Below are 105,730 nucleotides of genomic sequence, written 5' to 3' on the forward strand. Positions count from 1 at the left end.
TCTCCTGCTCTGTTTTCTCCTGCCTGATTACCTATTGCCGACCTGTTTCTGGACCCGTTTCTGCCCTGCTCTTCTGTCCCGGCCAGCGACCTATTTTGGCCCTGTTTCCTGCCTGATACTTGTTGCCGACCTTTTTTCTGGACTCGATTACCACCCTTGCTCCCCCGTCCCGGTTACCGACCAGCTTTCCTGCCACCCGCGACTATCCCCGTGTTCCTGCCATTTGCTGCCCGTCTCAGACGGTCGTCGAATCGTGGAAGCAAGCACTGCTCTCTTTTTTTCAATAAAACTGAGTTAAACGAACGCTATTGGGTGCTGTCCCCATCTCTGGCTTATGACAATATGTGATTCCTGTCTAAACCAATCAGATTCATTTCCTGCGTTCATATATACCAATCACATGTGTAGTATCCTTCTTGTGTTTTCCAATAAACGAGGCTTCTGAAAGAGGAGTGTGTTTCTCCTTGATCCGATCCTGGAAGCACGCGCCTCTGATGGAAGGGCTATCAAAAACCTAAATTTCCGACTCAGAGTGTGTTTTTTTCTTCTTCTTTCTCGAGTTTTTGTCATGATTACTGATGCGGGGCACCTGAGGCTGCCCCGTTGGTGCCAACAGCCACGGACCCTGATTGGCTGTTGAACTCTTTTCAACCTCCCATCTTCCTGAAAGCACTCGTCAGATCGTCTGCGAACCTATGCTCCCAGCTAGGCAAGCTTTTGTGATTCTTCGACTCTATCCTGCCCTGTTTTCTGTCTGTTCCTCCTTGATCCGACCCTGGAAGCACGCGCCTCTGATGGAAGGGGCTATCAAAAACCCAAATTTCCGACTCAAAGTGTGTTCTTTTCTTTTTTCTACTACAATCTTGACCTTGATAGAATGTATTTACAATTTTGTCTTTCAACGATGACAGGTGAGGCACAGCCTACCCCTGCCTCCCCTGACCGATACTCACCGTTTTATCGGAATCTGTAATGAAATGAAATGATCTGCATTTATATAGCGCTTTTCAAGTCAATGACTTCCCAAAGCGCTTTACAATGTGCTCCACATTTCCCAATAGCGGCCTTGCAGCCATGTAAGGCGCTAACCTGCTTATTGGGGGTATTAGGGGTTCAGTGTCTTACCCAAGGACACTTCGACATGTAACACGGAATTTGAACTGCGATCTTCTGATCCCAAGACGAGCGCTCTACCTCCTGAGCCACTGCCGCTGTACTCGCGAAGCCCGCCCGTGAAGTGTGAAAAGTAATGGCCGAACTTAAATCTCTCCGACAGACGGACGGTCGGACGTCCGCCGGGATCAAGCGGATGAAAAAGTGCAAAGAATTCGAAACGGGAAGCGCTGTCGTCCCCGCCAAGACTCTAATTGGACGATGAGAGGCGTCCGAGAGGCCCCGGAGAAGCGGCAGCCTTTCGATTTTCCCTCGCATCCCCGCTTGTTGTCGAGAGGAGGCGGAGGAGGCGGAGCAGGCGTCACCGCGGTTACGGTTGCCGCCGGTGACAGGACGGCATCTGCTCTTGCTCTCTCTTCTCCTGTTCTTTGCGCTTGTCTCTCGCCCTCTTCCCGCAAACTCCTGGGAAATCATCAGCATGTTTACTCCTCGCTCCCGCCTTTCTGTCCCGTATACCCCCCCCCCTCAAAGCACCAGTGACACCCCCTCACTCATCCCTCCTGGATATTTGTGTTTTGCAGAGATGTGTCGCTCGCGAATGAAATGGCTCTATGAGATGGGGTTCCGCCAAACTGTCCTACAACCAATGTTCCCTGTAATTTTCCACGGGTCTGAGCGTTCACATAAAGTCGGTGAGCAACGCTTGAAACAACAGTGAGCAACCATAATCCCAAGTGTGGCAAGATAATTCATTATCAAACATGTCCAAAACTTGACATCAAGTTACACTTTGCTGAGTGTCCGGCAATGCAAAATGAGTTTTCTCTTTTGAATGAATTGACTCATGTACGATGGCCTACAAACGTCGTTTGTTTTTACAATTCTTTCACAAGATATCCATTTCTTTTTATTTCCTGATATATTTTGTCGCATAATATTACATTTTGGGGGGCTTATTTAGTCGTTTGTAAGATACAGAACTGCACTTAATCACATTTTTTAGTGGAAGTACAATGTTGGCAACAAGATTCACTTGATATCATTGGAAATTATTTGAATGCAACACAAACCTTTTCTTCTTTTTTCCGTGTTTTTTTTTCTACTTTTTTAAAAATTCCTTTAAAAAAAAATCTCATTTTTTTCCGAGCGGTTCCTTTTTTCTTTTTGTTCTCTATTTACTTTTTTCCTACATTTCTTTATTTTCATTTTTTCTGGCTTTTTTTCTGAATTTTTCCTTCTTTTTTCTCTTCCTTTTGTTTCTTTTTTTCCCAGCTTTTCACTACTTTTTCATTTTTGGTATTTTTTTCTTTTTTATTCTATTCCCCCCTTCCTTTAAGTCATTTTGTGCATAATTTTACATAATAATTGGTCATGTTGGGATTAAAGAAGCAAAAACAACCCGAAGAGGCATTAAGGACCCGAAAGAGCCGGTTCCTTTTAGTGAGCCGAGCCAAAGAAGCCGGTTCCCCGACAAACTCTACTAACTTGACTCAACTTCGTTCTCCTTCGACTCGACTTCAAAATACTACATTTAGGACACAACGTCAGGGGAACCTGTGTATTTTTACCTTCATGCACTGTACCTTTGACTTAATTTGCTTCTTAATTAGCCATTTTGAGCCCTGATTTTTGTGCGCTGGCTCGATTTTCTTGTGCGCTGAGAATGTGCGAGCAGTGCGCGATTGCACACGCGCGCAGCTTAGAGGGAACACCTCCGACAACCTAGAGCCGTCCTACCCTGGGCTGACCTGACAGCGGCCATTTTGCTTTCTTAATTATCAAGTCAAACCAGAAAACGCTGCAAACAGAACTTTTATTTGTGATATAAAACGAGGTGTGACATGCATGTATACGCTCCATGATTGCCATAGTCAACATGCCAGAAACGCTCACAATTGAAGCAAAATAATATATTAAGTCTGTTAGGAATTAAATACATTACAAATGTAGCATTTACCAAATTGTTCGAATGAGTTATCTGACTCCGTTAACCAAACATAGCCTACATTCACCTAACAATGCATGCTAGTTTTTTAGGAAAAGACCCACACGGGGGCAGATTTAATTTCCTAAATAATAAACTAAGTGAATTCCATCGAATTAGCCGAATTAGTGTCGCTCTTCGTCGAGCCTCTCTCTCGATTGTCCCTCTCGATCCTCGATCTTCTGAAGTTCTTCCTCTGCCCAACGCCTTTCTCCCAAGATGGCGTGTCAACTCCTCCCATGGGCGTGTCAGGAAAAAAAAACCCACGTGGGCTCCACGGCTCCTCAATGTCTGAAGAAACTCAAAAAAACACCAAGCGTTTATCAAAACAATGCCTGACGTCCTTCGTCAGCGCCCTGTTATCAAAATTCCCCAGCCAAAGCACTCCGCACTTGGAACGGCGCAACCAGAAGTCCACTCAGTGAAAATCTTCATTGCACTCGATAAATGTAACTTGTATTATAAAATCCTGTATAGTAAAATGTATAAAATCCTTCAAGTCCCTGTTTTAAGCACTAAATTGATATTTGGTTTTGTAGTATTACTGTAGTTGTATTTTTTAGTGTTTTTGTAGAATTCCTGAAGTAGGATTTTTGTGGTATTTCTTCAGTATTTTTGTAGTAATACTGTGGTTATATTTTTATAGTATTTTTTGAAATATCAATTTTGTAGTATTTCTGTAGTATTGTTGTATTTTTTATAGTATATCTGTAATATTGCTGTAGTATTTATCCAGTCAGATTTTTGTAGTTTTTTCCTGTGGTATTTTTGTAGTATTACCGTAGTTTAATTTTTGTAGTATTCATCCAATCATATTTTTATAGTATTTTGTTTTAAATTTTTATTTTAGTATTTCTGTAGTATTATGGAAAGAAATCCCCCAGAAAAAGTGTTGACAAGTCGGGCTATTGCTATGTCTACATTAGATTACATTACAGATGGATGATCAAAAGCTGATAGAAGCAGACGTCATTGGATCAGTTTTTCAAAAACCGCAGGCGAAAAGGTAAATTAATATTTTTATCATTTCCTTTTTTCTTTGCTTTTTTTACAATATGTGCCTCTCATTTTATGTTTATGTTGCTGTCATTTAATTTTCAGATGTATTTGTTTCATGTTCTAATGCTCTTTTATGATTTATTAAAAAAATATATACTGTTATATTACTGTAATTTTGCGGGGCTGTAACCGATAAGCGCATTTACATTCAAAAGGCGTCTCTACTTATGAAATGCTCAGGTTATGAAGCTACTCCCAGAACGAATTGAATTTGTGAGTAGAAGTGCTACTGTACTCATGAAAAGAGCCACATCCGGCTCGCGAACCATATGTTCCCGACCCTTGTTTTTTTTTGGTACAATCCAAAGATCCTTTTGAGAGCCGAAAGAGCAGACTCTTTTAAGTGAGCCGAGCCGAAAGAGCTTATCAAAAGCCGGCAAAAGCAGACATCATTGGATCAGTTTTTCAAGAAACAACACGCAAAAAGGTAAATAGTTTTATAATTTCCTTTATTCTTTGTTTTTTTACATTTTGTGCCTTTCATTTGATGTTTATCAAGAGGTATTCAAATTTCAAGATATTTTTGTTTCATGTTCTCATGCTCTTTTATGATTTCTTAAAAAAATATACTGTACTTTTCCAGGGAAAAGATGAGCACATTTACATTCAAAAGGCGTCTCTACTTATGAAATTTTCCGGTTATGAAGCTACTCCCAGAACGGATTGAATTTGTAGAGGTACTACTGTATTCATGAAAAGAGCCACATCCGGCTCGCGAACCATATGTTCACGACCCTTGTTTTTGTTCGGTACAATCCAAAGATCCGTTTTAGAGCCGAAAGAGCCGACTCTTTTAAGTGAGCTGGCCGAAAGAGCTTCTTAAATTACGCCAAAAGCAGACGTCATTGGATCAGTTTTTCAAGAAACAAAACGCAAAAAGGTAAATAGTTTTATAATTTCCTTTATTCTTTGTTTTTTTACATTAGGTGCCTCTCATTTTGTGTTTATTAAGCGGTATTCAAATTTTAAGATGCATTTGTTTCATGTCATGCTCTTTTATGATTTATTAAAAAAAACAAAAACGCACTTTTCCAGGGCTGGCACGGATAAGCGCATTTACATTCAAAAGGCGCCTCTACTTATGAAATTTTCGGGTTAGGAAGCTACTCATGAAGAGAGACACATCCGGATCGCGAACCATACGTTACTGATCCTTGTATTAAATCAACAAAAACAATCTAAAGATCCGTTTGAGAGCCAAAAGAGTTGACTCTTTTTAGTGAGCCGAGCCGAAAGAGCCGGTCCTCTTAAAAAGACCCAGAATTACTATCACTACAAAGCATCAGTGACACCCCCCACCCTTCCCTCAAGGATATTTGTGTTTTGTGCTCCATGATGCTGGTTGTTAGCCTGATGGACAGCTACGACGCTCGAGCTTGTAAATGCGCGTAGGGGGGATGATAAGGGGGTGCGCCCACCACTGCCTGGCCAATTGGCGGTGAAGTGTTTGGGGGTGCGAAATGTGTGTGTAAAGGGCAGGCAATTGGCGGTGAGGGATTGGGAGGGGGATCCGGGCCTTGAGAGGCCGATCAATGCGATGTTCACCTGCCGTCCACCTCCCCAATTTAAACAGAAAGGAGCGCTAACGATTTCCCGGACCGCCCCACCGGTACCCGCCGCCCTCGCACCCCCAGCCGCCCACTGATGACACAAAATGTAGAAAAATTAGTTCTCGGTGAAGCAAAAGCGTAGAGAATTACCGGGCTAATGGCGCGTCGTTAAGACGGTATAAGTAGGGTTGGGTAGGGTTACTTTAACTGGATTACTTTCAATGACTTTTGGATGACTCCAATACCAAATATGCTAATAAAAGACAAAAGAAACTAAATATGAATCCAATGACTCACAACACGTGGTAAGCTTTCTCTCCTGGCTTTGATCTCTTTCATCTCCGGCAAAATTAACATAAAATCAGGGTTGGGTAGGGTTACTTTAACATGATTACTTTCAATTACTTTTGGATTACTCCAATACCAAATATGCTAATAAAAGACAAAAGAAACTAAATATGAATAAAATGACTCACAACACGTGGTAAGCTTTCTCTCCTGGCTTTGATCTCTTTCATCTCCGGCAAAACTAACATAAAATCAGGGTTGGGTAGGGTTACTTTAACATGATTACTTTCAATTACTTTTGGATGACTCCAATAGCAAATATGCTAATAAAAGACAAAAGAAACTAAATATGAATAAAATTAATCACAACACGTGGTAAGCTTTCTCTCCTGGCTTTGATCTCTTTGATCTCCGGCAAAACGAACATCAAATGCGACAGAAACAAAATGAAAATAAATCCAAACAGCTTGCCAACATCATTTATGCCGTTCCATGTATTCCATTACTCCCCAAGCCTGCACAAAATTTTGTAATTTTATTCATCTCATCTCATTAACTGCACCGCTTATCCTCAGTAGGGTCGCGGGGGTGCTGGAGCCCATCCCAGCAATCATCGGGCAGTGGGCAGGGGACACCTGAACTGGTTGCCAGCCAATAATTTTATTCATATTTAGTTTATTTTGTCTTTTATTAGCATATTTGGTATTGAGTAATCCAAAAGTAATTGAAAGTAATCCAGTTAAAGTAACCCTACCCAACCCTGGATGCACGTTGCGTGAGGAATGCACACGCAAATAGACGGGCGCTGCAATTAGCGGTACGTTAGCATGTTAAACTAGCCCCTAACAGAGAAAAGGAGGGAAGTAGTGTACTGTGTGAAAGCTAACATTGCTGCTTTTTTTTAGCATCTCCTGATAATGATATAGCCAGTAGTACCATACCTGTCAACCTGTACGTTTTTGCCGTACAAAGTACGTTTATTATGCATTTTAAGACGTGTACAACGTACAAGAAAATCTGTACGAAAAACGCAAATTTGTCAATGATTGGTACAATCCGGTGTACACCGGCTATGACGAAACGACAAATCAATGAAGTCAAACGAGTTCGCCGCGGTAGCCTCTATCTCGGTATCGTTTTTTTTCGTTGCAAACGAAGCGAGCGGTTTGATGCTACTGTGCGCATGCGTCTGCCGCCTCGGATTTTATGTGGTAGTTATGTATAGAATAGAATAGAATATGCGTGGGGGGTGCTGAGGGACAAACAGAGTTGGTGGATACAACCGGAATGTTTGATGTTTGATCTCGCATTACACATAGTCCAGTAGTCCGGTGAAGCGTGCGTCCTGCTAGTTGTAATGCGGCGTCGGGAAAGCCAAGACTCCGTGATGACAAAAATACTCCAATTCCGGACGTTGTTGGTGGCGATCCGCAGCTCAAATTCACTCATTATGGACGATGGATCTGGCGTTGGTTGAACATGTAGTGAAAGGAAGTCCGTCTCTTTTTAGAAAACCGTCTTTTTCGGCTCAACTCATTAAAGAGAGCCGGCTCTCAAACGGCTCACTTGCTTTGATGCATTATATTACGAATTATGATGTTGTATAAAGAAGTTAAGAAAAAAAGGAAGTACAAAATGAAAAATGAAAAAAGAGATATATTACCAACAAAAACGAGAGAGGAAGGGCTGTGCCCACGATCCGGTGTTCGCTGGGTGCGGGAGGCAAGTCGCTCTCGTAATCGGGTTGGGACCCAAATACGGAATTGGATCTTCTGTAGCGAGCGATGGCTGTGTCAGGGCCGGAAAGTCGGTAGCCAGGAGGGGGATCCAGGCCTTGAGAGGCCTGGATCAATGCGATCCTGGAGGGAAGGGTGTGGGGGTGTCACCAATGCTTTGTAGCGATAGGGAGAGCAAGACATGGTCGGGGTCGGAAACGAGTTGTAAGCCGTGACAGGAGAGCAGACGTGGTCGGGATCAAAAACGGGTCGTAAGTCGGGACGGGAGAGCAGATGTGGTCGGGATCAAAACAGGTCGTAGCGGGTGACAAACAAGAGCCAAAAACGGGACAGGCGTGAGTCGGGGTCAAAAAAGGCTTGCCTAGTATACACGGAGATTCGCAGACGGACTGACAACAAGGGATTGATAGGACTGGGTTCAAATACTGACAGGGAGCCAATCAGAACCCGCGGGCACAGCTGAGTCTCATCAGTAATCATGACAGTGCGGGGATTAAAACAAAATATTTTACCCCGTCCAATTAATCGACAAAATAATCAACCGAAAAATCGTATATTAAAATAGGTGTTTGTTCCGGTTCATTCACTTAAACTATCCGCTAGCTTACCCAGACCTACCGATTTCCATAAGCAACAAGATAACTGACAAAAGCGTAGCGGAGTGTAAAATCACGAAAAATTAGACCCCTGCACAGCAAGCAGCTCGCAAATTAGCTGGCACGTTTGTTAAAACGCCATTACAGCGCGTGCCGCGTGAGGGATGCGCACATAAACGCGAACGGACGGCTGCCCAATTAGCGGTAAATTAGCCGCTAATGAAGCTGCTAATGTAGCTGCTAATGGCGCATGTTGGGGCCGGATTGTAAACGCGTGAGTACTGAATATCAACATTCGCATTGGATTTTAATGATTCTGGATACACTGACACGGTTGGTTACACAATTGAAGCGCGTAAGTCCGAGCTAGGTGTGCTAACGGCCGGTGTGGGACGCGTTACTGTAACAAGTAATTGGTTACAGTAACTAGTTACTTGATTTACAAAGTAATCCTGTATTCCCCCAACATTGCTGACAGCCACAAGTAGCGAATTACTGTACTCTAAAAAGTGTGTATAGTGACAAATTATCCTGTATACTCACATTAAAACTGACCCCCTGAAACTGCTTAAAACTAGCTAAATAATAAAAGGGATAGAATAAAACATATACACCGACCTGTAGAAAGAGTGAAGCCTTCAAACAGCCGAGACACTCCATACCCATTTTGTGTTTTGTCTTCAGAACAACTTGAGGATTTCCTTCTCTCTTTCCGAGTAATTTCCAAAACTTTTTCTTTTTTTTTCTCTGGGCATTTTGTAAAGTAAAATTGATTTCACAGCCAAAAGTAGTGCATTACTCTAAAAAGAATGTGTAGCGACAAATTATCCTGTATACTCACATTTAAACTGACCCCCTAAAACTGCTTAAAACTAGCTAAATGATAAAAGGGATAGAATAAAACATATGCACCAACCTGTAGAAAGGGTGAAGCCTTCAAACAGCCGAGACACTCCATACCCATTATGTGTTTTGTCTTCAGAACAACTTGAGGATTTCCTTCTCTCTTTCCGAGTAATTTCCAAGACCTTTTCTTTTTTTTCTCTGGGCATTTTGTAAAGTAAAATAAATTTTACAGCTGAAAGTTGTGCTATATTCTCAAAAGTGTGTATAGTGACAAATTATCCTGTATACTCACATTAAAACTGACCCCCTAGAACTGCTTAAAATTAGCCAAATAATAAAAGAAATAGAAGAAAACATACACCAACGTGTGGAAAGAGTGAAGACTTCAAACAGCCGAGACACTCCATACCCATTTTGTGTTTTGTCTTCAGAACAACTTGAGGATTTCCTTCTCTCTTTCCGAGTAATTTCCAAAACGTTTTCTTTTTTTTTCTCTGGGCATTTTGTAAAGTAAAATTGATTTCACAGCCAAAAGTAGTGCATTACTCTAAAAAGAATGTGTAGCGACAAATTATCCTGTATACTCACATTAAAACTGACCCCCTAGAACTGCTTAAAATTAGCCGAATAATAAAAGAAATAGAAGAAAACATACACCAACGTGTGGAAAGAGTGAAGACTTCAAACAGCCGAGACACTCCATACCCATTTTGTGTCTTGTCTTCAAACCACTCGAAGATTTTCTTCTCCATTTTTTTTCTCCAGGCATTGTGTACAGCAAAATTAATTTTACAGCCGAAAGTACTGCTTTACTCTAAAAAGTGTGTATAGTGACACATTATTCTGTATACTCACATTGAAACAAACCCACTAAAACTGCTTAAAACTAGCCACATCATAAAAGAAATAGAAGAAAACGTATACAAAGAGTGAAGCCTTCAAACAGCCGAGACACTCCATACCCATTTTGTGTTTTGTCTCAAAACCACTTAAAGATTCCACTCTCTATTTCTGAGTAATTCCAAGACCTTTTCTTTTTTTTCCTCCTGGCATTGTTTAAAGCAAAATTAATTTTACAGCCAAAAGTAGTGCATTACTCTAAAAAATACTGCTTAAAACTAGCCAAATAATAAAAGAAATATAGGAAAACATATACACCAACGTGTGAAAAGAGTGAAGTCTCCAAACAGCCGAGACACTCCATACCCATTTTGTGTTTTGTCTCAAAACCACTTGAAGATTTCCTTCTCTATTTCTGAGTAATTAAATTATTTCTTCAAACACTGGTCAAGGTTCAGAGTAGTGTTTGAGAACAAGTCACGGCATTTAGCTGGACTAATAATTAACATTCCAGTTTTTTTCAGGGTTGAGGTGCAAAAAATGAAGTGACACCCATTTTTTATCTCAGTGAAGCAGGCTTCCAAATTTCCACGACTTAATAGAGCAATTTCCTCCATCGGCAAACACAATTGGGTGTCATCTGCATAACAACGAAAATGAATATTATATTTGCGAAAAGCATATACCGTAAATTCCGGACTATAGAGCGCACCTGATTATTAGCCGCACCCACCACATTTTAAGAGGAAAACCGATTTTGTCCATACAAAAGCCGCACCTGTATACAAGCCGCATGCGCCCACATTTAAAAATTTAACACAAACACAAAATTAACCCAAACCCGACTTCAAGTCCCGCGATTGAAACTAAATGTCCTTCATTAAAGTACACAGTCCAAAAATCACAGCCGGCAAAATGAACAGAAAATGATACCGGTACTTAAGGTTTGATGCAGACCTGCAGAGTCTAGGTCCCGTTGAAAGCAATCCAAAGAAAAAAGTGTATATTGCAGTAGCTCAGGACGTAGAGCGCTCGTCTTGGGATCAAGAGATCGCAGTTCGAATTCCGGCTCCTCCGTGTTACATGTCGAAGTGTCCTTGGGTAAGACACTGAACCCCTAAAGCCCCCAATAAGCAGGTTAGCGCCTTACATGGCTGCACGGCCGCTATTGGGAAATGTGAAGCACACTGTAAAGCACTTTGGGAAGTCTTGACTTGAAAAGCGCTATATAAATGCAGATCATTTCTTTCATTTCATTTCATTTCAAAGGTAAGGGTGGGAAAAATATATCAGATAAACACATTTACTTACGCAACTCCTTTTTCTTTAACCAACTTTTTACCCCCTCTTCTTTCCTTGTCTGTCCCTCACCTTGAGCGGTCCCCACTTCAACTCGGCACCCCGCGTTTGTTCCGCCCCTCCTTTTTCATTCACCCGTGCAAAACATATCAGAATAAGTGTCTAAAATAAATACAAATAAATAACTTACAAAAATAAACAGTTGCAAATACATATTATACTTGGGTTACACATATTTACAAAGAAAGTCGGTACACCGAGAGAGTTTTCAAAGCTTTAATAATAATAAGATAGTTTTGACAGGGCAGTTAATGGTAGCAACACACGAGCGCCGCTAGCGGCCGTTAGAAAAATTACATAAATTGGCCGCATCACTGGATAAGCCGCAGGGTTGAAAGTTAGGGAAAAAAGTAGCGGCTTATAGTCCAGAATTTACGGTAAATGCTGAAAAGAAGGGGGCCGAGTAATGAGCCCTGTGGGACGCCACAGGTAACACTCCAAGGCTTATACTGTATCTAACGCAACGCGTCCTATCTGAGAGATCTGAACCATGAGAGGACAGTTCCTGAGAGTGTCATTCTACATAAGAGCCACCGCATCGATGTTCTACGTTTTTTAGTCTCCAAATCAGCGTCTGTCAGGCCGTTTCTCGCGAGGTGAAGAAAAGCGGGGAAGATAGAGGAAAGTAAGAAAAAGCGCCGGGGGAGTCAGCCCCGAGCACAGGAAGTTGTCGAGGTTTTTTGGCAGATGCGCTAACAAAGACGGCGAGGAAGAAACAAGAAAGGGCTGAGGGATGGCGAGGATTTTAAATGGTCCGCGGGGAGGAAGAGGGGGATGAGGAGGGGAAAGAGAAGAACGGTGAGGAGAGTGGGCAAGGGGAAGAAGGTGGAGGAGCAGGGGTGTCAAATATAAGGCCCGCCGGCAGTTTTTAATTCGCTCAGAGAAGAGCAGGAGAAAAAGAGAGACAAATGACAGTTTGAAGTATGTCCACTTGGTGTCGCCAAAGCCAGGCCTGTAGGTGTGCTGTTTTACTTTCTTTCTCTCACTATTTTTTCTCTATATCCCTTTCTCTGTCTCTCTCCCTCTCTCTGTCATTTCTCTCTCTTTTCTCTTTCTTCCCCTCTCTTTCTCTATCTCTTACTTTCTAACTTTCTCTTTCTTTCTTTTTTCTTTCTTTCTCTCTTTCTTTCTGTCACTAGTTCTTCCTCTCATTCTCTTTAATTTCACTCGTTCTTTCTCCTTTTCTATTTTTCTGCCTCTCACTTTTCTTACTCTTTTACTTTCTTTTTAATTTTTCTGTCTTCCCTCTGTTTTCTATCTCTCTTCTGTTTCTTTTCCCCTAGATTTCTCTACCATTTTTTCTCACTTAAAATCCTTATCCTTCTTTCTGTCTCTTTCTTTCACTCACGCTCTCTTTCTCGCTGTCATTTTTTAAAACATTTATTTCTCTCTATCTCTTTCTTTCTCTCTTTCTCTTACTCTCTGTCTTTCTTTATTTCTCTGTCTCTCTCCCTCTCTCGACCTTTTCTCTCTATCTTTTCTCCTTCTTTCCCTGTCTCTTTCTCTCTTTGTTTCAGTCTCTGTCTTTCTTCTTTCTCCCTGTCTTTCTCTCCCTTTCTGTCTTTCTATTTCTCCCACTCTTTCTAATCTATTTTATTGCTCTTTCTCTCCCCATTTTTTCTTTCTTTCCTACTCTTTCTCTACACCATTCTCTCCTCTGTCACTCTTTCTCTCTTTTATTTTATTTTTCCGTTATTTCACTAATTCTCTCTAATTCTGTTTTTCTTTTTCCACTCCTTCTTTCAATCTTTTTTTCTGTCTTTTCTCTTTTTCCTTATCTCTTTCTCTTTCTCCTATTCTCTCTTTCTTTATCCATCTCTCTGTCTTTCTCATTTTTTTCTCTTTCTCTTTTTTCTGCCTTTCTAAGCCTCTCTCTTTCTATCCCTCTCACTCGTTGTATTCTATCTTCTCCCTCCCCCCACCTATTTCGTTTTCTTTCTCTTTAATTCTACTGGACTCAAATGAGTTTGGCACCCCTGTTATAGAGAAAAAAGGAAGTAAAAAAAAAAAAACGAAGCAATAGGAAAAGCAAAAAGAAGAAAAAGCATGTGTATGAAGTGGAAGAAGATAGAAAAAAGAAGACAAAAAAAGACAGGTAAAAAAGAGAGAAGAAGAAGAAAGAAGAGCGAGAGGAGGAAGCCAAGGATAAAGGTTTCTTCTTCTCCTCCTTGTCAGGATCAATGGCCGCAAAGCGAAAGAAGAAGAGAGCCGGTGAGAGGATGGCAGGACTCATTACACACACAAACGCACAAACGACAAGAAAAGGTCAACAACAACACATCGTCTACACAACATGCTGCCGCCGCCAAATGCTAACGGCTAACCCCGTGAACCGCTAACGTTACCGGGGTACAAATACCCAAGGCGACATCTTGGGATTCACTCAGCAAACCCGTGGCCCGAGGGCCAAATCTGGCCCGCCGGATCCTTTTATACACGATACAATAATGAGAAAAGCACAAGATAAAAAGGACCATGGCGTCAGACTAGGAATTGCAGTTTGAAACATGTCCGCTGGATGTCGCCAAAGCCAGATGCCACTCCCAAACCAACCGGTGTCGCTCTATAATAATAATAATAATAATAATAATAATTTCCTTGTATTGTCATTCTGTGTAACAATGTACACAGAACGAAATGTCGATTGCACCTGACCCGTTGTCGCGAGCCGATGCAGCCGCAGCCAACAGAGGGCGCCGCCGACCACTTTTTAAGTCTTAGGAATGACTCGGCCGGGGCGCGAACCACCGACCTCCCAGTCTCAAAGCGGGCGCCTTACCATCTAGGCTACTGAGCTGGTATCATTAATCAACCAGAGAACAATGAGGAAACCCATCCCGTTGTTATTTCACAGCGCTTTTCTAGCTTTTATTTTAAGGCCATATGAAAAATACTTGATTAACCCTCGTGGCTTGCGTTTGCTTTTGTGACGCAAAGTCAACTTAAAGTTTAATAACTATGTCATGATTGCCGATTGAGAGCACCTGCGACTGTTTAAGCCTGGACAGCTGATTGGCCGATGCTCTCTTTTTAAACCCTCGGCTTCCAAGAGGAAGCCGTCAGATCGTTATGCGAACTGTTGCCACCAGCTCAGTAAGCCTTTTCGTCCAACTCTGTTCCTGCCCTGTTTTTCTCTGCCTGATCTTTGTTGCCAACCTGTTTCAGGACCTGACTTCGCCCCGTTCTGCCTGCCTGTTACCTGACCTGTTTTGCCCCGTTACCTGCCTGCCTCCTGTTACCGACCTCGTTTCCGAACTTTGCTCTCCAGTTGACTTCCAACCACTCAAAATTTTCAGTGGCATCAGATTTATCCATACATGTATCGTTTTTAATTTATTTATTCCCCCTGTCCCATAGGCCAGTACAAGTCCTAAAAGTAAAAATAAAAAATAAAAAATGTATGTACATATACTGTCATGGTTGCCATGGCGCCCAATTGGCCGCGCCCGTGTGTGTCACGGTTGCCGTGGTGCCCAATTGGCCCCGCCCGTGTGGCGCCAGCTGCGGCTCGTTGAGAGATTGGCTTTCTGTATACATTAAGCTCAGTGCTCTTTTGCCTCCTTTGTCAGCCCGTCAAACGAAATTCTGCCCCACAAGACGTGGGTTCTGACTCGGTCCTGTTTTCCTGTTGGTATTTCCAGCCCGGTATTGTTCCCGTTTATTTTTGTCCTGTATAATTTCGGCTTCCAGTTTTGTTTCCATGTGTTTTTGTCCTGTTTGTTATTTTCTCCTGTTTTTGTTCCCATCTAGTTTCTCCGCAGTAACTGATCCAAGCTAAATTTAACTTGCTTTCATGCAAGCAACTTGAGGCTAAATTTAGCCAAGATAATAAACGTCTCAATATTTTGTTGGGTTGTAAAGTGTACACCCTTTTCACCTTTTTAACCACAGACCCATTTTCATGCCTGCAATATGCTAAATATTACCTTATAACAGGGGTCTCAAACGCGGTACCCGTGAGCACCAGGGTGCCCCCTAAGGACAGTGCTGGGTCATTGTAATTTTTAAGTAAAATTCTTTTTTATCGGTTGACTGAGTCTATTTAACCCTCGTTTTAATAATTAACCAGGTAATAACATGGTAATAACACAGTAATAACATGATACACAAATATTGAAAATTCTTTTTAGCAATTAAGACAATAGAATGAGAATCTATTCATGTATTAAACACATTCATTTTTTTAATCTCGTTATTCATATAATTTACTGAAATTGATATAATTTCCTTTTTTAATTTAAACTAAATTTCAATTGATGGGTTCTATAAAGCAAATGAGCAAAAAATACACATATATTTTTTACCTAGCCAGATAGGCTACCTAAAAAATACATATATATGTTTTAGCTAGCCAGATAGGCTACTCTTTAAGCTTTGTAGCTAGCTATCTTTCTACATTTGTAACTATTTAGCAAGCTATCTAGCAAGCTTTTTACGTTTTTGCAAGTTATCCAGCTAACATTTCATCTTTGTTTTGCTAGTTATCAGGCTACATTTTTTGCTTCCTTTCTAGCTAGCTTTTTTTAAGCCTTCCATCCAGCTATTTCGTTGGCTTTTTACTCTTTTAGCAAGCTATCTAGCTTCCCTTTTAGTGTTTTACCTGTTTACTTTTTGAGCTAATTATCAAGCTAACCTTTAGCTTTTTAGCAAGTCATCTAGCTAAGTTGTTATTTTAGATACTCAAACTGGGTGCCCTTTGCGCTAATTAGGAACAAAAAAGTGAAAAAGGTTGGAGATTCCTACCTTGTAATATTTCGCGGTATAAAACAGCTGTTGCTATGATTAAAATGCTACTTTCGCGTTGTGACTTTTCGCACGTCAGCCGTAGGAAAGTTGCAGTTTTCTCGATTTGCGTACTCGTTGACATTTAAGTCGCGTCCGTGTATTTTCTTGTTTTCTCCTGAGCTTTTCCGTTTGTTTTCCTGACCTTTTGTCTTCCTCGCTAACGTGCGCTAGCGGGCTAGCGTCTTGTCTGTCGGCCGCCAAAACAAATGTGCTCATTAGCGCCTTCTGGTGTCACGTCGCCTGTCAGCCTTTTCTCCCCCCCTTCCGCCGAAACGCTTCCCTTTTGCGCCAAAAACCTTTACGCCGCCCCTGCCGTCGTTAGCACGTTAGCGAAGGCCGCTAACACCGACTGTCAATTAGAGCCGAGGCGTTTTTTATTGTCCGAACATGCGGTCGATCTTGTCTGTTCGGCCGACAAACTAATCGTTCGAAACGGCGTTTAAAAATAAATGTGAAAGTGGACTGATTCAAATGTACGCAGGGTTGGGGAGGATTACTTTAACTGGATTACTTTTGGATGACTCCAATACCAAATATGATAATAAAAGACAAAAGAAACTAAATACGAATAAAACGTACGAATAAAATGATGATTCACAACACGTGGTAAGCTTTCTCTCCTGGCTTTGATCTCTTTGATCTCCGGCAAAACTAACATCAAATGCGACAGAAACAAAATGAAAATCAATCCATCATTTTTGCCGTTCCGTGTATTCCGTTACTGCCCAAAATTTAGTAATTTTATTCATATTTAGTTTCTTTTGTCTTTTATTAGCATATTTGGTATTGGAGTAATCCAAAGGTAATTGAAAGTAATCATGTTAAAGTAACCCTACCCAACCCTGATTTTATGTTAGTTTTGCCGGAGATCAAAGAGATCAAAGCCAGGAGAGAAAGCTTACCACGTGTTGTGAGTCATCATTTTATTCATATTTTGTTTCTTTTGTTTTTTATGAGCATATTTGGCATTGGAGTAATCCAAAAGTCATTGAAAGTAATCCAGTTAAAGTAACCCTACCCAACCCTGATTTTATGTTAGTTTTGCCGGAGATCAAAGAGACCAAAGCCAGGAGAGAAAGCTTATCACGTGTTGTGAGTCATCATTTTATTCATATTTAGTTTTTTGTCTTTTATTAGCATATTTTGGTATTGGAGTAATCCAAAAGTCATTGAAAGTAATCCAGTTAATCCAGTGGGCTACATGCGGCCTGACAGGCTTTTTAATCCCTTTAAACCAGGGGTGTCAAACTCATTTTAACTCGGTGGCCACAGGATAGATTCTGTCGGGGGCCGGACTAGTAGATTAAAGAGAAAGAAAAAGAGATAAAGAAATAAGAGAAAGAGGGAGGGAAAAGGAGAGAGGGTGGGACAAAGACAGAAAGAGAGAGAGGGAGAGAGTGTGAGAAACAAAAGTTAAAAAGTGAGAGAGGGGGAAAAGAAAGGGAGAGGAGAAATAGAATACAAAGAGAAATAGAAAGACAGAAGGAGAGAAAAGAGAAGAGAAAGCACGAAGGGTAGGAAGAGAGAAAGAGAAAAGGAAAAAAGGAAGTTAAAGCAAAAGAGGTTAAAAGACAAAGAGAGAGAAAGAGACAAAGAGCAACAAAGGAAGAGAAAAAGAGAGACACAGAGTGAAAGAGACAGAGACAGAGTGGGAGAAAAGGGGTGAGAGCAAGAGAGAGAGAGAGAGAGAAATAAATACAAGTACATTGTCTTTATTCGAGGCACCTGGCTTTGGCAACATCAAGTTGACATATTTCAACCTGCAGCTTGTTTTTCTCTTGCGCTTCTCTGAGTGTTGTCTCGCGGGCCGCATTCAATCCCTTAGCGGGCCTGATCTGGCCCGCGGGCCGCCTGATGAAACACCTGTGCTTTAAACGATACTGTTCAAAGTATAATGAAAATATATAATAGAAAATAAAATACTACTGATTTGAAACATGTATGTTTTTTTGTCCCTATTGTCCCTTTGTGTGTCTACTACAAAAATTCTACTACAGAAATATTACAAAGATACTAAAAAATTAAACATCAAATTTTGTGCCAAATTATTTTGCTTTCATTTCGAGAAAAATAGAGTAATACTATAATACATAAATATTATATATGTATGTATTTATTAAAATACAGAAATACTACTACAAACATACTGAAAATGTAGTATTCGTGGCAGTTTTGTCCCTTAGTGAGTCCACTACAAAAATTCTGCTACAGAAATACTACAAAAATACTACAAGATTACTACAAAAGTAACTATCAAATGTAATGCTTTAAACTACAATACAGTACTGCAGATATACAACAACAAAAATGCCACATCAGTAACACTATAACACAGGAATACTATTAGAAAAATACTACAAAATATAAATATTAAAATTAATGCTTAAAAACAAGGAATTAATATACTATTTTTCTTTCATTCTGAAAAGGAAAAAAATTATTATTATTATTTTTCGTTCATTGCGGAAAGAAAAAACCCCACAACGGAAATACTACATAAATACAACTATGGTAATACCATTATAAAAAAATACTACTACAGAAATACTAGAATATACCACTAAAGAAATTCTACAAAAATATATCTACAGTAATACATTTTTAGAGAAATACTACAAAAGTACTACTATAAAAATACTACAATATACTACAAGATTACTACAAAAGTATCTATCAAATGTAGCGCTTTAAACTAGAATACTGCAGAAATACAACAAAAATTCCACTACAGTCACACTATAATACAGGAATATTATTACAAAAATACTACAAAATACTCCAAAAAATAAATATTAAAATGAATGCTTAAAAACAAGGAATTAATATACTATTTTTCTTTCATTCTGAAAAGGAAAAAAAACACAGCAGAAATACTACATAAATACAACTACAGTAATAGTATAATACAAAAATACTACTACAGAAATACTAGAAAATACCACTAAAAAAATACTACAAAAATATATCTACAGTAATACATTTAGAGAAATATTACAAAAGTACTACTATAAAAATACTACAAGATTACTACAAAAGTAACTATCAAATGTAGTGCTCAAAACTAAAATACTGCAGAAAGACCACAAAGAATGCCACTACAGTAATACTATAATACAGGAATACTATTACGACAATACTACAAAAAAATATTCAAAAAATTAAATATTAAAATTAGTGCTTAAAAACAAGGACTTAATGTATTATTTTTCTTTCATTCTGAAAAACCACAGCAGGAAAATATGCATAAGTACAGCAAAACTATAATACACAAATATGAGCAATACTATAATACACAAATATGACTACAGGAATACTACAAGATAACGACAAAAGTAACCATCAAATATAGTGCTCAAAACTAAAATACTGTAGAACATACTGTACTACAGAAAATGCCACTACAGTAGCACTGTAATATAGGAATACTATTACAAAAATACTACAAAATACTCAAAAAATTAAACATTAAAACTAATGCTTAAAAACATAAAAGTTTCATGATATGGAATATAATGGTCATTAAAACTGAAATATATAAATATACTTAAAGGGACAGTGTGTATTAGTTAGCATCTCTTAGCAAAAAAAAAATACTTTATTAAAAAAAAAATCATATAACTGCACGATTTTTTCTAAATACTCGTAGGTCGAGAAATTCATATTACATGAGCCTCACCTCAAGAAATCAGTTGTGTTTCTCGGCCATCTTGTTGCTGTGGATACCAGAAAAAAACATCCACAAAAAAAATCACGAAAGTCGGTGCAAAAAAAAAAAGAAAAAATATGCAGTTTAGTCACTCAGAATCTCCGTAGTTTGTGTTCTTCTTTGTGGGTTGCACCACAAAACACAGTGACCTCTAGTGGTCAAATAACACACACTAACCCTTGAAAATAAGAAACAAAAAGACTCGTTCCAAACGGTTTTTAATGATAAAAAGATGTATTTATTTTTTTTAAACATGTGCAAACAACGAAGCCATATTTGGCACCTATCTTTTCTTGTAAACAACCGCAGTAAAATAGAAAACTGTGAAAAGAATGATGGGATATGAAAAACAATGATATATTGATGACATCGTTTCCACGGTTATGATAGTGGTTAGAAAAGGAGCACAGTGAAGCAGGAATCGTAACATAATATTTTGCATGGTTTCATGTAAACAAACTCAACAATATGATATGTAGAGCGCTCGTCTTGGGATCAAGAGGTCACAGGTTCGATTCCCGGCTCATCCTGTTATATGTCGAAGTGTCCCTGGGCAAGACACTGAATCCCTAATGCCCCCGATAAGCAGGTAGCTGCCTTGCATGGCTGACACTGCTATTGGTGTGTGAGTGTGTGTGTGAATGGGTAAGTGTGAAGCACATTGTAAAGCGCTTTGGGAGGTCTTCGTTGACTTGAAAAGCGCTACATAAATGTAGACCATTTACATATATTATTTTTGTAATTGACTTTTGTGTCTCTACAGTTTGCATAGGTTTGGCTTTCGTTTTCAAAAGAGAACTTTGTGAATGCATAGCAAGACAGCACAGAGTCATCATCTCGCTGTAGCAGAAAAGGTTTCCGTATGTAACTTTGATCACATTTATTCATCGGACACAATCAAAAATATACAGACGCTGCCCTACTTATGAACAAGATAGGTTCCGGACGATAAAATTTCCTAAAATAATATGCTCTATAAAGATAAAGTTGAGTTTAACTTACTCTTGGAAGATAAGCTTCAAGAGGTCCTCCTCCGTGGTAGAGAGTGGACGAAAAAAAAGCGATCCAACCTTTTTCTCAACCGCATCAAGCTTTCTTATTCCACTTTCGTCTCTCCTTTACACTTTACACCACCCATATTGAATGGATGCACGAGATATTGAACAATAAAAATGTCAAAGTTCTTAGCACGCTAGCGATACAGTATAGAATGTTTACACACGAATTAGGAAGACGAAGCGGATTTCTTCTTTGGGGTGGATGCTGGGTGACCTCTCACAGCGCCACACCCTGGTAGCAGGGGAAAATAGCACCGCAGTAATGTCCTGTACTCGGAAAAAGGTGCACACAATACAAAATTTAACTTACAGCAATGTGCGAATATTTTTCGACATCCCGAATTTTTTTTTTGTATCTATCGTTTTTCAGAAGTCGAATGGTCGTAAGTAGGGGAGCGTCTGTATTCGTAATTTATGCATGAATGCAGCGTTTCTCAACCGGTTAGGATACATAGGTGGGTGGTCAACCTGTGGGTCGCAGGCATTTGCCTGGGTACAAAATTGCTGGGAAAATAATCACACAAAGAATGGTAAGAGACAGAATGAGCACGCCAGAGAAGGCCATAATTGCATAATGGAAATTTCAGTTGGGTTTTATGTAACGATGTCATGATTACCGAGGTGAATCACCTGTGCCCGCTCCTTTGGCGCCAACTGTCTCGGACTCTGATTGGCTCCCTGTCCCTCTATAAACCCACTCCTATCTGTCCCCGTTTGTCAGTCCGTCTGGGAACCTCAGTTAACACTAGGCAAGCCTTTTTTGACCCTGACTCCTGTTTTTTGCTCCTGTCTGTCCCTCGGCTTCGACCCGTTTTTGATCCTGACCACGTCTACTCTCTTTTCCTGGCTTACGACTCTCTTCCGACCATAAATGATTGTTTTTAAACACTTTATAGATCAAATATGAGTGAGCTGTATGCTACTGCTAGCATCTTCTCTCCTTCTCATGTACAAATAAATGTTTACATTTGGCACAATTACTTTGGAATGTTCCAATATTTATTTCTATTATTTTTATTGTAAGTTAAAAAAAATATTTAAGATGTTACTATGTCAACAAGATGAGTTGGAAGACTAAACTTTTGCTAGTAGGCTAGCTTGCTACCAAGGGAATTCGTTGATTTGGCACATTTAAGTGACAAAAAATGCAAGGCTTGGTGAACTGCTACAAAAGGAAGATATATTTTAGCATTCATTTTAAAGGGACAGTGTATTTCATTTAGCGCCACCCAGTGGTAAAAAATGATTTTCATATCAATTGTTAAATACATGAACTAACATATAAACAAGCCTTTTTTAAAATACTTGTAGGTGGATTTTTGTTTATTTTGAATGAGATGAGGCTCTCCGAGAGGGGGCTGACATGATTGGCCGCCATTTTGCTAAGGAAACCTCCAAAAATCAGAAACCTGTCTGTTTTTTTCTTTATCTTTCTTTTTTTCTGGCCTCTTTTTCCATTTTCTTCTTTTTTTGCTTTTATTATTTTGTCCAGGTTTTAATTGACCCTTTTCCTTTCCTTTTTATTCCATTTTTTCTAAATATCTCTCCTTTTTCTTTTCTCTTCTCTAAATTTCATGTTTCTCTTCTACTTTTTACTGTTTCCTTTCCTATTTTAGTCTTCCTTTTTTTTTCTTTATTTTCCAATAATGAGAAGAAAAATTTGAATTTGATCACTTCTTACCTATACTATAGTTGTTGTTCCTTCTTGCGCTTTGTGGCACTTGTTTTTAGTTGCACGACACAATGCATTGACATCTAGTGGTCAAATATTACACACTGTCCCTTTAACGATCATTCAGCGTTCTAAAATATTTTAATTTCCTCCTACAATTTCTGCATTTTACTTTTTCATTTTATCATGCTACGTTATATTGTTGAACAGTATAATAAAAGGCGATATGTTATGTTAAAATAGGATTTCCAATTCGAAAACAATTGTTAGCATGTTGCTACTGGCCTGCTAACAAGCAAATAATAAGCCTTTAGCATTCACCGAAGAATATTTTCACGCTCTACCAGCCGTCCACCTCAACGATAAACGGTTCGGTGACGGCGATACGTCCGCTGTTGACGACGAGGCACTCGGCATACGGCAGGTTCCTGTCGTTGGTGTCTTGGAGCTCGATGGTGTGCACCACAGACTGTCAAATGACAGCGTGGCGCTTTTAAAATCCAGATTATTATCGCTATGATATAGACTCTTTGCACGTGACCTCACGCAACACTCTCAGGAATATGAGCACCATGACGGACGGCAAAGGCACCTGATAGACGGCAGTTGAATATAGTATAGAATAGAATAGAATATGCCTTTATTGTCATTGTTACAACATGGGATATATTATAACAACGAAATTGGACGACTCCAGTTCCACATTTTACAGTGAGGATAATGAAACCAAGAGATAAAGGAACAAAGAACATGTTTTAACTGTCTTTGTTGTCTTTGTTGTAAATAGGCTCTGCTTCCTCCGGAGGGGGGGTGATGAGGGGGGTGAGGGACAAACAGAAATGGTGGATCGAACTGGATGTTTGATCTTACAGGGCACACAGTCCAGTGTATTTTCCCGAATTGCTCAGTCCACGTATTGAATGGATTTGGGGAGTACAGTCCATAAACATGCCCGATTAAAGTCGCCGGCGACGATAAAAGCTCCATTGGGGTGTGCAAGCTGCTGTTTATTGATAGCAGCGGGCAGGAGATTTAGCGCTATGCTAACGTTAGCATAAGCAGCAAGCACAATGACCACAGTTAGCTCTCCTGGTAGATAGGTGGATTGGCCGGTCCAAATTGTCCCTAGGTGTGAATGACCGAGCGAGTTGTATGTCCCTGTGTGCCCTGCGATTGGTTGGCAACCAGTTCAGGGTGTCCCCTGCCCACTGCCCGATGATTGCTGGAATGGGCTCCAGCACCCCCGCGACCCTACTGAGTATAAGCGGTGCAGCTGATGAAATGAGATAAGTTTGCCCGCGTCCCTGCGTCCTAGGCGCATCATTTTTGCTGGGGACTCATCGTCTCAAATCAACGTGCATCCCTGGGACGCAACTATTTTGACACAAAATTGTCATTATTACCCGATTACATTTTTTTAAACAAAGATTTACCGCACTCCAAACTTTTCGTCAGGCAGATCCGGCAGATGTTGTTTTGGTCTCGCGGTTCGAGTTTTCGTCCGCACGCCGATCTCGAGTTGTGTGGTGAAAAGTCCGTCTCTTTTTAGAGAACCGGCATTTTCGGCTCAACTCATTCAAGTCAGCCGGCTTTTAATCGGCTCACTTGCTTTGATGCATTATATTACGAATTATTATGTTGTATAAAGAAGTTAAGAAAAAAAGGAAGTATAAAAGGAGAAAATGAAAAAAAGACAGGTTTGTGATTATCCCTTTAATCGGTATATTACCAACAATAATTTGATGCAGAAAATGAATGAATAATTTGATGATTAAAACTGAATGAATATATAGATTTTTATTATATATTTGACACCGATTTACAATTTGAACCTCGATAACACTAAATTTTGGGGACCCATAGATCTCTGTTGGGACCCATAGATTTTTGAGCAGACGTGAGGCAGACTGGACGATTTGGTTAGACCTATGAATATGTCAGGAGGAAGAAGGTACGGGTCGGTAGCTAGCCCTGCAATCCTCCGTTTCTCTACGTACTGCTCTTTGTGGTTCCCGACAAGATGACCCAATGGTATTAAATAGTATACTGTAGCTGTTTTTGTCTACCGTTTACTGGCCTCACCCACGAGAGTACTGTTTACTAGGGTTTACTGCCGTCCGTCATGGTGTCGGCACATTCCGTCACCCGGTTTTGGTCACGTCTGTGCAAAGGGTCTATACGCAGCATGGCTTTTTTGAATCTACTTACCATGCCGTCCAAAACTTTTCCAAAAACGACGTGTTTCCCATCAAGCCAGGGCGCTCTGGTTGCCAAGATGAAGAACTGCGAGCCATTGGTGTCAGGGCCGGCATTAGCCATGCTCACCTATAACAAAGAAGCAGACAAATATTCTCCTAAATCAAACTTGTTTTAAAAATTGTGCCTGGTAGTCTTTTGGGGGCTCTAAAAATGATTCAGGGATGTAAGATTTGATTACAAAGCTAAAATTTATGTTTTTTCCGTTCAATATTTTTTAGTTTAACATGTTTACCCGAATATGGGAAATTTGTTTTAAGATTTCATATCTATTTTTGAAAGGAGCTAAAAGTTCTTTAAACTTCAATAGACACAAATGTGTTTTTTTTTGTTTTGTATCTTTCGTTTTTGTCGTGATCGCTAACTCGAGTCACTTGGAGCAATCACGTGGACGCCCTCTGATTGGCTAATTTTCCCTTAAGCACGCTACGCCCAGACCTCTCGGTCTGAGGATTACGTTTGTACCCTGTATGACTCTCCTGATTACCTGTTCCGTCTTGATCTGTTTACCTGATTCTGCCTGCCTCCGATCCGACCTGCTTCCGTCCCACGCTACGATCTTCTCTCCAGTCCCGGTAAACTTGACCTGCTAGACTTCCGCACTCCATTTGGCTACGTGTTCCGAAGGTACCTTCCCGGCTCCGCTGCTGACGTCCGACAGCCATCGCGTCTCCCGCTAGCCCTGTACGCTTCCCTAAATAAAGAACTGTAACGAACGCTCTGGGGTTTCCTGTTCTGTTCTTTCTGACAGTTTTGCCTTAAAGCGGGTCCTTGACTTATTTGTCGATTAAGGTAAAATACCATCGGATGTGTAAAGCAAATAAGCCTAGCGCAAAAATGACTTCCACCTTCTTTGTTTCAAATACCTCACTTTGGAATGGATGGAACGACTGTGTCCTCTTTTGTACAGTTCCGGGACGTACCATAATGAAATCTGATAACGTGAATTTTGAATGTAATTAAAACATCCAAGGCAACGTATTAATAAAATAATGTTCTCACCGTACGTAATTATGTGGATTGGAGCGACATTCTCAAGTACAGAACATTACGCTAATTTCTCACTTCTTTGCCTTTCTAGGAAGTTTAGCAACTTCAAACACCGTCATCTGATCCTGGTGGTCTCAGATATCTGAGACCACGCCCAAAGAGGCATGATCTGGTCAAGCGTCCCATATAAAATGAGTAGCTGATCAATAGCTCGTCCCCTTTTCTCCTATCTGACTGAGCATTCTACCTGAAATGTTCTTTTTGTGCTAGTAAGTTCCAGACTTTCCGCGGTCGAAAACTCTGTGTTAATAAATTGTGTGTTGATTTCAATCGGCCTGGTTCATTAAATCAATATTCTTGGGATAAGTAATTCATATCAGAACTCGAACTCCATTAATTACATAGTTTAAGTTGATCAGTGTAGGGAATTCTAGCATCCATAAGTTTGTTACTAAGAAGATTTAATGGGAGGCCAGTTCCTTGTTTGGACTCACTGTTGTTATCGCTATTGGCCAATCATATTGGTGTTCTTTGATCCCACAGCCTTTATGGCTGATCTGTTTTTGTAACTTTAAAGAATTAAGGGAAGATAAAGGGGAAGGGAAAATAAGGATCTGCTTCTGACTACCCCTTTTCGAACATGTTTTGTGACATTATTTTGTTGTTGACTCATTGAGCTTGCTCTGTCCACTCCACGCATCGGCCCGGTATTGCAGTACCTCCGGGAACGGTGCTTTCGCAATGATCGCAACAAGGCTTTAGGGCTAGGACCCTAGCTTAGCCTTTTGGTTGAGAGTAAGTGTCCCGGCTCCTAGGCTTTGTAGCGTATAATGAACTGACCGATAACGGATAATGGATAATGAATAACGAAGATAGAACAATAACCCTTAAAAAACCCAAACCCCCCCCCCTGTTTTTATTTTAATGTTCGAAATAAAATTTTCATTCATTCATTCATTCAATAAAAAGGGGTGGCTCGGAGGAAAGTTTTATGAAGGGATGCAATTTTTCTTATCTGGGGACTCTCCTCCTGGTCCTCCTTCCTAGCCAAAAATCCGTTGAGGTCTTCTGGCCTTATTTTGAGTGTCTACTAAAGTTTTTACTTAACACAAATCTTAAATTAAAGCTATTACATATCCAGTAATACATACCCATCCCGCTGAGATGTGCTTTAGTTTGAAGTTCTCGTCAGCAAACGTTGTTCCGTAGATGCTGTGACCTAAAACACCACAAGCATATAGCTTAGCATTAGCATCACACTGCCACTTAGTTGATATCTGACGACTCTTTTTCCATTATCAAAAGTGTAGCGTAGCTTGTGTTTACAATGTAAATATGAACTCATGTAGAACTTGCATGTAAACATGAGTTAGCATGTAGCCCATAAACATGAGTTAGCACGTAGCCCGTAAACATGAGTTAGCATGTAGCTTACTTTTTAACATAGTGCTTTTACCTCCAGTTCCGTCTCCGGCTGTAAAGTCTCCTCCTTGGATCATGAAGTCTTTGATGACACGGTGGAACTTTGTACCTTTGTACCCGTAGCCTTTCTACCAAAATAATAAAGAGAATAAAGGGACAGTGTGTAATATTCAGTACCTCCTAGTGGTATAAAAAAACTTTTATTCAGGAAAAAAAAAAGAAAAAAAAACATTGTTTTGAATACTAGGCAAAAATACCTGATCTATTATACTAATTTATAAAAAAAATCATAGGTTGAAAATGTTGTATTTCTTTTACATAGTGGAATCCCTACCTAAGGTCGCCGCCATATTTGTCTGGCAACTTGCTGCAACGCTGTGCTCATTTGCACTGATTTTTGTTCATATTAGACAATACAGTGTCTTATAGTGGGTTAATATTACACACTGGGGCTTTAAGCTTTACCAAAATCAATGAAATTGGGTCCAGGGTCTTACCTCTCCAGTTGCCAAGGCAACAAAGTTATTGACAGTGAGCGGGACCACCTCCCCGAAGAGGCCTATGACGATGCGGCCCACTTCGTGACCGGCTATCGTGATGTCGAAAAATACCTGCGTACAAACGCACACACTGGTTCTCAAGCAAAGGAACACTACAGTGAAAATATATAATCTTGTTTTTTTATGTTTGAGAGAAAAAAAATATTATGTTTGTGCAATGCTTGCTCAGTCGAAAAACATTCGCTGACCACAATTGCGAAACATTGGATGCAACGGGAATCGAACCTGGGTTGCGGGGTAGAGAGTGTTGAATCTTTATCACTAGAGCGCCACTGATATAGATGGCACGCGAAAAAGCATTGGATTTGATCTCATTATCACACTATTTTTATTCACGGTACCAGAGACAAATGTTAAAATAATAGAACAGATAGTCGTCCTGCAAAGCAGAAAGAGGGAAACTATTTGGTGAAGAAAGATGAGTAAGACATTAAATAAATAGATTAAAAAGTTTGTAAATTTAATGTTGGTATCGTGTTCATAGTTTACGTTGTCAACCAGCTCAGTAGCCTAGATGGTAGTGTGCCCGCTTTGAGACTGGGAGGTCGCTGGTTCGCGCCTCGGCCGAGTCATACCTAATTGGTAAAATGGCGGCGCCCTCTGTTGGCTGCGGCTGCATCGGCTCGCTACAACGGGTCAGGTGTATCAACATTTCGTTCTGTGTACATTGTTACAAAGAATGACAATACAAAGGAAATTATTATTATTATTATTATTATTAACAAGTGATTTTAAACAAGCACATATTCAACAACGTTTGTCACTTACAATGCTTAGTTTGAGCTATGAAAAAGCGACAACATTTATACCGATTTCTAGTAAAAAATTAGGTGTGCATGTGATACTTGAATAAACACGGTATGATGTTTTATTTATTTATTTATGTATATACATTATTTATTTATTTTTTCAATCATATCCAGCACGTAAGTCATACTTGCTAGATTATAAATATGTCACTGAGCATGTTGTCATTATCGCATTATCGAGTTTTTCCCCACTTACGACCATTCGACTTACGAAAAACGGTAGATACGATCATTTTTTTCGGGATGTCGAAAAATATCCGGACATTGCTCTAAGTTAGATTTTGTATTGTGTGCACCTTTTTCCGAGTACAGGACAGTACTGTAGTGCTTCTTTCTGCCTCTACCTGCATGTGGCGCTGTGAGCGGTCACCAAGCATCCACCCCGAAGAGGAAATCCGCTTCCTCTTCCTACTTTGTGTGTAAACATTCTATACTGTATCTCCAGCCCGCTAAGAACTTAGACATTTTTATTGTTTAATATCTCATGCATCCATTCAATATGGTTAGTGTCAAGAAGAGGCGAATAAGAAAGCGTGATGCGGTTGAGAAAATGGTTGGAATGCTTTTTTTGGCCACTTTCTACCACGGAGGAGGAAGTAGCATCACTAGTAACTCTTGAAGCCCATCTTCCAAAAGTAAGTTAAACTTTACTTTATTTATCTTTATAGAGCATATTATTTTATGAAATGTTTATTTTTAGTGCAAAACAATACGTTACTTATACAAGCCTTAAACATACTTATATAAACCGTAAACATATAAAATATAGCACTGAAGCAACTTACAAATTCAACTTACGATCTTGTTCATAAGTATTAGTATTACTGTTTAATCAGCAGCACATCATATTCGTCCACATAATCTAATGAAGCATTTATTTGCTGTATTCATAAGAATGTATCCTTTTATAGCAGTGCATATATTAGCCTTATCTTATACAACCTTGACAATACAGCTGTGTGCGGTTTTAATCTCCCTACATCATACCTGTCAAGCTGTACATTTTAGCCGTACAAAGTAGGTTTATTATGCATTTTAAGACGTGTACCACGTACAAGAAAATCTGCACGGAAAAACGCATATTTGTCAATCATGGGTACCATACGGTATACACCGACTATCACCAAACGGCAAATCAATGAAGTCAAACGAGTTCGCCACGGTAGCCTCTATCTTGGTATCGTTTTTTTTCGTTGCAAACGAAGCGAGCGGTTTGATGTTACTGTGCGCATGCATCTGCCGCCTCGGATTTCATGTGGTATTTATGTAGTGAAAGGAAGTCCGTCTCTTTTTAGAGAACCGGCTTTTTCGGCTCAACTCATTAAAGAGAGCCGGCTCGCAAACGGCTCAGTTGCTTTGATGCATTATATTACGAATTATTATGTTGTATAAAGAAGTTAGGAAAAAAGGAAATATAAAAGGAGAAAATGAAAAAAAAAAGACAGGTTTGTAGTTATCCCTTTAATCAGTATATTACCAACAATAATTGAATGCAGAAAATGAATTAATAATTTGAAAAAGAAAATGTATTATTCTTACTTACTTCATTTTTACTTCACCTCTTGCACATCTGTTCTCCTCTGCACTATCATACTGCAGTGTTATTGTTATTGTATAATGACTTGTTTACCTGACTGCCCATTTTGCACATCTGGTTAGCTGCTCCTCTTGCACTCTTTGCACTACTGTATAATACTATACATAGCTATAAATTATTTAGCATATTATCAGTACTTCAATACTCTAACTCAGTACAACATTTTATTTATATCTGTACATTCAAGAAAACTGTGCGGGTCAGATGTATCGACATTTCGTTCTGTATACACGTGTACAAAAATGACAATAAAGTATATCTGAATCTGAAATCTTTGAACTTTTTTTTAAATAAACCTCATTCATGTTGAGCAACTCGGAATCTCACAACAAAATGTTAATTAAAAATATATATGTGATATAACGAAACACATGTACAATATACCGTATTTTCCGCACTATAAGGCGCACCTAAAAGTCTTAATTTTTTTCAAAAGCTGACCATGCGCCTTATAACACAGTGCGCCTTATATATGGCTCAATATTAAATTCGCAAGGTCTCGCAACTTACTCAACAGCCGCCGACTCGATTTTACCCCGAACGTGGAGTAGTCCGCGGTGTATGCTGGGATTTATATACCGGCGTTTCATTAGCTAACCAATGTGTCAATCATCATTTGAATCGATCACTATTGGCTGAAGTTATTCGGAGCCTCGGATTGGCTAGATGGCCAAAACAAACCCTGCAATCGGCCGAGTTTAGCAATGGCGTAGAAAGTCCGCGGTGTATGCTGGGACTTTTATACCGGCGTTTCATTGGCTAACCAATGTGTCAATCATCCGTTAAATCGATCGCTATTGGCTGAAGTTATTCGGAGCCTCGGATTGGCTAAAGGGCCAAAACAAACCCTGTAATTGGCCGAAAAAGATGTGTCAATCATCCGTTAAATCGATCGCTATTGGCTGAAGTTATTCGGAGCCTCGGATTGGCTAGATGGCCAAAACAAACCCTGCAATCGGCCGAGTTTAGCAATGGCGTAGCAAGCTTGCTAAAGTACGCCATAAAGAAACATGTTTCATTAGTCTGTATTTGTAAATATTCTACTCTCCTGGATTTACTTCACTCACGGTTGTAAGAAGACCATGATTGCGTATCATTATTGAACGTGAGAACTTAGGTGAGTTATGCGGCTTTATATTTTCCCGGTATCTTGTTTTAGAACGATCCTGATGTTGCTGTGATGAGTTGAGTGAATTAAACTCAATTCCAAGTGTTTATTGTCGTATGCACAGTAAAGTTGTGAGCGAAAAAGAAAATAGAAACATAGAAACGTTTGGCATTTCTTGAATCCCAAGACTTCAACCTTCCGAATGATATTTGAAATGACGCATTTAAGTGACATCGTACGGACACCGCATCCGAATGTGTCTACGACACGTATTTGCTTCTTTGCAAGCTTTGGGAATGTTAAGGGGGTAATCAGTTTGACTGAATCATCTGACTGTTTTGTCGACGTTCCCATTGTAGCGCCTTATAGTCCGGTGCGCCTTATCTATGGAAGATATAGGACCAAAAACTATTTTTTGGGGGTGCGCCCTATATTGCGGAAAATACGGTAACATGTTAAACTACATAAATAAACACGTTTAAAAAAAATATTATTTTGTTTTTTTAAGGGAAAATACAACAATTTGTAAGGGAATGGAGCCCTGGAGCGCGACAGGTATGTTAATTACAAGGAGTCTCAAAGGGCTGCACGGACTGTATTCCAAAATTAATATCTATTTTCTTGTGACGTAAGCAGCACCCTAGATAACGGTTGTTATCGCGATAACAAGTCATTACAAGAGAAGGCGGGAAAGCCCGCAGGCACACGTGTGCAGCTGTGCGCGTGCACGAGATATGAAAAACACGCGCGCGCACGTACCGAGCAGGCTTAACCCAAATGCTAACAGCGGCACCGCGATGCTAACACGTACCTTCTCGGTCACTTTGGGTCCCCCGACGGCGCTGCTCGAAGCCGCAGCCGAGTGGAGGCATGCGGCTTCTAGCAGCAGTAGCAAGGCGGGTAGCATCAGCATCGAGCGAGGCTCCATTTGGTTCCGCGGAGGAGGAATCACTGCTGCGGCGCTCAGCTGTGAGGGAGACTGGGGAAGAGAGCGTCATCCGCGGACACGTCATCACAGAGATCCCCCCCCCCCTCGTTACCAGTGAAATGGAAGTGCCGCCCACTTAAGGTAAATAGAAAGTTGACACTAAGGTGGAAAGTGAAACGTTTATTGACTTCAAAACGATTAAAAATGACTGAAATATATTTAATATAAACCCCTCAGTGTTACTTCAGCGTTGTTTCATGCAGACAACGTAAACAGCACACGTATAAGTACGAAGTTAGTCAGTCGTCCATCTTTTAGCTTAGCATTAGCATTAGCCTTACAATTAGGATGAAATTAGGGCTTTTTAGTATTCGAGTCAAGTCATTTTTATTTGTATAGCCATTAATAGCAAAGAGTCTCAAAGGGCTGCACAGGTTATTACACAGACTATTTTTCAGACTATTATTACATCATCCCCTGATCTGGAACCAACATGAGGGCAAGGAAAAACTCAAAAAACCTCAACGAAAATGAAGAAACCTTGAGAAGGGACCGCAGATGTGGCATGCCCCTTTCAGGATTACCAGACAGCAAAGGATGTTGCAATCACAAATAATACAGAGATATTGTCCACGAAAAGTATAGGTTATTCATATGCTATAGAGTAGAAGTGTGTTTTAAGCTTAGATTTAAACATTTAAATTCATTATTAAATTAAACGTCTGGCTAGCTGTAGTGACAATTAAGTTTGCCCAATGTATCTAATAAGAAATTGTGTTGTCCTTAAAATGAAACTAATAGTCTCTCTATTAAGCATTGTGTTAACAATGCCCAACTGAGTTTAAAGAGCCTCTATATTTTTTGCCCCGAAGGCGCCCATCTGCTTTTATGTTGCTTTTGGCAATCCTACCCGGGACACGCAACACATTAAGAAGAGGGAAAAGGGTGAAGAGTGATGTCATGCTCCTCCCGGTGGGTTTTTGTAAGTGTAGCATGAAAATGGTGAAAGTAAGAAAAGGACTGTTTAAAATACAATCCAAACGCCAACCCTTACCCCCAAAAGGATAAAAGAAGAAGAGTTGATTCATTAAGAAATGCACATACTTGCACGCACCACCAGTAATGGTTATACAAATAAACATGACTTGACTCCTATCCGGGACACGCAACACATTCAGAAGAGGGACGATGTCGGTACCCATTTACACAAGTCCAAATATTCATAATGAATCGAAATGTATTTGCACTTTTCAGGCAAAATTTTTGAGACTCAAGGTTTTGGATAAAAACATTAAATGTACATTGAGAAAATCAAATACTCCCCTTTTCCCCCTCCCAACAACCCTGAATGCTAAATACACAGACAAAACAAATGTAATACGGTAACTCATTGATGTTTTTGTCCCTGTTTTGGCCTACGGTATGAGGGTTCAGATTGCACACGTTTTGAAAAATCCATCATTGACCCATCAGTAGCCTAGATGGTAGTGTGCCCGCTTTGAGACTGGGAGGTCGCTGGTTCGCGCCTCGGCCGAGTCATACCTAATTGGTAAAATGGCGGCGCCCTCTGTTGGCTGCGGCTGCATCGGCTCGCTACAACGGGTCAGGTGTATCGACATTTCGTTCTGTGTACATTGTTACAAAGAATGACAATACAAAGGAAATTATTAATTATTATTATAAACAAATATGGCTGGAGCTGCAAAAGATTTAAAAGCCTTGTATAAATAATTTTTCAAATAAAAAGATAAGGGGGATTCATGATGCTGTCCCCCGCTGTTAAACTTTGTCTTTTAATATTTTGTATTTGTTCAAAATGTTTTTTAACTCATTGGAAAATTTAAGGAATGCTTTTTCTCCTATAAAAAAACCATCAAAAAGAACATATATTTTCCTCCATCTTTTCAAACATTACTGAAAAAGCTCTAGGGTAGTAAGGCAGAGCTAAAAAGACACACTTGGCTCTAGAGCCACATGTTGCTGAACTATGTCGTAAAGGTCCCAGAAATATCAATATGTTTTTTTTTTCAATTCCCAAAATAAAGCAAAAACTGAGTTTGGCTGAAACCATTACTCTTTTTAAATAATACATTTAAATGATACCCTCCAAAAAGAAGTCAATATATATACATAGTATACATCCATCCATTATCTACATTGCTTATCCTCAGTAGGGTCACGGGGGTGCTGGAGCCCATCCCAGCTATCTTCGGGCAGTGGGCAGGGGACACCCTCAACTGGTTGCTAGCCGGTCGCAGGGCACACAGGGACAGACAATTCGCTCGCTCATTCACACCTAGGGACAATTTGGACCGGCCAATTAACCTGACATGCATGTTTTTGGAATGTGGGAGGAAACCCGAGTCCTCGGAGGAAACCAGCGCAAACACGGGGAGTATATGCAAACTCCACACTGGAAGGTTCGATCTCATGACCTCAGAACTGTGCCACTGCCCCGCCGTGCTGCCCCATATATATATATATATAGATATCTATATATAGATATCTATATATATATATATATATATATATATATATATATATATATATATATATATATCATCTCATTAGCTGCACCGCTTATCCTCAGTAGGGTCGCGGGGGTGCTGGAGCCCATCCCAGCAATTTTTTTTTGAAAGGTCGGGTATAAGCTGACCCGTATTACGATTTTTTTTTTTATGTGTATGAAATGCATAAATTGTGACATTTGTGTATTGGTCAATACATCCGCAAAGTGTTTAATTTAGATTCAACACAAACATCAATCGTTTACTATCAAAGACCCCCCAAAAATATGCAAATATTTAGATGCTGAATTTCCGAGGATTTGGTTGATTTTGATTATAAAAGCCTTTAAAATGATGATTCATTTTTAGAAATAATTTATTTTTTATCATCGATTAGTTCTTTATTCATCGATTAGTTGTTGCACCTCGAGTTGAGACATTCCTACACACTACGGTTAATCTGGTTTTCTTGCAGCTAACCATAAATTAGCATTAACATTAATTATGTCATAAGAAATGGACACCCTTACATGGTTGTCATAAATATTTATTATAGAGTTCATCAGGGAGGGAGTAAATGAATGTGTGAGTGCACGACTTGTGTAAATATTGTTAAGCCTCTTTGAGAATTGTTTTTATATAAATCTAATCAAAATGTAATCTGATCTATTTATTTAAACCTATTTTTAAAAATATATATTTTAAAATCTAATCTAAATCTAAATATCTCCTCTAAATCTAAATATCTAATCTAAATCTGATTTAATCTAATCTAAGTCTAGTCAAATCTTAATTCTTATCTAATCTTAATCTAGTCCAAATCTAAATATGAATTCTAATCTAATCTTAATTATAATCTTAATTCTAATCTGTCTTTGGAATGTGGGTGAAAACCGGAGTGCCCGGAGGAAACCCACACAAGCACGGGGAGAACATGCAAACTCCACACGGGAAGGTTCGATCTCATGACCTGTGCCGCACACGTGCTAACAACTGTGTCGCAGTGCTGCCCCCTATTCCATTTAATGTAATCTAAATTCAAACTACTTTATAAATCCCAAATTGTGTGTGTGTATGTGGCTTATAAATTTCGAAATGGCCGAACCGATTTTCATGTAAATTTACACGGTAGTACTTTTTTAGGCCTCTGTGAGTGTCTTCAGCTAGGTTTCGTGTCAAGACAGCTCCACTAAATACCAACAAATCCTATAAACATCTGCTTTTTTTACTCTATAGCATATGAATAACCTCTACATTTCGTGGACAATATCTCTGTATTATTTGTGATTGCAACATCCTTTGCTGTCTGGTCATCCTGAAAGGGGGATGCCACATGTGCGGTCCCTTCTCAAGGTTTCTTCATTTTCCTCATGTTGAGGTTTTTGAGTTTTTCCTTGCCATCATGATGGTTCCAGATCAGGGGATGATGTAATAATAGTCTGAAAAATAGTCTGTGTAATAACCTGTGCAGCCCTTTGAGACTTTTTGTAATTAAGGGCTATACAGTGGAACCTCGGTTCTCGACCATAATCCGTTCCAGAACCCTGTTTGAAAACCGATTTGTTCAATCACCGAAAATTGTTTTTTCCATTAAAAGTGATGTAAATCATTTTTAATCCGTTCCAACACCCTGAATGTTTACCATGAACGTAAACATGAAGCTAACCCAGGCTAATCGTACGTTCGCGTTAGCGTAATCTTCCGTACGAAAGATACGCTAACATGAACGTGTAAAAATAAAAAAATCTGGTCGTTAACACGTCATTTAGCACCCGGGTCTCCACAACAAGTGGCTAGCGCTTCATTGGAAATGGGGCTCCGTTACAACACCCTGAATGTTTTACGTAAACAAAGCTAACCCAGGCTAATCGTACGTTCGCGTTATCGTAATCTTCCGTACGAAAGATTACGCTAACATGAACGTGTAAAAATATACAAAGGGTAAAGAAAAGAATTATGAATAGGATTTCTTACCTTTGTGGTGCTCAGCAGAAGCCATGCTGTATGTATAGCAAGATCGGAAACTCGCACACCTTCTTCATATTTTGCTATTATTTCTTTCTTAAATGCAATAGTTGTACGCACTACTCTTCTTTTTTCACCTGTAGCAACTTTGCTGCTTGCACTGACCTTCTTCGGAGGCATAATTAGGGGCTAAAACACTTGGTACACCTATATTAAAAGCGAAAGCAAAACAAACACGTCCGCACGTGATAACAGTTCTTCACAAGGGGTGGGGGCAATCTACACGATCTACACCCGTACGCCGCTCAGCATCGCACCCTAGCATACCGGGGTTGAACTCCGATTATTTGACCCAACAGCGAAGCAAGAATTTCTCTAAATCTTTGGTCGAGAACCGATTTGTTCGAACTGAGAGGCGTTCGAAAACCGAGGTTCCACTGTACAAACAAAAATGACTTGACTTGGCTTTTGTGTAGAAGCGGTTTTAGAGCTGCATCTGGTCATATGCTCTTTGACACTCAACAGAGCACAGCCCCGACAACCTCCCCCAAGTATAATGCCCTGCAACTCCAAGCCCGGTTACGCAGGTCCGATATACTTGTCGAATACGTACATTCACTGAGCACTCGTCTTTGCGTAAAATGAATCAAGAGTATTGCTTTTCAATCAAAAGTGTTGCCTTCAGGACTTAATCTTTGTTTAACCAATAGAGTTGTTTATAGAAAGGCTAAATCATGTTTCAACAGAGCGAATACAGTTTGAGGAGCCCATCACATTTGAGGAAAGCTTGCATGAGTTGAAGGTTGGAAGTCATTTCTATTTTTTTTTACATAGTGCATTCAAGGGAAGCAAAGCTGCAAAAGAGAATAAAAGTCCCTGATGAATATCTGTCAATGCACATGAATTATAATAGTGAGCCTGCGGTGACCTTAACACACACACTTTGTGTGCGTGAGTGTGTAGTTTTATCGGCCTCCTGTCAAAGCGACCCGTCCATTCGTCTTTTCTCGCCGCCGTCCGCTGAATTAATTAAGCAGGAATGTAAATGTTTTAATTGAATGTCAAACAGGACCTTAACCGCACACACCCCCCGCACAAACCCACTTACACTCTTATTCATAGCTAAGTGACGAGAGCACACACACACATTTAAATTAGGCCGGTTGATTTGCTTTAACGTTAATTGTATAATTTCTCAGTTGGTTTTGTTAATTTATAACCACTCTGGATAGTACTGGTTTGTATGGTTACCAGTAGCAGGAGAAGCCTCCTCATCTGGCTCAGATACAGCACTTTCATCATCTGCTCGCCGTTTTTCGGCGTAAAGCGTCATGCCGCTCAGCAGGACCTCGGCATTGACGTGCACCGGGCCGTGACAATAGTGATACTCGATCCTAAATCACTGGGGAAAAAGGATTTTGTTACAGAAATTTGAAAATCACTTTGTACAATATGCATTTCACAACTTTATTGCGATGATATTACATTTTTTGGTGACGTATTAAAGGCTCAAAAGGCTCGCTTAACCACGAGGGCCGTAAGGGCCCAGTTTCCTGTGGTGCTTCTTGGGCAAGTACAGCCTGGTGACGCCCATCCCCTTTTGCATTGGTAACATTGTTGGTCTGTTACTTAAGCTTTGTAGTTGTTATTTTCCTTCATGGTGGTACATTACTTGTCTTGTTACTTATTGTCTGTTTTTTGTGATTTGTTGCGTATGATAGTGTGTTGCAGAACTAGTGATACATTTTTGGTGTTTTTTTTTCTCTTTGAGGTCATCAGGTTAGGGATAATTATATTAGCTGTTTCCTGTTTTAAATCGCTTATTATGCAAGGTTCGTACAGGTGCTTGAAATGCTTGAAAATGGTTGAATTTTAATGTTGTCAAGGATTGAAAAGTGCTGGAGTTTTGCTGAAATTCTTGCCATGTTCCTCAAAAAGTCTACTCAAAAATGACGCTGACACTTCTCTCTGCCGTTGCATTTCTTCTTCCTTCGTGATTGACAGCAGCTGGCATTAGTTTGTATGGCATTGTCTTATGAAGTGGCATCACCCCCTACGGGTCATGCCCAACAGGACAGGTGCATGCTACACCTAAACAGGGCAATATGAAATGTCTATTAATGCAAGATTACAAGTAAATGTAAATGGTCTGCATTTATATAGCGCTTTTCAAGTCAATGAAGAACTCCCAAAGCTTTATAATGTGCTTCACACTTTTCCCTTTTACACACTAACTAACCGATAGCAGTGTCAGCCATGCAAGGCAACTATCTGCTATCGGGGGCATTAGGGATTCAGTGTCTTGCCCAAGGACACATATAAGACAGAGGAGCCAGGAATCAAACCTCTTGATCCCAAGACGAGCCCTTTACCTCCTGAGCCAATGCCGCCCTAAACTAGGCTTCTTCGTTTTCTTCATATTGAGGTTTTTGAGTTTTTCTTGCCTTCATGTAGGTTTTAGATCAGGGGATGGTGTAATAATAGTCTGTAGTTTGCAATAGTCTGTGGCTTGTGCAGCCCTTGGAGACTCTTTGTGATTAAGGGCTATACAAATAAACATAACTTGACTTGACCAATTATGGACATTTCTTATGGGCCTTCAAAAAATTAGGGTAGCGATTCCCAGTTGTAAATTTTCATGAGAAGAACTCCCTGCAACTGAAAATGTAAGCTACATACTACTGTCATTTTTACTCAACACTTACATGGAAAGATCTGGAAACTTTGTCTTGTGCTTTCAAGACTTTCAATTTTGGCTTTGTTAGCCGAGTTTAGACATTTCTATTGTGCTGTTTAGTGGTGAAAAAATTATTATAAAACACTGTTGTTTTGAATTGCCAATAATAGATGAGCTATTATATGAACGTGCATTGTTTTTCTATTTTACATAAGCAGTGTCTGAAACTCATGACAAAAAGTTACCGGACACCATTTTTCACAACTTGAAACAAAATAAGATGACTAATTACCAAAAAAACATTGTTTCAAGGTATTAAGGATTGATAATCAGACTTTATAACAGAAGAACACTTTACAATTAAGTTTATTAAAAATGTACTTATAACATTCATTGTATGTATATGACATCGCTGTTTTCCATCTGCCATCAGTATGTACCTGTACTTACTCATCTTCATTCATGCAATGTTTGCGTTGCGTCGTCTGCTACAAGCCACGTGAACTCCTCTTTCGACGATGCTTTTAATGTACGTTTTACGTTTTGCAGTGTCATACATTTTGTTAGCTTCTTTTGAATATTTCTTCTTGGGCTGAGGTTTTGGCCTGATTCCTAACCACTTATCCATTTTCTTGTGTTCTCCGTGCGTCTACTTTGGAAAATTATATGCAAATGACCTTATAACGCTCGGGAAAGTTCGGAAGCAAGTTATTCGATGCAGGCTTCTGATTGGCTGCCGAGTATGCAAAAGGCCAAATGAAACGAAATTCCGACATTTCCAAACCGAAGGAAAATTTTCAAATCGTAATGAACCAAATGTTTGATTTGAAAAAAACAAAACATATTTTAAAAACTTTTTTATTTTTATTTTTTTTTCTTGAAAAAAATGTCGGCCAATCGGGCGGAGTTGTTTTCTTAGTTGTACACCCGACGTAAAGATGCACACCCCGGGGGTCCGGGCAGACGTTATTTCAGACACTGACATAAGTCTCACCTAGAGGGAGCTGACATGATTGTCCTCCATCTTGCCGTTACAGCTACCCCAGAAACAAAAAACCTTGTAATAGGCTGTGATGAAAAAATTGGTGCAGGGAAATATTGCTTTAAATTATATTTATGTAATTCAGAATCTAATTTGGTTGTTACTGATTCGGCCAGCAGGTAGATCTCACTGTATTCAGTCAGGGAATATCTACATTGATTTGGATGTTGTCAGTCTCTGTAGCAGGGTTGACTAGGGTTACTTTAACTGGATTACTTTCAATTACTTTTGGATGACTCCAATACCAAATATGCTAATAAAAGACGAAAGATTACGCTAACATGAATGTGTACAATTTTTTAAAAGTATAAAGAAAATAATTATGAATAGGATTTCTTACCTTTGTGGTGGTCAGCAGAAGGCGCAGCCAAGATCAGACACTCGCACACCTTCATATTTTGCTATTATTTCTTTCTTAATTGCAATAGTTTTACGCAGGGTTGGGTAGGGTTACTTTAACTTGATTACTTTCAATTACTTTTGGATTACTCCAATACCAAATATGCTAATAAAAGACAAAATAAACTAAATATGAATAAAATTACTAAAGTTTGTGCAGGCTTGGGGAGTAACGGAATACACGGAACAGCAAAAATGATGTTGGCAAGTTTGGATTTATTTTCATTTTGTTTCTGTCGCATCTTATGTTAGTTTTGCCAGAGATCAAAGCCAGGAGAGAAAGCTCACCACGTGTTGTGAGTCATAATTTTATTCATATTTAGTTTCCTTTGTCTTTTATTAGCATATTTGGTATTGGAGTAATCCAAAAGTAATTGAAAGTAATTAGGTTAAAGTAACCCTACCCAACCCTGCTCTGTAGTTTGTATTCTTCCTTGTGCTACCACTCATTCTGGTTGCACTGCAGCAATACCTAGTGGTCAAATATTACACAGTGTCCCTTTAATTCTACATTACTTATGTAGTGTTTTTGGGGGACAGTTTATCATTAAAGGATTATTAACTTGGAAATATATGGCAGGCCTGTTGATTTATTTATTAGCTTAATTGGTTTTCTTCATTTTGTCAAGCCTTAAGTATGCTATGTTGTTTTTTATGATTTACTGGAGTTGTTTTTATACGTAATGGGACTTGGTTCCACCTTTTCATTTCATGCTTTGTTTTTATTCCCATTTTTCGGCATGGAGAACTTTTATTTCCAGTTGATGCGTCCACACGGGGGTTAAAGTTGACCCGCAGATGGTAGCGCCGTGTGTACGTCTGTGTGCGTTTGCTTGTTAATAAGTTGTTTTTGTGTGCAAATAATTAGCTTTCCTTGTAGAAAATGATGAATTTGGGCAGTTAATTCATCGATCGGCCGATGCGCTGGGCTGTGGAAAAGTCATTAATCAATGCGTGAAAAGAGCTAATTCTCTTCTCGCCGCTTCCTCCGAGACAACACAAAAACAACAGAACGCACACCTCATGCGCACACACTTTACCCCGCTGCAGGAATTTTCTTCCCCGATCATATTTGAAATGTTGAACTCGTTTTTTGGCTCTTTCGTGAAAAACAAAACGGCGGACAATTTATTAAAAACGTCACCAGGAGAAATACCTTCTTTTGAAATAACGATGGTATTTTGTAAAAAGTACACAATATTGTCTTTGGTGAATTGTGGGACATTTGTTTTTATTACAAGGACTAAAGATACACTATTACATTACATTAGCTTCTTAGAAATGTATGCTACTTCTGTACCACGGACCGGTTTAATGGCGGACTATCTTTACTTGGCCCAGCCCACTAATAAGATTAGAAATAATGTCAATGATAATAATTATGGGGCAAAATTCATGGTGTAATCACTGGACCAGTAGGGATTTAGATAACGAGATCAAATCTAATGTTTTTTTCTATGTTATCACTCTATTTTTACGATGTTTTTTTGGGTGGGGCTGAACTCTTTCCCATAATACTCCAATACAACGTTGTACAATGTGGCACCGTGAGTCAAAATAGTGCGATGATGAGATGGCATGTAATGCCTTTTCCTTTGTTATCTACAATCCTAGTTGCCTAGTGGTTAGATTTCGGCGCTGTCGTTGCCGCAGTCTGGGTTCAATTTCCATTGTATCCAATGCTGAGCAAATGAGGTCAGTGATATTTGTCGACTGATCAATCATTGCTTAATTACGGGGATGTACCTCAGTAAATGGCGCATCCAAACTTTTGAGGGTCTTTTTGGGGGTGGAAAAAAATGTGTGTTTGCAAAATTGGAAAAAATTAGGCCTTTTTTTTTTTTACTTTTTTGTGCAGCCCAGTACCAAACGACCCACGGCCTGGTACCGGACCACGGGCCAGTTGTTGCAACCACTGGTTTACAGGATATTTCTATTTTGTAATTGTGACATGAATTATTGCTGTTTTCTGCCTGGCTTTAGTTATCATGCTAGTTGTGTCCTCATGTACATTTTAAACTATTAACAGACGTGAGGTTACCTTAAAGTTCTGGTTCCTGCAGGATTGTTTTCATAACAATGACATGATGTGAAAAGGGTGGGTTACTTGTCTTTGTTTTTCTTTTCAGATGCGATTTGACCGAATGAACGGAATGTGGCATCCCTCAGGGAAACGTGCCGAGACCACTTACAAATATTGACTACTCTATCAGCATTCAAAACAATCAACTACTCAGACTGTTTTGTTAATCAAAAAATGTTTAAAGGTAGTCGTTTAAAACGACTAGCTAAGAGCTAGCCGGGGGCAACCCAAGCTTGGCCCACGCTTTCCCAGCCGCTAGCCAGCATGGTTGTAAAAAGTGCAAAAATGTCTTTTGGGCCGGCGAGAGTTCACGCAGAGACGCTGGCGTGTTTGTGTTTTTGTTCCTTATCAATCCAGAGCCGCTCGCCAGGATGACGGATGGCGGCTGTCACGCCGACGCTAGTCATAACAACGCGGCTTTACGTGTTCCGCCGTTTAGCTCGCGTTCTTATCCGCGCCCGCGCTCGCTGACTGATGTGCAGCACGTATGTAGCCGTGTGCGCGTAGCAGACTGCTAGCAAGCTACGGGTCGCGGATAACCAGACCGAGGCGAAAACACAATGAGCTCAGCCGTAATCCGTCTTGTCGGCGCGCGCCCGTTGCTAAGGAAGTCGAGGCCAGTCGGGCTAATAATAACAATCAGTAAGTAATAATAGTAATAATCTTCACGGCAAACAGAGTGCGTCAAACGGGAAGAATTGAGTGGAAACTCGATGTTTGATGTCGTCATGGCAACTGCTTGTCAAAAAACATTAAACACGTTTTACCTTCTGATGACAGCAGCAGTTGCTGCTCACCTTAACCCGAAACATTTTTATTTCGTAGTTGAGTACATTTGGTCGTTGTTTGTCTGGATCCCTTAACCACTAGGATCGTGGGGGCACCATTTCCTGTGGTGTGTCTTGGGAAAGTAAAGCCTGGTGGCGCTCATCCCTCTTCAAGCCAACAAATGTTTATACCTGGTTTCGAACCGGGGGTCTTTCGCATGTTAGGCGAATGTGCTAACCACTGCACTGCCGTAAAACTGTACTGTAGTTTACTGATAGCATTTTATTTTAGATTTTTTTCAGTTGCTGTTATGTGACATTAGTTGTTTGCTATTAGCTAGCTAATATAAGTGAAATAATTTTTATGTACATATATATTTCCTGTGAGCATTTTCACTGTCAGCCTCACTTAAATGGATCTCTCACATCCATAGCAGTCAATTACAGCCTAGCTAGAACGGACCTTTGACGTCTATACCTGTCCTTGGCGGCCAGACTAAATTAGATTCTGTGTTTCACATGGAATTTTGTGACCTTGGTGAGTGGATGATCTAGGGTGGTTCTGGGAAATAGTCCCCCGGAATAAAATGTTTTACATTTTAAATTTAAATGCATTGATCTGGTGCATTTTTAGAGCAAAATCAAAACATTAAATTTGTTATCTACCGTAAATTCCGGACTATTGAGCGCACCTGATTATAAGCCGCACCCACCACATTTTAAGAGGACGACCGATTTTGTACTTACACAAGCCGCACTTGTATATAAGCCGCATGCGCCCACATTAAAACATGTAACACAATCACAAAATTAGCCAAAACCCGGCTTTGAGTCCTGCGATTGTAACTGAATATAAAGTACACAGTCCAAATACCACAGCCGGCAAAATGAACGGAAAATGATACCGGTACTTAAAGTTTGATGCAGACCTGCAGAGTCCGGGTACCCGTTGAAACTAATCCAAGGAAAAAAAGTCTATATTTCCAAAGGTAAGGGTGGGAAAAATATATATCCACTATTGTCCGCCGCGACAACAGGTCTCACTCACCTTTACCCCACTTCCCGTCAGCCCGCGTTTGCTCCGCCCCTCTTTTTTAATTTGCAAAACATATCAGAATAAGTGTCTCAAATAAAGACATTACAAAAATATACAGGTGCAAATACATATTATACATCGGTTACACATATTTACAAAGAAAGACGGTACACCGAGAGATTTTTTAGATAGATAGATAGATAGATAGATAGATACTTTATTCATCCCCGAAGGGAAATTCACTTTTCCAGCAGCATCCCTAAGCTGAGAACAATCGAAAATAACACGGGAGCTGCTGGAGTGGCTGCCATTCGTGACGGCGCCGGAGAAACGATTCAATTTGAATCATGTACAAACAAACAAACAATTGAATCATGTACAACAAACAAACAAAATATTTATGTTTCAATAAGTGGAGTGTTAAAAGCTTTAATTATAATATTCTAAATTTTCATCCCAAATCGTGCCTGTGAAGGGTAGCAAAACGCTACTAGCAACACGCTCGCTGCACAGCAAACGGCTCTGTTAAAAAAAACATATCGTACGGAAATCACGGTAAACCATCCTCATCTTTCTCCTTATAACTGACGTCATCAAGGTCGTCTTACCCAGTATGGGAAAGAGATTTTGTCATATAGACGTTGTCCCACGCTCCCTTATTCAAAAAACACGCTAGCAACACGCTCGCAAGGTGAAGTTTACGTGCAGTAGCTCTGTCTCCTTCTTTATCGGACTGCTCGTTTGCTTTTAGCTTGAAAGCTACGTCATGTGCCTTTCTTTTTGCAATTTGCATGATGAGGATATGTCTACGCTAATTTAATTTGTGCACAAGCTAAAGAAGTTGCAGTCTTCCTCGGCGCATATATTCCACCGGTCTAAATCTTACCTTTTGTACTCGAGCGCCGCTGGCAGCTGTTAGAAAAATTACATAAATTGGCCGCATCACTGAATAATCCGCAGGGTTGAAGGTTTGGGGAAAAAAGTAGCGGCTTATAGTCCGGAATTTACGGTATATGTGCCCGTCTGTTCATTCTATTTTATTCTATATTTTATTGTGACACTGCAACATGTGAACCGCACCACGAAATTGACATTCATCTCTAGTACTATGACTAAAAACATTGTGATGATATCAAAGCGACTGCCTTTTTGTTCGTAATCTGTCACACTTGAGGTCCAGGGGTTGGAATTCGGTGCTCTCACCACTTTGACCCGGGTTTTATTTCTTTTGCATCCAACTTTAAAATTTGACCTGAGAAAAAGTGAGACAGGAGTTTATACCAATTTCTAATAAAAAAAAAATTAAAGGTGCTCGGTATAACCAAGTTATAGACCATTAATTAAGGTTTATCGAGAAGAAAAAAAACAATCATATACTTTAATAATACAAGTTTATGACACTTTGGTGGGACCAATTAAACCCTAGTGGTTGACTAGAAACTCAGAGCTCCTTAAAGTCGTAAAGCCCTTTATGGCAGCCAAACTGAAATACAGTAGATCTTCAAAGAGTGTAGTATTTTTGTAGTATTTATGTCGTAGTATTTTTGTCAAAGAATTTTGTGTAGTAGTGTTACTGCAGTGGTTTTTCTGTAGATGCATTTTTGAAGTATTTCCATTTCAGTACTTTTTAAGTATTTTTTTGGTATTTTGTTTGTTTGTAGTATTTCCATAGTAAAATGTTTGTAGTATTTAAATTGTAAATGTGTTTGCAGTATTTCTGTCACAATATTTCTGTCACAGTATTTTTGTAGTATTTTTCGTCAGTTTATAGTATTTTCTTATATAGTAGTAGTATGGAAGTATTTACATATTTCCATGGAAGTATTTTTGTGTTATTTCTGTGGTATTTTCCTAGTACTTTTTTGTCATATTTTTGTACCATTTTGCGGTATTACTGTAGTTGTTTTTTTGGTAATATTTCTGTATTTTTATTTAGTAATACTGTAGTACTATTTTGTGGTATTTATGTAGTAATTGTTTTTTTTCCAGAATAAAAGCAAATTATTATGTTTGGTCCCTCGTTTAAAAGCACAAATTTGGATATTAAGTTTTGTTGTACTTTTTGTCGTATTTCTGTAGTAGTATTTTGGTTTTAGATACACAAACAGGGACGAAGTTGGCACCCAAATTGTGTTTTTTTTTGTTTTATTAGTAGAACTTTATTTACTTTATGTATATGTTGTCATTTTATCTTGAGCACTTTTTTGTTTAGCGGGCTGAAAGAAAAAGCCTGACAGGCTGCATGTCAAGTCAAGTCATTTTTATTTGTATAGCCCCTAATCACAAAGAGTCTCAAAGGGCTGATTGCCTGCAGGCCGCAGTTTGCCCACCCCTGTTCTAGCAGGTGCCTGGTGGGAGGGGCTCGGTGTTCAAATCGGCACTAATTCCTCTTTTTCACCATGTAACTCAAGTCCTAAAACTTTTTCCTAATAAGAAAAAAAGTCAAGTTTCCTAGTTTTTTTTTTTTGTATCAATGTGCAAGTTCAAAGTTCACATGTAGGCTGTCCGTCACCAGGGAAAATGTGTTTGTGTTTCTTTCTGTCAGTGGTCCGAGAAAAAGAGAGAGCGGGGGGCGTGCGCCACTACAGGTCACGTGCTGCTGTTTTTGGCAGCGAAGCCGCGGGACACATCATTTTCCTCCTCTACTTCATCCTCCTCCTCTTCTTCTTCTTGGGGTCGGAGAGAGAGAGAGGGAGAGAGTGAGTGTGTGTGTGAGAGTTACCCCATGAAGAAGAAGAATCGTGGTCGGACATCAGCGCTCCACAGCCGCACGTACGCGCACGGCCTCACTGCACCGGTAAGCTTGTTATCTTCATTGTTGTTGTTATCATCGCACTTTTTTCCCACTTTTTTATTGTGTTTAATATTTTCATCATTTTTATTTTAAACTGGAACTATTTTTCTCTCCTGAAGAAAGTTTGTTACTCACGGCACCTGAGAATGTGGCAATAATGAAACCCTTAACAAACATATCAATGAGTTTTGATCGCATTTTTTTGTTTTGGTTTTATTCATATTTTTTCTTTCGCGTGCAAGTCACAAGTTGACCAAGAAAATTCAACGTGGTTCTACAGAGTGGAACAATACACCCTTGGGTTTTTTTTTGTGTTCTGCTTCTTTTGAAGCAAAACTCAAATAATGTTTCATTTTTTTGTGGATACATTTAAACTCAAATGTACGCTGACTCGACATGTGTTATTCGGTGTGTCGGCTTTTTATTGAAAAATAGATGTTTATGTGTAATATTTTTGAAAATGTTTTTATATATTTTTGTTCTTAAAAGAAATTGGACATATTCACATTTCATAAATCTAATGTACATGTGTTTATTTAATCTTAATTATTCTTTGTATTGGTTAATTTTTATTTTTCCAACTACTGTATTGTTCCTTTTTGAATGTCCATTTCTAAAATGTATAACTGTCCATTATACACAAAAATACTTTAAAGTAAATGTGCTTTCTCTATTTTATCGTGGAACTCGTGGATATTTTTTTCATGAAAAAAATCTATTTGACATTATTGATGTCGTCTTGAAATCCACTAATGTACATTTCTGTGCAATGAATGTAATCTCTACCTATTTTTTCTGTAATAACCTTAAATACATTATTAAATGAAAACTTTTACATTTAAATTAATGTGCAGTTATTTCTTTAATGTATGAATTAGTTATTCTACTTTTCACAAAATTAATTTTCTTAAAGTAAACAAAGTGGAACAGGTTCTTCCCTAGATTCATTCCCAGCCTGCACCTCCATCTACAGCTTTTATGAGTACAATGTACTGTATAACTAACACTGTGAATATGAACATATTATATATCATTAATACATTGTCTTTAAAGTTTTTTTTTTATCATTTTGCACATTTTTCCTTTTTTTACTTGGACTGAAAGAAGCCCTCCAATTTCGATATACTTGTATATTGACAATAGAAATAAAAAAAATAAAATTCATTCATTCATAATATTCATTTTGTTTTTTTAATCTTTTTATATTTGTTATATGTATATTATAAAGAAGTATTAAATAAAAATAATTATGTTATGAGAAAGCATCATGAATAAATCACCCTGAGCTAAAAAAAAAAAAAAAAAAACGAAAAAATGGTGATATGAAGTATTGTGTATTAGATTTTTTTTTCTGTTTAATGCACAACCTCATGTGCAGCCCCATCTTAAGGATTTTTGTGTTTTCCTCATCCTGAGGCTTTGGAGTTTTTACGTGTGCACATGTATGTTTCAGATTGGGGGATGTTGTAGTGGTGGTCTGCGCAGCTCTTGGAGACTTTTTGTGATTAAGGGCTTTACAAATCAACATGACTTGACACATGTCTGATGAAGTGAACTGTTAGGGACAAAATGACAACTAGTCAGTGTGATGTTTTTGTAATTGGAAAGTGAAGTCCAGCATGTGATGCAGATGATTGACAGCTGTCATTTCTTCCACGCAGACGGCGCGGCGCCATGCTAAAGCCGGGCGAGGCGGCGGCTACGGCAGCGGCGTCGGCCTTCCTGAAAGTGGACGCTTCTTCGTACCTGCATCACTGGCAGCAGCTTTTTCCGCACACGCCGCTCAAGCCGCCCCTTCCTTCACCTTCCGTCCCCCCGCAATGTACCTCCTCGTCGGTCCTGGCGCCCGCCTCCTCCTCCATGATGGTCGCCCAGCTTCCTCTAGCCCAGCACATGGCGCTCTACGGGCAAGCCCTTGCGCCGGCGGTTCCTGGGGGTCCTGGAGGGGCGGCGGTGGCTGTGCCCCCTGCGGAGAACCTGGCGGCAGGACGGAAAGAACAGGGTTGCGGGGGAATCGGCGTGGTTTCTTCCAGTGTGAAAAGCAGCAGCGAGGAAAGCGCGAAGGCCGTCGCGTCCGTGCAAGCGGGGGGCCGGATGAAATTGACTGCCGAGGAGCTGGACTACTTTCTCTACGGGCAGCAGAGAATGGAGATCATCCCCATAAGCAGCCACAATGCCGACGTCAACAACCGTATGTAAACACACATATGCATGAATTACATCAGGATGACACCGTTACCAAAATTGAACCGTATCGTCTTTATTGTCATTGATATCAACATTGTATGCAACAAGATTAAGCATGGTACTCCAGGTTAAACATGTCATGAAGATTTCAAAGACAAAATAAGGATAAAATACTGTCAAGAAGAATGGGCAAGAATATTTACAAATTGGTGCTTAGAGACTGGCCTAAGTTATATTAGTAGTGCACTGAAAGAATAACGCATCGTAACAGTAGTGCAATAATAAGTATAGCAATAACATTTGTCAACAGTCAAAATTTCCTAATAAATCGCAAGATGTTGTATAAAATGTTCCATTCATTATGAATAATAGTTTTAAGCAGTTTAGAGAATAATTGGAACACAGTGTAAACACACTGTAAATACAACAATGAAGCTTAGGTTTTGTTTACATTCATTATAAGATTAATATTGAGCTATGCGTCAAGATTTTAATTTATCAATTGAAATATAATAACACCAACGTATTATACCTTTAATTATTTTCGGAGTATATTCATTTTTTGGGTGTAAAAAATAATTCTGTTGTATTTTATTGTATTATATTCCTTTTATTTTTAAACGGGATTCTTCACAGGATTATTTTAATGTAATTATAGAATATTAATACTAGCATATTATGTTAATTCTTTACATTATTTTACCCTAAAGACAACGGTGAGGCTCAGGTTTTGTTTACATATGTTTTTTTATAAAACTATTATTGAGCTAAGCGTGGTTAAGAGTTTATCAATTTAAGTATAATTAGTCCAACATTTTATGCATTTACTCTTTTTAGAATACTCCATTTATATGTCTATGAAATAATTTTGTTGTATCTTATTTAATTATAATCATTTCATTTCAAATGTGACTATTCAAAATATTATTTTAATGTAATCACCGGATTAATAATGCTTAGGGTATTCTTGTATTGTTTTACAATATTCCCCCCTAAAGACAATGATGAGACTTAGGTTTAGTTTATATATCAATTTATTTATAAAACTATTATTGAGCTATGCCTCGTCAAGATTCGAAATCGAACTACAATAACTCTATTGTTTTATACCTATAATTATTTTACAATATTCTATTTTTTGTTCATGAAAATTCTTGTTTTATTTTGTTTAATTATGTTCACTTGTTTCAAGTGTAATTATTTATTATTTTATGTACAATGCTTAGTGTATTTTTCTATTATTTTTTACATTATTTCCCCTACCGGTTTTAATCTTTTTCCGTTATTTATTTATTTTTTTCATCAGCTATCATAAAAAATGAAATATGTAATGAAATGTTTCTTACTTCAAAGTTGTATTCCTTGTTTTATATTTTTATAAACCAAATTGACTGTTTCATAAATAATCAACTTTTAGTTTTTTTACAGCTTTTCATTTATTTTCCAGCACAAATACTTAAGGTAGATTTTATTATCCTAAAGATAAGATCAAATAAAAATGTGTTATTCGACTTTCATTTTGTCTCTTAAACCTGTCGTGCATTATAAAAATTTGTGTAAATATTTATAAACAAAGATTGAATTACTAGAGAGAAAATGTATAAAAAGGTACAGAAGTTTAAATACTATTTTTAATTTCTCCGTGTTTAATTTTTTTTATTTCGACTGTTATTTCTAACATGTGACACGAGAGGTCAACGACGCCGAGCGTTGATTGATTATCAGATTTCACTTGCAAAAAACTATTGATCAGCAAAATGAATAATCTGCTCTTAATGCATCATCGAACGTGAACGCAGTGTGTTGTGTTTACTACAGATGTTTTTTTTACATTTTAAATAAAGAATTGAAAGCCTCCTCGCCAACACACACACATACACACACTCGGTTACACTTATCAAACGTTATATTACCGTTCCTAATTGTTTTTCAATCACACTGCAGTACATCCAAGTAGATTTAATGACATTAACGCAAATCCATCATACCATTATTTTTTTTTTCCCAGGTCATTTCCAATTTTTTTTCATCAAGCGTTGAAAGTTGGCATGAAAGTGACGTGATGAAGATATGTGTGCGTGTGCGTGCGTTTGTGATAAAACGGTTCATCAGCAGTAATCTGCGTCGATACGCGCCGGCAGGCCCGATGAGGGATGGCGGGACAAGCGGGAATTAATTGCTGCATATAGTTTTGTGTTGGGGGGTGCGGATGCGGGTGCAAAGTGGGGGATGTGCTGGGTGATGAGGGGGACGGGATGGGATGGAGGGGATCGATCCAGCGGAACGCTATTTATCATCCCAACACAACCATATGGAGGTCCCGGGGGGGCACGCTCATGTGTGTGTCTGTGAAAGTGAAGTGTTTAGTGTGTAAATAAAGCAGTCTCTCGCACTTGCGAACTTACAAAAATAATAATAACATACTGTATAGTAAGGGCTGCGTCTAACGACTTCTGATTGTCGACGAGTCACTGACTTTTAAAAAGATTTGTTGAAAAATCATCAGTCCTAAATTTAGCATGAAGTCGATTTCATTATGTGGCAAATGTTAATTAACCCACGAAAATAGGGGTACAATGAAATCTTTTTTGAACATACTCTGCATTCATGCACAAATTAAATCAAAATGCAAACCAGTGAAGCACTGTGCTCGGTCGGTAGAGACATAAAAACCTCGGTCCATGTTTAGGGACAGGCAAATAAATAAGAAATTTAAAAAAAGTAAACATTCTTATCCCTGTAAACCAAAAAGATGCACATTAGCAGCAGTTGAACAGTAAATAAGACAAATATAATGTCCATTTTGTGAAGTACATTCAGCGGTCAACTCCAAAGTCTGTATCAAAAGTACCTAACGATTTTCAACAGTTTGAAATCTTTGGTGTTTAACAAACTGACTATGTCAATCTTTGTTTTAACAACTGACGTTTGTTCTTCTGATTGGATGCATTTAATTGTCAGGCCACAGTCTGGCATAGTGCTCAAGCTCTCTTTTATAGCGAAATATACACATATAAAATGTACAACAGTGTCATCAAAACCATATTGGCTTGGACCTTACCTGAATCGTAACAGAGAAAAGTCAGACCCCGTTTTGTTCAACTGTCCGATGTGCCTTTAAATGTTCGTGTGTCTACCGCCATGATACGCTTGGGCTGCATTGCTAACTTTGCAATTAGTCTTTTTATTGGCCGTATCTATGAAATAACGGAGCCAGACTTTAGGAGTTTTGGTACGCATACTTGATGTGTTAAAGGCTGAGCCCAACCGATTCACTTAATTTGCAAGACCGAGCCTAAAACAAACCCGGAATTCATATTTTGTCTGTGAGGACTCTGGAAGAGGAGAGGTGATTTGTGATGACAAATCAAAGCCTGTCTTTTACTCCGAAATGTAAGTCAAACAAGGCTGTATAAACATTTTACGTCTTTTATATTTATGTGTCTGCAGAGGTTACATTAACTGACAATTTTTCATCATTGAGGGATTTTTTTCGCAGAGTTGTTAAAAGTTGGCCATAGCAGCAGCAAGATCTTGAGGATCTAGCGCAACACTTTAAGAGAGGCAGAGAGACAAAGAAGAACAATGACGGGTGGATAATGGACAGAAACAAGTTATTCAAGTTGCATTGCAGTAGTTAGCGTAGTAAAATCACATATACATTTTAAAAAACATATTTATTTTGAAAGAAGTAAGTGAGAGAGAATCCTGGTCCGACACCAACGTAATGATTGGCATTCTAGGCCCAGCCTGGGTCTTAAGATCTTACCTCTGGTCCAAATGTTTTTTTCAATAATGTAAATGCATCAAATTTATCAACAAATCATGTTGTTATCAAACCTTGTTTGTACCTATTTTTTTCATCAATGTGAGTAGTTTTTTGATCCCCAATTTGATTTGTCAGGAAATTGAATCAATAAATCACAAAATTCATGAAATCATCAAAAAAGTTCAAGGCTATTTTCATGCGGTTACAAATAGCCTTTTTTACATTCAAATTTCTACTGTACCCTCACAAGCTTCTGATTGTCGTGGGAGTCTGATTGCGACCGCGTCAACTGCCAAAGTTTCCCTCGCGTCCCAAAGTGGGAATGTTTGTTTGACATTGTTCTCGTTTAGCCGAGCATTAAGAAAATCAGCGGCCGCGTACTTCATGACTTCATCCGTCAGCGCCCGTCACTCTTCCTGCGCCGCCGATATTGCACGTTTGGGGAAAAAACGCGAGAGAAAACAAGCGGGACTTCCTGCTGGGAATTTTTCAGCAAAGATAATCATCAGCGTTTCAATTATTGACGTCAATTAGTGTCACACTTCATCAGGCTGCGACCGACGATTACACCCCGACAAGCTCGGGACGAAAATATGTCAGGAATGATTTGATTACAGCCAAAGAAAAGATTAGGAACAAAAAAGAGAGAAAAACTTTGCTTCAAAGAACAGTGGAACATTCGGAAAACAATGTGAACATAGAGCGGATTCTGTGATGTGGAACAGGTTTAAAACGGCTCGTAATTAAACGGTGTAAACCACTTGAGAACGGTATGGGAACAGCTTGAGAACCAGACTGTGTGAAATGAGCTTCAAAACAGTTTTAATGTTAGTATCCCTACACTATTAAGTCAGATGGTAATTATTTGTGCAATTTGTTGTGAAACAGTATTTATGAACAATGAAAAAACAGCATGTCCGGATGGTATGAACCAAATCATAGCTTTTGTCAGTCCTTCATTGTGATAACAGGTGTGAGTCAGAATCAGGTTAGATAAAATATTGTTAAGTAGTTTTAAAACCCTCGATTGCATAGTGTGAACCAGGTTGTGATTACCGGTAACAGGTTTAAAACCAATAAGGGTCATTTGTTACTGCCTGTCCAGGCATCAGATGTGAAATGGTTATTGAAGCAGTGGGAACAATGTGTGAACCAGGTTGTGTGCACCAGGTTAACTCCCTGCTGACATTTAAATCTGGTTTGAATGCACTAATAATCAGGTGTGAATTCATTATGACAGTGGAGAAAATTGTGTGAACCAGGTTGTAATTAACATTTGTTACTGCTTGTACATCCACCAGATGTGAAGTACCGTAAATTCCGGACTATAGAGCGCACCTGATTATAAACGGCACCCACCACATTTTAAGAGGAAAACCTATTTTGTACTTACACAAGCCGCACCTGAATATAAGCTGCACGCGCCCACATTAAAAAAATGTAACACAAAATTAAACCAAACCCGACTCAGTCCCGCGATTGAAACTGAATGTCCTTCATAAAAGTACACAGTCCAAAAATCACAGCTGGCAAAATGAACGGAAAATAATACCAGTACTTAAGGTTTGATGTAGAGTCCGGGTCCCGTTGAAAGTAATCCAAGGAAAAAAGTGTATATTTCCAAAGGTAAGGGTGGGAAGATTATATATCCACTATTGTCTGCCGCGTCCACAAACACTTTCCGTCAGCCCGCGTTTTTTTAGCCCCTTTTTTATTCGCCCGTGGGAAACATATCAGAATAAGTGTCTGAAATAAAGACATTACAAATATTTACAGTTGCAAATACATATTATACATCGTTACACATATTTACAAAGAAAGACGGTACACCGAGAGAGTTTTCAAAGCTTTAATAATAATAACTTTCATCCCAAACGGTGCCTGTGACAGGTAGCAACACGCGAGCAACACGCAGTAAACGGGTCTGGTAAAAAAAACATACCGTACTAATCACTGTAAACCCTCCTCATCTTCCTCCTTAGAACTGAAGCCATCAAAGTCGTCTTCCTCAGTGTCATATAGACGTCGTCCCACGCTCCCGTAGCCTAACTCGCGCCGTCACTGTCGCTGGTGTGCCCTCCTCTCCGTCACGGCTTTTCGGAACCCGTTGGTGATTTTTTTGATGCTACCCCACGCTGTCGGGATCCACTGGCAGACTTGCGAAAAGGTTGCCTTTCGCATGCGGCCAGTTTTAGTGAAAGATTTCTCGCCGCTAGTCAAGCCAAGAAGTTGCAGTCTTCCTCGGCGCATATATTCCAGCGGTCTAAATCTTACCTTTTGTACTCGAGCGCCGCTGGCGGCCGTTAGAAAAATTACATAAATTGGCCGCATCTCTGAATAAGCCGCAGGGTTGAACGTTTGGGAAAAAAAGTAGCGGCTTATAGTCCGGAATTTACGGTAGTTATGAAAGAAGTGGGAACACTATGTGAACCATGTGGTGTGCTCCAGGTATGAAAATTGTGTGAATCAGATTGTGTGAAACAGATTTCATACAAGTGTAAACCTAATCTGATTGGTTTGTAGAAACAACTCCAAATAGATATCAAATAGAAGTAAAACATTTTGTCTGGACCAGATTTTGTTTACTGTGTTTGATAAAGATGTGAATCTGGTGTTGATGCACTGAAAATCAGGTGTGAATATCTTGTGACAGCAGTGGAAATGGTGTGAATCAGATAGTAGAACACATTTTAAAACTGCTGTGAGTCCTTTGCAATCCCAGCAATGAATCAGTTTTGGAAGCATAAGGAACCGTTTTGTATTCTCTGTAATGTGAATTCATTTGTCAACCAGTTAGTAATTCAAATTGTTTGAAAGAGATGTAAACTAGGTTTGTAACAAAATGTAACCGTTTTGTGACTGTGACTCAAGTGTCATCCATGTTTTCACTGAGTCGAATCATGGTGTGAACACAACAATAACATGGTCTTTTCCAAATGCACTGAACCGTTTGGGAAATAATTGCAAACCAGATATAAACACCCTGAGAATGCTGATCCTGTGACTGAGATGCAATCATTTATGAATGTTTCTCAACTTTGTATATTTCCTCTCAGGTTGCGACATGTGTGCGGACAACCGCAACGGTGAATGTCCCATGCATGGACCGCTTCACTCCCTGCGGAGGTTGGTGGGAACCAGCAGCTCCACACCGGCACCCATCACCCTTCCCGATGTTCCGGACTGGCTCAGAGATCTTCCCCGAGAGGTGAGAGCCCCCACATTGGTGTGAACTGGAATCAAATTACTCAACTTTGATTAGCCTCGTTCAGTGTTTCTTATCTGGTCTGACTTCAGGAACCCCTCATTCTACCGTAATGACAAATTGCTACCCAAATCGAGACAAAATTTCTACTTCTTAAATTTAGCGAATGAAAGGATGTGCTGTTTAAACCAGAAATAGGAGAATATATTCAACTATTTTTCAAAAAAAGAAAAACACAAACAAAAAAAAAAACACTTTTTGTACCGTATATACTGACATATAAGCCCCTACATCGCACATAAGAAACCCCTAAAAACTGTTTTGAAATAGTCACATGCTAAAATAAACTCATACCCAAAATATCATAGAAACATGTATGTAAACATTGATTACATTTTAACTTTGTATATAATAGAGATTAATATACTGGTAAAAAGAGAAAAAAAAACATTTTTAAACATTTTCCTGTACCTTCCATCTGCGCTAGAATGGCAGAACATCATCCATCATTTTCGTATTTCGCAATCATTTTTATCGTTGTTGTCACTGGTTTCCATTTTTCCTTCCCCTTATTACAACCTTTTAGGGACCCATGATTATGGGCGTAAAAAGGAAATAAAACTGACAAAATTACCATAAAATGAGATGTGACGCTCTCAAACACAATTGGGATTGTGCCGATTGACTGAACTGAAAAAAGAGATCCAGCAGGGCATCTTCGCCATCTACTGTTAAGGAGTTTAGTTGACCCTCTGTTTTTTCTTTCCTTTTTTTCCTTAGGGCCCGCGACCCTCTTTTGCAGTCTTTGAATTTGGGCCTTTTTTAAATCAGAAACTCTGTCTTTTTCCACGTGTCTTGAATTTGGATCATGATATGCTTGAAACTTTATTAGTCAAATCACTTTTGTATAGGTTTGTCTGTGCACAAGCACGCTTCCCGGCCTGGGCTACGGAATCTGCGCCGCCCAGAGAATTCCCCAGGGTACCTGGATCGGACCCTTCCAGGGTACCCCCATCATGCTGGACAAGGTCCGCTCGGGAGCCAGGAACACACGTCACTTGTGGGAGGTACCTTCTTACTACAAAACAATTAAAACAGTGGCATGGAGGATCATGAAATGCTAATTGGGATTTTTTTTTTATCAAAACACGATTAATCAGGTTTGAAAGTACTGTTTACATGTTTTAGGAACTGAATAGTATAGAGGTTCCAAGGCTAGTTATGTGTATGTTAATGCTTTAACCTAAAATTACAGCTCATCAAAACTGATGAAGCTTGAAAGCTCCTTTAACACTTTACCTTAAAGGTCAAACGGAAACTTAAAATTTAAAGCTATAGTTAGCTCAGGTTAACTCAAATTTTAAAGCTTGAAATTTTGTTTAACCCAAAAGCTACAGTTCAAGTTAACTCAAAGGTCAATGCTCATAAGCAATGTTCCCTCTAAGCTGCGTGTGTGCGCAATTGTGCACTGCCCAGAGCTTTTCCGCGCACAAGAAAATCTACCCAGCTCACAAAAATGAGAGCTCGAAATTGCTAATTAAAAAGCGAATTATGTCAAAGTTACAGTGCATGAAGGTAAAAATACACGGGGTCCCCCGACACTGTGTTCTAAATGCGGTATTTTGAAGTCAATGTCGAAGAAGATCGTAGTTGAGTAAAGTCAGTAGAGTTTTTTGAGAACCGGCTCCTTCGGCTCGGCTCGGCTCACTAAAAAGAACTGGCTCTTTTGGGTACCAACCGGCTCTTCGGGTTGTTTTTGCTTCTTAAATCCCTACCCGACCAAATATTATGTAAGATTTTGCACAAAATGACTTAAAGGAAGGCGGGAATAAAAAAATACCAAAATGAAAAAGTAGTGAAAAGCTGAGAAAAAAAGAAACAAAAGGAAGAGAAAAAAAGAAGGAAAAATTTGCCAGAAGAAAAGAAAGAAGCAAATAAAAGGAAGAAGGTAATAGAGAACAAAAAAGCAAGAAGAAAGTAACAGCTAGGAAAAAATAAACACAATGAGATTTTTTTTAAAAGGAATTTTTAAAAAAGAAAGAAAAAAACGGGGAGAAAGAGGAAAAAGTTTGTTGCATTCAAATAATTTCCAATTTTATCAAGTCAATCTTGGTGCCAACATTGTACTTCCACGAAAAAATGTAATTAAATACAGTTCTGTATCGTGCAACTGACTAAATAAGCCCCCAAAAATGTTAATCTTTTGCGACAAAAGATACCAGGAACAAAAGTAATGTAAATCTTGTGAAAGAATTGTAAAAGCAAATGACGTGTGTAGGCCCTGCAACCTTTGCTATCGTACATGAGTCAATTCATTCAAAAGTGAAAAATAATTTTGCATTGCGGGAAACTCATCAAAATTTAACGTGATGTCAAGTTTTGGACATGTTTGATAATGATTTAGTTGCCACGCTTGGGATTATGGTTTCTCACCGTTGTTTCAAGCGTTGCTCACCGACTTTGTGTGAACGTTCAGACCCCTGGAAGATTAGAGGGAACATAGCTCATAAGTCAACTGAAATTGTAATGATTTAAGGCTGCTTTAACTCAAACGTTAAAGGGCTGACGTTAACTCAGATGTTGAAGCTTGAAACCTCCCTTAACTAAAAAAATTAAAGCTCTGAAGTCATCTCAAATTTTAAAGATCGAAATCTTTAACCTCAAACTTAGAGCTCAAAAGTTAATTCAAACTTAAAGTTCATAAGTTAACTCAAATGGTAATGATTGAAAGCTGATTCAAGCCAAAGGTTGAATCTCACAAGTTAAAACTCTAAAGTTAACTCAAATGTCAAAGCGTAAAATCTTGTTTAACCCAGAAGTCAAGCTCATAAGTTAATTCAAATATTATGATTACATTTGCTTCAAGTCAAAAGTTAAAGCTTGAACAAATTAATTGAATTAACTGCTTAATACAAAAAGAAGATAAACCATCTAATGTATTAAATAGCCCATTGACGCGCAACTGCGCTGCCAGGTGCCCAATACACATACACATTAGCACCTTCACGAAACTGCAGATTTTGCCAATTCAACAAAATTAGTGCTACATTAAAGGAGAAATCAAATGCAAACATAAAAAAGTACTTTTACCTGCAACACACTCTTACAAACATGCCATGGTGGATAAAGTGCCAGTCTTTACTATCTGCGCAGCAGATAAGCTCGCGAATGTAAGTCCTGCGTGTGTGTAAACCTAATCTCTCTCCGTCTTCGTGTCAGTGCTTGAAATGATGATAAACACAATCCGTCTATTGTTCGTCATTATGTGTACGCCGGGGTTTGTACGGGTGCTTGAAATCCTTGAGTTTTTAAAGTCAAGTAAATGCTTGAATTTTTGGAAGAGTGCTTGAAAGTGCTTGAAATTATTGCCATTGCCTTGTTCCTCGACAGTCTGACTCTATAGACCACACAATAAATGAATACAAACTGCATGAAAATGACGCTAACATGCCTGCTCTGGTGGCTTGTCATTATGGCGTTGTCGTGTGAAGCATCACCGCCCCCTACTGGTTGCACCCAAGAGGACAGCTCTATTTAGAAAACTGTCTCTTTTCACTTGGCTCACTGAGAAGAGGTCTTTCGGCAACCAAGCGGCTCTTCTGATTTGTTTGTCTTTTAATGATATATTATTAACAATAATAAAACATTATGCACCAAATTATTTAGTAATTTGTAATTTTATATGTATCGCAAGGGATTTCCCGCATATAAAATTAAGTTATTTACAAAAAAATTGTAAAATCCATAACAATTTTAGCTTTTTACACATTAACCAGATTTAAAGTCGAACAACAACACAAAATCCCTGAAAATGCAAAACATTAAAGTAAAAAAAATAATATATTACCTCCTCAGTGCTATAAAATGCAAACAAATAACTATTTCCAATTCTATTTGAACCAATTTAGACACAGATCCTCTGAAAAACCTGCAAAAAATATAAACTAAAATAAGTAAAATAAAAAGAAAACGATCATCAGTCTTTAAGATTGAAAAATTTAATGCACTCTGCTTCTGAGCAATCAATATAAAAAATGAGTCCAAATTCGACTTATTTTTCTGCTTTTTATACATACAGTCTTTCTTTTTCTGTCTTACATATTGAACTTGATTATCACCTCACACCTATAGAGCTCTTTCCGCGTATGTAAACAAGTGTGATGTTGCCAAGCTGCGCAAGCATCGTTGAGGCAGAATTCATGTCAGTTTATAGCAGCCCATTGACACAAAAGATCATAAATCGTAGCCAGAAACGGCTAGAAAAAGCACGAACTATGTGCTATGAGCAAGATAGCGACTTTATTTTCGTCATCAAAGTTCTCAACAACAAAATCGTTCTTTTGATCTTCGCTGGATTTCTTCCTTTGAAAAAACTCTGAAAATTAGCCTTGAAAGTGCTTGAACTTGCCAATGAAAAAGGTGTATGTGTAAACGCGGCGTACATGTCCCACCAAAGATCCACATTCACGCTGGACTGGATGATGAGGTTTTTATTACAGTTTTTGCAAATGAAATGAGTCACAACATTAGCTTCTCTGCTGGCTTCGATCTCTTTGATCTCGTTGGCAGCTGGCTCTGTAGACTGCCCAAAGCATATCAAAGAGCTTTCTTTTCAATTCACATAAAATACATTTTAGAATATCACAATAAATTTTTACATCCATTTTAACAAGATACTTTTAACAAGAGATCGTATAGTGGTTTTTTTAACGTTTACAATGAATTCAACATATTTTTCCTTAGTCTGAATTTTAACCAACATCATCCTTTTTATATATATGAGAAAATAGAAATAAGAACAATGAGTATAAAAAACGGGTACAATTTACCTGCAGATGAAATGAGTCACATTAGCTTCTCTGCTGGCTTTGATCTCTATAAGGGGAATTAACATTTTAGCACAACAGAAACCAAAACAAAAATAAATCCAAACAGATTAACAACATCTATTACATTACTGTGCATGTTGAGAGATTTGTCAGCTGTGGTTATAATGTTTAAAATTAACTTTTTTTGTGGAGCACCAAAAGATGTGTCTTACCATTGGCAGCTCGCTCTGTAGACTGCCAACAAAACCCCGCCTTCCGGTCACATGTCAAAAGCCAAAACAAACCCTACCTCATACCAGCAGGTGGCACTGTTGGACTCATCATTGCAGGACACTTACCAAAAACTATACACATATTTCAGCAGGAATTTCAATAATACAAAAGTTATTATTACACCCGTTATATATGAACCTTGTATATGTTAAAAAATATATATATATTAAAAAATTGTAATCCCACAAAGTTATCTTGACTTTAACTAACTGTACCTGTAATCTGTTGACGTCTTTTTTCTGAAAATGTAACGAGACACAATTACGTTTTTTTGTGTCCTTATCCCGTAACGCCGTCACATGTATTCTGTTACTCCCCAAGCCTGCTGACAAGTTGTAGTTTTGCATGTCGAGGCCAAACAAGGAAGAAGAATATTCCAGTCGGAAAGCCGCAGACTACCAGGGATAAACGATGAAGTCGTCACGGCCGAGCCGTCACAGAGAAGCCGACGGCGGCAAAGAAAGCAAAGAAAAGCTCGCTCGGCGGCCAAATATTTTGCTAGCGCGACGCCCGCGAGGATTCCCACAATCCTACCGGGTCTGTCGGAATGTCGTAAAAAGGCTTTTATTCGCTCGCTTTCCATCCTTCGACGCTTTATTAAACCGCCGCGATGACATCACCGCCACGGCGCTCACCGTGCCGGTGAAAGATTTTATTTATGGCGAACCGTGAGTGTCAAAAACAAACTTTAGCCTAGCTTTTAGTGTTTGGACTGCAAATGACGCTGCTTTCAAACCAGGGGTGTCGGACGTGCGGCCTGTGGGCCACATCAGGCCCGCGAGACGACGCTGAGAAGTTTAAGAGAGAAATGAGACGCAGTTTTAGATATGTCCACTTGATGTCGCCAAAGCCAGGGGCCACTCGCGAAGAAACTCTCGCTGTGTTTCTCATTCTTGTCTCTCTTTTTTTCCCCTCTTGCTTGTCTCTTGAATGGTCTGCATTAATATAGCGCTTTTCAAGTCAATGAAGACCTCCCAAAGCGCTTTACAATGTGCTTCACACTTTTCCCTTTTCCACACTAACTAACCGATAGCAGCGAGGGCAGCACGGCGGTGCAGTGGTTAGCGCATGTGCGGCACAGTTCAAGTCATGGGAACCTCCTGCGTGGGTTCAAATCCAGCTCCAGACTTCCTGTGCGGAGTTTGTATGTTCTCCCCGTGCTTGCGTGGGTTTCCTCCGGGCACTCCGGTTTCCTCCCACATTCCAAAAACATGCATTTCAGGTGAATTGGCCGGTCCAAATTGTCCCTAAGTGTGAATGAGCGAGTGAGTTGTCTGTCCCCGTGTGCCCTGCGATTGGCTGGCAACTAGTTCAGGGTGTCCCCTGCCCCCTGCCCCCTGCCCACTGCCCGATGATTGCTGGGATGGGCTCCAGCACCCCCGCGACCCTACTGAGATGAGATGAGATAGCAGCGTCAGCCTATAAAAAATGTATCACAAAATCTACTGGTACTAGGTCACAGCAATATGCGATAGGTGATAATGGATCAAGGCCAAAACAGTGCATTTTATTTTAGGCGGGCCAGAACAGCATATCTCTTGAGAAAAGTTCCTTCTGCTAGTCCCCTGATGCAGCAACATGGGATTGTGGATAATGGATCACGGCCACACAAGCTCAGTTCACCATTTGGTGGACAGAATGGCACCAAAGAGCTGCCAGACCCGACAATATTGTAAAGTACCTGTCCTCTCTCGCCGCAATATGCGATTGGGGATAATGGATCACGGCCGCACGAGTACAGTTCACTAAATAGTGGACAGAATGGCACCAAAGAGCCGCCAGGTCCGACAAAAATGTAATTAACCTGTCCTCGCTCGCAGCGGTCGGGGGATAATGGATAGCGGCTAAAACAGTGCATTTCGTTTTAGGCAGCCCAGAACGACAAGCCCCATGAGAAAAGTGCCTTCTGCTAGTCCCCTGATGTAGCAACATGGGGTTAGGGATAATGGATCGTGCCTGCCTTTGTTCTGTCTTTTTGTCTGTTTTTCTTACCCTTCTTTCTCTCATTCTTTCTATTTTCCTTTTTCTCTCTTATTTTTTCTTTCTTAAATGTCTTTCTTTTTCTCCCTCCTCTCCTCTTTTTTTATATTTTTCCCTCTTTAGCTGTCTCTCCACATGTTTTCTCTCTTTCCTGATTTATGTTATTTCTCTCTTTCTTGCTGTGTCTCACATTCCATATTTATCTCTCTAGTTCCTTTTATTCTCTTTTGTCTCTTTCTCCCTTTATTTCTCTCTCACTGTGTCTGTCTTTCTCTCCATTGTATTCTCTCTCATTTTCTTCCTCTCTCCATTTCTTTCTCTTTATCTATTACTACTACTTCATCTACGGGCCCCAGGAGGGGTTTTTCCCTACAAAGTGGCCCCCGAGCTCAAATGATTTTGACACCCCTGTTCAAAACTTACTGCCGAAAATGGCTTCCTTCTGGGTCACATTTCCACATTTGGGTCACATGTAATTTGACAGTCGTGGTACAGTAACAAAATATGCTTGCGTGAATGTGCACGCGTGTGGTTCTCTATGATTGGTTGCATGTCCCTGGCTCCGCCCCCTCATACTAATAGTGTGAGAAAGCACGGCAAACGCTTAGACAAATATTTTGGGATGTCCGAGGAGCTGATGGATGAGGGGGCTCGTGGAGAGCGCTGCAGAGGCTGGTCCACACTATTGATCCTGGTTCTGGTTCTAAATACGGTTCCCGCGGTGCTATAATGTGTGAAAGACGGTGCTTTGTTTTGATGAGGTTTGATCTGGTCACACGGTGAACGTTTCAAAGGTCCGCAATAAATGGAGCGACGTGGATGAACGTGGCTAACGTCAAATATATTTTATAGATGTCCATTCCATTGCTTTTAAAAAATTGCATGGGTAGACATGAACACAATGTTTTGCTGCCAAAAGCAAATCGGTCAAGGATCGACAAAATGTGGAAAATTGTACACGCTCAAAACGGTTGGGTCAAATTTTCCCCGTTAGGGATTTAATCCAATTTCTGTTTGGGGAAAAAGATCAACTTCTGATCTGAAAATAGTTGTAGCTGTTGTTGAAGTCTTAAATAAATAAGGATCAACGAAGTATAGAAAAGAGTGCACACCAAAACATTCAACCCAATTTATGAGTTGGAAAGGATCAACTTCTACTTGATAGATAGATAGATAGATACTTTATTCATCCCCGAAGGGAAATTCACATTTCCAGCAGCATCCCTTCGCTGAGAACAATACAATAATAAAGCAAAAAGAATACAATATACAAATACCCAATGTGACGTGCAAATGCCCACTGTAGCGTGTTATATAGAATAAGTAAATAGTGCTACACAGAATACATATTGCAATAAGTTTCGGTAATATGCAATGTAGGTGGTGTGGTTCACTGTGGGCTTTTACTCTGCCGGGTAGAGTTAAAGAGCCTCATGGCATGAGGAAGAAAAGATCTCTTCAGTCTGTCCGTAGTACAAGACAGTGACAGCAGTCTGTCGCTGAAACTGCTCTTCTGTCTGGAGATAATGCTGTGTAGTGGATGCGATGGATTGTCCATGATTGACCGCAGCTTTTCCAGTGCCCGTCTCTCAGCTACTGTTGTTAGGCTGTCCAGCTCTTTGCCCACAACAGAGCTCGCTTTCCTAGCCAGTTTATTGAGACGAGACGAGTCGATTCAAATCAATTTGTCCACATAGATGTTAACACAATTTGAATATTGCATTGTATTTATTTTATTCAGCCAGTAAAAAACCATAAACATGATATATACAAGAAATCATTTGACACGCGAACCCTCAATAATGATAAAATAATAGATTTAAAAGAATAGAGTAAAAAAGATATTGTAGTGTATAATACAAGGTGATTAAATAGAATAGTTTGAAAAGAAAGAATATGTAAATAAAAAGACTAGAGTAGAATAGGTCGGAGGAACGCCGTTGGCATAATAATACTATACACAATAACCTAAATCAATTCCCGTTGAAGGTGGGATATCAGTTTTAACGGCAAACTGTTTGGAAGTGTTAACTGGTTTGGAAATAGTGCAAGCTGCTGTTGTAGTCATAAATATGCATCTAAGAAGTGTTGAACATTGTACACACTAAAAGCAGTTGGGTCAACTTTGACCCAATTTCTGAGTAAGAAAATAACCAACTTCTACTTTCGTTTGAAATGTAATATTTTTAGCTTTTTACCAGTATATTTATGTTTATTAACTACATAATTAAATAATGAATGATCTTTAAGTACACGCTATACATACATATTATGAATTTATTGGAGTATGTGGCTATTTTAAAGCAGTTTTAGGAAGTCACTTGATGCACTATGATGCAGGCTTGTGTATACGTATATACGGTACTTGAAGTCGTTCTGGTTTTGCTCCTCATTTTGTTTATTGAAAAAAAGGTGAATACAGTGGAACCACGGTTCTCGACCATAATCCGTTCCAGAACCCTGTTCGAAAACCGATTTGGTCGATCACCGAAATCATTTTTCCCATTAGAAATAATGTAAATCGTTTTAATCCGTTCCAACACCCTGAATGTTTACCATGAATGTTTAACGTAAACTTAAAGCTAACCCAGGCTAATCATACGTTTGCGTCAACGTAATCTTCCGTACGAAAAATTACGCTAACATGAACGTGTAAAAATAAAGGATAAAGAAAAGAATTATGAATAAGATTTCTTACTTTTGTGGTGGTCAGCAGAAGGCGCAGGAGGACGGTGGGGAGGAAAATGATTGTTTGGAAGGATGTTCTTTTCTCTTAAAATACCGATCTAATGACACTTGCTTCTGGCTTCTTTTTAGCACTTTTCTAAAGTGACTCAAGACAGGCATAATTAGGGGCTAAAACACCTATATTAAAAGCGAAAGCAAAACGAAGCACGTCCGCACGCGATAACAGTTGGTCAAGAAAAGAGCGATCTCCACCCGTACGCCGCTCAGCATCGCACCCTAGCGTACGCACTCGCGCATTACCGTTCGAACTCTGATTTTTTGACCAAACAGCGAAGCAAGAATTTCTCGAAATTTTTGGTCGTACTCCGATTTGTTCGAACTGAGAGGCGTTCAAAAACCGAGGTTCCACTGTATCTATCTTTGCTTTAAACTGCACAATCCTTTCATTGGGCAATTTTTACAAGTGGAAAGTTTTACATGAACTGGACCACAGCTTGTCAAACTAGTTATGAAACCGCTGCTCGAGAGTCAATACATCCATCCATCCATTATCTGCACCGCTTCTCAGTAGGGTCGCGGGGGTGCTGGAGCCCATCTCTATCTTCGGGCAGTGGCCAGGGGACACCCTCAACTGGTTGCCAGCCAGTCGCAGAGCACACAGAGACAGACGACTCACTCGCTCATTCACACCTAAGGACAATTTGGACTGGCCAATTAACCTGATAAACATGTTTTTGGAATGTGGGAGGAAACCAGAATCTGGGAGGAAACTCACGTGAGCACAGGGAGAACATGCAAACTACACATAGGAAGGTTTGATCTCCCGACCTCAGAACTGTGCCGCACACGCGCTAACCACTGCGCCGCTGTGCTGCCCCCAGAGTGAATGTAGTCTGAACACAATGTAGTGACGAGAAATTAAATGGTATAAACCTGATGTGGTACAAAATAGTCTGAAACTAGAACGAGCCACATGTGAGCCCTTGCAATCCAGTGAATCGAACGTGGTTGAATCGGGCTTGTACTGGAACCCTCACCAAGTTACTTTGTGGGTGTTTTTACTCTTTGGCTGTGTAATTTGATTAAGGGCGAACACTAATCATCAGGAAAACCACGAAGGAGGGATGAGTGGTGTGAGGAAGAGGAGTGGAGATGAAGAGGGCGTGTAGCAGAGGAGGTGATGAAGAGAGCAGATAACGGCAGAATTAGTGCGTTTGATTGATTTTGTGTACAACTCAAGCGCGGGATCATTGATCTTCACTCACAAACACTTTTACACCATTTGGACTCTATAAGATCAAGAGCAGCCCTGCACTGTCACTGTGCTACCTTGATGCTAAGTCCTGGGTTCGTACAGGTGCCTGAAATCCTTGAATTTTAATGTTGTGTTTTTAAGGTCAGGAAAAGTTTGGGGTGAAAATGCTTGAAATTGTTTCCAATGCCGTGTTTCTTTACAGTCTGAGTCTTTAACCAGCTCAGTAGCCTAGATGGTAGGGCGCCCGCTTTGAGACTGGGAGGTCGCTGGTTCGCGCCTCGGCCGAGTCATACCTAAGACTTATAACATTGGTAAAATGGCGGCGCCCTCTGTTGGCTGCGGCTGCATCGGCTCGCTACAACGGGTCAGGTGTATCGACATTTCGTTCTGTGTACATTGTTACAAAGAATGACAATACAAAGGAAATTATTATTATTATTATTTAATTATTTTAGAGCGCACGATAAATGAAAAAAAAAAAATAAAGAAAAAGTCTGCAAAAATGACGCTAACAGGCCTGCTCTGGTGGCTTGTCATTATGACGTTGTCATGAAGTGTCACCACCCCCCACTCGTCGCACTTAAGACAGCTCTTTTAAGAAAACCGGCTTGTTTGGCTTGGCTCACTGAGAAGGGTTTCAGCTCCCAAATATTTTGTTGTTGTTGTTATGATATATTATCAGGGCAGCACGGCGGCGCAGTGGTAAGCGCGTGTGTGGCACTGTTCTGATGTCATGATATCTAACCTCCTGTGTGGAGTTTGCATGTTCTCCCTCGTGCTTGTGTGGGTTTATATCAGTAAATATAAAACATGATGCACGGATTATCTAGTAATTAGCAAATTTATATGTTTTGCATAGGATTGCTGAAAAAAACACATGAAATACAACTTAAAATCGAACAGATAGAAAAATATAAGTTAAAAGTATTAACTCTGCTAAAAAATAAATGATTAAGTGCAAAAAAATGACAACTTTACAATTCTATTTTAACCAATCAAGACACAGATCCTCTGAAAAACATTCCCAAAAATTAAATTGAAATACGTAAAACAAAAAGCAAAAGATCAGCCGTCTCTAAGATTGAAAAAAAGAATGGACTCTGCCTCCAAGCAATCAAAATCATTAAAATGAGTCCAAATTTGGCTCATTTTTCTGCTTCTTATACATACAGTACTTTATTTGTCTTCCATATGGAACTCAATTATTACCCAACACCTATCGAACCGTTTCCGTGTTTGTATACAAGTGTGACTTTAGCCAAGCTGCGCAAGCATTGTTTAGGCAGAATACATGTCAATTTATAGCAATCCATTGACACAAAAAGAGCCGAGATCACAGATGGGAATAGCTCAAAATAGCTAGCAGCAACATAGTGACTTTATTTTAGTCAACAACAAAAATAACATTCTTTTGATCGGCGCTGGATTTCTTTCATTGAAGGTACTGGATCAATTGAAAAATTGGCCTTGAAAGTGCTTGAACTTATCCATGAAAAAAGGTGTAAAAACCCTGTAAGTCATGCTAGGAGCTACAAAGTGACGCGAAGTGGTCCGGCCGTCTTTAAATAAAAAACGAAATGAGAAAAATCTGATTTGGAAAGTGTACTAAGTGTGTTTTAGCACCTCTTGTGTCATCGTGCTAAGTGTGTTTATCGCGGGGTGTGCTGGTCACACTTAGCTTTTGATAACCATAAATACATCAGCGGCGTTTTTCACACAAACGCATGTCATGATAAACACGCTTAATGCACACGTGTGGAGATAGTGAACGTGTATAGAGCTTGCTAATGGCGTGTGTGGTCTTTGAAGTCAAACAAAGAGAATTTAGTGAGACCGAAGAACGAGTTGAGCGTTAAACTGCACACAAGAGTAACATACTACTAAATTATGTCTTTTATACTTAATACTTTTCTAGTGTGTTACTCTCAGTGGACCTCCAACAAGGTGTCATAACATGAGACCAGACGAGTAGATGGATATTGTCCTAAGCTGCGCGCGTGTGCAATTGCGCACTGCTCGCACATTCTCAGCGCACAAGAAAATCTAGCCGGCGCACAAAAATGAGGGCTCAAAATTACTAATTAAGAAGCGACTTAAGTCAAAGTTACAGTCCATGAAGGTAAAAAGACACGGGTTCCCCTGACGTTATGTCCTAAATGCGGTATTTTGAAGTCGAGTCGAAGGAGAACGAAGTTGAGTAAAGTTAGTAGGGTTTGTCGGAGATCCGGCTTCTTCGGCTCGGCTCACTAAAAGGAACCGGCTCTTTTGGGTCCTAAACGGCTCTTTGGGTTGTTTTTGCTTCTTTCATCCCAACATGACCAAATACTATGTAAAAAATGACTTAAAGGAAGGGGGGAATACAACAAAAAAGAAAAAAAATACCAAAATAAAAATGTGTGAAAAGCTGAGAAAAAAAGAAACAAAAGGAAGAGAAAAAAGAAGGAAACATTTAGAAAAAAGCCAGAAAAAAAGAAAAGAAAGAAATGTAGGGAAAAAGTAAATGGAGAACAAAAAGAAAAAAGTAACAGCTTGGAAAAAATAAACACAAGGACATTTTTTTTAAAGAAATAAAAAAAAAAAAGTAGAAAAAAACACGGAAAAAAGAAGAAAAAGTTTGTGTTGCATTCAAATAATTTCCAATTATATCAAGTGAATCTTGTTGCCAACATTGTACTTCCCCTAAAAAATGCGATTAAAAAGAATTGTAAGAACAAACAACGTTTGTAGGCCGTACAACCTTTGCAATAGTACATGAGTCAATTCATTCAAAAGAGAAAAATAATTTTGCATTTCCGGAAACTCAGCAAAATGTAACTTGATGTCAAGTTTTGGACATGTTTCATAATTAATTATCTTGCCACTCTTGGGATTATGGTTGCTCACTGTTGTTTCAAGCGCTGCTCACCGACTTTGTGTGAACGCTCAGACCCGTGGAAAATTAGAGGGAACATTGGTCCTAAGTACTATGTGGTCGTTTTCAGGTCCTATAGTGGTCTGACACTTAATACAATATACCCCCAGAATACGACATTAGTCTGTTCAGAGGTAGGAATCAAAAAACCAGTTTAGTGTATATTGGATGACAGAAACGCATGGTAATTATCTGACAAAATTTGTATATAGTAAGTGGTACTTATGTGTAATATGTGTATATGATTGAAAAACATAAATATATGTGCAAAGGAAAAATATAATTTGTTGTGACATGACTTCAGCTGGTCAAGTGGGGTAGCAGGTGGATGCTGGGGACGGGGCTGACATCGGATTACAAATGGATTGATATACCCTTAGCGGACTTTGTTGCTTCCTTATTCTCGATAATAGTCCTAATTGGTTACGGCCATACAAGTTGGCAAGGGTGGCCATTTGTATTTATTGTTATCACATATTTTCTTCTCCCTTAAGCATCACTGTTAGGTTTAGACTAATGGTAAATTAATACAGTACAGAAAATACCGTATTGCAGTGTTTTTCACCACTAACCCAAAATGTTATAAAATGACACTAAACAGTTTGTTTTAATTACAATATAATTTATAATACCCCAGTTTTTACAGCATAGACACTTGACAATGACATAATATTTGCAGAAAATGATTCATAAATGTTTCATAAAATTTTAAATTTTAAAACACAACATTGGATAAATTCTCACACTAGTGTGCCGCGGCACAGTGCTTGAAAATCACTGCTGTATTGTATCGCCGCCTTGGCAAATCTTCACAAAGCACACAAGACTCTTGTTCTGAGTGAAGAGAGAGGCATTGTGGGAAATACTTTAGTCAATTGCATATCTTTATTTTTATGATGTGGTGACACAAACCAGATCAGCTCTTCATCTGACGTTGACCAATACCGGACAGGCATCTTAGAGACGTAATTTCTCTTACACTGAAACAGTTTTTGGGCATGTTGTTGATGTGCTATAATGGGAAACATGTCGTAAAGCGGGGGTAAATAAAACTCCACAAAGTGAGAATGCTGCAAGGCAGAGATGACATATCCCGGGGGTCTCGTGTACTACTGTGGACTAACTAATGCGAAACTACTATGAGTGCAATTTGAACAGCAAATCAAATACAAACATTGTTGGCCCTTCTAGCATTATTAACAGATTTGGATTCAAAAACACTCATCAGTGGGAATGTCGTTTGAATCTGGTTTAAAACCGAAATGAACCAGGTGTGTAAGCAGGGTTAGTGTTTCCCTTAACCACCAGGGTCGTTGAGGCGCCACTTTCTGTAGTGTGTTTTGGGCAAATACAGCCTGGTCACAGGAGAAGCCTCCTGATCGGACTCGTATGCAGCACCATCATCTGGTGGCCGTTGTTTTTTGGTGTGAAGCGGGGATCGGAAAATCTTTTCGACCCAAATAGCCATAATGGAAAAATATTTAGATTTTCTTTTTCGTTTTTTGAGATCGAGCTGTACCATATGTTTTAAGACAAATACGAGCAAAATCTGCAAACCCGCACTCCAGAAAAAAAAGCTAATTTTCAGCACCCTTTTTTTCTCTGTGTGATGTTAGGTGATTTGATCAAATTTATGAAATGATAATAATGCCAGAGCCTACAAATATCAACAAATGGACTTTAAAATTGTTTCCCTCCCACATTTAACTTAGACCGTTGAGGCTGATTTTGACCTTTTTTTTCCCTAAATAACGGTTTTAAAACAAGGTGCAAGCAGAGTTATTTTGTAAATATGTCACAAAAAAATCTGCAAACAAGAAGTGTATGGGTGTAGTTCTGTCGGCGCATGTGAAGAAAAGAGGAGCGTGCTGAGTTGCATAGGTCCGCCCACGATTGGCTATTGTTTGTGGGTAATTACAGTTTGTTGTGTGGGTTTTGACCATGATGATCTCAACAGTGAACACGCAGTGTTGAATGCCCTTCCACATAAAGAATTCCTTAGCGATGTACAGTGGTTAGCTAAAATCTGGGTAATGTGATCAAACCTTGTCTTAATTAAAAACCTCTCTGCAAAGTGATAATATTAATTCATTCAAATAAAAACACCCTTGCTAGGTCGTCTGCGCAGCTCAGCGCTGGCTTTTTCGTTGTCGGAGACTGTCAAAATCAGCTTTCCACCACATAAATAAAATTTTGGTCATTGTCCGGCTAGGTCTTTCAAATCAAGGAAATCTCTTGGGCTCGGACTGGTTCGGGCTCTTATATCCTCAGACTGGGTGGGGCTGGATTTTATAGGCCCGGCCTTACCTCTATTGTAGATACTGCTAAACCCCACAAGATATAAAGGCCACTCAACATGTTTGTCGTGAACATTAGCGATGGAAACGAGCACGTGTGAGCACACACTACATTTGAAGATCTTGTTTTGTTGTGTTTTCAGATCTATGACTCCGAGGGAACGTTGTGTCACTTCCTGGACGGCAACGACCCAGCTAAGTCGAGCTGGATGAGGTACATCCGATGCGCCCGGCACTGCGGAGAACAGAACATGATGGTAGTTCAGTACAGGTACTAGCACGCTAATGCTAACTGTTAGTGTCAGTTGCCCTTAAATTTCACGTCATGAACTTTTTATTTTCACTTTTCTTGGGACTCCATTGTTAATATCATTTATTTGAATATTAGTCGTTTCATCGTACCGTGACGTAAGACATTCTTCAAATCATGTACTTCCAGATTTTGAATTAAATTGTCTTTATTGTCATTGATATCAACGTATTGTGCATTGTGTTCGGAGACAGCAAATGCTATCACAGGGGCAGGTTAGGGAGGTGGGACAGGCACACAAGTCGATATGGTCACCAAAACCCTGCAGCCCCCAAAAAACAACTGAGGAGCACTGAGGAGTGACTGCTGCTAAACTACTATTTTAGCCTCTCATATTGAAAAGAAACTCATCAATTAAATATGGACTTTGAGGAGAGTCCAAAGAGCGCGATGAAATGTTGTGCACCAGCAGGTGCTCCGTGGATTATTATCTGATTCGGGAAGCGACTGAGGGGGCGTCGAAAGAGTACCCAAAAGCAAGGATTCAGGCCCGGCCTCCTACTATGGGAAGGCTTACAGTCACCCCTGCCGAGCCTGTATCTCACCAACGCAAGATCCATTACCTATGAAACAGATGACATGGAGCTATAACTCATGGAAAACTCCTACATTCTGGACCGTTGTATTTTAATCATTGCAGAGACCTGTCTCAATCCGAGGAGACCAGATGCTAGCGTGCAGCTAGCCAGCTGCTCTCTTATTGCTTTTTTGCTCTAAAGAAAGCCCTACAATTTCATTTTACTTTTGTATAATGACAATAAAACCATTAATTCAACTGCAATTCTGTGTTCTGTGTTTTTATTTGTAGTTATTTTGTTAGTCGCGGGGGTTTTTGGTCCCCATTAACTGCAATAACAGATTGATGTACTTCGATGCTATTATTGTTTGCTCGCTATCTTGAACAAAAAAATCCTGACTTCGTGCCTGGCAAAGATTTTGCTAATGTGTCTTCTTCGGTATTCTAAAATTGCCTCACGTCCAGCATGCTTTCACTTTGACTCAGCGCACCCAGGACGGGTGGAGCCAACACGACAACACGGTCAGTAGGGGCTGTTCTGTAAATCAAACATACCCCTGACCTCACCCGAGATAAAACGAAAGAATTAGGCAGGGGGTGGGCGGGGTGACGTTTGATCGGCGCTTGCTGTTGCACTGAGGCGGGTGGTGTCACACATCAAAGACTCTCATCAGGCAGTCAGGTATGAAAAACAAACACACCCACTGCCTCTCAAAGGGAACTTGGTCTTGGCTGTGACACTTCTTTTGTGTTTTCTTACGGACAGCGTTAGCGTTCTAATAGCTTGTGTTCTTCGTGTGCTTCAAAGGAGGGCTTAAGCGTTATCAATCTTAGCATTGCACTCCAAAATAGTGCTTTACCAACATCTCATCTCATCTCATCAGCCGTACCGCTTATCCTCATTAGGGTTGCGGGGGGGCTGGAGCCCATCCCAGCCATCTCCGGGCAGTGGGCAGGGGACACCTGAACTGGTTGCCAGCCAATCGCAGGGCACACAGGGACAGACAACTCATTCGCTCATTCACACCAATTTGGACCGGCCAATTCACCTGAAATGCATGTTTTTGGAACGTGGGAGGAAACCGGAGTGCCCGGAGGAAACCCACGCAAGCACGGGGAGAACATACAAACTCCGCACAGGAAGTCTGGAGCTGGATTTGAACCCACGACAGGTTCCCATGACATGAACTGTGCCGCACAAGCGCTAACCACTGCTCCGCCGTGCTGCCCCGCTTTACCAACATGCTCCTGAAAATGGCAATGCTAGCCATGTGCTACCCCAAAGTGTTTTAGCATCTGTAGTGTTAGCAATGTGTTTCCTAAAAGCTCTGTACCATTAGCATGTGCTCCAATTTAGATTTTATTTGTTAAAAACGTTAGTATTAGCAATGTGTTTAAAAGAAAAGCTTCAGGATTACTGATTATAACATTGTTCAACAAAGTGCATTAGCAATGCTAGCAAAGTGCTTCAAATTGGTGCTTTGACGTTTGAAATGTTCTCCCAAAAGTGCTTTAAAATGTTAGAAAACTTCTCCCAAAAAGTGCTTTAGCATTAATAACACTAAATATTCCTTAGTGTTTTAAATGTTGGCAAAGTGCTTTAGCGTTAGCACCACAAAAGAGGTGCTTTGTGTAACAAATGTTAGCAATGTGCTTCTAAAAAATGTATTAGCATTGGCTTTTGCTCCGAAAAACTCCTTGAACAGTCTTGAAAGGCATTTAAGTCATTATTCTAAAAAAATAAGGCCTTAATTGTCATTAAAATGTTTCGAAAGTTTTTCAAATGTTAAACGCATACGATTCATAATTTAATTTAATAATAATAATAATTTAATTTTTAACTAAAAAGATTTAGTAACATTTATCAATTGGCTTTTATTATTTCACTGATTTACTTTCATGGCAACATGGCGTGACCACAATAACAGAATTATCAAAACGGTGATGTGGTTTCAGTCTGGCCTTTCAGAGCAGACACATGTTTTAGGTCTACCCACAATACACATAGCAACTTCGGACAGTGTTTCAATTTTTTTTGTGGACTCGGTCTTGAATTTTAGTAGGAAAGGCATTGAAAAGTCTTAAGTCTTTAATTTAACTTGCCTTCGGCTATAGAAACCCTGACTTCACAAGATTTGGCCATCATAAAGTGCTTAAGCATTAGCAATGCTAAAAGGTATTTTAGCATAACAAATGTTAGCAATGTGCTCCAAATAAGTACTTCGCGTTAGCGATGTGGTCCAAATTTTTCTGTTTTTGCAATTTGTTTTTCTGTTTTAGGTCGAGCATCTTCTACCGGGCATGTTTGGACATCCCTCGAGGCAGCGAGCTTCTAGTTTGGTACAACGACTCGTACACTTCCTTCTTCGGAATTCCGCTTCAGTGTGTCGCCCAGGACGAAAACCGTGAGTCTTTTTCTTTCTCCCGTTGTAAAATGCTATCAAATGAAGAATATGGAGTTAGGCATCGGTTTTGAGGTTGGGTACACAGTGGTACCTCTTCATACAAGCTCAATTTGTTCCAGGATTGAGCTCGTAGCTCGAATTGCTCGTGTAACGAGTAAAGTTTCCCCATTAGATAAAATTCAAAATTAATTGGTCCGTTCCTATTCTCCCAAAATCATACCTGTCAACCTGTACGCCAATTTGTGAATTCTGGGTACCATCCGGTATACACCGACTATCACCAAACGGCAAATCAATCAAGTCAAACCAGTTCGCCGCGGTAGCCTCTATCTCGGTATCGTTTTTTTTTTTTTTTTTCTCTTCTTCAAACGAAGCTAGTGGTTTGATGCTGCTGTGCGTATGCGTTTGCCGCCTGGGGATTTCCCATCATGCATCTTTCCGTAGTTGTGTAGTGAAAGGAAGTCCGTCTCTTTTTAGGGAACCGGCTTTTTCGGCTCTACTCATTAAAGAGAGACGGCTCTCAAACGAACTATTATGTTGTATAAAGAAGTTAAGGAAAAAAGGAAGTATAAAAGGAGAAAACTGAAAAAAGACAGGTTTGTGGTAATCCCTTTAATAAGTATATTACCAACAATAATTTAATGCAAAAAATGAATTAATAATTGGAATAAGAAAATGTATTATTCTACTTAATTCTATTTGCATGTATTTTTTCCTTCTACAGTGAACGTCCAAGCGACTTCATTTTTGAACTTTTTTTTATAATAAACCTCAATTATGTCGAGCAACTCAGTATCTGCCAACAAAATGTTAATTAACAATATATATGATATAACGAAACACATGTACAATATAACATGTTAAAATACACAAATAAACACGTATAAAAAAAAATATGGTGTAAGATTATTTTGTATTTTGTAAGGGAAAATAAGACGTAAGGGCATGGAGCCGTGGAGGTTGACGGGTATGAACGTCGATTTCCGTAAGATTCATGTTTTTATACGATTGTTTCGCGTGCACAGTGAACGTCCCCGCCTCTGTTTCGGAGGTGATGTCTCGCCAAGAATCCTTGCAACAACAACAGCAATCCTTCGCCAAGAGCGGCAAAACGTCTTCGGCGGCATCCCTGTCGTCCTCTGTACGCTCCATGGTGTTTCCTCAGATGGCGTGCAGCAGGAGTTTTTCCGTGCTGGACAAAAGCGGCGCGGTGTTCGCCTCGTCCGAGTCGTCCTTTAACCAGCTGTCCTCCAAAAACCAAAGAGTCCTGGCCAGTCCTACGTCCACCAGCCAGCTTAGCAGCGAATTCAGCGACTGGCACTTGTGGAAATGCGGACAATGCTTCAAGACCTTCACACAGAGGATCTTGCTGCAGATGCACGTCTGCCCGCAGAACCCGGACAGGTTCGTACACAGCACCGAACGCATTATCGCAAAGGTCATGTAGGGTGGACACATCGTGAACTAGAAGAGCTAAGATTTAACCAGACTGGATAAGTACAGTGAAGACTGCACAAGATTTGACGGACTACACAGTGGAAGAGTCAAATTGACTTTACAGTGAATTGTACTGGACCAGACTAGAAAAGACGGGGCATAGGTGAAATAGCCTAGACTGACTTAAACATATCACGTGTGGACGGGACTAGACTTGGGACCAATGTTCCCTGTAATTTTCCTTACGGGTCTGAGCGTTCACTCAAAGTCGGTGAGCAACGCTTGAAAGAACAGTGAGCAACCATAATCCCAGGTGTGGCAAGATAATTCATTATCAAACATGTCCAACACTTGACATCAAGTTACATTTTGCTGAGTTTCCGGAAATGCAAAGTTATTTTTCTCTTTGGAATGAATTGACTCATGTACTATTGCAAAGGTTGTACGGCCTACAAACGTCGTTGGTTCTTACAATTCTTTCACAAGATATCCTTTTTTTTTTCCTGATATATTTTATCGCATAATATTAACATTTTTGGGGGCTTATTTAGTCGGTTGCAAGATACAGAACTGTACTTAATCACATTTTTTAGTGGAAGTACAATGTTGGCAACAAGATTCACTTGATATAATTGGAAATGATTTGAATGCAACACAAACTTTTTCTTTTTTTTTTCCGTGTTTTTTTTCTACTTTTTTTAAAATTCCTTTAAAAAAAAGATCTCATTGTGTTTATTTTTTACGAGCTGTTACTTTTTTCTTTTTGTTCTCTGTTTACTTTTTTCCTACATTTCTTTTTTTCTGGCTTTTTACTCAAATTTTCCTTCTTTTTTTCTCTTCCTTTTGTTTCTTTTTTACTCAGCTTTTCACTCCTTTTTCATTTTGGTATTTTTTTCTTTTTTGTTCTATTCCCCCCTTCCTTTAAGTCATTTTGTGCATCATTTTACATAATATTTGGTCATGTTGGGATTAAAGAAGCAAAAACAACCCGAAGAGCCGTTTCGGACCCGAAAGAGCCGGTTCCTTTTAGTGAGCCGAGCCGAAGAAGCCGGTTCTCGACCAACTCTACTAACTTTACTCAACTTCGTTCTACTTCGACTCGACTTCAAAATACAGCATTTAGGACACAACGTCAGGGGAACCTGTGTATTTTTACCTTCATGCACTGTAACTTTGACTTAAGTCGCTTCTTAATTAGTCATTTTGAGCCCTCATTTTTGTGCGCTGGCTAGATTTTCTTGTGCACACGCGCGCAGCTTAGAGGGAACACTGCTTGGGACAATTTGATTTTATTGAATATGAATACACTAAAATAGAATAGACTTAACAAGAGGAGACTAGATTAGACTAGCAGACTGGACCAATTCAATGAGTATAAGGTGTTTTTTAGATTACTATAACTCATATGTGTCAAACAGGCGGCCCGCAAGCCAAATCAGGCCCGCCAAGGGTTTCAATCAGGCCCGCCAGATGACACTGATAGAAGCGCGCAAATGAGCTGCAGTGTTAAAATTGTCCACTTGATGTCATCCAAGCCAGGCACCACTTGCAAAGCAACAGTCGTATTTCTCCCTCTTTCTCTCTTTCTCTCTCTCTTCCTCTTTCTCTCTCTCTCTTCCTCTCTTTTTTCTCTTTCTTTCTCACCCTTTCTATCTCTCTTTCTCTCCTGTTTTCTATTTATCATTTTTCTTTCTCACCCTCACTCTATCTTCCTCTGTGGTTTTCTATTTTTTCTCTGTCCTTTTTCTCTTTGGTTATTTCCTTTTTTTTCTGACACTTTTTCTCTGTCATTCTCACTCCATTTCTTTTTCTGTCTGTTTCTCATGCTCACTCTTTTTCTCTGTCATTCTCTCTTTGTCTTTTTTTTCTCTCATTCTTCTGATTTTTCTCTCTCTCTTTCACTTTTTATCTCTATTTTTATTTATGTAGCTTTCTTTTTCTGTCTTTCTCTCTCCTCCCTCCTATTTCTATTGTGCTTTCTCTATTTTTCTCACTCTTTCTCCCTTTTAATGCCTCTCTTACTTTCTCCCTCTTACTCTGTCTCTCTTCTTCTTTCTTTTCATCTCTCTCTTTACTGCTCTCTTTATTTCTTCTTTCTCTAAAACCTACTAGTCCGGCCCCCATGAGTTTTTCTTTTCTAGTATGTGTCCCCCAGCGCAAAAGAGTTTGACACCCCTGCTATAACTGCACTAGAATTCCCATTGATATCATCAGTGTCTTAAATGCACAATTAATTCTTCTAAAATTGTCTTAAAATGAGCCTATAATGCAAGGTTCTCCAACATGGTACCCGCGAGCACAAAGGTGCCCCTTAAAGACAGCTGCGGTGTCCGCGGACCTGTTCTGAAAATAGCTCATCAGTGCTGGCTCATTATAATTTTCTGATTAAATTATTTTTTCAGTGATTGAGTCCAGCTCAGTAGCCTAGATGGTAAGGCGCCCGCTTTGAGACTGGGAGGTTCGGGTTCGCGCCCCGGCCGAGTCATTCCTAAGACTTAAAAAGTGGTCGGCGGCGCCCTCTCTTGGCTGCGGCTGCATCGGGTCAGGTGCAATCGACATTTCGTTCTGTGTACATTGTTACACAGAATGACAATACAAGGAAATTATTATTATTATTATTATTATTATTTACCCTTCTTTAAAAAAATTACTTTGTAGTACCATAGTAATAACAAGATGAGTTTTAATTGTAGAAATGCATCTCAAACTGAGTGCCCTTTGCGCTAACTAGTAACAAAAAGTAGCTCTCAGCTTGTAAAAGGTGTGTGACCGCTGTTATAATGTATATTACTCAGTGCCTTATCTAAGACTGATGGTTTAGTGGTTGACTGAGACTGTTTTAAGGCTAGGTATAACAAATACAACCTGGCAATAACACAATAATAGCATTGTAATAACAAGTTGCGATTTTAGAAATGCATATTGTTGGGAATTAAAATCAAAATGTACCTTTTACCAAATTGTTCGAATAAGTTATCTGACTGCATTAACCAAACACAAGCCTACATTCACCCAACAATTTATGCGCGCTCGTTTCTTGATGGAAAAGGTGAACAAGAAAGCCGACATTTTCACACGGGGGCAGATTTAATTTCATTTGCAATTTTACTAAGTGTACTCCATCGAAAACGGCAGAATTAGTGTCGTTGGAGTCTCTGGGAAGCCTTCTCTCTAGTCCTCTCGCTTCTCCTCTCGTCTTTCCGCAAGATTGTGTGTCGGCTCCTCCCATGGGCGCGCCAATGAAGCCCAACGTGAGCTTCACAATCTCATAGACGAGCGTCCCGATGTCTGTGGTTTCTCAAAACAACGGAGAGCGTTTCTCAAAACAATGCCTGCCGTCCTCCGTCATCAGGGCCTTTCTGCGTCTGAATGACCTGATTATCTTATCAGCCTTATGTCCCGTTCCCGCCATTCCTGTAAACAATATTTCCTACCAGGGTGCCCTGAACTTTCACTGCTCATTGAATAAAGGCACAGTCAGTAAATAACTACAGCATTAAACTCAAGAAATGTAACTTGTATTCAATCGTATAAAATCCTTCAATATCTAACTAGGTATCTCAGAGTTTCAAAAAGTTTAGTCACCCTTGCACTAGACCAGTGCAGCTCAATTATTATATGTCACGCCCTCACCTCGGAAGAAGAAATCCTCTCACGTCCCCCCAAGATTGATCTTTTTACAAAAATTGCCTGATATTGCTTATTCCATGCCAAATCTATGCGTTTCGGCACATTTTCACCGGATAGAAAAACTCAAGCATCCTATCAGCGTCATTGGGTTGTAAAGTGACGGCGCAATGGATTTGGCATTGTGCTGTCTGCTGCCAACATTTTTAACAAAGCAAGCCCACCGTTCTTTGCTCATCTTCCTCCAGGGTCGCAGTTAAGTGCGACAGGAGGAGACTTTTGTTAGTCCCTTTACTTGTCTCTGCATCTGTGTTAATTTTCTTTTCATGGGGTCCCTTGAGGGTTTGCTACACTTCATGTCCACACTTCAAACTCAATGCTTATGCTCTGTGCTTAAGGCGCTGTGTCGAGGCTAAATGTAAACAAAACGCTCTGCCACTGAGAGTGCCACTGCCCTCTGGTGTAGTGGAGGTGCAGTTGCAATTTATTCTGAGAAAGTTATAAAAAATTAACAAATTCCCCCAAGTCAAATGCGCCTGCTTCCTGAACCGCTGCACTCGACTAATCGGGATAGAACTGGACAGTGACTCCAAACAAGATTACAATATGAACAAAAAGCACTTTAGCATGTTAAGCAATTCAAAGTGTTTTTGTGTGGATGTGTGTATTTTTTCACACCCACACCTTGACAAGATCTATCTGCGAATTTTTGCTTATCTTCATGTTGTGTAACGCGTGCACGCGCATAAATCAGGGTGGCGGCAATGGAGAAATAGTGGATGTCACGTTGACGACCGGGCGGGCGGGGCCGGTGTCACTCGCTCAATAAACGAAAAAGAAAATGAAAAAGTGTCTGCTGATGTGCGAAATGTCAATAAGAGCATTTTATCCACGCCATCCGCGCCACGGCGCCAGATTTTTATTTGGTTCTGGGAACTCTCAGAATTGACACTGCAGGAATGCCCGAACGATTGAGCCCTAAGGTCATTTCACTCGTCGGAACGTTTTTGAGCTTTGATCTAGGAATCTGGAGGACCAGCTTTTTCTCGGTGCGCTTGACACGAGTTTCAAAATCTTTTCCAGGTTGCGTTTCTAGAAGTACCAGATTTTCGTGACGATAATGCATACAGTACTAAGAGGCGTAGTCTCGGTTACATGTGCTATTGCTGTGTTTAATACACACATTAGCAGTGTCTGAAACTCATGACAAAAAGTTAGCGGACACCAGGGCAGACAACTCTGAAAAATTGCCTGCCCAGCCATAAAGTTTCCTGCCCCATTTTTCACAACATGAAACACAATAAGACGAATAATCGCAAAAAAAACATTGTTGCAAAGTATTAAGGATTGATCATCAGAATATATAACAGAACAACACTTTAAAATTGAGTTGATTATAAATCTACTTCCATGTATATGACATCGTTGTTTTTCATCTGCCATCAATATGTACCTGTATTTACTCATCTTCGTTCAAAAATAATGTAATGTTTATTGAACATATTGTTAGATACATGAATCAAAACATGACACAAAATTAAGGCTGAGAGTGAGCATGGCCAAATTTGGTCACCTTACGCCCCCTTCCCTTAAGAAAATTTGAAAAATCTATCTCTGCCAACCTTAAAAGTTTGCACTGAATTTGCACTAACAACCCGGTCAGGCAAAAAATTCCAAATATTTGGTATCCTGAAAGAAATAGAGTTTCCATGCAAGTTGCTGGTAGGTCTAGGCACCTGTAACTTATATCTGTGGCCACGTAAACCATCAACACGACAGAACTCAAAAAATTGTTTAAAGGGCACATCGATCATTCCATGTAGCACTTTGAACACAAAAATTAAATCAAATCGAATTCTGCGGAGCTCCAAAAAGTCCAAGTTCAGCCTTTGTAGTCTTTCCGGACATGACAAATTGTGCATCCCAGGTATCCGCTTCGTATACCGACGTTGAACTCCTTCCAGTAGGTTGATGTCTTTGAGTAAGTAAGGGTTCCACACAACGCTATTATATTCTAACCCGGGTCTAACATACACGCAAAACATTCGAACTAAGAACGCTGGTTTCTTGTTGTAAAAATTTCTGTAAATGTTTGATGCTACGTTATTGGCTTTGTTGGTAATTTTGGCGATATGCGTGATAAACTTTAGGTTAGAAGTAAGAGTGACACCCAGATCCTTATGCTCAGTAACAACATGCAAATCATGATCATTAATGCCACACAGCGGAACAGAACCGTGAAAAAATGACTGTTCTAAGCATTTATGAGATGACAGTTGCAGTTGCCACTGTTCGTCCCAAAGAAAAACTGATTCAATGTCATTTTGAAGAGAATCAAAACCTGGGTTTTTGGTAAGAAAGCCGACAGTTTAGCATCATCGGCAAAAATTGAGATTTCGCTACTTTGAATGACCTCGGGTAGGTTGTTCACAAAAAACAGGAATAATAATGGTCCTAGTACTGAGCCCTGCGGTACCCCACTACAAACTTCCTACCACGCTAAAAGAACATCGTCAATTTTTACGCATTGTTTATGATTTGACAAGTATGCAGTTATTCATTCAAGCAGTTTTCCACTAATACCGTAACATTTCAGTTTTAGTAAAAGCTTGACATGAGACACTTTATCAAAAGCCTTGCAAAAGTCTGAGTAAACAACATGACCAGCCATATTGCGAACAAAAAACATGCTGGTAATATTATTCAAATGAGCTATCAAGTTAGTCATGGTCGAATGTCCGAACCTAAACCCATGTTGCTTAAACGTAAAAAGGTTGTGAAAAAAAAATCTTGGATTAGGGTTTTTGTTGGAGCAGCCAAAACCTTAACCCCAACAAAAACTCTAAAATTGGTAGTGACTTTGACTGATCATCCAACCCACAACTTTGTGAGTGTTATGCAGGCATCGTACCATTTGACCTAACAGTGCTGTTAGGGATTCCAGCCAAAACTCAACAACCATAACCCTAGCTCAGACCATAACAATAGTTATAGCAAAAACCCTAACGATAATTAAAACCCTGGCCCTAGCTCCAACACAAACCAACTAACCACCCTAATTACGCTAGAACTCCTAACCCTAACTAAAACCCGAACCCTAGCTTTAACCAAAACCTTAACTCAACCAAACCCCTAAACCTGCGCTGGCTTGACTGTGCATTGTGATTCAGGCTTTTTACCAGTTGATCCACACTACTCCGTTTTATTTTAACCAAGTCTCCAACTCAAAAACCATAACCGTAGTTGAAGCCAAAAATCCTAACCATGATTCCAAATCCAGGTCCCGAAACCTAAGATTTGTACTGGGAATCTGCAAGGCTGTGAGCTACTGGTAGCAGTGACTGTGTGAAAGCCTAACTCCAGAACCAACCAAAACCCTAACTTTGATTCAACAAATCCGTAATCCTAGCACCAACCAAAACCCTAGCTCCAAAACTAAACCCAGTAGCTACTTTGTAGATTTTCACATATCGCAGGGAATTCTGTTCCTCATTTACGCCGATAAATTGGAGATTAAAGTACTTTTACGTGCGCATTTGAATTGAAAAAACGTGCTAATTTTAAAATCTACTGGGTGGCAATTGGATCCTTGCAGATAAGGACCTCAAGCCTGGTCATGTGACCACTTTTTGATCATGTGACTATGCTGCCCTTTCATCAATAGGGCACACATGATGATGATGGCAGGAAGATGTGACACGCGTTGATTGATTATGTATTGATGAAGTGTGAATGCTGATTTATTATCTCTGCTCTCAAACACGGCCTTCAACTCACACACACAATCAAGCGCACATAAGCGGAGGAGGTGTTGGTGTTTGAATTTTTTGCCATACGGCGCCTTGCAAAAGTATTAGCCCCAAACAGTTCCATATTTCAGGCTTCAAACTTGGAAAAAACTCAAAATATTTCCTCGGATTCAACAACATGTGAGACACAATCCTGAAAAAAATGTATTCAACATTGTATATTGTGCAAACTAATAATAATAAAAAAAGTAGGCATTGCAAAAATATAGGCCCCCTTTGAGTTAATACTTTATACAGCCACAAGTCTTTCTGGGTGTGTCTAGAGGTTTTGCACATCTCGAAATAGAAATATTTCCTCATTCTTCCTTACAAAACAGCTCAAGTTCCTTAAGGTTTGATGGTGATAGTTTGTGTACAGCATTTCTTCGGATCTTTCCACAAAGGCTCTATAGCACAGGTGTCAAACAGGCGGCCCGTGGGCCAGATCAGGCCCGCTAAGGGATTGAATCCGGCCCGCGAGACAACACTCAGAGAAGCGCAAGAGAAAAACAAGCTGCAGGTTGAAATATGTCAACTTGATGTTGCCAAAGCCAGGTGCCTTGAACAAAGACACTGTACTTGTATTTCTTTTTCTCTCTCTCTCTTTTCCACCCCTTTTCTCCCACTCCCCGTCTCTGTCTCTTTCACTCTCTGTGTCTCTTTTTCTCTTCCCTTGTTGCTCTTTGTTTCTTTCTCTCTCTGTTTCTTTTTAACCTCTTTTGCTCTAACTTCCTTTCCTCTCTTTTCTCTTTCTCTCTTCCTACCCTTCGCGCTTTCTTTTCTCTTTTATTTCCCTCTGTCTTTCCATTTCTCTTTGGATTTCTTTCTTCCTCTCCCTTTCTTTCCCCCCTCTCTCCTGACTTTTTATCTCTTTTGTTTCTCACGCTCTCTCTTTTTCTTTGTCCCGCCCTCTCTTCTTTTCCTTCCCTCTTTCTCTTATTTCTTCATCTCCCTTTTTCTTTCTCTTTAATCTACTAGTCCGGCCCCCGACAGAATGTTTGTTCTATCGTGTGGCCCCGAGTTAAAATGAGTTTGACACCCCTGCTCTATAGGATTGAGGTCTAAGTTTTGGCTTGGCCATTCTAACATCTTTATATCGTTGGTTTTAAACCACGACATTGGAGATTTCGCTTTATGATTAGGGTCATTGTCCTGTTGGGACATGAAGCTGCACTCCATTCTCACATCTCTGGCACACTGCAACAGATTTTCTTCCAGAATAGTCCTTATTTTGCTCCATCCATCTTCCCATCAACTCTAACCATCTTCCCAGTCCCTGCTGAGGAAAAGCAACCCCAGAGCATGATGCTACCACCACCATGTTTGACAGTGGGGTTGGTGTTTTCCGAGTGATGTGAAATGTTACTCTTACGCCAAATGTAATACTTTGCTTTCAGCCCAAAAAGTTCAATTTTGATTTCATCTGACCAGAGCACCTTGTTTCACATGTTATTTGTGTCTCCCATGTGACGGGCCAAACGGGCCTATTTATAGTATTCTTTCAGAAATTACTTTCTTCTTGCCTCTATTTCATAAATGACAGATTTATACAGGGTACAACTAAGGTATCCTATGCACAAATTGTCCCACTTCAGCTGTGTATGCTTACAGGTCTTCCAATGTGATCATGGGTCTCTTGGTTGCTTCTCTGCTTAGTATTTTCCTTTTTTGTCTGAAAATTTAGAAGGACAGCCAGGTCTTAGTCTGTTTGCAGTGGATTTATGCGCTCTTTGGTTCGTTATTATTCCTTGCAATGTGCTCTGGGAGATGTGGAAATGTTTTTTTTCATTGTCGAAGTAATTTAAATTCAACCCGAGCACCCCCAAAAATGATCCTTAATAAAGTACAGGATAGGCTTAAATATGATGAAAAACGCTAGCTAAAAAATAAAATCGCAAAACCAGACAAAAATGTGAAAAACACAGAGTTGGGAATACTTCACTGCCTTGAAATGGTTCAGTCCATTTGATTCCTCGGACCGCTCCCGCCCCTTTTTTGCTCTTCTTTGGGCTCGTGTCACTTGCGGCATAGCGGCGGAGTCTGTGGAGGCTCTGGTGTATTATGTTGAGAGTAGAAACACTGGGTGCCCATAAAACCCCAAAGCTCTGACCCTAAAACAGCATCTGGTCTTACATGTTCTCAATTCTTAGAAAGCCTTTTCAATTTTTCAGCTTTAAGTTTGAAGCCTGAAATGTGGCTGAAAGACAAAAACATTATTGGAGGGGGCAATCATTTTGGTTAGCAGCTCAAGTTGGTAGTTAGCAATTCAGTTTGTAGCGATGACTGACTACACGCCGATGCAAAACTTGCTGCTGCGTTGTGTGCTCGGGAAACTAAACCCCACGCACACAAACACACTTTTGCGTAATAAACAATAACCGGGCATTCTTCTGAGCGCCGCGCTTGAACAAATAGATCCGAAAAGTTCCCCCCATTGATCAGAGCAAGAATTGGCGATCGATGTCCGCTTCATGGAAAAGCACAAATGATTAAAACTAGCAAGCAGAACTGATGAATGAGCAGGCGCAGATTCTTGGGGGGGAAAAACTGCAAGTGAGGATAAGAGTTTTTGTGTATTATGTCTCAATCGGGGGCTTTAAATATGCAGCCCGCGGGCTGGATCAGGCTTGCCAACAGGTTGAATTCGGCCCGATGCCGAGAAGCACAAGACACAAAGAAAAGGAGCTGCAGTTTTGAATATATCCAATGATTGTTGGAAAAAAAAGGTCAGGACAATCACAATATAGTATTTCTCTCTCTGTCTCTCTCTCTGTCTCTTCCCTTTTTCACACACATTCTCCCTTCTTCCGTCTCCATTTCTCGCGTTCTCTCTCCTTTATCTCTATTCCCATCTCACTTTTCGCTAGCTCTTTTTCTTTCGTTTCTCTTTCCCCTTTCCTCCATTTCTTTCTTCCTTCCCCTTTTTTCTCTTCACTCATCTCTCTCTTCATTTCTCCTTTTTTCTATAAATTATATTCATAAATATTCTGATGTAGATGAAAACCTTAAGTGTTTTTTGTTAACTTATCGATGTCATAAATGCTCACTGCTGTTCCATACATTCAAATTCCTCCCCCTTGTGTTGGCTTTGGGTAGAAAACCCCACCGGGTTGAAAGAGAGACCCCGAGTACAACCCAGTTTTGACATTTTAATTTAAAACCCTGACCTTGACTTAAAAACCCTACCAGTTGTTTTCAAAGTAGAACCCTGGCTTGACACCTTCAACTAAAACACCCAAACATGGTTTCTAAAACCTGGATTGTTTACTAGAAACCTTACCACTCTTAGAAAATGTCACACTTTAGCTTAACTAAAAATGAATCAAAGCACAACCCTAAAAACGACTTGAATTTCAAATCTCTAACCTTGACTTGAAACCTGCGCGCGTGCTCAATTGCACACTGGCTAGACCTTCGTAGTGTACAAGAAAATCTATCCAGCGCGTAAAAATCTGGGATCCAGATTGCAAAATGAATTCCCTAGCAAATTCGGCCAGAAAAACGATGCATACCGGATAAAAACAACAAAGGTTCCCTCTGTGTGTTTTTAATTCTGTATTTTGAAGTCAATATCAACACGAGATTGAGTAAATGAAAGTAAGCCCGCATGTGAGCTGGAGAGGTTGGTGCGGGGGGGGGGGTAATGGAGGAGATGGTCAGCGCTGTTAAAAAGTTTTAGATGCACCTTGTACGTAACTTTCAGGAAGTTTCTACTTTGGCGCAGTGTGTTAAACATGTTCCTGCTTGACAATGGTTGTGACCATTTTTGACAAACGTCACAGGAGTCCGAATGTTCACGAAAAATATTCTCATTTTTTGGGTAATAGGTTGCTGAAAAATCCGGTGTTACATTCAAGTCATTTGCAAATATTTGAATCTTTTTTGCCAATGCTACTTCCACTAAATAGAGGAAGATTACTTACCACTTATTTCAAAAGTAAAACCCTTGCTTGAAACCCTTATCGGAAACCCGAAAACCTGAATAATAATGGCATTTCTATAGCGCTTTTCAAGTCAATGAAGACCTCCCAAAGCGCTTTACAATGTGCTTCACACTTACCCATTCACACACACACTCACACACCAATAGGGAGTCGGCCATGCCTGCTTTATTGGGGGCATTAGGGATTCAGTGTCTTGCCCAAGAACACTTCGACATATAACACAGAGGAGCCGGGAATCGAACTTACGACTTCTTGATCCCAAGACGAGCGCTCTACCTCCTGAGCTATTGCCGCGATGGGCAACGAGAAAGAGTGTGCACCCTGAGTATAGCTCCGCCCATTCCTACTGCTCACCCAATCAAATTGCTCTAGGTGCTTTGCTAGAGATTTGGGGTAAAACGTTTTTGGGGGGTTTAGGTTTGTTCTGTGGCTTTTCAACACCCACACCCACGCATACATTGAGCACCAGCTATAGCACAGTTGTCAAACAGGCGGCCGGCGGGCCGGATCGGGCTTACCCGGGCTGTTGTCTTGCCCGCAAGACAACAGCGAGAGAAGCGCAAGAGAAAAATGAGCTGCAGTTTTAAATAAGTCCACCTGATGTTACCCAAGCCAGTTAACACTTGCAAAACAGCTGTGGTAGTATTTCTCTCCAACTCTTTTCTTTTATATTTTTGTTCTCCCTCTTTCTCCTGTTCACTCCCTCTTTTCTCTATTTCTCTCTCTCTCCAACTCTCTCTTTCTATTTCCTCTCTCTGTAACTTAAGCTGTAATTGTCTTTCTTTCTTTTTTCTATTTTTCCTCTTTCCTTCTCACCCTCTCTCTCCCTTTTTTGATCCCTCTCTCACCTCACTTTGTCTCTTTTTCCCTTGCTCACTCTTTTACGCTTTCTTTCTCTGTCGTTTCACTTCCCTCATTCTTTTTTTCTTCTCTATTTCTCAAGTATTATAACTCAATTCTGCTCTCGTTTTCTCTCACTGTTACTCTTTCTCCCTTTCTGTTTATTGCTCTCTATATTACTCCCCCTCTTTCTCTCTCTTTTTCTCCCTTTCTCTTAAACTTACTAGTCCGGCCCCTGTGAGATTTTTCATAGCATTTGTGGCCCCCAATTAAAACGAGTTTGACACCCCTGAGCTATAGGTTCCAATCCCTTGCCCCATCTATACCACAGGCGGCCCGCGGGCCAGATCAGGCCCGCTTAGGGATTGAATCCGGCCCGCGAGACAACACTCAGAGAAGCACAAGAGAAAAACAAGCTGCAGTTTGAAATATGTTGATGTTGCCAAAGAAAGGTGCCTGAAACAAAGACACCGTACTTGTATTTCTCTCTCTCTCTCTCTCTCTCTCTCCCCCACTTTTCCACCCCTTTTCTCCCACTCTCTGTCTCTTTCACTCTGTGTCTCTTTCTCTTCCTTTGTTGCTCTTTGTCTCTTTCTCTCCCTGTGTCTTTTTAACGTCTTTTGCTCTAACTTCCTTTTTTCCTTTTCTCTTTCTCTCTTCCTACCCTCCGCGCTTTCTTTTATCTTTTCTCTCCTTCCGTCTTTCTATTTCTCTTTGGATTTCTTTCTTCCGCTCCCTTTCTTTCCCCCTCTCTCACCACTTCTCTTTTTATCTCTTTTGTTTCTCACGCTCTCTCCCTTTGTCCCGGCCTCTCTCCTTTTCCCCTCTTTCTCTTATTTCTTTAACTCTCTTTTTCTTTCTCTTTAATCTACTAGTCCGGCCCCCGACAGAATGTTTGTTCTATCGTGTGGCCCCCGAGTTAAAATGAGTTTGACACCCATGTTCTATACCAATCTTTTACCCGTTCAATCCTGAATAGTTTACTTTGTAAAAACCAAAAACCTTAATCCCGTTTTGGAGTCTGATTGTTGTGCCGTGGTTGTAGCCATTTTCCGAGTAATGACTGCTTGTATGGTGTCCCCCAAAGGCCGTACCAGTGCGGCCACTGCTCGCTGTCCTTCTCGCAACCCTCGGAGTTACGCAACCACGTGGTGACGCACTCCAGCGACCGACCCTTCAAGTGCGGCTACTGCGGCCGAGCCTTCGCCGGCGCCACCACGCTCAACAACCACATACGCACGCACACCGGCGAGAAGCCTTTCAAGTAAGTCGCCGGCACCTGTACACTCGCGCTCTCACCGAACCTGGTTTAAAACCCTCATCTGCAAACGTGACAAATTTGAAACCCGGAAAACCTATGCCCGTTTTACAACCCTGGTTTGAAACAACAGACACTCCTCTACTTATAAACGGACGATCATTCGTAAGTTGAATTTGTTCGTAAGTTGCTTCAGTGCTATATTTTGTATGTTAATATAAGTAACCTGTATTGTTTTGTACTAAAAAATAAACATTTCATAAAATAATATGCTCTGTAAATATAAAGTTGAGTTTAACTTACTTTTGGAAGATGCGCTTCAAGAGGTCCTGCTCCGTGGTTAAAAGTGGCCGAAAAAAAGCGTTCGGACGATTTTCTCAACCGCATCAATCTTTCTTATTCCGCTTTCATTTCAAATGAAACAGCTCGCCTCTTCCTTACACTTCACAACAACTATATTGAATTGATGCATGAGCTATTAAACAATAAAAAGCGATACAGTACACATTGTTATGATTGCACACAAACCAGGAAGTAGAAGCCGGATTTCTTCTTCGGAGTGGATGCTGGTTGAGCTCTCACAGCGCCACATGCCGGTAGTGGCGGAAAGAAGCACTACAGTACTGTCCTCTACTCGGAAAAAGGTGCACACAATACAAAATCTAACTTACAGAAATGTGCGGATATTTTTCGACATCCTGAAAATTTTTTTCGTGTTTACCGTTTTTCGTAAGTCCAATGGTCCTAAGTAGGGGAGCGTCTGTACATCCTATAGAACCCAAGTTTAGACCCCTGTCTACAGTTTAAAACCTAAATTGAAAATCCACATTATGGTTTAAAACAGTAATTTGAAACCCAATTTGTAGTTTCAAACCCTTATTCGAAACCTGAAACCCAAATTTTGGTTTAAAACCCCATTTGAAAACGCAGTTTAATACCCTAGTTTAAAACCAGTTTGAACTTCTACCCACACTTAAAACTTGGTTTAAAACCCGAGATCTGAATTGAAACCCTACTCCTAGTCTAACACCCTCATTTAAAAACCCTATACAGTTTAAAACCCTAATTTGAAACCCAAATTTTGTTGTAAACCCATAGAACTAGACTAAACCTCAATTTGACAACACTATGATCAGTTTATTACCCTAGTTTAAAAATGTTATTTGAACTCCTATCTATAGTTGAAAACCCAAATCATGTTGTAAAACCCAAGACCTGGACTGAAATCCTACTTAGTTTGAAACCCTCATTTTTAAACCCTTTACCTGGTTTGAAACAGTAGTTGAAAACTGTAGTTTGAATTATTCTGTTCACAGTTTAAAAACCTAATCTGAAACACAAGTTGTGCCAGAAAACCCTAAAACTAAACTAAAACTTCACTCCCCAGTTAAAAACCCTATACCTAGTTTGATCTGGTTTAATACCCAAATTTGAAAAACTAATTGTGGTTTATAACCCTAGACCCAGTCAGAAACACTAGTTCTAGTTTTAAAAAAAACATTTTATAACCCTATACCCAGTTTAAAAAAAAAACATTTTGATCTTCAGTTTAAACCTAACCCCAACAAAATAGTTCTAATCTAAGGCTTGGTTTCAGACTTTTATATTAGATTAGGTCTCAAAGGAAGGGGTTTCAACTGGGGATAACTGCTCAAATTTTGATTTAAAACAGTGGACGGGGTTCAAACAATGGTGTTTAATGAGGATTTGGGGTTCAAAGTTAGGGTTTCAACTGGGGAGAGGGTTTCAAAGTTGAGGTTTTAACTTCTTCGGTTTGTGTTTCAAAATATCGAGTTTTGAATACAGTTTGGACTAAGTTTGAGGTTTAAAACTTGTAGTGTTTCAGATTAGGGTTTTAAAACCGGGATGGAGGTCTGAACTTTCTAAAGCTTCTAACTAGGATTTGGATCTTCAGTTTGGGTTCAAAATGTGGATGGTTCAAACCAGTTTTGAATAATGTTTAGGCTTAATACAGAGGTTTTACTCTTAAAATAGGATTTCATGAGGGTTTTAAATTTGGGGAAGGAATTTTGTTTTTCATATGAGAGGATTTTAAAACCTTACCACTTTTGATTCGAAGGTTTAACCGCCCATCAATCTTAAAGCTAAAAAGCACTACCCTAAAAATGACTTCAAATTCAAAACCCCAACCTTGACATGAAACCTTACCACTTATTCCAAAAGTCAAATCAAGAGTTTCACACTATGATTTTGGGTTTAAGTTTCAAATTGAAAACCTTAATTCTAAACCCAAGGCGGAAGTCTGCTCTTTAGTCCCGGACAGCTCGTTAGCAGCCTCGGCACGCTCGTCACTCCAAATTGAAGTTAGCGCGTCGCTAATGGATGCCGCTAACGGATGCCGTTCCGGCGCAATTAGCGAAGACGGCCCGGAGGTCGCGCTAGGGGACGCGGCCTTAACGAGCGCTGGCCTGTCAATCAACCGGAGACACGCCCACCCTGTCATCTTTGATGGCGACCCTCCCCAACGCCGTCTTCCTTCGAACAAAGATGGACGTACAGAAGAAGCAGGAAGGAGCTTTAAACACAGAGGGCGCACCTAAAACCCTGAATTGGTGCCTTATGCCTAAGGCAGGGGTGTCAAACTCATTTTAACTCAGGGGCCACACGATAGAACAAACATTCTGTCGGGGGCCGGACTAGTAGATTAAAGAGAAAGAAAAAGAGATAAAGAAATAAGAGAAAGAGGGAGGGAAAAGGAGAGAGGGCGGGCGAAGAGAGAGGGAGAGAGTGTGAGAAACAAAAGAGATAAAAAGAGAAGTCGTAAGAGAGGGGAAAAGAAATGGAGAGGAAGAAAGAAATCCAAAGAGAAACAGAAAGACAGAAGGAGAGAAAAGAGAAAAGAAAGCGTGAAGGGTAGGAAGAGAGGAAGGGAAAAGAGAGAGGAGGAAAAAAGGAAGTTAGAGCAAAAGAAGTGAAAAAGACACAGATAAAGAAAGAGACAAAGAGCAACAAAGGAAGACAAAAATAGAGACACAGAGAGTGAAAGAGACAGAGTGGGAGAAAAAGGGTTGAAAATAGAGAGAGAGAGAGAAAGAAATACAAGTACAGTGTCTTTGTTCGAGGCACCTTTCTTTGGCAACATCAAGTTGACATTTTTTAACCTGCAGCTTGTTTTTCTCTTGGGCTTCTCTGAGTGATGTCTCGCGGGCCGGATTCAATCCCTTAGCGGGCCGGATCTGGCCCGCGGGCCGCCTGTTTGACACCTGTGGCCTAAGGTAAAAGGTGAATAAGATCGGGAATCCATACAAAGACGGCAAATAAGTGTCAAAAAGGGTTTCGTCTAAAGATCATTTTATACTTATTTGTAGAAATAAATGAAAAGTAAAAAATAACATTCAATCACTTGTTCAAGCTGATTAAACAAGTTCAATCATCAAACTAGGTCATGACATCGCGTGATTATTAAATGTATCACCATGAAAAATATGCCTAGATGAATACTGTCGTGATCAGGACCCAAACGCGCGACGTTTCTCACACAAGCCTTTAATTTTACGGGAAATGGGGAGTCATTCACGTTAGGCAGCAGTCTGGCCTGGAATGACAGGAAGCCAGAGACCGACGAGATCGATACCAATTGCCCGAGCAGATGTCGCACAGATAGGGTCGATACCGGACAGGACGGGAGAGACAGGATTGATATTGAAATTAAACAGGACAAACTAGATGGGAACGAAACTGGAAACCGATATTAAACAGGACAAAATAAACGGGAACCATACCGGACAGGAAATACCAACAGGAAACAGGACAGAGTCAAAACCCACATCTTGCGGAACAGAGGTGCGTTGACGGATTGAGCAAGGGAGAGTGAGAGCACTGAGCTTAAATGGAAGGAAAGCCAATCTGCCAACAAGCCGCAGTTGGCGCCACACGGGCGGGGCCAATTGGGGGCCATGGCAACTGTGACAAATACATCAATTGAAAACAATAAGTAGTCATGAAAAAAATAATATAGATTTTTTTTGTATACATAGCAGGTCAAATACTTCCCACGATTACTATAAAATAAAACATCAAAAAGTCCAATCACAGATAAATGACAACCAGGGTTGGGTAGGGTCACTTTAACTGGATTACTTTCAATGACTTTTGGATGACTCCAATAGCAAATATGCCAATAAAAGACAAAAGAAACTAAACATGAATAAATGATGACTCACAACACGTGGTCAGCTTTCTCTCCTGGCTTTGATCTCTTTGGCAAAACGAACATAAAATGCGACAGAAACAAAATGAGAGTAAACAGCTTTCCAACATCATTTTTGCTGTTCCGTGTATTCCGTTACTCCCCAAGCCTGCACAAAATGGAGTCATTTTATTCATATTTAGTTTCTTTTGTCTTTTATTAGCATATTTGGTATTGGAGTCATCCAAAAGTCATTGAAAGTAATCCAGTTAAAGTAACCCTACCCAACCCTGATGACAACATATACATTTGAATCATCAACCAAACACAAAAAAATGGCTTCAAAAGAAGAAGAGGTGATGACGTCATTCAATATCCTTCCTGGTCATCAAACAACCTCGTCGATGATCTATTTTTGTGAAGTCTTCCGATGAAAACCATCCCATAATAGTTTTCCCTTTTTGTCTCAGCCGCTCTCGCGAGCGACTTTGAAGGCTTCCTCAATTGGCTGTGACATCTTGCGAGCGCGTGCGAGGGGAATTCCCTTGATGGATTATTGACACGCGTGCGTGCACGAGGAAGCGCGCACACGCGCGAGTGCACGTTTAGTGTGCGCAAAAAGAAGATGAGAGCGGCAATTGCAACCGAGTGCCCCGTTGACCTCGCACGCGCGCTTTGTTCTGTCGACGTCTATTACGCCTGACAACACCACTCCTCGCGTGTGTGCAGTGTTAGGGTAGGGTTACTTTCACTGGATTACTTTCAATGACTTTTGGATTACAGTGGGACCTCGCTACTTCGCGGTTCGACGTTCACGGCTTCAGAGCTTCGCAGTCTGTAATGGTTTAAAAAAAAAAAAAAAAAAAAAAAAAAAAATTATTTTTTTTTTTGAAGGAACGTCGCTGCTTTGCAGATTTTCACTTTTTGCGGGTTTTTTCAGCGGAACATCAGCGGACATGGGATAAGGTGGCCGGCTGGATGGGACGGGACAGGGGGGCGGGCGCGGCGTGGTTCACTCCCGGGCCGCATGACGGAGCGAGTTCGGCAGACGCGGCGCGACACGAGAAAAGGCGGCGGGCGTGATCAGGCTACCCCCCGTAACTGGGGGGAGCCCACTCGTCCGACGACCCCAGTAGCGCGGCGCGACGACAGGCGGCCGTCTGCGCGCGGCGGGTGAAAGGCACCGGACATGCGCGGGACCCCCGTAACTGTGTCGGTGTCCTGCGTATCGCGCCCCAAAGTACCCGCGCCGCGGGTTAGGGGCTCGCTCGCGGAAGCGACCGAACGGCACCCGCGGTGCGGCGCAAGTAAAAACCCTGTCGTGAATTTGTCTCCGATCGTCCCGGGCGGGCGTAAAATCACCCAGCTGTACGACTCTTAGCGGTGGATCACTAGGCGTCAATGAAGAACGCAGCTAGCTGCGAGAACTAACGTGATTTGCAGCTGCGATTGGCTGGCAACCAGTTCAGGGTGTCCCTTGCCCACTGCCCGGAGATGGCTGGGATGGGCTCCAGCACCCCCGCGACCTTAATAAGGATAAGCGGTGCAGATAATAAGATGAGATGAGATTTTTTTTTTTTTTGAAGGGTCGTCGCTACTTCGCAGATTTTCACTTTTCGCAGGTGCTTTTGGGCCGCATTAACCGGGTCTAAAAAAATAATAACTAAAAAAAAAAAAAATGTTGAAGGTGTGCCGCTACTTTGCGGATTTTCACTATTGCGGGTGGTTTTGGTCCCCATTAACCGCGATAACCAAGGGATTACTGTACTCCAATCCCAAATATGCTAATAAAAGACAAAAGAAACAAAATATGAATAAAATGACTACATTTTGTGCAGGCTTGGGGAGTAACAGAATACATGGAACGGCAAAAATGATGTTGGCAAGCTGTTTGGATTTATTTTCATTTTGTTTCTGTCGCATTTTATGTTAGTTTTGCCGGAGATCAAAGCCAGGAGAGAAAGCTTACCACGTGTTGTGAGTCATCATTTGATTCATATGTAGTTTCTTTTGTCTTTTATTAGCATATTTGGTATTGGAGTCATCCAAAAGTAATTGAAAGTAATCAAGTTAAAGTAACCTTACCCAACCCTGCGTGTGTGTGTGTGTATTTTGAGTCCTGCTACAGGGAAATTTAGGCTTTTTTTGTGTGTGGGCGATCCGCACAGCATGCGTTTACTTTTCCTCGAGTAATTATTAAGTTTACTGCTTTTTATTGACACTTGAGTCATGTAACAGTACTTTGACTTGAGTAACACACTTCAGCGAACTTCTATTATTCAGATGCAGGGATTTTTCTAGCTTTAATTTTGAAAAATGTTAGGTTTGAAACGCATTATTCTTGACTGCGATCGAAAACGAATTTGCTTCTAGATGTTGCTTGTGCATGTATTTTTTTCTCTGAAGGATGGTAGAATTTCCTACACTGATAGAAAACATAATCAAATTACGTTATTACTTTGAGTTCTGATATGAATGACTAATCCCAAGAGCATTGGATCAATGAACCAGGCAGTTTGAAATAGGACACACAATTTATTAACACAGAGAATTAATGATGAGGAAAATAAGGGGAGGGGAAGCGCTGGAGAGTATGGGAGTTTTCAACCGCTGAAAGTTACTAGCACAAAAAGAAAGTGTCCGCTATAATGCTCGTCGATTTGGGGAAATTCCTTTGTCCAGGAAAAAAAAAACTCTAATTTCCAGGCACGGAGTTAAATCTGAAATTGTCCTCTTACTTGTTGCGGAGAGATTTGGTCCCGTGCTCCGAATGGTTGCAACATATGGCCCACGTGCTGAACTCGGCCATGCCGTGCGGCTGCTTGGTGCCGAGTCAGTCAGGTAGGAGAAAAACAGACTACTATCATTCAGCCAAATTCTTTTATATAGACCAGTAACGCTCGACCAGATCATGCCTGGGCCTGGTCTCCAAAATCTAAGAGCACTAGGATCAGATGACGGTGTTTGAAGTTGCTAAACGTGTTAGAAAGCTAAAGTGAGACATTTGCATAATGTTCTGTACTTCACAATGTACCTTGAATTGACATAATTATGTACAATGAGAACATTATTCTATCAATACATTACCTTGGATGTTTTAATTACATTCAAAACTTCATGTTATCAGATTTCATGATGGTACATGGTAAATTGGTACGTTCAGAAACTGTCCAGAAAGGGACGCTGTTGTTCCATTCTTTCCAAAGTGAGTTGTAACAAAGCAGGTGAAAGTCATTTTTGTGCTGGGCTTATTTGCTCTACACCGATAACTATCTAAACGAGCATGCTTAGCAACCTATCAGTTGAACTCAAAATCACTACATCCAAAGAAATTTTCATCCTCATGTTGGGTTACAAGATGCGTCGTTTCCTCCTTCCACCCCCCTCATGTCAGACATCCGCTTCTCGACGATCGCTTATAAGCTTTTCAAACTTTCTGCTTTTTGGCCAAATATTTCACTATTTACAGTTTCTTATCTGCAAATTATACTTTTTTTCTGTGTTTTTATTCTGTTTCATTTTGCTGCACTTGGCTAAAATCCTCAAGGTGCGCACTTGATATATGAGTAAATCCCAAGATGCGTACTTCAGCTGATACACACACTTGGGTTTATTGTGTAAAATGCTAAAATTGTTTTGTGTTTCAATTTTTTTTGTGGTAGATTTGTGAAACTTTTCATTTATATTTCATGATTCTAGCAATCTATATGACATTAACATTTACTACATAAATTAGTGCATAATATATTATAATGGATAATATATCAATAAAAAATACAAATGTGAGGAGCTGCCTGGGAGCTGAGCCAAAAGAGCCGGTTTTCTAAATAGAGATGTCCTCATGGTTGCGACCAGTAGGGGGCGGTGACAACGGCATAATTATGAACCGCCAGAACAGGCGTGTTGACATTATTTTTAGGCACTTTTTAAAATGTGTTTACATTTATTGCGTGGTCTTCAGAATCAGACTGCCAAGAAACATGGCCAGGGCAACAATTTCAAGCACTTCACTCAAAACTCAAGCATGTCCCTGACCTTGAAATGACAACATCCAAGCCTTAAAGGTCGCGCATTGTTCCTTTTGTCTTTTTTGTCGGCAGATGCGAGCGTTGCGACCGCAGTTTCACTCAGGCCACCCAGCTGAGCCGCCACCAGAGGTTACCCAACGAATGTAAACCCAACAGCGAAGGTTCCGTGGGAGGAGAGTCCATCGAGGTGGACTAGAACTGGACCGGGGTTCCTCAGCAAAGAACCTTCTCCTCCATCTTCATTTCAGGCTTTTCTAGCGCTGCAGCTCACGTCAGTTAAGACAGAGACCGCTCTCGGGACTAGCTGACAGACTACCAAAGTTCTACAGATGTTCTACCAAAGTTTTACAGATGTTCTACCAAAGTTCTTCCAAAGCACTCGTTAACTTTTGTCCACATTTCTACAGATGTTTCACCAAAGCTCTATCACACTGCAACTAAAGTTCTAAGCAGGTTCTACTAGTCAGACCAAAGTTTCCCAGTTCTCAAGCTAATAGCTCTACGCTAGTTCTGCAGATGTCTTTAAAGAATGTTCCTCACCAAAACGTCGGTTCCTTATAATGTTCCAAGTTATGTCTGCTTGTTTTGTCTGAATCAGTAGACCTCCAGGATACAGTGATGGGATGGAAACCTGTAATAGCTTCAAACCCTAAAGACTCTAGATAAAAAAAAAAATCATGTGAAAAAATAACGGCATAAGGTACTACTTATGTGTAATATATGTGCATATGATTAAATAACATAGTATACATGTAAAGGAAATTTTGTCTCATTTTAGTGTGGTCACATGGAGTAGCAGGTGGATGCAGAGGGTGGGGGGGGTGGTATTTCGTGATTTAGAAATTTCCAATTGCAAGGATTTCCTTACTTTATTTGCCTCTTTTTTATCGTCAATTGGTTAAGGGCCTGCAACTTGGTGAGGGTGCACCTTTTTTATATTTCTTGATAATTTCGGGCTCCCTTTTCAATGGTTATCTTGTTGTTGCACCTTCCATTAGCATCACACTAAGCCTTGGACCCATATCGAAAAAGTACAATACTGTAGTCGTTTTGGCAAAGTCTTTACAAAGCACACAAGATTCTGAACTAAATGGAAAGAGAAAGACATTGTGGGAAGTAGTTCAGCCAATAACATATTAGCGTTTTCATAATGAAGACCAATAGACCAGAATTTTATGCAATAAAGTTGGGCCCAAAAAAACTTATTCCTAGGGTTCATGTACCTTTTTATTATGACCAAATTCAAGCACTTTTTAAGGACTTTCAAATCCAATTTTCCAAATTCTTTAGTACAATTAAAAGAAATCTGGTCAATCCGATAATGTATTACGCACTGTCACAAAATTATCAGCAATTTACATGTAGGATATTTAATTTTACGTCTGCATTTATCAAGAAATAATTGTTTTTTTTTTGCATGGCCCATAATTGATTCGTAATCCTATAATATACATTTCATATGTGTAGCAAGCACCTGTCCCCTTGGGCCATACATACTAATGCCAGCTGCAGTTCATTGTGGTAAAAAAAAAGAAATGGAACGGCAAGGGGAAGCCAACAGAGAGCAGTGTCGGGATCATTTTTATGCAGACTTGTGGAGAAACATGGCAACAATTTCAGGCATTTACAAGCAGTCGCTCCGGAGGCAGAGCGCTCGTTTTGGGATCAAAAGGTTGCAGGTGCAATGTCCACATCCTCCTAGTTAAATGTTAAAGTGTCCTTGGGCAAGATACTGAACCCCTAATGCCCCCAAATAAACAGGCAAACTCCCCATCTTGAAGTGTAAAGTACATTGTAAAGCGTTTAGGGAGGTCTTGGAAAGCGCTATATAATTCCAGCTCATTGTCTTCACCCAAAATTCAAGCACTCTTCAATCCTTGAAAACAACATTAAAATTCAACCATTTTCAAGGATTTCAAGCACCTATATGAACCCTGTATTCCACACGGTGAAATCGTTGCAAGGCGGGGTCGCCGTATCCCGGGGGTCTACTGTACTCTAAATACAAATTACCAGAAAGTAGTAATCACATTATTCCAAAGGTTTGACTTTGTCGATGTCCTTCTCAAATTGAACTTTTCTGACGTCCTTTGTTTTTAGGTTTTACCTATGATTTCACAGAAATCATACCAAAGATAAACTTAAAGGGACAGTGTGTATTATTTACTTCCTCAAAATGGTACCAAAAACATTTCAGTAAAACAAAAAACGAAATTTGTATTTCTTTTACATAGTGGAATTCCTTCCTAACGTCGCCACTATTTTTGTCTGGCATCTTGCTACGCTGGTTTTCGTTCGCATTCGACAATGTGGCGCCATCTAGTGGTCAAATATTACACACTGGGGCTTTAAGTTCCTGAATTCTTGGGAAATTTCTCAAATCTACCAAAGGTGACTGGTGTCCCATCCACATTCTTGAACAATTTCCATCAGAAATTCTCAATTGTGCAAATCATACCTCCGAATGGAATTCTACTTCATTTCACCGAAAGATTCACGATAATATTTCCACAAGTACACTGAATCCATGAACCAGGCAGTTTGAAATAGGGAACACACAATTTATTAACACGGAAAATGAATGATTAAAAAGGGAAGGGGAACTGTCCAAAGTACTTTGCTGTAGATCTTCCATTACGTTCTATAAAATAAGCCCCCTAACATTCCACAAAGGGTCTGTCGAGGAACACCTTAAAGACTTAGAGAAGCGCCCCCCTGTGGCAAGGAGGGCAACGACAGCTGATTGTTCCCTATTTCACAGCTCACAAGCAAACCAAAGATCGTCTTGGACATTTTGTGGACAAAAGGACAAAATTGAACCAGAGAAGCAAATATGTCATGGACTTCATGAACACAGAAGGAAAATATTTATCTTGTGGCGGCACTTTGAGTCATTATTTAACTTCACGCGTGATGCTCGTCTTTTGTTACCATCATGCAATGGGACTTTTTTTTGTGTTTTGTGTCCAAAAAAGGAATCTTCGACTTCTTTTAATCGTTTCTTTGACACGGTTATGTTTTTTTGAAATAAATGTATGCACATCAGCCCATCACTTCCTGTCTCAAAGCTGAACTCGTGGATTGAAAAATATACAGGGTTGGTACGCCTTTTCCAAGACCGAATTCAAGCACTTTTAAGGACTCTCAAAGCCAATGCTACAATTTCTCCAGTACCGTTAAAAGAAGAAATCCCGTGTGAATGAATTTACATCTGCAATATTTAATTTTGCGTGTGCATTTATCAAGTTATATGATATTTCGATCTTGAATAAACGGGTAATATATTTGTTTCTGAGAATAATATCTGGTTAAAAATGACAGTGATATATATCTTACATTTTCAGTTGCAGGAAGTTCTTCCCATTCTAATTTACCACCTTATATTTTTATATGGCTCATAATATAAATCTTATATCTTAATCCTTGCACTAATACACATTTTATAGCGCCCTGTCTAGGTGTGGCATGCACCTGTCCTTTTGGATGGGGTGATGACGCTTCATTAGACAATACAATACAAACTAATGCCAGCTGCTGTTAATCACAAGAAGAGTAGAAATACAAAAGAGCAGCAATGGAATCATTTAAAAGCAAACTTGTTAAGAAACATGTCAACCATTCCAAGTATTTACGAGCACTTCAACCATAAGTACTTTTCAAACATTAACACTCAAGCATTTTCAAGGATTTCAAGCACCCGTCCGAACCCTGTAACTAAAAGATTGTTGGATTCTTCTTTTCTAATACTCTTAAGTGATGATCTTGTTCGATTTTTCCACTTTGATTTGTTAAGAATGATGATGATTCAAGTAAGTCCAAAGTCAAAGACAAATTTCTGGAGGATCCAAAAACCAGATACTGCTTAAAGGGACGCTGTGTAATATTCGACCGCTAGATGTTGCTGGAGTAATGCAACCGAAAACGAGTGCTACACAGCACAAGGAAGAAGACAAACTACGGAGATTCATAGTGACCAAACCGCAACATTTTTCTTTTTTTTTTGCTCATCCTTTCACAAGATTTTTGGTTTTCAGGTATCTGTAGTAGCAAGATAATTGTATCGACTCCTTGTAGGAAAACCTGTAGGAGTACTGCAACCGAAAACGAGTGCTACACAGCACAAGGAAAAATAAGAAACAAACGCACCTTTTTTTTTTTGCTCATTCTCTCACAAGGTTTTTGGTTTTTAGGTATCTGCAGTAGCAAGATAATTGTGTCAACTCCTTATAGGCAAACCTCTTGTTATGTATGATAGACACAAATTTTTGACCTATTTTAAAAATAAATGCACTTTTTATGAATTTTTGCTTATTAATCAAATACATATATATTTATCAATAAAAACATTTTTACCATTAGGAGTTGCTAAATAACAAACAATGTCCCTTTAATATTATCATAAGCAATGCCCTTAGTTGCTTCCCTTTTAAATCTGCTTAAAAATGAATTTTAATGATTATATTCCTGGGCAGCACGGCGGTGCAGTGCGGTACAGTTCTGAGGTCATTGGGATCAAACCTCCTGTGTGGAGTTTGCATGTTCTCCTCATGCGTGCGTGGGTTTCCTCCCACGTTCCAAAAACAGGCACGTCAGGTTAATTGGCCGGTCCAAATTGTCCCTAGGTGTGAATGAGCGAGCGAATTGTCTGTCCCTGTATGACTGGCTGGCAACCAGTTCAGGATGTCCCCTGCCCGAAGATACCTGGGATGGGCTCCGGCACCCCCGCGACCCTAATGAGGATAATCAGCACAGATAATGGATGGATTATTCCTCGAAAAATATCTACAAAAATCATATTTGTGTGTGAGAAACGTCCTCTGACCACTCAAAGATGATAGAGACAAATTTACGAGTCTTTGCTGACTCCTTATCCCCAAGTGTGAAGTACATTGTAAAGCGCTTCGGGAGGTCTTCAGTGACTATTATCGAGTGTCATTTTTCCTCCCTTCTCGACTTTAAATCCAAAATGAGTTGAGTTGGGACGTTGCGTGGTTGCGACGACGACAGAAATAAGATCGTCGGAAAAAAACAAACCCCAAAAATATGTCTAAAAGAAAAAGAAACTCGCCCACTTGTGCATGATTTTCAAAATAAAAGCGAGAGGTGTGCAGCAAACCAGATCCAAATAAAGAGAGTGCATTTTGTCAACTTGTTTTGTCCGCAAAAAGAGTTGACGTTGTTTTGAGCAAAAACAGTCACGTTGCCGTGGCGATCACCGTCTTGCGTATTTTAAAGACATCAATTATTTGATTGGATTTTCCCAGATGGAGGCTGCACTCCAAGCAATTTTTATACCAGCCAACACAAATTCCTGCTAGTGTTACTGAGAAAAGGTAATGAGTTACAGTTACTTCGTTTAAAAAGGTATTTCTATCAACCTCCAGATTAAAAACACCAAAAAGTTGTTACTAATTACCGTATAAACTCGCATAAGGCACAAAAAAAAACTAGAAGATGGAAGCAGTGAACCCTTCATATTTATTGGCTTGCAAACTAAAATTTAACCGAGACACTCCATATCCATTTTGTGTCTGGACATCAAACCACTCGAATATCTCCGTCTCCATTTCTGGGTACTGTTCCTTTTTTCCCAGTTATGGTGTATTGCAAAACTAATTTCACAAACAGAAAGAGCAAAATTCAGCACACTTTTACCATGATTTCTGTGCTAATGTTTGCTCCAATAATTTCCCATTAAATTTGTTGTTCCTGTATAAGCCACGCCCCCATCCTCATGCATTGCCTACCATTTGCTACCGGCAACACACAAACACGTGCATATAAACTGACTTCCTGATTTCAGTTATAAGTAAGGCTTAAATGTGAGGAAAATATCTACACGAGAAGAAATTCAGCGTCCTTGTATTCTGTGCTTGAGACGGCGCCACCATAACTGTGTTAGGTTATATTTTGTGGGTAAACATAAAACTTCAGGGGTTGCCTCTACTGGATGGAGAAATGTATTTAACACTTTAGGGGACGCTATCATTAATGATCAAAAGGGGTTGGTCATAAACCAAAACAATGGCGCCAACTACTGTTACACTTGAAGAAGAATATTGATAAAGTCACGGAGTAACGGAGTAAAGCACCAAGTAGTAATAACAGTAGAATAACAACATTTCGTTGGTGTGCTCTTACCTGAGAAAAGTAATGGCGTTCCAGAACGTGTACTTTTGTAAAAGTTTAGTCCCGAGACTGCTGGCCACCTGAAACACAGCCTTATTTACCTTTGTCTTGGACGCGATGACACTCCGAATCCAATTCTTGGATCAAAATGGCGGAGGAACTCTCAGTGGGGCAGGGTTCGTCATTTTGCGATCTAGGGCTGCGACTCACAATTATTTTTAAATACGATGAACCGGTCGCTTACGAAATACGATTTATCGATAATTCGGAAAAATAAAGACATTGATCATTTCCGTCACTTTATTCAAATATTGACGTTTCGGACGAATAGAAAAACAGTGCACAGAATATTCAATAATAGAAAATCATAA

General features: G+C 39.9%; 2 protein-coding genes across 4 annotated transcripts; one reads left to right on the forward strand and one right to left on the reverse strand.

The window, feature by feature from the left end:
• Window positions 1-20,061: 20,061 nt before the first annotated feature.
• On the reverse strand, window positions 20,062-32,313 carry ppic (peptidylprolyl isomerase C). The gene is made up of 6 exons (XM_088336668.1): window positions 32,146-32,313; window positions 27,758-27,871; window positions 27,295-27,388; window positions 26,990-27,057; window positions 24,801-24,917; window positions 20,062-23,061 (listed from the first exon to the last, which is right to left on the reverse strand). The coding sequence occupies exons 1-6, from the start codon at window positions 32,260-32,262 to the stop codon at window positions 22,933-22,935; spliced, it is 639 nt and encodes a 212-aa protein (XP_088192794.1). The 5' UTR covers window positions 32,263-32,313; the 3' UTR covers window positions 20,062-22,932.
• prdm6 (PR domain containing 6) lies at window positions 32,055-99,891 on the forward strand. Of its 3 annotated transcripts, none has more exons than XM_088336664.1 (10): window positions 32,055-32,403; window positions 47,284-47,535; window positions 49,194-49,723; window positions 56,545-56,696; window positions 57,605-57,760; window positions 73,070-73,197; window positions 76,034-76,158; window positions 77,184-77,562; window positions 90,882-91,058; window positions 99,303-99,891. In XM_088336664.1, the coding sequence occupies exons 3-10, from the start codon at window positions 49,207-49,209 to the stop codon at window positions 99,424-99,426; spliced, it is 1,758 nt and encodes a 585-aa protein (XP_088192790.1). In that variant the 5' UTR covers window positions 32,055-32,403; window positions 47,284-47,535; window positions 49,194-49,206; the 3' UTR covers window positions 99,427-99,891. The 3 variants fall into 3 exon arrangements, with proteins under 3 accessions (XP_088192790.1, XP_088192791.1, XP_088192792.1); XM_088336665.1 differs by lacking the exon at window positions 32,055-32,403 and adding an exon at window positions 43,424-43,577; XM_088336666.1 differs by lacking the exons at window positions 32,055-32,403; window positions 47,284-47,535 and adding an exon at window positions 43,424-43,577.
• The last annotated feature ends 5,839 nt before the right edge of the window (window positions 99,892-105,730 follow it).

The sequence above is a fragment of the Urocampus carinirostris genome, chromosome 5, assembly GCF_059441175.1.
Source record: "Urocampus carinirostris isolate Australia breed hairy pipefish chromosome 5, RoL_Ucar_1.0, whole genome shotgun sequence".
Lineage (NCBI taxonomy): Eukaryota > Metazoa > Chordata > Actinopteri > Syngnathiformes > Syngnathidae > Urocampus > Urocampus carinirostris.

Excerpts from the sequence above, each read along its gene's own strand:
- ppic (XM_088336668.1), bottom strand. The coding sequence starts at position 32,262 with ATGGAGCCTCGCTCGATGCTGATGCTACCCGCCTTGCTACTGCTGCTA. Across the intron at positions 27,058-27,294 it reads AGCCGGAGACGGAACTGGAG|GTCACAGCATCTACGGAACA; the intron begins GTAAAAGCACTA and ends GTGGTGTTTTAG. Across the intron at positions 23,062-24,800 it reads GAAAAGTTTTGGACGGCATG|TCTGTGGTGCACACCATCGA; the intron begins GTAAGTAGATTC and ends GTCATTTGACAG.
- prdm6 (XM_088336664.1), top strand. The coding sequence starts at position 49,207 with ATGCTAAAGCCGGGCGAGGCGGCGGCTACGGCAGCGGCGTCGGCCTTC. Across the intron at positions 56,697-57,604 it reads TCAGAGATCTTCCCCGAGAG|GTTTGTCTGTGCACAAGCAC; the intron begins GTGAGAGCCCCC and ends ACTTTTGTATAG. Across the intron at positions 77,563-90,881 it reads TGCCCGCAGAACCCGGACAG|GCCGTACCAGTGCGGCCACT; the intron begins GTTCGTACACAG and ends TGTCCCCCAAAG.